The sequence below is a fragment of the Falco biarmicus genome, chromosome 5 (genome assembly GCF_023638135.1).
Source record: "Falco biarmicus isolate bFalBia1 chromosome 5, bFalBia1.pri, whole genome shotgun sequence".
Taxonomy (NCBI): Eukaryota; Metazoa; Chordata; class Aves; order Falconiformes; family Falconidae; genus Falco; species Falco biarmicus.
Window position 1 is genome coordinate 6,061,011 of NC_079292.1, and position 144,179 is coordinate 6,205,189.

Here is a 144,179-nt window from a genome sequence, read left to right on the forward strand (position 1 = left end):
TTCTGTAGGTATAGCTACCTGTATTATGGGAGGTGATAATGAAAAGAATAAGGTGCTTTTCATTTTGAAGTCACAGTCTTTTTCTACGTATCCACTCTGCTGTAACATCTCTTCTCAATGGAAGGAAGGGTGAAATTAGAGAACTGGAATCTAATTCTACAGATGTCTCCTCAAAGGCTGTAACTTCAACCCAAATATATATATTAGGCAGTGTGTGTGCAGAATATATTGCAATAAGAATAAAGTAAAAATATAATGATTTTATTTATAGTTATATATATTTTTATATAAAAGTGTATAATATATAAATTATGCATTGGTTATATATGAATATGTATACTGTGTATAATAAGCGTAATTAGAATAGAATGGAGTAGAATAGACAAAACTAGAACAGAAGAGAACAGGAGTGTGATGAATAAAAAGATGCAGGTTTTATGACAGTAGCTAACACTGTATCAGATTTCTATTCTGTCTCTACATGTTCAAGCTACAATTTATCGATCATGTAAGGGGGTGAATTGGTGTGAGGAAATATTTATGTTGTATAACTTCATGCCTTTAGCTTAGAGGCCTAAGTTAGCCAGCAGGTCATTTATGATCCTGTGGGAAGATAGTTGACTCCAAGGATAAACTGGATGAGAAGGCTGACCAGAATGCTCTGAAGTAACCTTTGGAGTAGCTATTCATCCTACTCAAATCCTGTGAAAAATTGTGCCCTGCATACTCCTGGCTGAAATCAAGGACTTGAGGATTCTTCATCTGACTTCATCCCTTTCACTCGATGTACCTAAGTTGTGACCAGAGTGAAAAGTCCACTCTCAGCACAGAAAGGACAATTTAATTTTACTTTGATTTTGTTAAGTGAGCATTAGACTTTTTGTTATCTTAACTCCAGTCTTCAGGCCAAGCAGCCGAGTTAAGTCTACTCATTGTACTGTCTGTGATAGGATGAATTAGTTGGGTTATGGAATTGTAACTTTTCCTGTTACAGATGTGCTAAGGGGGGGTCTGTGCAGTGATCTGCCCAGATAAAGTGAAAGCTGTCATCAATCAGCATTTGTAATGCTTATCTTACCACTTACTATTTAGTTTGAAACCTGGATACACTAACATCTACCAAAAAAAAAAAAAAAAAAAAGAGGTCTTGTGTTATTTTGAAGTCCTTAGTTGAGAAATAAATGAATATATCAGTGAGACATAAAAGGTTCTCACTGATCTATTCAGCTTCTGTCACCTTCACTCCTATTCAGTAATACCTTAGTCAATTGCAGTTCTACAGGTATAAAGGTGACAGCTCACAGAGCAGCATATAGTTTTTCCTGAGCAAAGCTGATGATGTGTCCTTGAGATACTAAATGCAGTGGGGCACCTGTTAAGGGAGACACAAGTTCACAGTCCAGAGCACATTTTCACATACGACTATGTAGCAGAAGATTAACACCCCATGTACAATCACTTCCAGCCATCTAGTCTAAAATAAATACAAGGTTGTATCTAGTTTGCAGAGTTGAGTGCTGGCCTATTTTTTCGGTGAGAAAATATTATATGATTGCTTACACTTATCAGGGTTGGGAAAATAGAAAAATAAGGGGTTGATCTGACACATATCTCATTTAGGAAGTACCATTTAAGTTTTAAAAAATATATTCTGTTTGCTCTATTTGCATATTATTTTAAGATCACTCAAAACCCAAAGAATATAGTTGAAAATGTTCAAATCTCAAATGAAGTAATTAGAAATGAATGGGCTGTGTACAATGAAATCATTACCACAGCATCCTGCAGGATACAAAAAGCAGACTGGCAGTAATTACAGTCCTGCAGGAAAAATCAATAAGTGTTTCTCATGCTTTTCTGATCAAGGCTGTAGCATGGTATTAGCACCTGTGAAACAACGAGGTACCCATTTAATCTTACTTGGAAGTGTGTAATGTTTATCAACTCAGTCACATTCTCTGTGCTTGCAAAACTCCTCAGTCTCCTGCTATGATAGTCTGTGTGATGGAATTCTGGAAGAAGAATGTTTCTGTCATGCTCACATGAACTTATATGCTGAAGAGGAAAGAGAATGATGTGGCAATACCCTTAAGCATTGAAATGTAAAAAGAAAATACTAAATTTAAGGTTCCGGGGGCCTGTGTTACACTGCATAGTTTAATTCTTCTCTTTTTGCATTGGGTAAATGAAGATTAAGTCCTCTGACTTCATTAGAGCAATGCCCCACGATTCTGTTATAGTATGAGAATCGAGTCTAAAGGATATGACTACTCCTGTTTTGCATTATGGCTATTAATTAAAAAAAAAAAAAAAAGATTTTAATCACTGTAACTGAATTGTGGCCTTTCAGAACTGTCTTTCAGCTCCCAAAATGTTAATGCCCCAGCGACTTCATAGCTATACATCAGAATGTAATTCTGTGTTTAAAATAAATTCCTTTAAGAATGCTACTTGTCCTCCCTATACCTGGAGAATTAAATACTTTGTTCTGGGAAATTGAGCTGCTTTCAAAAATGGAGAGTTCAAGAAGCACATTATAAAATGCAAGTCTCTTTCAGGAACATAATGTTGTTCTATAATTTATTTATGGTTCTATGTTTTTATAACTGGCATGGCAATATAGAACACCATTTACTTACAGTTCAGCTGATCTCATTTACTAAGTGTATGTCATGAAAATACATTAAACTATGTGTATATAGCGTATTGGCAAAAGCACTTCCAATTTTTCAAAACACTGATTCAGCTCAGCACACATGAAAAAGCTTATCTTGAGTCATATACTTAAGCTGATAACTTCTGGATAAGCCACTTAAAATGGGAATTAACTTTAAGCAGCTACTTAAATGTTCTGCTCATTCAGAACCTTTTCCTTCTCTGAGTCTTTCCCTCCACCCCCATGCCTACACCAACTGCCTGGAAAGCATCAAACAAGTATTACCCTGTGCTACAACTGGGAAAACTTTAGTCCACAGGTCATTTTGAAAAACATGCTGATTTGAAGAAGAAAGTGCAATTACAAACTGCAATAAATAATAGAAATTACAGTCAGGCAGTAAAATCCATTAGGGATTATTTAAGTTTCAATGCAATGAAAACAGTGTAAACTGCCATGAATAAATGAGTTCATTGCTTGTTGAGCCATGTTTACTTCAGATCAGTTCTGAGGCAAACAACAGTTTTTTGCCTTGTGAGCAATTTTTGAACAGTTTTTGACAGTCTTTTGTCAAACTGGAAAAAATGAGAAATCATGTTTCAAAAGTGCCTATTTCAAATATTAAAATGAAATAACAATGATTATTCTAATTTATCCACTGAAAACAGCTGCTTAAGGAAAGGATGCTCCAATTTAGATAAAGTTAAACATGTTCTTAATTTAATTAATCCGCTTAAATTTTTCACTAGATACCAGATGTTTTCTAAAACAAGGCCTAGAGAAGGAACATTCAGTTTGCCTATACTAGTCTCATCTGATTAGCTCTCAGTATAATTTACTTCAGTAATTAAGATCTAACAGACAGAGTATTCCTATCTGAGCATAAAAAAAGTATATCTGATCACCTTGCCTGTGTTTTAACCCACTGCATGAAGCCATTACAAGAATTAGAACAAACTAGTGGCTAAAGTCTGCACGCTGTCTATAAAGTTTTAGTAATTTGCTTAGCCATAAATGCCTCCAAAATCACAAATTCTTCATATAAGATACTCACCAGCACCAAATAAAATAGGTCTATTGCTTAACGTTCCATTAAATTTTATATGTACCATAAAACAGATATACTCTGGATGGGATTCTTAATTTAATTATGGGATTATCATTCAACTTTATCTCTGGAAATAGATACCTGCCAACTTTTACGAGCATGATTTTCATATCTGCTAAGTCTCTGCACCTCCTACTGACTTCATTAGAAATTGTGGGTACCCACCACATCTGAAGGTTCAAATGATAAGAACCTGAGTGGATTAGAAACACTTGCCTCACAGCTCACAAATTATTATGCCACAACACAGTGATTTCCAAACCCAGCAATTTGTGAAGGTAGCACACCATTATGGTCATCAGCTATCTGCATCCTCACACGTAGCTGAGCTTTGTACTATGATATACACATCAAACGTCATTATGTTAATTACAATGTATTTGTAAAGTAGCAGATTTTGGAGCAAGAAGGGACCATTCTAACCAAATAACCTGACCACTTGTGTAATACAGATGACACGTTTATCCAGCAATTTCTGCATCAGACTAAAATATATTTTTTTAAGCTCAAGAGTAGCTTCTGGAAAAAAGTCTAATAAAACTTGAAAATGACTGCTAATAATACCACCATGTATTTAGAGGCATGCAACCTCTAAATGCATTCTGACTTACCTTCATGTCTACACCAATATTGTCATTACATTGTCTCTGCTAACCTATTATGTATTGCTTCATTCACTTACAATCATCATTTAATTATCCCATGTATGATGCACAACCCAATGCTGATGGCATTCGAGGTTACACCCTTCTGATTACCTCCTCTGTACATGTAAGGGGTTTTTCGTAACTCAGTGCTGCTGCATTTGCAAAAAACCAATAGTCTTCTCTTTCAGCTTTCTAGAAATTTGCTTTGTTTCAGGTAGATACAGAGTCATCATTAATAGCAACTTAAGATCTTTGGTTATTGTAAATCTGTGCTGCCCATTCTGTAAGCCAATCGATTCGCTTTGCAGAAGTGAGATACTAAATCCCCCATGTAATCAAACTTACATTAAAAATGCACACAAATCACATAGCGTAGGTTACTGATTTAGCTTTACCTGTAAAAAACATAAACTATTATATTTTTAAAAATGCTTAGACTGTAATACATTTTGTTGACAAATCAGTCTCTTGCCTGATTTACACCAGTCATCTCTCTCTGCCCCATAAGGAGAAAAATAGGGAAGGAATACAATTTCTTCTTCAAAGCCAAAATCATACTACTGATAAGGAATTACTCAAAATTTAGTGACAGTATACCTGAGGATCAAGTAATATACGTTCAGTGAATACACTAGAAGTTCAGTTATGGCTCAAAATTTGAAAATATGTTTATGCTGTACATAGGTGTGCAAGTTGAGATGGCAACAGGACTTATGTCCCTAAATCCTGTATGTGCTTCTTGCACATCTCTTTACTAATCATTAACATTATTTGAATTGCAGCTACTGTGCTGCACTGCAGTAAGGTTATCAACCAAGTTTACAAACTTGTTTGCCACACCTTTCTACTTCCTATATCAGTGTGTAAACTTCTGGACCTGGGAGCATTTTCCAGCTCCTGGATTTGAGGGGCTTGCCATGGATACCTCTCATCTCCATGCTGAGGCCAGAACTCTGGGACACGGTATTTCTCTTTGTCTCAGCAAACTTCTGCGTTCCACAGAAATGGAAACCAAATGTATGGTTTTGTAAAAAACCAAAACATCCTCCACCAACAAAAAAAAAAATATACTCTCCTGTTTTCTCCATTAGTTCTTTCCTTGGTGAGAACCTTTATCAGCCATGTAAGCCCCCTTGGTTCAGACTGTTCATGGGACAGTACAGGGTGGAAGGAACCTCAGGAGGTATCTAGTTCAGTCTCCAGCTCAGAGTGAGTGGCCAGGCCAGCCACATTACTCAGGGCTTTAGTCAATTAGATCTTGAAAATCAATGAGCAGGGAGATTGTATATTGCCCTTCTGCATGTCCTCACCATGAAACAGTTTCTTATATCTCGTCATACCTCTGTTGTTTCAGCTAAATGCCTGTTGTCTCCTGTCCTCCTGTGCTTCACCGTGTGGGGGCCTGGTTCCATCTTCCAGGCTGCTGCTTTCTCCCCCTGAAGCCATCCCTGCACCAGGATGAAAAAGCCCAGCTCCTTCAGCCTGTCCTGCCAAGGCAAATGTTGCAGTCACTCATCAACATGGTGGCCCTGTGCTGGATTCAGTCCAGGTTATTGCAGTCTTCCTTGTTGGAAGGCCCAAACAGGGCAGATACTCAGTACTCAGAACACAGTGAGTGCCGAGTACAGAGAGAATCATCTCCCTAACTGACAGGCCATGCTGCAAAAGTCTGGGATGTCATCGGCCTTTGCTGCCAGGGCACTCTGCTGTCTCACGTTCAGCTTGATGTCTGCCAGGACCTCCAAGGGGTTCTCTGCAGAGATGTCCCCTGCCCCGGTTTGTATCGTCACATCTTCCCTGAAGAAAAGGTGGAGGGATTTGCATTTGTCCTTGAATTTCATAAGGCTACTCTGAGCCCATTCCTCCAGCAGGACCAGGCCCCTCTGGATGGCATCCATGCATATATTGGCATTTCCCCTCAAATTGCTGCCATCTGCAAACCTGACAGGAGTACACTCCATCTCATCCATCACTCTTTTCAGGTGATTTGATAGGTGGTGTGTGAAAGAACGACACAGAGAAAGAACATGTCCAGCTTTCCTGTTCCTTCTGTTCAGTTGTCACAAGCATCTATACAGACCGATGACAGAAAATAACTGTATTCGCAGGTGGCAGTACAATATTGGCACATGCAAATGGAGGCTACCCTTTGTCCATTTTCTGTACCTTTTAGAGACTTTCAGGAAGCAGTTTGTAATTACACTGAAAATAGAATGACCAAGGTGTTAAAGACGGCTTCTTTGCATCTAGTAGCCTATTGATATCAAGATTATTTGTTGTTTCACACATCGTTACCTTTGCATATAAATTTGACTGATTGACCCATATACTTTAGCTGTTTGCCTTAAGCGAAACAACATGCCTTCCTTGGCTCTTTACTGAGTTAAATAAGCAGTCCTGTGCCTGATTTCCAAAGATAGGCAGCTGCTGTCAAGGGTGGTACCATTGTTTTGTCTTGATTTGGGAATTCTGTTAATGGCTTTAAAGAATAAATTGATGCTTCTGTGGGTATGACCAGATAGAGAAATGCAAATCTCACTGTAGTTTTAATTCCGAAGTAATTTATGAATACATTCCAAATTCTTATGTGCTCATGGTAATTATTAAAACTTCCATTAGGAGAGGCTGTGGCATATCAGTATTCTATAGAAATGTGATCATAAACACCTATGAGTCGATCAGCATACAGTATAGCAACATCACTTGTGTACATTAATTCTTGACTGAATCCACCGGGCTGAAAACATTACTGTTGTCTTTAAAATTATGAACAGAACATGGCACATATTTTGTAAATTTATTGTAAATGTGTGGCAAATGCCCAATGTTTTAGTGCTTTTGGGTCTAGTGATACTTCAGGTGAAACACCTATCTGGAAATGTTTCATACAAGAAAACTTAGGACCTTTTGAGATCTTACAGCTGAAAGAATATGTGTCTCATACTAGATCAACTTCTGCAGTCCAAAAAGAAGAAAAAGGAAAAAAAAATGTATGTTCACAGTCAGTCTTTCCATTCTGCAAAATGTATCAGTACTTCAGGCATATGAGTTGTCTTGCTGAAGTGTGGAACATGCTTAATTGATAAAGGTTTGATACAGTGATAAGAACTGAGAAAAAAGACCATTTCAAAATATCCCAATGGAAGAAAAAGAATTCTCTTGTTAGTGTGAAGGGCCATAAAAAGGGGGCAAATCTAAATCTGTTTCGCATATTAGGAAAAGAGAAGATTTTTAGAAGCTAAGAAGTGTGTAGTGCAAGGAAGACCAAGCTCAGATCGCTTTATGGATCCGGTGCTCTGCTGATGCTTACAAGGGCATATATTGGAGCTGGGGCTGCTGAGGTGGTGACAGCATTACAACATATTCTTGTCAACTTATACCTGGAACAGCTTCATGAAATGCACTTGATCAGTACTCAGACGATCTGGCACACATATTTGCTTTGATCCTTTCAAAAATCCCTAACAATTTATGCATTAATGCCTTTCTCAAAACGAGAAATAAGTGCCACCTAAATACTGTGCTGAGTTGCCACAAACTGGATAATGGCATGCCTTTCCCAAAGCTGTGTGTAAAATAAAAATTACCTTAGTCAGCTATTTCTTACACTTGAACATTACTATAAGTAAGTTACATTACAGAGGCAGGTGGAGGTTAAATCAAGCTGTTGCGTTGTGCTAGGCCCCATAAAGCAGAGTACAACATAGCACCTGCTCCAGTAAGTTTACTGCCTAAAACACAAGATGTAACTGGTACATACAGCAGGCAGTAGGAAGGAGAAAGTAAACACAGATTTTCAGTATAGATGAGCTGTTTGAATGCTCTATAATTTTTTTTTTTCTATTTAGTGCAGTAATGATAAGATTTATAAGTGCCTTCAACCGAGGGGAAAAAAAAACCAAACCACACCCAACTCCAAAAACCCAGCAACAACAGAAAATATTTTTTTTCCTTTTTTTTTTCATAATTAATCCTTAGTAAGAAAAGTATATTTAAAGAATTAGTCTTTATCATATCAAGTTAGAATCAAAAGGGAAATGTATTTGCAGTATGTTATCGCCTAAGTCTCCATCCCTAAAATTGCCATCTCTGGTATTTTATTTAAATTTAACAGTAACATTGCTATATCTGGCATGACTCACATTGTACTTAACAAAGTGTAGTTAAAATTTCTTTGCATTATTTTTCAAAACCTGCAAGTCAATTAAGCAGTGAGAAATGGATTACTCTAAATCGTAATGTAGATAGAATGTCCATTGATTACAATTACTTTAGTAACAAGTAAACTATAATTTGTGGTCCTTGTAGAGCAAACATAATGTCAGATATTCTGCAGTTGGAATACTACACATCTCATATTCTAGAATATGCTGTGGTATCCAGAGTATGTTCTTTCCCTCCATACAAACCTTCCCAATACAACAAATAAGCTGAATGCTGATTTGAACATAACTAAATTATCAGTACCGGTTTAAAGAAAAATTTTGTTAAAAATTTTTTTCATTTTATTTTGAATCTAGGATTGCTAATCCTTTTTGAACTGGATCACAGACAGCAATCACTCTTACCAGTTCTGTTCTTCCAGTGCTGTCCTGGCTTGATGTAAAGCATGCAGACAGATTGAATGATGGAAAGTAGAAACAATGATATGTGCATTTTTTTTCTACTGTTAAATTTTATTAAAGTTCTTGGATAGAACATGGATCGGAACTCTTTAAGTCAATTCGCCCCTTCTTACACTTAAATAAAATATAGAGGGTTAGTACGAATGGGCCAAAATGCTGGTTATACTTTAATATTGGTATATACAGCTTTTTTTTTGCGAAGTTCCCAAGTTCGCTTTGTAAGAAGAGATATTACATTGAAGTCTGCCTATCCATACTGCTGTGCTTTAGATGTTATTTCTGTAGTGCAGGGGGTCATCACTAAAATTAGAAAGTGAACCCAGTATTCCACTGTTTTATCTTTACACAGTGAAGCAGGTTTTACTGGGTAGGAATTTCAGAGAGACAGAGAACCTTAATAACTACAGCTGTATCTATGTCTATGTAAAACATGATTACAGCATACCAACATTAAGAATATTAGCTTAGAAAGTGTTTTGAATACATTGATTATAAAAAAGAGCTATTAAAATATATCCTATTTCCATTTTAACTAGTTTGTCATTTCACAACTTGCCCTGAACAAGGACAGCATGTCAGCCACCCTGCTTTCTAAGAAAAACATATATATTAAATCTTAATATATTCTAGTTATCTTCTTCAGCAATGGAGTGACTCATTGGGTATTTGAGCTAGTAGAAAAACTTAATTATATCAAGTTGAATACACCAGAAAGAGCTCTGAGGGCTGCCCTATCCTCTTCACTGTTACCTGTAATTAAACAAATAATCACTGTAGAAAGATTAGGGGATGCTCTGAATGGAACTCATCTTGTATAGCTTTACATGCCTCTGATAAAGATTAAATGTAAGCAAGTCATTATCTCTCCTGTTTTAACAAGTGGAAAGTAACTGGTATTTTGCAGACATTCTTAGATATCTCTTTTATGATTAATCTTTTTTTTTGGTGATAACTGAAGGTATGTTGAGACACTTCTCACCTACTTTGACTGTTTTTCACCCTGTTTGGATGCAAAAGAAAATGGAAAATTTTGTAAGTAAATAAAATCTAATCTTATGCACTAAACGTAAAGGAGACTAGGAGTTCCCAGTAGGATGCTTAGGAATAATAAATGCTATTGCAACAATGGGAATATCCTCACGCTATGTCAATGAGCCTCACAGCTTCAGGATGCAGAAAAGTCTTTAAGTTTTTCTAAGATAATTTTTTCATTTATGTTGCCTGTATACTTTTTGCTCTTCAGACATCACCTGCCTCACTAAAACACATATCTGATCAAAACTAAAAGCTAAAAGGAGATAATCTAATAAGAATCTTTAAAAAGAAAAACCCCCACATTTCTTTAAATATTATCTTGTGAAAGTAAAATTCCTCTTAATGTAGGAATTATGCATTAATATAAAGATTAACACTACTTCATTGAAGTGTTATTGTACTGCATGAGATATGACCTTCATCTATCACAATTCTTAAATATATATTTGATTTTAAGCAATCAAATAATATCCTTGACTTCAGGGACACTATTTACACTCTTAAGTTCACACATGCTTTGTGGATTTGGGCCCAAGTATTCGGAGCACAGAATCTAAAGGATAAAACCAAGCAAAACTTTGTTACTTTTCCATAAACTTAATCTCTGCTCTATCACCTGCTTAGGTAATGGAATGATCAATAACTATTTAAAGTTTTACTCAGGTTAATCATTACACAGAAACAAGTTGAAGATTAAGTGGAATGCCTGCCTGAGGTATGTGCCCGCAGTTTTCACACAGCTAGAGATAAACCTTCAACTGTGACATTTAAATTAGTGAACTTAAGTTGAGAATAAACAGTTCTGTAAGTGGAAACCTTTTTCTAACACTTCCCACCCCTCCTCAAATACAACAACAATAAAGCTTATCTTACAGGCTTATCATATAGGCACTTTATTTTTTTCCACTTAGAAGATCCTTATGCGACTAGTAACAGGTTCTCCTTATGTGAATGGCCACATTAAAATTTCTTCTATAACTCTGTTAAAGCAAATTCCATTCAATAGCTTTCTATTTTCATTGTGGTATCAGAAGTTCTTCTATTTTCTTTCCTTCTCATGTTCATCTTTAAGAATCAAATTTCCTGACTATTACCATCTCATATATTTTGAATTTCTGAGTTCTGTCCCACTTAGACCTTTTTATTATTCAGTAATGTGATTTCCTAGCTATTGCTGTCTTACCTTGTTTATGATTCTCTTAAATTCTTTGGAACAGAGAAAATAACATGTCAACTAAAATCTATGGCATCATTGAGAACGTCTATATAATATGATATTACAGTCCTCTATAGAATTCACAGCAAGTCAGACACAGAAATCTGAGAAAAATTTCTCATGAACAAAATGATGTTAGTTAATGGAGAGAATATGAGAGTTAATGATGAGAATGTTTTATTCGAAGCAATCTTTAGTTTATGACTTGGCGCCAATCTTTTTCAGGATGTTGTAGCTGGGCTTGCATCACATTTATTTTCAGTTTCCCTGTTACAAGAGGGAAGGTATCAAGTAAAACAGGGAAGAACAGAAATAAAAACCACAGCTGTCTCAGGACCTTCAAGGATAGTTTGCACATTTATTATTTGGCCTGCCCTGCACTCTTCAGGTACAGGGGTCTAAATCCTGAAACGGATGAGGCAGTAACTAATGGACTCAAGGTTTTAGCTACTATTAAAATGTAAATAGCAAATAGTATCTTGACTGCAAATCTATTCAGGGCTGATCTCCCTTCATCTGCATGGCCCTGAAATTAACTCCTCAAAAGGGCCATATCCTCTCTTCTTTGGTCTCCTATGGGACAGAAATCACTTGGACAAAAAGGTGGACAGACCAAGTTTAAAACAGTCAGGATGAGCCCTAGCAGATACAGGAAGAGAAGTGACAAATAAAAATTGACACTCCCAGGGACACTACGATTATTTTATTCATGGAACATCTGGGACTGTATGTCTAGTGCAGCAGCAAGAACAAGAAATGTTAATTGAGTAATCAGTCATGGCTCCCACTGAGTCACGCTAACACATTGTGGAACAGCAGCAAAGGCTTCTGCAGGTCAGCTGAGAAGTTTGAGATAGCCTTATTTTCTTCCTCCGAAGGGTTTATCTAAGCTTGATGGTGAGTTTAATGGCTTAATCTAAATAGGTGAGAATGAAGTAAATATTTTTAAAACAATGAAGCAGTGAAGCTCCATGAAGAATATTCACAGAATTTCTTTTTCTCTGTTTCCTTCTGTGGCTTATACCACAGCTGAGGATAGTAGATGTCACTTTTTTTTTTTACTTGCAACTGTAGATAAACCTAGAAAACCTATAGGCAGGCAGTCAGCACTGCTGAAAAATCTCTTGTGTCAGTAGAGGTTTTCATTGTGATTTCAATAGGAACAGAACTCTAATGACTTTTTAAATTTCTCCTATATGGTTTGCAGAATGCAGATATTTCCCTTTATTCTGAAATAATTTTTTAACTTCGTGACATTTGACATTTTATGATTTTAGCAGGAAAACCCAACAGCCTTTCCTGTTTAAAACAAGAATGTTGAAGTCATTCTCTGATCTTATTAAGTTTCTATACAGTGTAAGGACACTACCCTTTCTAAAAAGCTAAGTGATTAAAGTTTGTATGCACCTAGCAGATAAGAGATTCAGATACAAATATAGAGTCTGTTTGATCTGAAGCAGACATTGAACCAGAAGTACCTGTCTGAAATGTATTGTAACTAACTGTGTCAAAAAGGTTTTGACATGAACTTTCTCTAAACTCTTCCTATTGGCCAAGAAATTCCAGCAAATAAAAAGTCATTTCCTGAAAAAATCACTTATTTATTGTCAGTGGAAATCCCACAAACCAGAATAACCCGTAATTTTGTCATTTGGCCACTTTCTTTGCAAAGTGAGATTTTCATTTCTCTCAAGCAAATAGTCAAGCAAAGATGGGATTTTAACTTTGCTCCCCAAAATAAGATTTCTACGTGTTCATTAATAAATATTGATAAGAAGTCAGACAAAATTGTGGATTAAGAATCTTAAATTCAGATCTTAGATCTGATGTTAGAATGACAGCTGGCAGAATAAGATGATTAAGTGGACTCACATATTTGAGTCTCAGTTTTTCAGTTTGTAAAACTAAGATAATAATACCAGCCTCCTTTGTAGAATGTGTTGAAATCACTGGATGAATACTCCATTAATATTTTTTTTTAAACATAGATTTAAACATAAACATAAATTCTGCCAAATTTTTCAACCCAAATATATTATTTGTAGGTGTCCTACACTTAAACTCTTTTCATGTAAACTCTGTTAGCCTGCCACACCTTTGCCAAATGATCATATATTTCCATACAAAATATCAGGTCTTTGAAACTAAAGAAAACAAAAGAAAAAACTAAGGTGAATAAACTCCTCCTTTTGCCCAGCCTTTCAGTTTAAGCTTTACTGTTTTCCAGGAGGGACCCCCAGGCACAAAAGCATGAGTAAAACCCATTCAAGAAGCACACATTCCTCATGTTTTGTTCCACTTTCATTTGCTATCATGTCACATACTCATCCATGTGGTATGGGCATTCTACCATGCTTTCCTTCACCTTTGGACGTCTTGATAACTGACACAGCAAGGAATACCCTAAATCACACAAGATTAGGATGCCCATACCATACTCAAAGAAGTAAAGACAGTGCTTTGGCATCTCTACTTGTCTCCATCAGCATGATTTCAAATGATAACTTAACATCCTGTATATTAATGGTGTCTCAGAAATGTAATAAAAATACATCTTGAAGCATCTTCTGTCTTCAGTAGACCCACACATGACATTCGCTGTCTTCAATATAAACACTGTATAGACCATCTGCACAATATTGCAGTTCTTCCCTATCCAAATCATTCTTGGCCATGGTGCATGAGGTGGCATAATTCAGGACTATGGTAGTTTGCATGTGGCTTCTGTGTCATGGAGCATAAGTGTGTTTGGTAGTATGAAAACTGACCATTTCATGCCTAACTGCCTTGGTGCAAGGATCAGTTGTACTCTTGTTTTAGTACAGTAATATAGATATAATCTCAGAGTCTCATTGATTTCAGTAGAAATCCACAAAAATATGTGCCATCAACAGAGAACAGTTTTTGCAGGACCAGAGCCAAACCTGCTTAAATATTTGCAAAAATGATTCTTAGCAAATTGTCCAATTAATGCTTGCTACTACTCTTCAAATACGTTACTCAATGAACAGTATTTAATTAGGTATATTTGCATATGAAACATGTTATTTTAAATAAATTATTCAAGGAAGAGAAGACTTCACTAAATAATACATGTAATGCAAAAAATGTCCATCCAGCCCTCATGATAACCATTTCTCATGCTTCAGTACTTCATCCACGTGCCAACACTGCTATGAACTGGAAGAGATCCCATTACAGGTAATGGCCACTGATTCAGCTGAGTTCCCTTATCATACTTCATTTGGGTTTTTTGCAGTTTGCACAGCTGTAAGAAGGCAATGGTTTATTTTCAGCAGGTACAGAATTTAAGAACAAGTTATCACTAAATTAGTTGAACTTAGGGTGAGGGTCCACATCTTACTGTTACTTTTCCAAAAGTTTATCTTTGCTTACCTCCTGGCATAGTTCTACCAAGTGTGCTACAGTTTCAACGGCCACAGCTGTGCAATGCAGTGCCAAAGTAATATTTGCCATAAAGGTTCTATAATGGTTTGTGTGTCTGGCCTAACTTGTTCAGAAAAAACCACACCAACCCTGATGAAAAAAATTAATCATACAATAAGGGCCAGCTCTGTATCAGCAAAAAATAATACGCAAGATCAGTTACGATCCCACTACTAAAACCAAATAGTTTTGTATTGTTATATAAGGTCATTGTTCTTATTCTTATTTACTACTTATAATAAAATAGCACCAAGATGCTTATCAGAATCAGCATCATACTTTAAAAAGCATAATATTAAACACTTCTTCAAGGGCTTGCTGTTTGGTTTAACCTCAGATTGCTTCAGCTTTTCATAGAACTTGGTGCTCTGAATGATACTTTAAAGTTGCTTCAGTGGCTGGGTGTGAATATTTGCCTGCAATTTGGAGATTATTGGAAGGAAGAGCAAAATCTGATTCATAGGTCTTCTCAATGAACTGGAATCTCAGGGTATTTTTATGATTATTTACCTTTCATGTCAGCACATCAGAAATTCTTTATAGCAGGCTTTGTCTTTATCTGCTGTAAATCAATGCATTTTTATCAGTCTTTCTCAAATATGCACGTGCTCTGTTTTTGCTTCCGGGGGTGAAATAGCCCATTAGTGTCTGGATTCAGATTCAAGTTCTACAAACTGCAAATCAAGATTGAGGTTTCCAGCAAAGTACTGAGTAAATGACCAATTCGTGCTACCTTACCAACTCATATACCAGAAACTTCATGCATTTCCGAGACAAGTCTATGATTCTTACCTTTACAGATTCTAGTCAGCTCGTGTTTTCTGTTCTCATGCCACTCTTTATTACTTATTAGTATCTACTTATAGGGCATTTTTAGTATTTCTCTTCATGCCAAAGCCCACTGTCTGCTCAGTGACTTCTGTGTCCCAAGAGCACAAGTGCAAGGGGAATGCTCCCAGGATGGCAGCTGCACCGTTTCCCTCATAACAAGTCACTGCTTTTGTGCCTGTGAAGCCTTCTAAATCAGATGCCCTTCCTCCTCTCCTCAGCACTTGCAGAACACCTTCTCAATGATTTGTTTATTAAAATATGACCTCACGAAACTGCTGAAGTGTCTGTGATCATGCTAGGAAATGGTTGCTTCACAGAACTGTTGGTTTTGTCTACACTGATCAAGGGATTTGCAGGGTTGATGTGGCGACAGGGGTGTTTTGATGACTCCTATCACTATGAGTGGAAGTTTTAACCACTCCTAAATTCCTGCTGCCATAGCAGAGTCAATAAAACATGTCTACACCACAGCAACTCCAGAGCGCAGCCTGAAGCTACAGCTGAAGCCATTACGGAAGGTGAGTTTGAGCTAATATGCTGGGTTATAAACTATGGCTAAGGTGCCAAAATCCATTTCTATTTTCCAAGGATGTTATTGATGCAGAAGCCTCTGGGACACCAGTAGAAAAGGCTGAGAGCAGAAACATCACAACTTTGTACCTGAATCCAGCAAAGTTTGTATGTCAGAGTCCTCAGATTTACAGCTGAACCTTTAGAAACAAAGTGGACTAGATTTGCCTAGAACTGGTCTTTTTCAGAATGCATGCAGAAAATCAAAGAAATTAAATGAAATAATTTTCATTTAGAGCAATCCAAAATATTGTAATTCCACTGTGGATACAATAAGAAACTAATTTAACTAATAATTATGTCCTGTCAAGAACAGGATGCTTTCAGGAGCTAAATTCTTTAGTTTACTGCATACTTTTGTGGGCACAGTTTTTACTTCATTGATGTTATTAAAAAAGATTACCTTGGCTACGCATTTTGTGATTTTGGCATTTATCTTCTGTTTGTTATGCTGAAAGTGATGTTGTATCTTCTGCTATGTATGCATTGTACTCTACAGTTTATGAGGCTTTCAACATTATGATTGTTGCTTATTATAAAGAATAAAGAATATAAAACACTTTCCATAGCTGCATATAATAATTAAAGCTTATTCAGGAAGGTACAGACTTTCTGAGCATATACACTGTCTTGGAAATCATGCAAGTACCTCCTTCTATCAGAAAGCTATTTTTACTGAATTATTACACTTTTTTCATAACATCAGACAATTACAAAAAGGCAATGTTGCAGTTTTTAGGACAGAGTGCAGAATATTCCACCTCTCACTAGAATTAATGTCACAACAAGCAATATCCTGTTGCATTTTTCACCATGTTGCAAAATCAGTATGTCTTGTGGATCCTCTGCAAAAAATGTAAACCATAATGTTTTGATCTGTTTACAGTGTTCTCCATTGGCTAGATGGATGCTCCCAAGACCTCTGTTTTCTTCACATAACCAAGGAAAAAAGAAGAGAGGTGAAAGTGTTGAAAATATAAGATTGGCTGTCCAAAACCAGAAATAATTTTCCCATTTCATTTTGTGAGTTTTGGATCTCACCTTGGAGCAGCCACCTGTCCAGTATCTTGGAGAAAAAATATACTTAGTTCTGTTAATTTTAATAGTAGCATTGCATTTATTAAATTAATTTGTTCCCACTTGTAATCATTAAGGCCTTTGGTCTATAAATATCAGAAATACTTAGAGATATCAATTCTATCAGCTAACCGTAGCATTAATTAGATTAGTTTCTTATTCACTAGTCATAATTCAACAGTAATTATCAGAACCTTTAGCAACGCACTGGATTCATGCCCTTACCTGCCCTCTGCTTAGTCTTCCTTCCCTGTTCCCTGCCTACCTTTACCTCTTTCTGCTTGCCTTCCTTCCTTCCCTCCTCCCTTCCTTCCCTCCTGCCTTCCCTCCTTCTTTCCCTTTTTATGTTCTTTCTTGCCTCCTTCCTTGTCTCCCTCCCTCCTCACTTTGTTTTACGTTGCTTCATTTTCATTTCTTTTTTAACATCAGTCAGATCACAATGAGTAAATAAGAAATCTTCAGTTGTGATTTTTTTATGTCTGTAGATAATTTTGTTCAAGGAATAGTATATCACAGCTCTGTATGCATGATCTACATTTTGGAAGGTAAATCTGCTCATGAATGTGTGTCTCATTGTAGTCAGTTGAGAATATCGGTGTCTCAGTTATGATAAAGCTTGCGATAAAACCAGATTACCCTTAAATTGGAAGCTATTCTGTTAGGAAAATGTTTAAAAAAGAATAGGTAGAGGCATAATTTTAAAGCATTTTCATCGCAGTGTAATAAGAAAGAAAAAGTAGTTCCACAGTCTAATTGGGTTAGAGTTTTATTCCTGTAATCCAATCATAATTTCATCTTCTGGCTCAAAATGCAATGGGCCAGACTTTTCAGTGGTGCAAACTGATGTAGCAACTGTAAAGATATTTTGTTCAATTAAGGTGTAAGAAATGACTGAAGAAAAACAAGCAATTAAGCAAAAGAAGTAAAAATAAACCAATATTTCAGGGACATTTTTTCATCTGCTCATATTTAATCTCTGCCAGTGTAGATTACAAAGCATGCAACAACAAAGAAAGTTAACATATTGCGTTTATAACCATATACTGAGTATATTTCACAATCTGTTTAGTACATTTAAAAATATTTGGAAACCACCCAAGCTCTTATAAAAATTGATATATCTCTCATTAGCATTTTGAAGATGTCAGCCATTTTTATATAGGGTAATAGAAAGTAATCTGCCAAGGGAAATAGTTGGTGTACTGCTGTGTGTCAGAACAAATATGATTAACATCGTGCCAGATGCATGTCCTCATGAACTCCCATGAGGAACTGGAGAAGCAGACCTTGTAGTCAATTACTGAAATTGAAAGTGCTCTGTACCTCAGATTTGTGTGCACCAACAGTAACTTTCACATAGGGCTATCAGCAATGCTGCTTATACATGCTTGTGTGCAGAGCATTAATAAGCAGATATATATACATCATTATGCATGTATTTTTGTTGTTTGCTGAATGTCATTTTTTCCAAGAGACATTAATATGCTCTAGTGCTTCTACATAATAAACATACATTTAGTTAAAAGTCATAGAAAGTAGAAAAAGATATTGCTGATGTAGATGTTTATCCCTTTTTGTTTATTAATGGTATAAGAGAGAGATAATTAACATGAAAAGTAGTGTATAAAAAAACTGGAGGAGGAGTATGGAGTTATAAAAAGAAATATCTTATAGTGATGTATTTTAATTTTTCCCCTCCATCTTCGGTTATTCCACACAGTTCTTTTAACTATGACAAGTGCAGAATTAAAGGATCAACGTTTCATATATTTTACTTTATTCTTCTCTATAAATACCAGCTGCATAGATTTCGTCTCATGACCAATGACACTGAACATGAATTGGTGAGATTCAGAATCTGCACAGGTGAAAGTGTTTCAGTAAAGTCAACTGAATTTTTCAGAAATGTCTAGTTTCGGACTCCTTTCTCTAAGGATTTTTTTCTTTGAGATACATACGAAAATTTTTCACTGATCCATGGATATGAGGGAGATGTGGGCTATGTCACAGGCTAGCGTTCACTCAGGATACTTCTAAACACTACAATATGAGCAGACAGGAGCCTGTCTGCTTATGACAGTCACAAGATAGCAGGATACAAGCCATGTGATGGCATTACAACAGTGTCAAGTCTGTATGAGTAAGTGCTGCTGAGAAGAAAGATTAGTAGTTCAAATGCCTTGACATGATAACTGAAGGTTCTCTGGTTTTAGTCACTTCTGAATGGCCAGAGGAATGAGCTCACTTTTTCTTAGATAGTGTGTTTCTCCAAAATCACTTCATATGAGATAAGGATGTCTACACAGGCTATTTTCAGTTCAGAATCAAGAGGATTTGCTACCATTGCAAAAAGCTTTAACCTCTATGAAATTAATACTGAACTATATTAGAGGAGCAAGACACATTGTCTGCTCAATAGCATGCTGTCCATTTATCAACTCAACCCTCAAGATGTGCAGGACATGTGGTTAGCACCTACCATGGCTTCCAAACCAAGAGCTGGCTTGTCTGATATCGGCTTCACTCATGAGTGATGCATTTAAAATGAACTGCTGCCTTTACACCTGCAGGAAAGGGTTGTCTCTCATGTAGCTACAATCCAAGTATATATAGATTTGAATCAGCGTTGAGCTGCATGCAGGAATGCTTATGAAAGTATTTTTTGGTTTGTCTTTTTTGTTGGTGTTGTTTTGTTTGTTTTCCTTGTTTGCAAGAAGCTGTGCTTTATAAAGGAGTGGGTTTGACCCAAGATGATGCTGGAAGAATGAAGCCCAATTAGTTCCATGACACATCTCTATGCTATGAACTTCTTTGATAAGGATGAACTATAGTTACACTTATAGGAGCAAAAACAATTCCTGCCATTCCTTTGTGCTGCCCACCTCCCCCTCCCGTCTCCCTCTATAATCTCTCTTTTGTCTGAACTGAGTGCCAAGTTTCAATCACACCCAGACACTGTGAAGGCAAAGACTTTGTGCCATCTGGGTTTGCTGGTTTGCTGAGAAAGAAACATTGATCTGTGTGCGATGTCAGTGCAGCACAGATTTTCATTCTAATTACCCAGGCAACCTCATGTACACACTGAACAAGACAGGTGACAGCAGAGATATCTGCATAACTTCACACAAGATGGATAACCTCACTTTGGGCCTTTGGATTGTTGAGCATTTAGCTGAGACTAACCAGTCTGGTTTATGCAGGGTGAAAGAATAGGACTCATTCAGAATGTAATAAATAGAAACTATCCAATAAACTCTGTGTAAAGATCTTACATTGGGAGAGAAGTGCTAAAAAATATGCAGAGAACATAACAATGTATTTTTGTAACAGGTTAAAAGTGCAGGCAAATTGGATTGTGACAGAAAAACTAGTCAAAGAAAAACAAAACAAATGTGCAGTGGCATTTTCCCCTTCTTTTTATTTTCTTTATGTTTTATTTCCATAAATGTTTTAATATGTTTGAGAGCAGTGTAAAGTGAAATGTCCTATGTACCTCAGAAATAATTCAACAGAGGCAGCAGCTTTTTAAACTTCTCCGTCTTCCTTTATCCATATGTTTCATCTATCACATGAAAGACCATCTGTTAGTAAAAGACTGTTTCATTTTCAGGCTGGTCCCTCTCTGGGGGCAGTTAGGTCTCGGTCTCTAAGAATGATGTTTCTCTTTGGCCCTCTGTACTTGAGTTCCCCTCTGGTGAAAAAGCAAGGTGAAAAGCCTGCAGTCTGGGTAAAGGCCTTTCAGACAGCCACTGAAACAGTGTTGGAGATGTTCTAAGGTACAGCAATTTAGACCCAGTCCCTTATGACAGAATAGAGGGATACCCATAGGTGCCTGCTAGTAATACAAAACACACTTGTCTCTCCAGAACTAAGCTGAGATACAAGCCTCTGAAGCTTTTAAAAAGGTAACAGTGGACAACGCCTATAACCCCTGATGTAAGGGGATTGAAACCTTCAGTCATTATAGGAAAGAATATATATAAATCAGGCATGCACCTGGGAACTTATTTTTAAACTCTTTATCCTAATTTCCTTTTTATTCCTGCTTTTGCTGCGGCTGTTGCCCTTTTCAGCAATACCCAGGTTTAATTTTTTTATCTGATGTTCTCAGTGTCAGTGAAATACAATTTGAACAGTGTAATTGGTATGGATTTTCAAAGAGACAGTAAGACCAGGTTTTAAAATAATTGCACATAAGTGATGAGGAGAAGAATTCGGAAGGAGCTTGAGAATCCAGGGATACAACTGTGAAAAAAATCTATCCAAATTCTATCTTCAAAAGAACAAAAAGATTCTTTAAGTTTCATGTACTTTTCAGAGGCTTTTGCAAACATGGCTACTTACTTGTTACGTTTTAAGTCTTAAAAAAAAAAGAAGACTTAAGAATCACCTTGAGTGTCAGGATTTTTAATTTTTATAATATCCATTTTGATATTAAATCTACTCATAATTAGGTTAAAAGATACATTTCATTGTGCCTTTATTTTAATATCAAAAGACAGGAAGTGTTTGAAGCCCTTGCTCATCTTATTTCAGCTCTTACTCCATCTGAGACATTACTTTTGTAAATCACTTAGACTATGGCGCTCTGTGCTTTAGTTCTCCAGCCACAGGAGCAGTCTCACCATTTAAGGAGTGTTTTGAGGATAACTGGATTAAATATTGTTAGGATTTAGATCACATGCAAATAGTTACAATTGAGAGAAAGAATTCAAACACTTTTCACTGGAAATAATTGACTATGCTATCGGTGTGCAAATCAGAGTTTACATAAACAAAATAGTACATGCATACACATATATGTATATATGTTCATGTGCATACACACATATATATATTTTGAGAGGGAAAACAGATATTTAAATTGGGCAGACAAAACGTCTAGCATTTAAATGTGTCCTAATCTTCCAAATGACATTGGTTTATTTTCCATCTCATTTTGATTTCATTTCTCCAAAGCAAAGTATTTAATCCCTGAGCAAAACTGATAAAAGAGTTTTTAGAGAGCTAGAGCTTAAGGTTCCTTCCAAAGTTATTGGCTTGTGAGAGCTCTGCCACCTGTAGCTTCCCAGCATTCCTCAGATCTTTCCTACTGTTTAATTTTCCACTCTCCACTGAGTTGTTTTACATCCAGCTGTTAGAGTTTGACCAGGTCCCATAACCCAGGCCATGTCAAGGTTTGAACAGCAGCATGATAATGGAAACAGCGTGCTGGCAAGACAGTGTTTTGAAAAGTTTTACAGGAGATTTACAGCTGTGGTTTTGCTGGAATACAAGCTGCGCTGGGGTGAGGCACAATAAGGAAACTTGTACGTGAGTCTATGAAAGGGATAGAATTATGCCATTCAGTAAATCCCATTGTAGACAAGATCTTAGAAAGCAGATTACTGAGATTCCAGAAGCATTTAGAATTGTCTTAAAATATTTTAGAAGAAAAACCAAAGAAACTGAATCATTGTCTAAACCCTCTATCCCCAGACATTTTCTATATAGGCTGGGAGCTGGAAATGTATACATATTTTAAGCTCAAAAGTGAAAGGTCTGATTGAAAATACATTGAAAAAGAAGTTTTAATTTGGATGATGCTGGAGATTCTTGCTACTGTTGAATTTTTTGAGTGGGTAGAATCAGTAGAAGAGAGTCCCAAGACTAATCTGTTCTGTAAAGGGCGATCCCTTCTGCAGCCGTGCAGACAGGCAGCTGTTGCTGTTGAATATTTCTTCAGATCAGCATTCACTAATTGTGGTCCAGTTTGCAACACTTTTCCCCCTCCCGTAAACCCGGATGTAAGCAGTGAGTTGATTTCCATTTGTTTATTTTCTTCAGTGGTGATAAAAACTAGAAAACCAAACACAAGTAGAAACAATCCCAAAACATGTAAAACACCTTCTAGGAAAAGAGCACTAAATTAGTTTCAGTGTTAGGGATGGAAGTGGTAACAGTGTGTTTTATTAAGTTTCCCATTATAAGATGCTGTGTTCTGCCACCTATAATTTTGTTGTATTTTAAATAATTGAGCTGACAGTTCAAAAGCTAGTTGCCTTTCTTAGGCAGTATTACATTATTTTTATATATATTTTAATTTAAGTCACTGATTTGGATATTTCTGAAAATGAGGCTTGAGAAAAATATATTGCTTTGTTCATATTAAATAGGAGAAATCTTTTCTTTGAAAGAAAATAAAAGTTATCTGAAGGGAAAGGAAAAACCCTTTCTATCAGGGATATGCCTTTTGCCACCCTCAGGAAAGGCTGCACAGATTTGTCTGGGTTTTAAGTCTGACTGGAGTTAACAGGTCAAACATGAAAACTCAAAAAAGCCATTAAATGCAGTAGTTGCTTTTATCTGAGCTAAGAACTGTTTAGCATTTGCTAATTTTGTCTTTTTTCCACTGTTGAAATCTTAGAGACCTTGGGGCTGGCGAATCCACAGTCCAAGGACTCCAGCACTATTTTCTTTCAGAGAATAACCATGGACTAAAAGTCCAGCATTTAGGGAAGAGCTCTAACACGCTTGCACCTTAATAAACACATGCTAACTCATGTATGCTCTTGCCATGTATTGGCATAACACCATGAAGGATTTCTGAAGCCAATAAAGCCTTGCAAGCTTTTTTACCCTCATTTTTTTTACAGCTGCCAAGAGGCTTGTGTATTACATCATACTTGCATCTTGATCTGGATATTTACATACCTTATCTATCATACGTCACAGAAAGAGCCCATGATCCATAAGTATGTCTCTTTTTGCTCCCTTGCTTTTACTTCTGCTGTTTAGCAAGACTGTTCATCTTTTACCAGACTCTTTACCTTGTAAACACATTCTTGTGTGGACCGTACATCTGCCTGCTGCATCTATTTTCTGTAGAGCCTGCTTTGACTCATTCTTTAGAAAACCTGTATATGATCATACCTACATGAATGCCCTAGCAGGAATACCGAGCCTACCATCACAACCACAGGCAGCAAACCTGCCCATCCTGTTGTCTGAATAATCTGCCCCAGGCCCTCTCTCAGGCTCTTCCCCAAACAGCATAAAAAGAGATGCGGGGTAGGAGAGTGAGGGAGGAATAATATTGTATTAGTGAATACATTCAAGTGACAATAGGATTGGGGAGGAGAAGCAATAGGATCGACAGCTGGAAAATAGAAAATTGGGCTAATCAAGCATGAGACTGGATGCCTGAGGGAAACAAAGTTGCATGAGGTTTGCTGTGGAGAGTGAGGCTGGGGTCTGGTGTGTGGGCAGCTGCACCCATGAGCTAGTGAAGAGGCAAAGTATGGATCGGTCTGACAAAAGAAAATAGTATGAATCAAGGAAGCAATGGAGGAAATGACGTCTGGTTTTCTGGAAAAAAATGACCTCTGTGATTAGATAGTTTTCTGAGGCAAAGAGTAAAACTGGAACATAACACAGCAGGCTGGAAGCAGGACCTTTCGGAAAACTTAGGTAGAATGGAACAGACCAAGTACTGTGGGAACTGATTGTAGAAGCAGTCTGTGAAAAGGAGATGGTAGGAACAGTAAAACAGAAGGGTGGGGTTTTTTTTGTTGTTTTAGTAGTTTCAAGAGACTCAAAGAGGTAGCAACCCAGCAATGTTTGGACTAAGGCTGAGTAAAGAGGAAAACAGGCAGGATCATGAGCCCAGGATGTAAAACTGCAGTAAGATGATTGGAGAGAACCATGCTAAACGACTCAAGGTTGGGGTGAAGAGAATCTCCTGATAGAATCCAGAATGGATCCTTAATTTTTTTTAATTTCAGATTCCTTCTGTCAGCAGATTTCTTCTTCTATCTGCTGACAGAAATACTTTATGTGGGAAACATATACATGTATTCCTTGTGCACCGAGTATAAAACCCTGCAATTGCTATCTCTTAGCTACCTCTTTAGCTTAAGACCCTGATTCCTACTCAGGACACACAGAGAGGCACTGTGATGCCCTGAGATGATGGAGTATCTCTGCTTTCAGGCTGCAGCTGAAAGGAAATCACAGATACCCACACAAAACATACATAGATACACACCTATATGTAAGAAAAAAACAAAACAAAAAGCTTAAAGTACTCAGAAGTTACAAAATTCCAGGATAAAGTTATTAGGGTACTATTAATTCAGCCTCCTTATAATATATACATTATGAAATAGTCTTTAGTGATGTGATCATTTCCACAAGAATCCTCACACATTCAGTTCATAAAAGGCATATTCAAAGAGTGAATCAGGTCTTACTAAGAGGTTGTTTGAAACTAAAATGAGACATCAAAAAGAAAAGGGAGGATTTCCTTGCTGAGACCTTTGAATATGGTTCTGAGGAATTCCATTTTTTCCCTCCCTCTTCCCATCTGTGTGATGCTAAGCAAGTTATGCAAACCAGACTTTTCTAAGGTCATGGCTAATTGCATGTCTTCATGTCCTACATGTCCAGCATGAGGCATAAGGACCTATGAGAAATTCACGACTCTCAGAACTGCAACTGAACTTACTGGAACCTGAACCTGAAAAACATGAAGAGTCATATGACAATAGCTTCTATGGAAAATTAAATAAACGTCCCAAGTGGGCAACTTAAGGTACCATGGATACTCTGACCCTTGAATATCTAACCCTTCTTCTCTACCTTGCTGTCCCATTTGCAAATTGGAGATTACAATGCCCTTGATTAACAGGGGTGTCGCATAAACAAATTGAGGAACGTTTGTGAAGTGATCAGGCATTAATCTCTAGTATTGAACACCGTAAGAAGTATTCACATTAAAGTTTGTATTCTGCCTACATGTAGGGTAGGGATTCTGGAAGCAGATAAAGCCTGGGACACTGGGATCTTTAACTGGTAACTACACTTGATTAACCTAAATCACAAAGTTAAACAGTTTCTCAAATGAGTAACCACTTTCTACCATTTGCATTAAGCAATAAAGGGCCCTTAATACCAAGAATATATAGCCATGTAATTAAAGTTAATGTCCTAATGTAAAGATTCAAGAAAGCTGAATTAGAGTTGCATAGGTAATCTTAAAGTTGCTTTTTCTAAACTCTGAGCAATGGATGTTTCAGTTTCAATACAGTTCTAACAGCACTGCATGTGCATTTAGGCATAGAAGAGGTATTTATAAGCTACAAGAGTGTGTGTCTTGTATAACCATAATACCTGGTTTTTTTCACTGGTCTTTTCGTCACGCTTCCTCGCTGCTTCTCTTTCCATCATTTTGCCAATGAATTAGGGGAATTCAGTAATGATTTAGCTGAGCTTTGAAAAATGGGCCAGATTCTTTCTTAATCTAAAATAGAGTATCTGAACCAGCAGGTCTGAGTACGTGTGAAATGAGGTAAAACAAGCTTATGAATCCACAACTGAAATACAGTTTTCTTAACATGTATTGAGTGTGTGGGACTCAGCGCTGTGCACTTCTGAATTGTTTGTTTTTCCAGCCTCCAGTCTTTAAAGAGGGTACATTATATGTGGCAGTAACCACAGAGGCATGTCTGCTGCCAAGAAAACATATTACTACACTTCAGTAATGTAGCCTAATTGTTTTCCCTCTGGTCAAGTTACCCAGAAATACTTGCTTTTCTACAGCTCTGCAGTAACAGTTAGATGAAATGACCTGCCTTGAAGAGAATTAGAGCCATTTTCTGGGGTTCTATTACTGAAAAAGGCTTCCTTCTTTGGGAAATTGTGCATCCTCCCTGAGCTTGGTATTTTTACAAATGGAGATTTCTATCAGGAACAATCATTTTATGGTGGAAAATGTTCTTGCTTCATGGATGTGTACATTCCACACTGTGTGGGATAGCTGTAGGACATGAAATGATTTGCAAGTTACCAAGACAATAAAACTACAATGGGGAAAAAGCAAAAATAACCGCAGTGTGTAGAACTAGCATCTTGCTCCTTACCCAGATGTACAGGATGAGGAGTGAATGGACAAAGACTGCCCAGTGTTCCGGGACAAAGTAATTAGCGTCCTTCCTTATCAGGAGACAATGAATCTAAAACCAAGAAGGGTCAACGATTAGAGGAACTGCTCCGTAATCCCCCTTGGCAGTTGCAGGCAGTGTGTCTTCTGCGCTCCCTCAGGGCTCCGTGCTGGAGTTTCATTGACAGGACTGTATTTACATGGCACAATCCGAGTCCTTAGAAAGTATGAAGACATCCTCAGCACACTCAAAGCTAAGTAAACCAAATTAGCCTATCAGCCTCTGGTGGAAAGCCGGAGATTGTTTCCTTACTTATCTCCAAATAACCTACTATTAAGCTAAATTTGATAGAGAGGAAAATTCAGTCATCTGAGAAAAATTTTATAAGGCCCGTGAATCAAATACAATTTTCTATAATGAGTCTAATGAGCTGAAAAAGGCTGTTCTTCAGTTAGTAGTGTAATTTAGAAGGCCCTGCTTTGCTGATTTGATATATAGAAGCTGATCTATTGATTAGCTCTGCTAAACTAATTGAAAAAGCTAACAAAATAGACTGAAAGTTAAAGAATTCTGTGAGGTAGAGATAATAGAAATAATTAAAATTTTTCATATTGATTTAAAAGAAGAGCAATTAAATCTTTCTGGTAATTAGTAATTCCTTTTCTCTACCGGGATAAGTATGTCATGCTTCAAAGTAAGTATTCACACACCATAGTACAAAGCAAAATGTGCCAACAGGTTGCTGTTGGCCTTTCCTAAGAGAGGTGAAATGAAGCATAACTTACAAATAATTTGGGTTTACAAGGAGATCCTTCTGAGGAGGAATATGCAACTTTACTTGCCCTGTGAGCTGCACAGGAAAATCTTCACGTGGCTGAGGCACGAGAGGAATATCCACACACAACCTAGAGGAGGGGACCTCCAGAAACAGTTCACAGGCAAGAGAAGACACCAGCTGTGCAAGGCCCTTGTTGTGCCATTTCCAGGCGGCGCAGCACTGTCCATCCTGTTCCTTTCAGACACCCAGCCTCTCCCCCAGCCACCTGCGCCCGCCTCTGTCACATCGCGTGGCGTAAGCATGAGGGAAACACTTTGACCATTTTTGAGTTACCTACTGACTTGGGAGCTACTGTTTGGTATTTAAAGGAGAGGACTGAGGTACCAGAAGAGAACTATAACATGATGAAGTCATACCGAACTTGAACTTATAAAATGTGCATTTTTCAAGCTATCATAGCTCCTCTTTATCCAGTAATTCTCCTTGCAAGGAACCTTGCAAAGACTCCTGAACCAGCTAAAATAGAAATGTATTTTCCAGGAAGAAAAGAATTATCTACAACAGGTCCCTCTGTGAATGTTGAGGCTCTCACAACTTTTTCATCAGTTTTTGTAATTTTTTAGGATCATTTTCGATACACTGTATAAAAATAATACTGACTCACCTTGATTTTCCTAATTATATCTGTCTAGATCAGTTAAAATTTCTAGCAGCACTGCAATCCAGAGGTTTTGGCATTATATTTAATGCAATAAACAAACAAAAGTCAGAGTAATATAAAAGTCAACATTTTCTGGATTAACTAGGGATCTGGGACAACTTGCTGTTGATTTTGGGGCTGGGGTTGGGTTGGGTTTGGGTTTGGGTTTTTTTGCTACTGACAAACAGCAGCCATCATCAGTCTTGAATAGGATTTTGTTACAACCTTGTCACCACTCTAGAAGTTGTATTTTATTTGAGATGCAGCCAGGAATACTTTCACCAGAAGGTTTATTTCAGCCTTTTAGTTTTCTCTGTTTAGAACAGAAGGACTTTGGGGTGGTGGCAGTTTCTGTTAATAATACTTTTTTTCCTGCTGGTAAGTTGATTTGCTGTAATTACATTTTCTAAAAATTCAAAAATCTCCATGGTGTGGTTCTTGAAGTACTAGATCAGCTGAGGCCCTTTAATTAGGAAAAAATTACTAATAGAGTACTGTTGAGAAGAACCTAGCACGGAATTTGTCTTTTTAGTTGGTCTCACAGTCATAGTCCTAATTTGTTGCTCAGTGCTTCAAGACCTAAGAAAAATGCTAGGCAAATATTTTGGAGGCTGAAGCTATTACACATTAGTGTTTTGCCATGAAGCACAGAAGACAAAGTAGAAACACTGTGGAAGCATGTTGCAAAATCAGAATTACATTAACTCTCTGAATGGAAGTGCAATCCTGGAGCATAAGTACTTTATGTAAAATTAGCTCTGAATTTTAACCCTGACTAAAAGACTGCCAGTTTTCCTGGCAATATCTTTTTTTAATCACTTGACATTTTTTAACAGAAATAAAGCAATATGAGCCCAAAACCACATGAAGTCATCAGCAAGTGGTATAGGAGTATTCTGGGACTATAAAGTAAAAACCATAAAGTAATGCTGAAAAAAAGGAGAATTCCATTATAATTAGTACTTCTGATAGTTGCCATTTATTCATTAGTAGATGACATTGGTCAGGATTCTCCATCAACATCCTTTCCATTACTTCTGTCAAAAAAAGACTTCACATTTACCATTATCCTAAATTCAAAATCATTATTCTCCACTGTACATGCAGGGTCTAGATTCTCTTTTGTCTTGCATGGTGTTATTGTTTATACGATTTTATATAATTTCAAAAGATATGTCAAAACCAGACTGCTTGTACATCTTACACCTGTATACAAACAAGTAATGCATACATGTGCATGAAAATTACTTATTCCTGTTCATAATCCAAGGATCATAGTTATCCTTGTGTAAAATCAGACCTTTTTTCATCATTATAAAGAGTTCTTTTCATTGACTTTCTTTTATTTAAGAAGTGTATTAAATTCAATGTCACTGCGATTAGAAATGAAATTGCTTTATATACCATGAAAATAGCTTTATTTTGCAGTGGCTATTCCAGTTCTTCTAATAACTTATTTACTTACTAGTTTTGCATGAAAAAGGACATAATTTTCCCAATTTCCAGAGTGCTGTTCTGCACACTTTACAAGCCAAACCAACCAGATGTTGAGCTACAGCTGGCTTTACTGCTTTTAAGGACATGTGTATATATATACATGCTTGTGCTAGTGATGTACTTGCAAGCAAATAAAGTGTATAAAGATTTAGAAAAGTGTCTGAATGCCCACTCCTCCCTACAAATCTGGCAATTATTAAAACAAACCAAACCAAACAACCAAAAAAAAACCAGCAACCAGCTTTCTGCAAAAAAAAATAAAATTGAGAAACTGGTTGAACATGTTAATAGGGACTGCTCTTGGTGTAACTTTCCTTCCAGGGTTCAGGTGTTAATACAATATTGAAATAATTTGTGTTTCACAGCCCTTCACCAGTGACTGGAGGACTAAAATCTCACACGTGTATTTTAATTACAGCAGTGTAATACAATTATTTGCACCAAGTACTGCAAGTCCATGCTAACATTCCTTCAAGGTGTGTTCTGCAACTTGTAATTCCCCTGCATTGTATAGTATAGTTATTTTAATTATTTAAACATTTTGCAAGAATTCTTCAGCTTTATTTCCCCTTTGTATGGAGTGGAACCCACTATAGGACACTATAAACTGACATTTGTGTAATAATGCTTTTTGTATTTGCTAGAGCCAAATATAATATTCTGTTCTTTATTTAATAGCAGTAAACATCACAGGAGATCAATTTCACTATTCATTTCTCTTGGAAATTTCCTCTTGAGTGTGATCCAATTGTTCCATGTGGCTTGGTTTTGGTTTTGGTTTTTGTTCTTCTGCATAAAACATCCCATTTTTGGTTTTCCTTTTAATCCATGCTGCAGACAGGTGCTTTCCCATCATTGCATAGCAGACAATGCATCCACAACAACAGCAGAGAGACAGGCATTCTGACCCACAAGGCATGGCCTGAAGGCATGAAATGCTAATGCAAAGATCATGAAAATGCAGATCAATGAGAAAGACCAGGAAACCAGTCCTGCCCTGTAACTGTGATGAGGGCTACCAGAGAGAGAGACAGGACTCCTGATGGAAGGGTCCATCATCTGGGGAGGGCTCACACCAAAGATGATGAGCTGAGCATACGAGCACTGGAGGCAGTAGATGGAGTGGATGGAGCAGACAGTTAGTTAGGAATGCCACTGGTAGCAATGCCTGGTATTTCCATGCCATAGATTTGTACTTGGTACTCCACCTTTCACTAAATGAGAGGGGGTGGTTGCTTTCTGCCCTTGCAAACTTTTACCTGTGGCATTTGCTCTTCCTCTTCCTGTTGAGTCTAAGCCAGCCTGGAAACCTCTATGAAGGACATACACTGTTTCTCTGGGATGAACTTTGCTCAATGACTTGAATAGTTCAGGAAAGAAAGGGAGAGGAAGATCAGTTTCTTTCAAACTCCCTCACCTTTGGCTGGAACACAGCGTCCCGTAGTCCTCTAGTCTGCTAAGCTATGTAACTTCACAGTACAGACTGCTTAGGCCTCCTTCTACGGGCTATCACAGAATCAGCTACTGAAAGGATGTTTTTTTCTTTAAATAACTCACATGTGAATTGGTTACAAAGTCTGATTTTCAGAAACCACTTCCCGTAATAAAAAATTGACGTAGCAAGTTCTTCAAGTTGAACATGTCACAACTGTAAAAGAACTCCCTATATTTATTCTTAGATTATCAATTCTGTTTAACCTTAAGACAGAATCAATCAGTTCCCCTTAATCCCTATAAATGCTTTTTCTTTTAAATTGTTACTTCAATTTTTCAAGTCTTCAGTTCACAAAGGAATAGGAATTAGCTCTGCAGACATAACAAATTAGTCATATTGATCCTGCCAAAGGTATTAAATTATTAATAATCAGCCCCTCCCTACACAGCCAGCTTTAAACTCACAAAAAGCCTTTATGAAATCTCTGATGCAACCATCTGGGCAATGTACACAACTTCTTTTTTCTTCCCCAAATCCATTGTGTGGTTTAATCTTCACTGTTTTCTGTTACTTGGGATATACATGGAGGAAAATATAAAAATAGATTTTGCCAGTTTTGCTTTCATGTTTTGGGAGGTGGCTAACATTCTTAAATGCACTAAAGTTGCACCAAAGGGAAAAAGATAAAAAAGAAGAGAGAAAGTCAATATTCTTTAATGGCATTCCAGCTGTCTCAGTTCTCAGAGCCTTGTTTGCAGACAGCCATGTCAGCACTCCAAGTGAAATAAACTTTATTGGCCTGGAGTGCCAATAGTGAATGACTATATTACAATTGCTGATATGCATACTCTGGTGCCAGAGACTGCTTAGACAGAATGAATATTGTTGTTATAAATTACTCCTCAGAGTAGAGAAAAAAAAAAAAAAAGTAAACACTTCTGCTCCATTCTCAGACAAGTGGCTGTACTGAGGTTTATGCCGGTTAGATTTGCATTTTGAATGAGCTGTGCTTTCTCTGTGGGGATATTGGAGCACTATTGAGAGATGGTCTTTCGATAGTGTGCAGTGTTTCTCCCACATGAGTGCAATCTTTATGCATTCCCTCCCCTATCATCAACATTGTACCCTTGGGGAGATCACAAGAAGGATTAAAGAGGTTATTCCCATAATAAGAGTCATATTCTATTATCTTAATTCAAAGTGAGTTGTCTTTTTCCTCTGTAAATGTCTCATCAGTTAAAAAAGGGTACTCCAAAAGAGCAAAACTTTGATATCTTTGTACTGGGCAACTATATATATAGTCAATGAACACATGATGAAAGTACTACTGTGAAGCAGGCTGGTAGCTTCATTATCATATAGTATAAAACCGTGAAAGACTAGAATAGCCCTAGTGACTCCAGCACCTATTCATGTAATAAGGTGGTGTTAGGAGATAAAAACTAGTCTGAATAGGCTGCTGAATTCTTTAGCAGAATCTGGACCTTAACTTCTAAGTTATGTATGTTGTGTATCCATAAGCATCACATGAGACCCTCTAACTTATCCATATGAAGTAAAACTTTGCAACTTTCACGCTTTTGTGAACCATGTTTGCTATTATATGTCTGGAAATCTCTTCACAGTTGCACTTTACTCATTCACTAAATGTATATGGAAGAATTATATGTTCATGTGTTAACAGTTAGACCAAGGTGAGTATACCTTATGTGTCACAGTCAGGTTTTAGTTACTTTAGAATACAATAGAATAGCATAGCATAGCATAGTATAGAATAGGATATTTCAGTTCAAAAATCACCTACAGTGATCATCTAGTCTAACTGCTGTTACTTTCATGTTCACCAGGATTTTAGCAGGGCATTTACACTGCATTTCTTCTCTCTCTCTCTCTCTCTCTCAAAAAAAAAAAAAAAAAAAAAAAAAAAGCCTTTGTTAAAAACTGCATATGGTTCTACATAGCCCCTGGCCAGCTCTACTGAGTTATAAGAGTCAATGTCCTATTGCTTAGCTACCACCCTCCCACAGTTCAATCTTGAAACGAAGGACTGGTCCTGACCAGTTGACTACTCTTTGTTCAGAGGCTTCTGTGTCATAGAGGACCACAGAAATTTAGCCCTGTAACTAGTCCTTTATTCTTTCAGTCCAAGATGAAGTTAAAGTGATACCACAGCAAACAGGCAAACCCAACATTCAAATGCAATTTACAGCCTCATACCAGTTCTTACAGATATAATGTAAGTCACCAGAATCAAACAGAATTATTCAGTTATGAATAGCCAGATTACCCTGAATATCACTTTGTTATAAACCAAGACAAAGCTTCCCTGCTAGCCACCAATGTATTTCTAAGTAAAGTTTTAAAGTGATGTATAAATCTCCACTACTTATGAATCAACATTGTTTTACTGAAATTAGGAACAGACCCTTGTTATTTATTAATAATGGTATAAACTAAATATATGGTCATGCTTTTTCTGCTATTGGAAATATAACAACAGGAAAAATCTCTTAAGATTGCCCTTAGAACTCCCCAAAAGCCTGGTGCTTCACTCTGGACTTCTGTTTTGTTTATTCTTTTATTTCTTGTACTATTTACAGACACAAACTTATGCAAAGGTTTTAAAATGCCATAAAATTGATAGCTTCTGAACTCAGACATGGAAATGTCAACACAGTTTGGGTTTAGCTCAAATGTAAAAGATCTTTGAAGTTTATGTGTTATTAGATTTTGTTCCTAACTTTTGCCCAAGGTTTAGACTAGAGCGATAAAAATAACTTGGCAGCGTCATGTATACCAAAGCCATTTGCACCCAACTTAAGTAACTTTTTTGCCTTTGTTTATTAGTATTTTTGGGTCATTGCCACTCTGTATGGTTAAACTGGTATAGTCTTGCCAATAAGATATTTTAAGCCGTGCAACAAGCATCTGCATCATTTAAAAAAAAAACGTCTTTTTGAGTCGCATAACCTACACTTACTTTTGTGGCAGCTGAAGTACGAATCTCAAGGCTCAGGTTTTCTTTCTGAGGTGCTGTCTGGAAACTTGAAGGAAGAGCTAAAACTGTGAAACAACAAATTATATCCAACCTCCCATGATTGATATACAAACACAATGCTCTCCTTCTATCTAATTCTGGCATTAAATTAAATCGGTAAATATTTTTTTTCCTAATTAAAAATGCTCCATTAAACAGCCCTAGTCTACAAGGAGTAAGCAAAGAAAGTTACAGGTGATATGGATACTCTACTGATGACACTTTAAAATTCTATTTAGGGATTATAATTTTACTGCAACAATGTCTATAAGACTCAGCCAAAATTATAAACCATGGTGCTAGAATCTGCAGACACAAATGTCATAAAAGAGTTCCCAGGCCCGGTAAACTTAACAATAGTTGCAAATCCATAATTTTTATCAGTTTAGCCACTTGCTTTTGCATATGAGGACCATACAAAAGCCTACTTGCTACCACTGGGGAGGTAATTTTACATTTAATTGGTGAAAATTAGCTATATGATTGCTTTAAAGTCTTTCCACTGTACGTAGCAGAATTTATGTGAGCTCTACCCAATTTACCTTCACATCAGATTTCCATGAATGCCCCATACACCATACCTTGTGGGATTTAAAGAACTTAAATTGCAATAGAATAATTACAATTGCAAATCTGCAGAAAAATGCAATGACTTTCTACATTTTGTTTCCAAGCTGACCCGTGGCAAAAAAAATGCAAGGCACAATTTTAAAAAGGACTCTTCAGTTACAATTACACGATAGTGCCAAAGGGAGAGCGTCAAGGTAAGTCTATGCCTTGACCTACTTTTCTCTTCATACTTTCAGGCCGAATTCTTTGCCCATGTTCTAAAATAAATGGAGAGCTTGGGAAATGAATTAGGATGAGAGCAATAGAAAGTGAGCTTCTAGATGAGGTACAGGCTTAGCCAGAGGAGCCAAAGGGTTCTGTATATTCCCAGTGAGACCAGTTGAGATGTGACAAAGGAGAGATTTTTAGGAGTGAGAAGTGAGGTTTCAACTTCATGTACTTTCTGTCCTTGGCCTTTACACTAAGGCATCTGAAATAAGGAACAAAATTAATGCTACATTTTTTCATATTGACAATTGCCAAACTGTAACTGGGCTGAACACCTGCATTCCTGTTCTGCACCCCACATACCAAGGAAATGATAAAAATTTTACATATTAATGACTTCTGTTGTTCATCTTTTTAAACAATCTATATCATATTAACATTACTTGTGGGTTTTGGTTATTTTTTTTTTTTTCCTTAAAGGAGAAGAGTCTGATGTTCAGTTGCTAAAATCAGCTCATTTTTCTGGTGGGGTCCAACTCTCTCAGCTCCAATTCCAGACCATGCAAATGTATAGCTATAAAATCAGCATGAAAATCCACTGAAAGAGAGCTCATTCTTATCCCTTATTTATAGCTCTTATTCACTTTCAGAGAACAGAGGTATACAGGTATTCTATAATCATACCTGTAAAACACAGAGGTGCAACATATAGGGAAGAGAACCCTGGGCAGGAGGTGGGGTGCTGAGGATGCAGCACTGCTGCTGTGCCCATTGCTAAATTACAAGCACTTGCTATACTCATCTTGTAGAGACCATCTGTACAGACTGCCATGTTACAGCAACAGTTCACAGACAAATGCTTAGATGTGTTGAAGTTAATGAAAATACACTAAAGCTAAATGTTGTTTTTCTGCATCAGGGCCTTTCCAGTGTAAAGAAGCAGTCACTGCTCAGTTTACTGAACAGATACACTGATACATAGGTTCTCCTCATCATCATCCTTCCCTCTTGTATCTATCTTGTTCCTCCTCTTTTCTCTCAGACATAAGCAGATATCATGCTAACAGCTTCATCTTCATTCCCAGAAAGGAAGAAAAGAACACAACAATGAATGAAGGTGTGTGCCATTCGCATATCAGCTCTCTGGAAACACCAGCTTCCTGGTGTTTACGCACTGTAGTAAGGTGCATTTAGCAAGTGGAATTAAGGTGTTGAAGTAACAACTATTTCCTGTCCTTTAAGAACAGGAGAAAGGCCATACAGGATCCATTCAGCCCAGTATTTTGTCCTGGAAAGGAACAAAAGCAGATATTGTCAGATGATTACAAGGATAGATGCTATGACACCTTTTCTTCCACCAGTTACTAAGTGGGGACTTTCTAAGCCAGGCATAATTGTACAGAGAAAAGACAAGAGGAGCTACTAATTTTTGTTGCTGCTGTAGCAAGGAGGATGGCTCACTGTAGTTATTATGAATATAAATTATAATAAAGACATTTTAAAACCTGCAGAAAGTATTTCCACTGCATGCTGTAACAGGCATAAAAAACCTGTCCAATTTTGGCTTTGCTGTGGGAGAGGTGTTAATGACCTATTGGAACTGAAGGTGATTACAGGTCTCATTAAACAAAACAAATGGGTGGAGTAAGCATTCAACTATCCTGGGTAGTAAAACCAGCCGTATACACAGGAGCCAAACCCCACTGACACCTGACAAGACCACGTTGTCTAAAGAAATGCAGGAAACTGAAAAATGGGCGTTCCTGTTGTGTAAGTGATGGCGTAGGCAGCTGGCAGGGAGCCCTTGCAGAGGAACTGTTGCCTGAGCCAGGACAGAGAAGCCCAAGGCTTCCTAGAACAGTTGTCCAAATGCAAATTAGTCCCACTACTAATCAGATATGTAAGACATATATGTTCCCTCAAAAATTCATCAAGGAAAACCCCATTGTTTTCTTTCTCATGGCAAAGGAGTCACTTTTGAAAGTCTCAGGTTTTAGCTACTAGTCATTGAAACAGTGAAGATTACTTGTAGTATGGCTTTTTTATTGGTTTTTTACTTCATCTGCTCAGACTTCTGCAGGGCACTTAAGATACGCAGTGCTTACATATTTATCTACATTTAGTCCAGAAATATTTCAATTGCTTCATCTGTAAAATGGAGACCAGAGATAATTCGTCTGGAAAGAAGCAGAATAACTACTGAAGAAAAGTGCTTTATAAATACAAGATATTAATTATCCCTAGTCCACCTGCCTGCTTTCATAATGAGGACTGTCTGTCAGGAAAAAAAAAAAAAAAAAAGTAATACTTTCTTTAATTAATCAAAGAAGTTAAAAAATAACAAAACAGCAGCAACAAAATCCTTAAGGCTTGTTGCCACAGATAAACAAGAATAATACAGGATAATACAAAAGCATTTATTTGTAGCATATACATTTATTCTAGGAATTAATATTTAAATATTCTTTTTTCATCAAATGTGTAGCAACAAAATAATGCAATTCTACATTTAATATATTGTTCCCAGCTTTGGCAGATGAAGCTGATAGAGTTTTGGAAACAGAAGCATCTTCTGATGGAATTTATGCGGCTGCTGTCTCCATGGGGCTTCTGAACACTGCTGTATTGTCCAGGGTATACTAGTACGTGTGTAGATGTGGCACTTGGGGACACGGTTTAGTAGTGGGCTTGGCAATGCTAGGTTAATGGTTGGAGTCAGTGATCTTAAAGGTCTTTTCCAATCTAAACAGTTCTATGATTCTCTGTTTACCTGAACCAGTTTATCAGTAAGTGGGTGTATATTCAGTAATGGTGCCATGTGAATGTATGTAATATATCACAAAAATGCATTTAAAATTATACTCAGTTCTTTTATAATGTTAAATCTTCAGTGTACTTTGATATCAGAAACTCATTAGTTCTAATGACAGTCCTGGGGGGTATTAAGGGAGTCCTTCCCAGTATTCCTGTTTTACAGAGAAGGGAAACTGAGACAAGGTAGCTGCTACAGTGAGTGTGAGTTGGTAGCACAGCCAGCAGGATGGTCTCTCTGCACGTTTCCAGTTAGCTAGCCAGTGCTGCCCCTTTGGGAAGCTTAATTTCTAGGTTGCACGCACTGTGCCTTGTGACACTTTCACATCAAAGGCTCCCTGAGTGACACCTGGCCTACAGGTGGTGATTTGTTACATCTGTGTACTTCATACCCCGACAGGGAAAAGCAAAGCTAAAGCTGACCCACTGGGGCAGGTAGGAAGTCTCTGTCCCCCATGCAGCAGGTTTAGTCACTTCTATATAGATCCTGTAGTGTGATTACAGAACCAGCTTAGAGGGTTTTGCTGCTGACTCCATCCTAATGACTAATCCTGCCTTTAGAGAGACTATGCTCAGGCTTGTTACACTTCAGCCAGAACCCCTGAAAGAATGCAGGTAGAACGCTTCCTCAATGTCTCCTGAAAAAACGTCAGAAGATAAACACCTTAAACTCCTTCAAGAGCGCACATTTTGCCTCACCCATAGTATTTGTGAAGATCTAGCCTTGTCCTCTGCAACCACTTTTCCTGCATCTGGATGGCAAAAGAAGTTTGTTCCAATGTTGCAAGTAGAATGCTGAGCATCCTCCCAGGGACCAGTTTTGCAATCTACAAACAAGACCGTACTTCTACAGATGTTACCAAACCAGTAGCTGCTGGTGACTCTGTGAGGACTGGCAGCGATGAAACTTGGTTTCCTATGAAACTCTGACTTGTTGACTACCAGCTTTGGCAGTTGTGACAGACACGTCAATTACAACATTTATGAAGTTTTTACTGTATATTGTACTAGTCGTGCACTTCAGCCTTTCCCTCAAGCACGGCTATTTATGGGAAGTTGTGATATGTTTAGTCCCTCCCCGTTTATCTTCATAGTTGGAAGAAATTAATTTTCTTCAGACCTTTACCTTTCTAACTGTACCACTAATTTTATCTTCCTCCTTGATAAGGAGAGACACACACTAGACATGGTTACATACACTTTGTTTCCTTAGGCAAAGAGGCAAAAATACTAATAAATACCTTAATGTTGTCTCTAGTCTGACTACAGAAGGGTGAATTACTTGCTGAGCCTTCCAAAGAATATTTCTGTTTGTTATTCTGAGAAAGGGAAAGTAAGGGGGAAGGGTCATGTTGGTGAGAAAGGCTATGTACTTCCCTTTGGAGAAGTGCCACTGAATGGTCAATGCATATTTTTATGGAGACAGAAAGTTCAGCCCATACACAGCCAGATTTTATTATCCAGTTTAAAGCAAACATATGCAAAAGCAGTGAATCAAATCCAACAAGTCAAAATAAATTAGAGTACATGCTGTCTATTGATAATAGACAATTGCATACACGAATGAGCTTTTTCCTGTGATAATCCGTTATGGGAACTTCTTTCACTGGCTGCATCCACGTCAGAGCTGTGAGAATTCTACTAAAATACAATGACCTGCTATGCAAACACCAGCGTTTGAAATGAGCGTTTGTTTACCAGTTGGTTTCACATGGCTTTTTAAGATGTGTTAGACTTTTGCTTAGATAGGAACAACTTAAAAATCTCTTCCTGTTCTTCAGAGTATTGACTCAGTAATGTACCTGCAGAGGTACTTGGGAGAGAGTAACATACAGACCATCACACCTGAGAGACGTATTTGTCAGAGCAGGATTCTGCTTAGAACCTTAATGGGCTTTATGAACAACCAGCAATGCTGCAGCTCTGTCTTTCTAGTAACAAACAAAATTTCACCTCTTTTGGTGTTTTTAGACAGCAAAACCCACTACTACTGCGTAGGATGGCTTTCTAAAATTTACATAGGACAAAAAAAGACACGAGTGCAGGCACATTAAAAAATTGTGTATTATACTGTGGAAAGCAGATTCGCTAATTTTATGTGTTTTCCATGCACTGCTGGGGAATAAGGGCCCAGGGTGGTGCGATGCAGCTTGACAAGAGCTGTGTTTGTAAGTCAATATCCAGCCACATCTACAGCATCTCTGCATCAACAGCTATTCAGGGTCTCTGGCTGTATAAAAGACCTTCAGACAATTTGGTATAACTCTAGAGAAAAACAGACAAACAAGGTCAAAGAAGATTGTTAATTTCTCCAGAACAAAAAAGAAGTGGCACTCTAGATCTCTTGATTATATCATCATTTTTCTCAAAAGTATCTCATATTTTTTCACTTTTACCATTTGATCTTAAAAGGCCATTGCTAATCTATTATTGGAGGTTGAGGAGGAGAGTTTGTTTTGTTCATTTTCTGACTGCTAAGAGAGAATAGAAAGGTTTCTTTAAGTTCTTCTTCAGATCATTGAAGAAGAACTAAAGAATCAGATCATTGTAGGTCTATTTTAAAATAGGACCTGAAGCAGCCTTCCAACTGTCTGTCATCCTTGACAGCTCTGTCTCTTTGCCTTATCAGTCTCATTTGGTATTCAGGATTACCTGCCCATTCCTTAGTTAAACTCAGTGGGGCAAATTCTGGCTTTTAAGATTACACACATTACTTGAAATGCTCAAAGCTGTCTAGAACGATTTTGCTACAAGATTTCCATAAAATTTAATGATATTTGGAGAGCTACACACCTCATCTGGCTCTGCAAATCTCAGTTATTGTCTGCAATAGGATTCCTGCTTTTGTTTGCAATGGCAAAATTTTAGCACTATAAACTAAAGTTTAATAAGGGATTGTATTTTTCACGTATATTTCAGTTGAGAACTAAACTTGGGCAAGCACAGGCTATACAATTTTTTCCATTTCAACCTTCTTTAAACAAAATAATTTGTTTTTCCTTATAAGGAAACTATAGGTTTCTATTAAGAAAACAGGTTGCACAACAGCAACAGTATACTTTAAAATTTTCACGATCAAAAGAAAATGTTAAGCGTTAGTAAAATGAAATATTTTCAAAGACTCAAAATAGAGATTTTGAAAACAAATGCTGAAACTCAGGAGTTTAACACAAAACCAAATTTCCAGTTTTCACTACCCTCATTAAAAACTTATAAGTTACCCGGTGTCTTCAACTCTCTACAGTGTAGCCTGACATAATTATTCATAATTTCTTGATACTTTATAAACAGACTTTTTATATAGAATAGGATCTACTTTTCACACGTTAAGAGACATAGGCTCTCAGACTGCAGTCAGCTGTTTATAGACGAGGCTAGGCAATCAGCAGGGTAAATGACATGGAAACAGCAGGACAAAAGCAACTTGTCCAGCTTCTCTTTCCATAGACTTTTCTTTCAGAAACCATAAATCCAAAAAGTGTAGGACGTGGTGAAATCACCAGCAGAGCACTACAGAGGCCTTGTGCAAGCTGAAGGATAGAGGTGTTCTCAGAGCATTGAGGGATGCTTCCCTATAGCCTGCCGACAGAGTGGTCCTTATGCACAGGTAATAAAGGCGATGCTGGGGTGCACATCACACAGTCCGGAGCGGTTGGTTTCTCACCGGGCTGAGTGTCTAGCTTCTTTGTAGCAGGAAGGTGGAATGTTACTGCTGATCCTGATACAGGCTAGGAAAGTGTCCTGGGCATAGCTGTGGTCCTTAGCCAGCAATAGGAAAGTAACATCTTTGAAAACTACTTTTTGAACTACTGAGTATAAAGTCATATATAAGGTAATACCAAGTTATTATTATCCTTGTGTATATACAATGTTAATCATTAGTAATACGAAATATTTTCGAACACTGAAAATAGAGATTTTGAAAACGAATGTTAAAACTCAGAAGTCTAACACTAAACAGAATTTCCAGTCTTCACAGTCTGCAAATGTCACGGAAGTGAAGTGGCTTCACTAAGCCAAAACATCAATCTCATACCATTCATACATGATAGTAATTTAAATCCCCTTTGGTAAGGGGATGAATGGGACCTGATTTCCTATTTACTGTACTCTGTTCTGCTAAACCAAAGGGAGTTTGCCAGCAGCAGCATCCCTAGCATCTTTGCCACAGCTTAATCTGGAAAGTTTGCCCCACGAATACCTGCAACATAAAGTTGTGCAGGTAGGACTGGCAAAGAAATGCTTGCTTTTGTATCCTGAAACAGCTCAGCTCTTGACAATCACAGACACAAAATTAGCAATTAAGTGCTGGTTTTGCAATAGTTTAATAGCAATTTGTATTCTAATAATTGTAATAATAATCACATAATAGTTATAATGCTATATAATAAATATTCTCTGTTTTAGAAGAATAGTTTGAAGATTAATGAGTCACTTGTTTTGTACCGGTGCCCCCCATTATTAATAGGAACCTCATGCCATTCTTTATCTGTATATAAAGAATAAATACCACCCTAAGGAACATGACGGGAATTTGAAAGTATTACATTAAATACAGAATGAATTCCAGTTATTTTTGTGGATAGTTTCATTTATTTATAAAGCAATGGAGGAGTTAAACTAAGATATTTTTTGTAGCTCCTCAATGGAATCCACACCAATTTAAAGATTAAAAATATATATCTGCAATTAGAAAGGATGCTGTGAGTTACTTTTGAATTTGGTTTTAACTACTCTCTTTTATATTGTCTATAACACATATCTAAATCTTTTATTTATTTATAATATTATTCTTACTGTCTCCTGTGATCCACTTCTGTCTTCCCTGAGGTGTTTTTTCCATGCAGTTCAGGCAAACAGTCCCAGCAGAGGAACCAGCTGGTTCCCAGACATATAGGTTTGCTATATGTCTTGCTGGATACAAATCAGTGCAAACAGAGAGGGCAGGCACCTGTGGGAGGGTAGTGGGTGCAAGCGACTCTATGTTCCACAGTTGAAACGCTGCCTTGGTTCTGAGACAAAGTTCTCTGTTTTCACTGAATTGAATAAAAAGCAAAAGGAAAGCACCAACCAAAAAACCCTCAGATCAGGATCTTTGGGTTACATAATGTGACATCCAGTGAAAAGGAGAACATACTCTCTGATAGTATGCTCAGTCTAAAGCTTGCCAGGCTGTAGGCTGTCACCAGATCGACAAGCACATCCTGGCTGATGTAAATCCCAATGCAATTAGTGAAAGAGAAAGCCTTTCAAAACCAGCACAAGAGTCTCCCTCAGTTTTTCTAGCTTCACAGGTGGATGCATAAGCTCTATGCAGACCTGGGAGCATCAGTGCAGCTGCAGAAGACTATTAGCTATGCTATTATGACTTGATAAAAGCTTTGAAATTAGCCATCAGAAAAGGTGCTTTTTGGCTTCTGTCAGCAAGGAAAACATTACAAAAGTAAGGAATTGTAAAATAAGCACATTAATTGCCTTCCCCCCCCCCCTTTCTTTTTCTTTTTGCTATGACAATTAGTGAAATAATTAGCAGTAGAGGCATTTAAATTACCATAACTAAGCTCCAAAGTTAATTCTGTGACCACAGATACCCAGAACTTTCTTTTTAGTCTGCCTGCAGACTCAAGAAGACATCAGTGGTCTGACTAGATTTGTTTTAGTAAGTTAAGAATTTAGTTTTTTAAAAAATAACATAACTCATCTTTTTATTCATCATGATTTTTTAAAAATCCTCACTTACATTCCCAAATATATTAAATATCTGCAAAAGGAGTACTAGGTGATGAAACATTTTTTGTAGACTTGAAATGAAAAAACATACTCGTTTTTCAGTAAGCATAGAAGAAGAGATGGTAGCTGAAGGTAAAAGTGGGTAAGTGGAGTATTTTCAGTTCTAGTTTGGGAAATACAGTATTTATTTGTTACACATAGTCTGGCCAGGAACATTGAACAGATTGTCTTATAAATTCACAAGATTGACTTGTAAAGTTTAACATATTCTTATTTATCAAAAAAGTTACATGCTTTGGATAGGGGGATAAGTTTTATCCAATTGTGTTGCTATAAACTTCTGAAGATATGCTTGCTATGTTGTACCCACACCCCTACTTCATTTATGATGATGCATAGAAGTATAAAGTAAATATTTGCTTTTTATTCATGACTATTTTAAGTTAATTATATAGTAAGTTTAACAGCAATCAGAAGCATAAATACATGGGAAAGCAAACCCATCATTAGTCTCAAAAGCATCAGTGTTTTAAATTTGTAGTCAACAGTTAAAATAATCTACTGCAAGATAAAAAGATTGCTTTCCTGGTGAATAAATGCTCCAACTAAATAAGTCTTTGTAAGTATCTCATTGCTCATTCAACTCTCCAGAACCAGGTGAACAGAAATCTGTCTGAACAAGATACTTGACACACTACACAAGTAGACCATGCAGTCTACAAGTGAAAAGATTTTCCTTGTTAGCAACAAGACTTTTAAAACTATGATTCATATTTGCTAAATAAGAAAATGTTAGATCAATTTCAAAATGTTCATCCTGGCTTTATAATACAAATGATGGTACTGGCCCAAATTCCCAGAAATCACTAGTGATAATTGAAAACTAGGGCTGAGAGATCATTTTAGAAAGCGGATGCACAATGCTTTCAGAAATTAAAGTCAGCTCAATATCTTCAAGGGGTAACCAATAAAGCAAGTCAATTGCCTATCAGTAAACACACTGGATGTTGAGGCTTTGGCCTGGTAGTAGAGAAAGTTCTATTTTACAAGTGCTTTATCCAAGAGAGTAAATTATATGCTAGAAATCTCCACATGTGTGTGCACATTCAGCCAAAATACAGGTTAAATTGTACATGTTTGTTGGCTTGTGAAAATCAGTGAAGACATGCTGGCTCTGCAAAATTGTACTGTATTATACCCAACAGGATTTATTACTAACCTTATTGCTTCTGTGTTTACATTCAAACTCCAGGCTGATGTCTCAGTGTTATTTCTCTGAGATGCATGGTAGCGTGTAGAAAGAACTGTCCATGATGGTGCACTATTAGAGCTCTCAGAACACAGTAACTTAGGAAAGAGGTTTTCTGGTTCAGAAGAATAATCATGTGTTCTTAAAAAGCCAAAGAAAGAAACCAGCATGAATATAAACCTTAGACTTAGGGAAATATCAAATTAAAACTGAAATTAACCTGTGTTTTTCATGTGGGTACAAAATCAGAATGCATACGATGCAAACTTGGCAGCTGTAGGAGTTCACTATCCAGCTTACAAAACCTGAAAATCCTTCTCTTCTTTCCCTCTGATCTTGCCCTTTACATTTTGCAAAGTGCCTTGGAAGCAGGGACTCCAACACGTAAGGATAAAGCTGCCCTGTGAGAAGTCTTTTCTGAGTTCAGGAACAGTAGGCAGACTTGCAGACAGAAAGGGCTGTATTCAATAGAGCTGCTGATACGAAGAGCAAAGCAACGTAGTGAATATACAAGGATGTTGTAACTTCGAAGACTACTAAAGTCTGCCAGTGGCCTCTTAAATGACCTTGGAGCCTTAATGTTAACTTCTTTCTCTCTCCCCGAAAAATATTTACCTCTTTATTTCATTTTCTTCACTGAAAAAACTTTTATTCCTTATTGTTGCATCACAGCACTTAGGACAGTATTAATCTTATAATTTTAAAAGTTTCTTGCCAATATTCTTCCTTTTGCACATTAAGGTTATAAGGGTATTCAAGATGGATAATGACGCTCTTAGGTCAACGTCTCTGCACATGAGAAAATGACTACAAACCTGACCTAATGTTACACAATGTTTTCAGAAACGGCGCAGGCGACAGTAGATGTGCGATCTCCTGGTGAAGTCTTCCAGCTAGAGATACTCACTTGAGTGGGCAAGGTGGGCTTTAGCATTTGATGAGAAACACTTTGGAAACAAGCAACAGGGCTAAGAAATTTCATAAACAGATTATATAGAAGAGGTGAAATAAAGGACATCACCTACTTCAGAATACTTTCAGATTTCTCTTGCACATAAATTTTAGTGCTCGCAACCTAGTATAGATCTTAAGATGGCCCATTTCTGTCTATCGAGCACGTGGCAGATGTGGTGACTTTGTGTGTTATATTTTACTGTGTTCATGTAGGCAGGACAGAGCGATGAAGATATGTGCATTCAACCTGGTTTTGGTGTGGGAGACTAGTATAAGTGAAAGCGTTACAGGTAAGTCCTTTTCAATACGACTGAAGGGGACAGGGAACAGTTCATAATTGAGTTTGTGGGAGCAATAAAAACAAACATAAAACAGCAGGTTAAAAATGAATGAGAAAATATGAAAATGAGAAAATGACCCACATTCTCTTTCTGTGCTTGACTTGCTGCTTTCTTTAAAGCAGTGGTGTGTTGGACACTGGTAATGTTTCAGAAAGTGTACTGGAAGCTAATAACACTGTGTGGAACCACAATGCCCAGAAGATACAGGATTGTGCTGTGAAAACTGGCAGGTACTTGACAACTTTTGCTCGTCTGTGTAATGGTTAGAGGCAATCATTTTGATCTGACTTTGCAAAACAGACATATAAGCCACGAACACCACACAGATAGGGAATAGCTTTTAAAACCGGCTTTTTGCATTCTCCCGGGATAGCTGCATTCTTCATGGTTAGTGATAACAACTGTCTAGTGTTTGCTGTGAGAAACCATGCCAGTAAGATCAGAGGATTCTTCTAATTGACTTCAAATAGAATAATCTGAGCAAGTGCTTTCTGTAAACATCACAGCAGTATTTTTTAGCTCTACACTAATAGCATATCTCTAACCTTACATGAGGTCTTCAGAGGGGCCAAGTTGATTCATTATTTGCCAAAAATGACAGAGATTGGTGCAATCCGGCAGTGCTGCCAACATGGCACCACCCTGTTCTTTTATCATTAGCACAGAAAGAAACGTCAGGGTTTTGTTTGTTTTGTATTTGAATGTTATATAGTTCAAAAGGCCATGCTTACAGTAAAAGTGTTATTGTTGCTGGCTTCAAATATTAGAGACAGTTAGCTTTATTAAGGCAAAGCTACTCTGCATGCCTGGGTTTTGAGCCAAGATATATTTCTGTGACCATTTACACATCGCTGTAGTGAGTTTGATTTTCCCATAGCTCATCATGGTTAGAAATAAGAAATGATCTGTCTTCAATATGGAAGTTTGCTGTTGTGAATTTTTGCCTTAATTTGCCTCTCCTACAAAAATACAGGCATGTAAATTTTGTAACACCAAGTATTCATGCCCTAAGGAGAGAATGAAAGCATTTCAGAGATCAAGGTAAGACTGAACGTGGGAAAGGATTAGATATGGGACTTTCTAATAGGCTCCTTTGACTCTAGTTCTAGTATCAAATTAGTCATGGTCATGTATGACACAAGGAGAGGTAATTAATCTTTCCTTTTCTTATTTCTTCATTTTTCACATTGCACTGAGAAAGCACACATCGGTACTGGGAATACACAATATAAACACTGATAACAGCTTGTCTTTCACAGACATCACCGACTTAGAAATGCACATAGCAAAATCCACGTTGTGCCAGAAGAAGTCAATGAGTTTGTAACTGGTTTCAATCAACAGTTTCTACATGAGGTGTAACATTAGTTATCTGCTGCCTAATGGCACTCAGCAAGCTGTGGCATTCTCCACTGCCTTCAAACATGTCAGAGAAACCAAGTACGTTACTATCAGCCTCTTCCAACTACTTCGCCACGAGAGGGGAAAGTTCAGTAGAAATACACAGTTCTGTGATAGAGTCCAATTAATGTAACTGAAACATAGGTACATGCATAAGTTTTTAGACTTTAAAATTATTATCTGCTTCTTAAGTTTACATGTCATACTCTATAGACAGTGTAATGACTGAAACCTTAAAAGACTCATGGACTCACTTTACAATCAGTACTGGAAAAACCTGTGCTTATTTGAATTCTAGGTTGGGACCTTTTTGACACCAGGGTCCAGCACAATGCAAAAAGGTTTTTTTGCCTTCAGAAGGTTTTCTAGAGCTATAAGCTCTAGCATCCCAAAATTCTTCTCTGAAATTGACCCTTTGGATATGGAAGAGAATAGCTGCCCACTTAACACACCCATTCGGGAGTGGGCTCATTGTACAGAGTATGCAGAGAGATAAATTATAGACTACTGAATCTAATTTCTGTAGGTCTCTTACACAGTCTGTGGAGAAAGATAGGTCCTTCCAGAAACAGTTCCCAGGCTCCTGTGCTGAATAACTTCATGGAGGAACTTCATATCCTCTATGGACTGTAGAAAAAACCTGTGGACATTAGTTTCTCTGAGGTCGTGTTTGTTTTTATGGATGTCCTGCTGAATTTTCCACTCCTCCAGGTGTTTTTCTTTTTCACTTATTATCTTAGCATCTTCTTTGCCTTATACTCTTGGATTTGTTAGCGAGCTTTTTAAGAAAGTTGATATATTCCCCCTGGGGTGGCAAGTCAGCACAGAGAGAAGCCCCTCCCTTTCTGGCAGCAGAGGAGCTGAAGCTGTGCTGCTTGTGATTTCCACTGCCTTCAGCAGCTGGCAATGGATGCTGTTGGAGACATTTTGAACATGGTTCTTGCCAATTAGCCTGGAAAGCACCTCTGTTCACAATGGCGTTTTTTCCATAATCAGTAAAATCGTATTTGTTGGTGACAAAGGTGAGTATGAGAAAACCTACAGTGGTCTTACCAGTCAAGACTGTTCACAGTGTGGGAGGTATCTGCAATTTTTCTGCCTGCAATAGCAAGCCACTGCAAAATACTACATACACTTCCTTTGTTTCTTTTTTCCTATGAAAAGACACCTTCTTTTACACATTTTCCACAGGTGAATTAGAATACATTTCCTCACCATCATGGCAACTACAAATTTTAAATGGGAGAAATTGCTTTCAGATAGGAAACACAAGCCAGCACAACGCATTTGTACTGATTTGTACCTGAAGGGCCCATTGCCATTTTATCCATTGCCATTTTATCCTCCCTTTTGGTGGTATTTTAGAAAATCAGCTGTGATTTCTGTTGTGATAAAGTGGCTGTCGTATTAGACAGTACCTACAAAAGCAGAAGAAATAGATAACATTTCTTCCATTTTATTCTGGCACACAATATTTGCTAGTGTAAATATGTTTTGGAATGATACATTTATTTGAAGCAAAGCTTTATTTCTAAATGGCTGTTTTACTGTCCAGTCGGGACATTCAGATTCCCTGAGATGTACATTCTTTAACTAATCACCAGAATTGTAAATCAATAATCAGATTAGTAGCTTCTTACAGAAAGCAAGGGATTTGTTCTCCCTGACTAACAGTAGTCATGTAGCTCATAATTAGGATTAGTCCTTTCAGGAGACTGAAGATTACAATGATACGTATAGTATGGCATTTTTTTTCTCCTTAGGTATCTCTTCCACCTCTTTATTCCAACTTGGACAGTACTATATGACTTATGTGTCTGCTCCCCAGATCACCAGACAAACCAAAGAGAGCATGGTGTTTGCTTTTTAAATTGATAGAATTTGGCATTTTGAAAGAAGCTCCCAGCAGGATGGTCTCCCCTGCTGAAATATGTCAGTAGCCATCTCTCCTTGTTATCCAAATGGCTTTTTTGCTGAATGGCAGCAGCAGGTTTTCCTTGTTAGAGCTAGTTAGCTGAGTGCTCATCACTATTGTTTTACCATAATTATCTTCAGGGTTAGGTGATGGCCAGACTCTTCCCCATTAATGCTACAATACTGGAGCTGAGTTCTGTTCAAAACTGTTAGCACCAAGGCATGAAAACAGATTGTGAATACTGAAAAAAAAATGCATCGCTCAGTCATGCAGAATATACAAGAACATTTTTTTTATTCCTTCCTTTTTTAGAAAGTATCACTTTAAAAATTCTTTGAAGTGTGTAAAGTTATAGTCATGTCAAATCAAATGCTATTAATCTGTTGAGCAGGAAAGAATGAATATATTTTCAGGAATGCTTGTATCTCCCTGACTTAACTAAACTGAACATAATCTCCTGATGTTATTGCACGTCAGAGAAGGGGGAGGGAAAAGGAAAGAGGTAGGTAAAGTTTGTTAGTTAAGAAATGTGATGTGATTGTGTTGCTTGAAGTTATAACACTGGAAAGGTTTATATAGTTTGAGGCTTTGCCACAAGTAAAGGGTAGAGGTGGGGGGAGAATTCTGCGTGCTAATCTCTTGATGAGATAACATGTTACACGTCCCCTTACCGTAAACCCCCAGCCCACTGCTGCAGACTGCATGGCTGTTACGTAAACTGCGATTTGGATTATGAAACCGAGATCTGATTCCAGTTCACTCATGGGGAAATAAGCCTCACAGGATCTATTCAAATTTCCACAGAAAGCACCTGTTTGTGGTGCTCCTGTATCCTGTTACGTTTCCCATGTAAACCTGCCAGATCAGCTGCAGGAGGGAGAGGTCCCCAGGTGCTGGTTCCCCATGGGAGACAGGAAGAAAGGGGAGGAAAAGGCGATGTCCAAGGGGTTGGATCTAGTCATGCATGGTATGCAGAGTGGGTTTTTTTGTTTAGTTGGGTTTCTTTTTAGCACAAGAAATTGAGATTTTTTTTCTAAGCTCTTGATTTGAACCTGCGTGCTATGATATCTCTGTTGTCCTAAGGCAGTGCTGCAGTTTTCTGCGCATGAGCGAGCGGAAACACTCCTCAATAGAAGCTTGGTTCTTTTGGTTACCGTTTGCCCTCACACTCCTCTCCGAGCCCAGAGATTTAACCTGAACAGATGCAACACTCGTCTCCTTTCTCTGCTACTTCCCCGTCTCACAGCCTGGCCAACCTAAGGTTGTGGAATGACTATGTCCAAGTGAGGCGTGCTGTTATGTACTGTTGTTAATCTGTTTGTTTTAGTGAATGAGACAGGCGTACAAAGTGCACATGGGCTGTAAGCAGTGTTGTGGAATGCAGTCTTGTTTGTATGGAAGTGAGCTGAAGAACGAATTCAACACAGCGCCTGCCTGAGCAGGGTCCCCACTGCAGAGCCTGCAGGCAGTAGTGACCAGGGAGGGCTGAGGTGTTGGTACGGTGCTGCCAGCTGAAGGTATTGACCAAAGTGCTGGAAACATACATCAGGGTAAGAGATTTGTTCCAGCAATTTGTAGGACAGCCTCCACCTCCTTTAAATGCTTTTTTTCATTACATGATTTGAATAAATATTTTTAGTTTCAGTAGGAAGCTATGCATTATTCAAATGACAGTTTTGAGGCAATTTAGTCAAGATGTAAAAAGCACTTTAAATTGATTTTGAAACTATCAGCAGCACAAAAGGATAAAAGGTGGGTGGGAGCACAAACCGGCTTATAAAATATTTACACAAATAATTGTATATTTCATATTTTGATAGACTTACATTTTGTTTCCCAAAGTACTAATGAACATCAGGTACTCTTGACACTGACTTTAATTAAGCATGTCTTCAGTTCATAAACATAGTGAGTAGCAAGTTGCTCATTGGAAAAAAATTTATCACCATTAAAAAAAACCCCACAAACCAAACCCATTGTATTAAGCAGAAAAAGAAAGAACAGAAATGAATATGCTGTGTAGTCTTTTTACAGGTTGTAATGTAAGAGTGTTTAAAGCTGAATTGTAATCCAGTGAAGAGTAATGCATACCTTGCATTACTGGTAAATTGTTTGGCAGTCATTGTCACTGAGGAAGAACTTCTGTTATTTAGTTCTGTCATGCTGTACGCATTTTTCCTGGCCATTTTTATTAGAAACAGCTTTTGTGTGCAACATAATCGAACCTGGCTTTAACTGCAACTGATTTACTGCTCACTGCTCTTGCCTGCAGGGCCATCATCTGTGTTCTTAGCAGAACTGGTGGACATACCAGCTTTGACACACTGTACAGGAAGGGGGTTTTTTGTTGTTGTTGTTTTGGTTTGGGTTGTTTTTTGGTTTTTTGTTGTTTTTTTTTTTCTTCACAAAAATCAGGCTTGCCAAACCCTGAGGTCATCAGTCAAACAGAGTCGCATTGACTGAGTAAAAGCCGAGTAGTTCTTGAGCTCTGGCCCACTATTTAACATCAAATTACAAGCTTCTGTTATTTAATAATAATTTAAAGGATGGCCTCAAGCTCAGAAAGCCACAGTGCACATGCCTGACATTAAGTGTGTGTGTGAAGTCGTGTTGATTTGAATATGAGTGCTTCCTGCAGGAGGCAATGGGAAGTTTGGGAAAAGTATCTGTAAAATCTAATGATCTCTTCTTTGGTCTTAATCTCCTTGTGAGATTCAAGTAATGTGTTTTTCTCATACAGAGCCACTGTTCCTACCACAAAAAAATACACTTAACTGAAAGTGGAGTCCTGATTCAAAGGCTAATGTTGCTTGTCACAGTTATCTTTTGGATGCACAGAAGTTTTGCTGGATGGACTCCTGACATGCATTCGTATAGGAGCATTGTGAACTCACACCAGGAGTCTTAGGCTTTAGGTGTAATAGTTCAGACAGTGGGTTTGCATCTCTTGAAAGTCTTGGCTTGTTGCTATCAAAAAACATGTGTAAGAAACTGAAAATAAAGCATTCAGAAAAAAGAAGGCACTGAACAGAAGAAAAATATAAAATAGCTCTTTTGGAAAAAAAGATCTTTAGGCAACACTAATTTTCATGTTATTGAAAAAGACATGCAACAAAAGTTTTTTTTGTGAGTGTAGAACTCACTAATGTTCTTATGTCTCTCTTGCTTTGCTTTTGATGACATAAAATTCTCACACGGAACACAAATAGGAAACTGAGGGAGTGAATAAACAATGACCTACTTATCTTGAGGTTTTGTGTTATTGCTGTCACTATGGTGTCAGAATGTCTCATATAAAATAGGCTTGTCTGGTGATTACAGATTTTCTAGGGTGCTTCATAACTACCAAAAGGAAATTTGAAAAGAACTTGCATTAAATTTGGAGGCTTAGAAAGAATCTGTTTTCATTTAGAAATAAAGAAAAGTGACATTCATATTTGTAAAAGATTACAACTGAGTGCTGCAAGAGTTTATTGATGCATTTCTCCCCCTGCTTTCTTAATATTACAGTGTATGGGAAAAGAATTGGGTTTGTCATGATGCCATAAAGGTCATTTTATAGTCATTCTTATTTTGGGTGTATTATTACTGCCATTTAGAACTGGTAAAATAAATGAATGTTAAATAACTGTACTTTTAAAAAAGTATTTTCCTCGTGTATAAATTATTTCTAAAGATTTCTATTATAATGATGATCTATACTATCTTCAAGAGATTTTTTTAAAAAAATAATTCATATTTACTTCACTGTGGCCATGATTTCATTTCCAAAGCTGTTCATTCTAACAGCCTGCATATCTATGTAGGCAGTTATAGTTGTATACTTTGCCTTTAAAAGAAAAGGAAGCCGAGATCAAGTTTGTGCTGTGTGACATTTGGCTGAGTATCTAGATAAAATGACACTGGACCATTTTTGATGCAATATCTCAGACACTAAGTGGTTTGGTCTTTGTCTTTCCTTTCTAGAACAGAAGTTGATACTTGGCTTTCTCCCAAAAATAAGAGCATTATACTGTGGGAGCTCAACCTGCTAAACTTGGGAGGGAGTGGATAATTGTTGCTGCAGGTGTTCACATACCAAGGCATTTATTTTTACTCCTGTTTGTTTCCAGCAGCCCTTACTTCAGCAAATTTGGCAAGTCTCTCCATGTAGCCCACATGTCCATTGTTTACAGACTAATTGTGGAATTCAGCAGTTTGTGAGGATCACCCTGCACACTGAGCCCTACAGTGTCGATGCCTCAAGAATGTCAAGTGTAATAGGTACTGTTGGTTGTTCTCTGCCTAGGATATAGGTTCCTGAAGAAATCCCAATTGTTCGACTTTGTATGGTATCCCTACTGAGCAGTGAAGCAAGTGTTCACACACAGGCCAGGCAGTTAAACTGCTGTCAATGCTAATGTGTAAAGAAGTGGTAGTTGAAAATTCTTCTCTCTTAAGGTCACTAGCACTTAAAGAGCATTAAGGAGACCCGTGACTCTGAAAAATAAGTCATTTTTTCTTGAGTTCCTGGTCAGTGTGAGTCAAGCTTAATTGTGCATATGAACTCGCTGATAAAGAGATCTAAAAGTTAAATAAAACACTTCTTATAATAAAACTTTTGATCAGTTTTAAACTGTATGTAATGAGTATTTGGGGATATTTTCATGAAGCTCCAAGTGATATTTTCCCAGGCATTATCTTTTAGAAAATCTGATACTTAAACTGCATGTTTAAACTGCATGTTTGCAGCCTGCACCTAGAAAACAAAATTCAGCCTATATTTTTAGCATTTCAGTACTTTTTAAAGGCTTTCTTCATTTTCTTTAAATGTCCTATCTGTCTGAAATCTTCCTCCAGTGTAGTGCAAATAGGACCTCAGGAATGAGACAAAGCATTCTGTGCAGACCCTTTGTACAACCAAATGGCAGACCAGTTTTACCCCCCATTCAATTGCACAGAAGACAGAGATCCTCACACATGAACTTATTTGCATGACGATGGACCAGATTTCAATGTAATTGGCTTATTCAAATCACATTAGCAGGAAATACAGACCAAAAAATGCAAAGAATGAAGACAGTTGCAGCCTTATCTAAAATCTCTTACACGTAGGTAGTCTGTTCTCTTTCTGAAAGTCTGTAAAATCTGGGAATCGGAACAAAAGCTAAAGGAAGTGGCATTAAAATAAGGTCCCAAAGTTAGAAACTGTAAATACCTTTGGACCCTCTTAAAGTTTCCAGTATAAGAGCACATGCACCTTAACACCACCTTTATATAGCCTATTTTTTTAGTAAAAGACAGAAGAAAGCCCCCTAGGTAATTTTTAAAGTGATTTTTACAGAGTTTTCTTTTGCATGATGATGTAACAATTATTTGCTTAAGACTTGTGTATGAGAACCGATTCCCAAATGTCTGTATTTTGAAAGAGTGTTGCATAATTTAACAAAGAATTAACCAGTACTCTGTAGTTTTGGTGGGGCGAGACTAGCACATTCACATTTAAAAAAGAACCTCCTACACGACTATTTCTACTCAAGGCTTGTCATCTTGTACATGTGATACCATTTCATTGCTTTTGAAGCCTGTTACTAATTTAATAACATCATGAAAGAAAAATCTTACCCCCCAAATTTCTCAATACTCACCAAATTTCAACAGCAGTGTGCAAGTCTCCAAGAAACTTTGTAAACAGGGTAGGTTTATAAAAAGCTTTAAGCATATCCATGTTAAACAGTTTCAGCCAATTTTAACCCATCTGAGATATCATAAGCAGTTAATAAAAAGACCTGTTCAATGGATGGAGGGGACATGATAGAAAGAAACAAAGAATAAGTTATACTATTTGCTTTCCAAAAATTAAAATTAACATGTCACAGTAAAGAAATGAAAAAAAAAAAAAAAATAAAAATCCAGAAGACTAAAGACAAAAATCTTACAGAAAATGTAAGATATTATTTTTGAAGTTTGAGTCATAACAAATATGCTCATATAACTAAATAAGATTTTTGTTGAACTTAATCCTGTTGCTCTCCAGTTCTGCTAACTGTCATCCAGCATGAGGTCTTTACTGTGCAGTCCCCCCTCTCCTGTGTAATTTAGGTGACTTGCTGGAGGAGGATATCAAACTTCTACAAATGCTATAGAACAGAATTCCCTTGCAGTAGGTTCCAAGCCTCCTGACCCCAGGATTTTTCTTTTCCTGTGTCTGCTTTGACCCCAGATTCTGTACATGATCCTATTTCCTTTCTGATATCTTCTGAACCTCCTACATATTTTTCTCTTCCTGTTCCCGTCATCCCATTTTCTGCACAATGGATTTAACACACTCATTCCTTCTCCAAGTCATCCTCCAGTTCCCCTCCCTGTACCTGAATATCCTTCCCTTTCTTTTGAATATTTGGTCTTTCTACATACGAGTCAAATGCTTTCGTGGTGATTCTCTAGACTGGGAGGGCAGAACACTGGAGGGAGAGAAGTAAGGCCTCAGGAGAAGCACCAAGCATTTCCTATAGGCTAGTTGCTGACCGTGTTCTCCACGTTCATTTTAGTCCTTCAGGTTCATGAAGACATACTGATCTGAGAGTTTTGTTAGCAAGAAGCTATTGAGTTTGTATGAACTGAGACTTTCAAGAGATGCAGAGTTGGGTACTTTTGAGTATTTCCTTGCACAGATGTCAAAAATGCAAAGTAACTGTCTCCCACATGTGGTTGCCTCTCTCTGGAAATAAAGAAGTATTGATGGTTCCTTAGCAGGCAACAAATAGGGCACCAACAAAAAAATTATCTTACATTGGCTTTCTTCTGCCTGAATCCCACATCTGGGTCTCCTCAGCTAAGCCTCAGATATTGCTTTACTGTCTAGGAGAAACTGGCAGCAGTTCCTTGAATGTTTCTGTGAGAAATAGCTGGAATGTTTTTGGTAAAATTTCCCATCACTGAAATGTTCAGCATAAACAGTGAAAATTTGGCAAGGCTATAAACAACTGAAAATGGGGCTTCATAACTGAGGAAGGCCCAAGCTCATCATTTAGAAAAGATGACAGTTCAACACATGGTATTGTTCTATTGCATGAACCATAAGCTCAGTTTTAGCAGTGATTGTTTGAACGAGAAAATAAAGGAGAATGTGAAGGAAGTCCCCCCTCATATATCACTCATCTCACATCTCACATACCTCAATGCCATCAAAATATCAGTGTTTTTACCTTAAGAATCTTAGGTGTAGCAGAAGCTGTGGTGTAGCCAATGACTTTCTGTGTTGTTTGGTAGTCCAGGGATTGCAGTGGAACAAAAATGTGAATTAGAATTCGTTCTTTTTTTTTTTCTGACCTGAGCCTTAGGAAGGGTGATTATCAGTCCACCTGTCCAATGCTTTAGTGCTGACACAGCTGCAAACTATTTCTATCCATAAAGAAAAAGATTTTGAAAATTAAAGCCTTTCCAATGAAACAAAAAGATACATTAATATTATTGCTTTCTTTTTCACTTGGCCTAAATCTTAAGTTATCTGTTTAAAAAATCCTGTGTACATTCTGGTCACTCATCTCATGCTCTCTGTTTGTATTACTAGCTACAGATTTGCATATTTATAAGCATTTTTTATTCTTCTCTAATTTCCTGTGCTTAAGCCACCTGCTTCAAAAATGTCTTTTTAAGATTTTGTTTTCTCCTTGTGGCCATTATTGGCATGCACATAAATTCAAATGTGAGAACGTTGTCAGTATATACAGGACATGGAGGGCTTGAGGCTGGTCTCTTAATGGTCTCAGCAAAAATCCATAGTGTGAAGTGATTCAGAAGGCAGGTATGATCGATAATCTGTCAGCACAAAACCAATAGCCATTTTGTCCATTGCAGTATTGCTCTGAAGACACAGCAGAGATAGCCATGTTTTCTGTGGAATGTCTATAGGTGGCTTACTGAGGCCTAAATATAAAAAATATAAATCATTTGTATTGCAACAAAAGTGAGGGTAAGATGAAGAGCAGGTTTTGGATGTTGTTGTTATTTAGTTACCTTTAATAGAAACCAGTGGCTGAATTCAAGAGTATCTAATGCCTGTTCTTGCAGCTGTGGATAAACTACTAATGGAAGTGCCCTTGTCTTTCAGATGCTCTGTGGAGTTTAAGAGGCATTTCGTTTTTACTGCAAATTTATTAACAGGGCTTCAATGATATTATAAGCTTTCTGAATGGTCACTGACATTTGAAGACTCACCACTAGGGTTAATATCAGACATAATTTTCTGTAAAATATTCCCTATCTAATATTAAAACAAAGTATTCAGTATGCTACTGTACCTAGCCCATGTCTACGTTTTTAATTTTAAAGGTTTACCAACCATCTATACAATTTTGCCATTGAAATGGTCAGGTTTAGATTAGGTTATAAGTATTATTAATTCTACTAAAAAATTAGAACCTTGACATTTTGGTCATCCTGAACCTTCAACATGGCAACAACATGCCATAGTCTCATTAGTCTTCAACTGAAGTCACCAGGTCTTTTGACCTATCTTAATATAAAAGGAGGAATTCAGACATCCAAGTTCACTGAGATCAGATATAAATTGTTCTTCAGAGTGGTATATTTTGTTTTACTCATGGGATATTACCCATGGGGAGAAATGTGGAGTCAGGGGAGTTCTGTCTGCATGGGATGTGAAATTCAGGGTGGGATGGGGAGTGGGGAAAGACAGGTATGGTAGGACATAGACATGGTGCAAGCTGAAGACTGAAAAAGAGATGTTTGTGAAAGTAGTTCAGAGTTTTTTTGCCGTGTGAGGAAATTCCACTGGCCCAGAGTGGATTATTTCTCAGAGTGAGGAACATTTTGGAAGAACACACATGATTAACTAACTAATTTACCTTTGATCTTGAAATCTGCATCTGTCTGTTTTCTCAGTTCTCCATCTATTGTTTGCAGCTCCCATTGGTTTTGTCAGGTCTGCTATTAGACATGTAAGTCCTAAGGGCCTGGAACGTGTTTGCCAGTGTGTTTCCCCAAGGCCATCCTGAGCACTACTCATAAATAATACATTGTATAGTCTGTACACTGTAGTCTGACCCAACACGAGTTCTCTTTTTTTTCAGAAGATGATCACTAAAGATTTGTGCACATACATGCTGAATTATCTTCTCTAAGAAATATGAGAAGACCCCTTTCATGCGGGTTGGACTTGTAGTCACCTCAGCTGTCAGTAAATAAAATCCTGGCTGGAGCACCAACTGGCCACGCCAGCATTCCAGGGCTCAGCCTGCATGCCTCTGCTTTGAAATTAGGCCTTTGCAACACTGGGCAGCTGCTGCTTTTCAAAAGTATGAACAAAACTTAGTCAACGAGGAACAGAAACTATACAAACAATTTAAAAAATGAGTCTGAAAACCAAGTATGCAATATGACTTGTATGCTTTAGCCTAGCCAGGAGAGATGCAGCACCTCACAAGAAAAGACAGTAAAAGAAGTAAACCAAATATAAGTAATAAAAAATCTTGCTGAAATATGTACAGATAGTATTAAAAGTATTGCATGCAATTGCAGACAATATATAGAATGGCATTCCATTTTTTTTGTACGTTAAAATGTAAATAGAAAAAGCCTTGGTCTTCCAAAATGCTTATAATTACGCACATTACAGATGAACTATAGATTATGTGTCCTAGCTTCACTTAAGTGAAGAATCGCTTGATCCTTTTCTTGAGTCATTTACAATGATTTAGCTTTGGGTGACTCCACATTCAGCCTGGCACCCTGAACATCGCTGAAAGTTGTACATGAATAGCTGAAATCGGGTAATTTGCCTAGCATACAAATGAGACTTTAGAAACCCATGGGTGTGCCTGAAAACTGGCATCCATGAGTCAGAAATGTCCAGATTTTTGAACATGATTCTAAGTGCTGGGTTATGGAGAAGGGAGAACACTTAGAAAGCAGATTGTTTTGGCTTCATTGTTTTAAAACATTTTTACTGCAACATGTTATTGGCCACCAGATGTGTGTTGGTGCAGCACTGCTCTTTTCCTTTTCTTCCATTACAGCAGTCTAGGTCAAATCCTTTAAAGGAAGCAGGGAAGAAACAAATGAACAAACAAAAAGAAACTACTCCATGTAGTTCCAAGGAAGAAATGAAATATACTGGGCAGGACCTTTAGTTTCTGCTTCTCCTTGTGACCAAACAATTCCTCTTTCTGCACCCCATAAAGCAACCAGCTTTGAACATAAAAATTTCTGTATTCTGTAAACTTCTAATGGAGATTGTAATACAGGATGAGGTGTGTTCCTTCATATACACAGAGGAGAAAGTACCTCTGGACCGTCTGTTTATAAATATATTCCAAATGAGTGTATGAAATATCAAAAGTATATATTTGACTCTTCCATGATCTAGTTATATTATTTTGAAATGTATTAAGTAAAGACAGAAGCAAAGACCAAAACCCCTTGTTATACCACATAGATACTCAGTGGCTCATGGTTGGTGCTTGAGAGACCCAACAACTTGTATGTTGTCTTCCAGACATCACAGCTGAAGAACTACTTCTGCTTGTACTGGCCTTGGAGCAGCCTCCTATGGGAAGTTCATTGGGTGGGGAAGTGCAGCATTAGAATTGCCCTTTCCATGTTCCTTAAGTGCTGGAAGGCAGCTCTGTCTGGAGAGACATCGAAAGATGGCTTTCAAGGTAACTATGCATGCTTCAGTCAAGGCTGGGATTGCCTCTTACAGGGGAAGTTCCATATATGTTGTAGATCAGTTGACATGAACAAACATCTACTTCTTTTTTATATAATTCTAAAGCATAGTATATACTAAAAAAAGGATAATTTAATTAAATAGGTTAATACTGTCAAAGTGTACCATCTAGTTTAAATTAATTGAACTTCCGTGCTCAAATAGGAGGTGTTCAGAGAATTAATCAACTGGCAATCTGACTCAGATAGCAGATCTGACCACAAAATATCAAGGGGGGTGAACAAAACTGTACAGGAACAGCAACAGTAAATTTGGTCTTTTAGGTTTATCATTTACACAAGTAAACAAGTTAAATGTCATTTAGAGGCACAGTGCAGAGACTATGCTTTTGAATAACAAACCCCAGTTGTTACTTGGAGAAAACAGTCAGAAAACTTGTAAGAACAGAAGTAGTCATTGATTTTATTCTAGGCAGTGCAGGGGCACAGTTTTATTTGCAGCTGTTAAAGAACCATTCCGTCATAGTGACTATAAGGTGTAAAATTAATTAACTTGGTTGGATGAAAGGAGCCATATAAAAATGCACATAGTATTGTTTACCTTTTAAAAAAAGAGAATAATATTAAAATGAGAATGCTAATTACAAAGACATTAGAAGTAGAAGCTAAAAGAATGAAGCTTACACTGCTTACAGTTAACACATTAGTGGTTCGGTGTTCATGCATATCCCTGGCTGAAAAAAATTAAAACACCAAGATACAAAGAAACAAACACAAAACTCGGTGGAGTTTAATGGCAGACTAGTGGATGCTACTAAAAGGGATACTGTTTAGAAATTATAAATCATTTCAGAATTTAAAATGTAATGAAAGAAGAAACACTGGCAAATTAGATGTAAAATCTTTGGAAGTTAGGCTGAAATTATTTTAATGAGCAACTTGCTGAACTAAAAATAACCGACCTCTTTTTCAAATACATGCAAAGCTGTCTTATGAATGGACAGCAAATAAACTAGAGCTTTTTAGCTTAGTAAAAAGATGACTGAGAGAATAAAATGAAAGAATTAATAGGAAACAAGTGTTCACTATTTACCCCTCAATATTAAGAATATCCAATAAGATTGCCAGGCTGAACATTTTATTGCAATGAAAAGATTTTTTTTTCATCCAACTCATAGTGAAATTATGAATTTTTTTGCCACAGGATGTTGATAAGGTGCAATATACAAAGGGATTCAGAAAAAAAATTAGACAAATTCATGGTGACGGGTCCACTGGTGTCAATAGAAGATGATGGTCTGCAGGCAATCACCAGCTCAGGAAGCTCTCACACTGCTGTTGGCTGGAGTATGAAAGGAATGGACTCCTTCTGTGTACTTGTGTTGTTTTGTGTATGTTTCTCTTCAGTATCCACCATTAGCCTACCTTAGAGATACAGCTCCTATACTAAACAGCCCTCTGGTCTGAGCTGGTGCAACTGATCTTGAAGTCTTATATTGAAAATATACAGCATGGAGTAAAATACAAATATCTTTCTGAATTGCAGTGATAAATTTTGTTCTTTTTGTTAAATGGGAAAAGACCAAAATCCCAAAATGCAGCTGATATTTATATAGCCAAAAAAAAAAAGCATTGTAAATTGTTACTTCCACAGAATATAACCATATTATCATGGGCCATGATATTTAATCTAAATCATAAATGTTGTTTTCTAACTTTCCTAGCATTTTGCATGTGGTGAGACATTGGTCTCCTAGTTGATAATTAACTCTTCTGAAAACTGAGACTACATAATTTGTTTTGCAAATTTAATTCCTAGGAAGGCTCTTAGTTCCTGAAATGTATGCAGAGGTTTTCATTAAAATCCTTCTCATTTGTTTTTATGGGTGTTATTCTTACTGCTTACATTGGTGTCATGTATTTTGGAACTTGTTTAGGACTGAGAATGTGTTTGGCACTTCATGAACCAGAAATGTTGGTTCTCTGAAAGGAAATTAAAGCTGACATCACTGGGGTAGTGGGAGGAAAAGTCTAAGTATGAAACATTTGAATATACTTTACCTAAATATTAGACTACGGCATTGAAATACTTTTTTCTTATTTTGCACAAGTTTATATTGCATCAAATCATCCAGCCAAGATAGTGAAGTGATAGGTATAATTTAGTGAATACTAAATATGCAAAATCAGCTCTAAGTACAACACATACTTTTTCCTAAGTATTTAGTAAAACCCAACATGTAAAGTAAGCACTGCAGTTCAAGATATCACAGCAGACACCTTGTTAGTGTTTAGGAATATTGCATGTTCAACTAGCACATTTATTGGTTGCTAGTAAGGCCAGGAAATCTCTTTTTTCTAGATGTCTTCTATCAAACAGGCCAATAAATCATGATGATAACATGATAAAAAATAAGAGTAAATAACAGTAATTGGTAATTCTAGCTATGGTATATCATAGAGGTCAAGATATTACAGAGCGTAATAATAATATTAATATTATTAACATAGAAATAATTATCTTAATTATCTGTATTTTGTAAGAAAACTGTAGAAAAACAGCTCTAGACATGTACTCTGAGAGTATAGCTATTCTCATAAATGTAGATGCTCGTATTTTCCACAAACCACCAGGACATCCAGTCTTTGTGAAGCAAGTGTTTCACATCATACACAGCTAGTATTTCAACCATGTCATCATCTGCCTTTCAGAACAAAGAGGGCTGAAGAAATCAAAAAACCAAAACAGGTGCTTGCTATGGAAAAGTGACCTTCCCACTAGCCTAAGGACTTGCTGCTTTTGCCTGAATAGCATGGCCATGGCATCCCCATTAGCAGCCAGAGCAGCTTATAGTTCTGAGTCTATACAAGCTTCGGTTGTTGGTCCACCCTCATAGAAATGGCGGTGTATACAGAAAGGTGGTTATCCACTGCAATGATTCACTTGGATACGGGACTTTGGGAGAGCAGACTTTTGCCTGGTTCTTCTGGATCTGCCTGGAAGAATCCTGTAAGAGATGGTGCTCGAGAGACATGGGTTCCAGGAGAGCTGGTTGTTTTCAAGGACCAGTTCCTCCAAGCTCATGAATGGTTCATACCCACACAGGAAATCAAGCGAAAGTGGATAAACAAGGCGATCCTGACACAGCTCCAACTGACCTTCTGGTCAGCACCCACAGGGGAGAGCCAAGCAAAGGGCTTTGAGTCTGCTTATCTTCAGATAAGTAATCCTGTTCCTGTTCAGAACAAAGTTAAGCATGCGTGAAACGCACAGCCCAGGCTGTAAAGCGCGGGCTATGCGAAGCACTGATTTCCAGCCCTGAGGGGATGCCCTTTGCAGAGCAGTGCCTGAGAACGTTCGTGACCCAGCATGGTCACTGTAAGGACTGCTCCAGTCCCCCAGAGTCAAGTGGGGACTTCAGTTCATTCCTTAGGGCTCTTGACCAGAGCTGCATGGAATCAACAACAGAGGCATACATTTCAGATGTTAACCAATCCATTCCCATGCCATATTCAAGTGGGCATATGTGTGTCACGCTTGATATAGTTTAGTCATACATTTAGTACTGTTTTCCATGCATTTTTAATCACTTAAAATTAAAAATACTTGAAGCACATTATGCATTCAAATACATGTCATAGATAAATATGATATGAACTAGAAAAAAATAAAAGAATATAAAATTACAGTCTCTAGCTAAGCTATGTTTTTTTCTGCCATCTACTTTTTGTACCAGAACTTCACAGAACTGCTTCAGCTTCTTATCTGAGATCCGTAGCTTGAAGGAAGCAGAAAGTATTAGATCCAGGGATAAGGACAATTTAATTGTCTTTGTTCTTCTCTGGCATAGCACCCACCTTCATAAAAACACCTTTTTCAGTAAACACATGCTGATTTACAACATCTCATATCTTTTCCAGTTTTAAAGTATGTAAACTGTCTATGAAAAAGTGCGTCTTCCAGCCTAGGACATTCCAACTCACTTTGGGTCTTTAATAATTAAGATGTAGGTACAATAAATGGAACTGTTTGCTGAGCTGTTTAGGGTTTCTAAAAACAAGCCCATGTCTTTGAGTATTCATATTTGTATGGTGACTGTTTCAATATGTATGAGAGAAAAAGAGGAGGAACAGCCCGATACAATGTTGGCATTTTTTTTAAATTATTTTTACTACCTAGTTATTAAATTCACTTTTGTACTTTTAGTACAATTTGATGAAGTGGAAAATAGACAAAATTAAAGCACTGATTGAAAAACAGGTAATCAAAGTAAATTTCTTTTCCTCAGCATGTTGTGAATCTTGAATAATGAAAAGAACACGTGCACTGCAATTCAAATAAATAATTCTTTAGGACATTTATTCATATCAAAAGTTGTGGTTAAAGGGAAGGCAAACAAGCATTTACAGAAATGTGTCTTTTAAACATGGGAATGTATGTGTTGCACCTTTTTCTCTCTCCTGGCTCCCAAGGTTTCTCAAGAAATTGGATTCAACCACTGTACTATGCTCTGCTCAGCTGGAGAAGCTTCCTTCAATATGACATTTAGAAGGCAAACATTGTATTATGTGATTTGTAACTTCAGACAGGATTTGCTAAACTATATTTTTTCTCTAAATATTGGTAAATTCAAACTGTAAATAGACTTCAAGCTTTTGATACTTAAAGGTGAACTGGAATTTACTTTACATGATTAGTTTTCATGCACGGATGACTTACACATGAAGTATTACTTTTTTCTTTTAAAATAAATTAGAACAGGTTTAGAGATAACTTTAAAGGTCACCTGCTAATTATCTATGCCGAACATCTTCAAATGATGTGAGATATTTCAGAGTGCAGCACTGGCTCCAGGAGTGGTTGTTGGAATCAGTGAACTTTATAATCAAAAGGATGGCAAATCATAGAGGTTTACCTGGAAAAAATGAGCAACATTGGCTATTCAGGTCAATGATTATCTTCCTTTCTACAAAGCTGACTGCTTTGTTTATGCATATGTTTATTATTCTTTAACCTTTTCATTTGTCTATTTTTTTTCCATTTTTTAAAAAAAATACATATATGAGTAGCATGACAAACACTACGACTCACAGGTCTGAGTCAATTTAACGGTGCTAGGAAGAGTCACTCTAGAAATGACATTGTACCCCAGATTTGACATGACTCTACACCTAAACAATTATCCTTCCTCTGAGACTCTGAATTCAAAGCTCTCAGTTCCTTTTTTTTTTTTTTGGTGAAATTTTTCTGGGATTGCTTAGAAAACTTTTTTCCACTTGGATATTGAACTACCTGACAAGATTTGAATTAAGCCATTTGCAGACACAGATGTGTAAATTTAGAAATCCTCTAATGATATCCATTCATCCTGCAACCAACATACATGAGTAGTGTAAGCACATTTTGGCCATCTGCGAAATGCTATTGTACAGCACATATAAAGATAATTTTGAACATTACATGGGCTAAAGAAATATTTGGAATACTCTTTTACATACAGTTTTGAAAATGCTAAAAATTTTCCAGAGCTCAATTTAAGATTTGGTAGCTGAGCATAAAAGAAAAGGCATGCAGAATTACCAGCTATTTCTAAAAATCAAGGCTTTAGCCACCTTAACATACCCAGTTAAACATGCACTTCATTATAAGGCCTTTTTTGCACTTTCTTTCTCTCAGTATTTCAAAACTCCTCATCAAATGTCTGTATCCTTTACATCATATCACTTTATCTTCTCCCTCCCACGTCATGAGTGAAATAAAATAACATCCATTTCCTAATAAAATGAGCTTTCTTTTGAGTTGTCCAGACAATTATGTAGAAACTTACTGTGTTTTGAGGTTGATTCATAGATCTGTATGAATAATTTTTGGAAAAAAATGGTAGGTCTAATTTGCACTAATGAGACCCAACACTATTTTGGAGTCAGTTCAGAGCTGCATTTTAGGTACAAGGAACTGAACCAGGAGGCAGCCCATGGACACCACAGTGTCTTACTGGGTTGGGGCTGTATGTCCCTAAAGAGTGGCTGACCACTCTGGGGACTAGTGTGTGAAGCTACAGGCCTGCACTGAGAGCAGACTTACAGGACCAAACTCGATTCAGAAGTGTTACATCCCTGTCTTGTTCTCATGCTGCACAAAAACGGGAAGCTAAAATTTATACACTTGCCAATCTTATATAGGGAGAGGATTAACAGAAGCAGTCAACTTTTCCTATTTAATTAATCTTCAAAACTGGTGCATTTTAAAAGCTTTGTCATCTTGTAAATGCTTCATGATCTATTTCTTATAAGACTCACAGGAAGAGAAACTGGGAGCACAGTTGATGTTGTAAGGCATCCCAGATGACCTAAGGTATCTATGGCTCTCTGTCTCTTAGTCTGGAAGTTGAACTCCATCCCTAAAGTTAGACAGTTTTCATAATGAAATATATTTTGTTCTATGATTAAAATCTACAGGCCCAATATTATTTTCCTGGAATCATTTATGAAGATGACTAGGGGACTGGAGCATCTCCCCTGTGAGGGAAGGCTGAGGGAGCTGGGCCTGTGTAGCCTGGGGAAGAGACGGCTGAGGGGGGATCTTGTCAATGCCTACAAATATCTTAAGGGTGAGTGTCAGGAGGATGGGGCCAGGCTCTTCTCAGTGGTGCCCAGAGACAGGACAAGGGGCAATGGGCACAAACTGCAACACAGGAAGGTCCATCTGAATATAAGGAAGAACTTCTTCACTTTGAGGGTGACAGAGCACTGCGACAGGCTGCCCAGAGAGGCTGTGGAGTCTCCTTCTCTGGAGACATTCAAAACCCACCTGGATGCCATCCTGTGCAACCTGCTCTGGGTGAATCTGCTTTAGCAGTGGGTTGGAGTAAGTGATCTCCAGATGTCGCTTTCAACCCCAGCCATTCTGTGATTCTGTGATTCATGGAAATGTCATTAGTTTACCTGAACGTTAACAAAAAGGAGAAATAAAAATCTGGACAAAGTGATTTTAACTTAAAAATTTGAATATGCTTGGAGAAGTCAATTACTTAATTTCATAATGACTATATATTTGTGTAGTTAACCTCTTTCTGTTTACATTTCTTCTTAAATTCTTATTTCAAAGTCTACTTTTGCATGAGTTCATGCAGCAGTCCCATTCATGTTGTCTGATAGAGTGCAAGAGAAAGAACCTAGAAATTCAGATTATCAGACACATTTCTTAGCTTTTTAAGGCAAGTCTGGCTATAGCGCAGTTTTCTTTGATTCTTCTTAGTCACTGTGGATTTCAATATCCTAAATTTATCTACATCTACAGATGACATCTTCATATAAACCAGAAATATGCCACTTTGTTGGAGAAAAACATTAGGATTTATTACTACCATATGGACGTGTCATCTTTCTAAACATGTATTGTTTCTTGAGTGTTATTTATACTGTATTTGCACAGGGCAATGTAAGAAGCTACATAAACCCCTTGGATTATATGTGTGTGGTATAAAAATTATCAGCCTAAATCTATCTGCTTATTCTGATTGAAGAACCTAATTCTGAAATCAGTGGTAAAATGATCAATAAGTTCTCAGAAGCTATCAGGCACTAAACTCCTTATACACACTCCTTTGCTCCCCAGTTCTCAGAAACAACAGTAGAAGTAAAATCTGAAAGAATAGGTGCTTTATTGGCATTACTGTAGGCTTAGATTCCTGACATCATAATTTAAAACATCTTTATACATTCCAAAGAGGTGTTTTTTTAAATATATATGGGAGCCAAGATTACACTAAAATATCAGAGGCCGCCAAGATACCGGACTTGGCCAAATTAAACGTTATTATATCTTGAAATTAGAAAATCAATCAAAACAACTGAGCTTCCTTGAATTCCAAAAATGACATTACTACTCCTGTCTGACTAGGGTGCATGTTACAGCCATCTATATATTTTTTGGCTTTGCAGTGCTAGTAATGCGAGTACAAATTAAAGTTCCACCCTAAATTTGTTTCTATTGTTCCTGTCCTGTCAGCTTTTTGTAGCCTAATTCTCTATTAAAAGCATACATAGACGTATGAAGACAGCTTTAAGTACTCCCCTCTTTTTTTTTTTTTTTTTTTTTTTTTTTTTCCTGTTTTGGCTAAATTGGTCTGAAGGGGTTTCAATGCAACAACGAGCTGCCTCCTTACACAACGCATGGTATACCTGAAGAACATTGTCTAGTCCATTACACAGCTCCTTCAACAGAGTTAAGAGGCAGAGCCTCCTGTCCCACTAATTTCCATCTATACAATCAATTGTGCTTGTGCAGACATAGCACAGGTAGGAGTATTTGGCTGTTCAGGTGTTACTTAGGAAGCTGATATTGCTTGCTTCAGTGCATATGGATGTGGGAAAATCAGTGTTTTCCCATGTGATCTCAAAATCACCATTATGGCTTGTGTTTGTCATTTAAACCTACATTCATGCTGTATATCCATATACATATGTGAAACACTGAGTGCCAGACAGCATTCAAGACTGTGAAGGGCTTAGTGCATCCCTCCAGCTAAGGCCACAGGCTAGTTTTCTGGCTGCCAGTCAGTAAAGGACTAATCTCCGAAGGGCCATATGTTCAAGATGCAATCTCCCTTGTGAAGCTCTGGGTCAGCAATCAGGCCTTTACCTATCAAGTTGAAGATTTCTTTCCAAGAAGTTCTTTGAGGAAAGGAGAGGCAAATAGTGCTTTCCCATTGAGTAAAGAGATAGTTCTCTTTAATGATCATTGGTGTAAGTCCCACTTATTAGATTTTCCCAGTAACAGATCAAAGTTAATATACTATTATTTCCCTTTCCCTCCCTCCCCACCCCAGAAAGAAATTTAATTTTATTTCTGCTTACAATAAAATTAAAAAAAAAAAATTCCTCCAAATCTACTTTACCTACAGTCCCTCCTTCCCTATTTTTCTGACACACTTCTGCAGATCAGCATGTAAACAGCACATCATATTTAGAAAGTGTCACTTGCAGCAATCTTGTCTGGGGCAGATTGCTGAGTACAGTCACTGGTGAAATGCAGGCTGCAAGAGCTTGTACTAGTGGGAGCTGCAGCACTATGCCTTATCTGCTACTCATGAATAATACTTGTGCCCATCTACTTTTAACAAATCGATATAGCTCAAAATTCTAATATAACCTGCTAAGTGCTTTATGAGGACCTGGGATATTTTTAGTTTCATGTGATGGAGTGTGTCCTGAAATAACCTAGTGCAACATCAAATGAGTTAGTACATTTGTAGCTCACAGGGAAAAATGACTTTACAAATCTTGAAAATCATGGAAGATATTAAATCAATTTTTGGGCGGCTTACTGTATAACTTGGGGGAACAAATCAGGGTGCTGAGTAGGTACATAATAACTTAATGCTTAGATGCTTTTTGAAGGTGAGAAAACAGGCCACTGTTTCTGTTGAACAGATCATTTGGGGTGGGGGAGAAGATCTCTGATATTATCTATTTCTCTTTGTTCACATGAGTGTTAGCAGTGCTACTACTCATGGGGAAACAGGAGGCAAAACAAGGTTCGCTTTCCTTCTTACCCATTTTTTTGCTCCTGAATCAAATAGGAGGCATGATCTAAAATTATCATGAGGGAGAACCTCCAGGACAGTGGCCAAACATCCTGTCTTCACATTGCCCAAGTCCTTGCCAGCTGGTTGGAATTTAAACTCTGATCTCCTGCTCGATGGCACAATGAACTGCCACAAGACTGTCTGTCTGGCTCCAGTTAAAGTCTTCCAAATCTTTTGCACTTCTTACAGACTGAAAATCTTCTTGAGTCCTTTGCAACTGCTTCACCCCTGCCCCCAACAGTCTCCAAGCATTTTGCTTGTCAAGCAGCCCAACACCAAATGTGCTGTTTTTGTTTGACCTATATTACAATGCAAAGCTACTTGGTTCTTTAATTCACTGCCAAATAAAGCTGTTGTTATCTCTGGATGGATAAAGGGAACTAGGCCAAATGGTGATAAAGTCTCAGGGATGAAATGAGATTAAACCAGTTCTACCTCACCTTGCTATTTACTAATTATATATGTGCTGGTCAGCAGAGCTTACAGTATATCTAATCATATGTCTAAATGTCAATTAAAAGGGGCTAATGGCCGCAAATGAATATCCAGTTAAAAGTATTAATCAGCATAGGGGTTATGGCTGTCCTGTTCTCTCTTTTTGTCTTTTCAAGACCTTTTCAGGGCGTGATACATAATGTATAAAATTATAGCGTGCTTTTGAAACACAAGAGGATTGCTCTCTTGCTCTTTTTTTTCTTTAAAATTCAAAATGACTCGGCAAACACAATTCTAATGCAGATCTACAACCAGGTCAAATAACTACCTCTCATTTCTTTTTTAATTAACACTTGGCAATATTCTTAAGGAAAGCATTACTCAGAAAGCTAGAGTCACGTTAGCACCAGAAACCTCTCCAGGGCATCAAACAACGCTGAGAAGCTTCCATAGAGCTTTTTTGGAACAGTTGCTCACTTTACATCTTTGCTGTCACTGCATAAACACAGAGTCCCCTAAAAGTTGTTTGACTTCTAAATAAACTCACTAGACAAGTTTGTTTGGCCGGTTGAGGGGTGAGAAGGGGAGAGCTCAAGTTCAGTAACTTGTGGCCTGCCCTGTTCGAATGTACAGCCAACAGAGAAAGCTGCAGATGAGGGCAGAGGTGTAAGAAGGAAACATGCTGCTGTTTTCAGATTGCCCAGGTGTATCCTAGCAAATGGAGAGCTATGTCTCCTGGCCCCCTTTCCTTCTTGGGCCCAGTTGCTCTTTCATAGACATCAGGGCACCAGAGCAAAACAAGTGCAAGTGGCAAGAGGATCAGGTCCTCTCACTGTCACGGCCCAGCAGCAACTCTGGAGGCAGCATCTGGTGCTCAGCAGGTGAGAGGAAGATCCGCAGCCTCACAGATCCCCTGCTCCGAAACATCCACCTTGCCAGCCTCCCCTCCCATTTTAAAGGAAGGAGTAAACCAAAATCAGTGGGGAGAGGTCTAGTAAACAGAAGCCACGAGTAAAGGAAAGAGAGCCAGGAGGTCAGGGAATGAGGCAGGAATGTAGGAGGGCAACAGAGAAAGGTAGTATAGACAGAAGAGAAGGGGGTCTCAGAAAAATACCTCTAGCTGCAATGTCCTGTGGCTGAAACAGGTGTGAGAGGGGTGCAGGGAAAAATGGAATAAAAGCATTTTATGTAAGTTCATGCACAACGGGTCTTTTGAATTTCAAACAGTTCAGAGGTCAGGAGCAAGGAGTGGGATACATGGATTCAAAATAGGAACATACAGAATCTGAAAGATAGGAACCTGAAGAAATGCCAGATTTTCAGGCAGTGTAATTTCTTTGAGACAGGACACATATGGAATAACTTGTCATCAAAGCAATAAGCATTAGCAGATGTCTAGACATCTTTATGAAAAGAGAGGCACTGCTGGGCATAGCATGACATGGCAGGGAAGTGAGATTGCATTTAAAAGTGGACTGTCTTTTTTTCAGAATAGCTCCCTGCATCTTTGCAGGAATAGACACAGTATTCTGGAAATCTAACTGCTGTAACATTTATAAATTACTATTTCAAAGTACTCAGAGATCATTCAGTCAGAACTGCTAATGCAGAACTTTGAGTTCTTCTAGCAGACACTTTTGCTTGTATTCATATCAGGAGAAGCCATCAGAGCATCTTGTTTCAACCCAAATACATTATCTGTCTTCAGTGTCACCCATTTACTATTGGTTACCGCATATTTTGTAGACAGGTGTCCACTTCCATTAGGTACTGACATACCAGGTTGTGGACCACGCATCTTTGGCACTCCGTTGCAGTAACTGATCATCATCACTGTTTACACACATGCTTTAATTTCAAATCAAATTTGCCTGGCTTCAGCTTCCAGCCTTCCACTGCTAGGTGAAGGAGCTGCTTTTGCTTTTACCCAGCGCATTCACCCCCTGAGGATAACTTTATGTTGTAATCAAGTCACCAGCTCCAGCCATTGTTTGAGCAAGAGAAACCATATCCAGCTCTTCAAAGTCACTGCACCTCCCATGCAAAGCCCACTGTAACTGCAACATGTGTTCCTGCGCCCAAGCTGGCTAGCTCAGTACTGGTAACACAGTGGCTCTATAGCACTAAGGTTTCATTTGTTTAAAGCAAGCTTGGGACAGTGACACAAATTGACAGCTGATAAAGTGACTATAGCAGAATGGTGCCCTTAGAGAGATGCTACATCACGGCACCACAGACCTTTGAAATTACAGAAATGCTGAGAGAAACCTGCCAGAGGAAGTAAGCCTATCTACGAGCTTGTCTGTGTATAGGAGCTTGAAAAAACAAGAGGCTTCTTCAACTGTACATTTTTTTGTTTGTTCTCATGTTTCTTTTTGCTGTATACAATTGTCTTAAAATAATAGTCCACTTTGATTTTCACCTTACATACTTTACTCTCTACATAATTCATACGTGCATACAGACAAACCAAAACACAAATAATATTCCCATTTTGCTCTTTTCCTTTAAGTGTCAGGTAAATTAAGGCTTACAAGAAGCCCACAGAATTATTTTAGCTAAAAAAATCCCGTAAAACAGTTTAGTATGAATGATTAGTCCTATAGGTAATAAAAATGTTGTTTGGTGAGACTTCATCAAAGACTTCACCTATTTTAGTTACAATGCTCTGCCAGAAACATTAGAGTTAGTCGTTCACTCAGCTATAAAAGCTGCATAGATCAGTGTCACTGTGTTATATTAAAGACTGCTCAAAATATGAAAAACATTAATGAAAGACAGTGAAACAGTCTTACTAGTATTGATATTTTTCTTAACACACAGTAGGTCTAAATTTGTTCTCATAATTTAAATATTAAATCTAAACAGACTCTTCTTTAAGAGCAATTCTCCAGCTGTAATCAGGAGTTGGCAAGCACCAATCTGGGGTAGAACACAGGCTATAACATTTCACTTGTTCACTCTTTATTGGATATATCGTGTAGAAGTTAACAAATGTGTCTTACAGAACAATGATCAATGGCTAGTTTCTTTCACAGAAGAATTACCCAAACCATTAAAAACTTCAAAAGGCAAAGGTGTCAACAGAATGTAGTCTCTATTTATATGCAACATATTTCTAAAAAAAAATTTCTTTTTTAGTTATAAAATATTGCTTTATATCTGTAAGGCAAAAATGTCAGGAGGCCTGCATGGATGAACAAGCTGCTCCTCACAAAACTCAAAATGAACAAGATGTATACAGAGGGTGGGAGAAGGTAACTTGGGTGGAATATAGAGACACTGAGCATGCAGAGGTGTGGTTAGGAAAGCCAAAGCCCACTTGCCATTGGATCTGGCAAGGGATGTCAAAGGCAGCCAGAAGGGTTTCTCTAAGTGCATAAATGGCAAAAACAAGACTATGAAAAATGTGGGCTCACTGTTGAATGGGTGAGGGGACCTGGAAACATGAACATGGCTGAGCTACTGAATGTCTTCTTCACCTCAGTCTTTACTAGCAAGATCAGCCTTCAGGAATCCCAGGCTTAAGAGACCAGAGGGATAGTCTAGAGTAGCAAAGACTTTTGATGGAAGACAATCAAGTTAAGAATATTTAAGCAAACTAGACATACTTAAATCCATAGGCCCTTATGGGATTTTACCCATGAGTGCTGAGGGAGCTGGATGATGTCCTTGTGAGGTCACTCTCAATAATCTTTGAATGAGCATGGTGATTGGTGGGTTTGCCTGAGTACTGGAGGAAAGCAAATGTCACTCCTATCTTCAGAAAAGTCAAGAAGGAGGATCCATGGAACTACAGGACAGTCAGCCTCATCTCCACCCCTGAGAAGATGATAGAGAAACTAATGCTGGAAATCATTTCCAGGCATATGAGGAACAAGATGGTGATTGTGAGTAGTCAACATGGGTTCACAAAGAAGAAGTAATTCTTTGCAAATTTGATGACCTTCTATGATGAACTGGCTGGCTTGATAGATGAGGGGACAGCAGTAGACATTGTCTATCTAGACTTCAGAAAGGCTTTTGACACTGTCTTCCATAACATCCCTGTAGAGAGGATGAGAGAATTGGGGGATGGGTGAGCAGTCTGAGGTGTACTGAAAACTGGCTGAATAACTAGGTCCAGAGGGTGGTGATTAGCAACACAAAGTCTACTTGGAGGCCAGTAAGTAAGTACTGGTGTACCCCAGAAGTCAATACTGGTACAAACACTGTTCAACAACATCATTAATAATATGGATCATGGGGCAGAACGTACCCTTAGCAAGTTTGCTGGGAGGAATGGTTGATACGACCAGAAGGTTGTGCTGCCATCCAGAGGGACCTCAACAGGCTGGAGGAATAATCCAATGCACCAGTACGTGCCGGGGCTGACAGTATGGAAAGCAGCTTTACAGAAAAGCACCCGAGTCGTCTTGGTGGACACCAAGTTGAACAAGAGCCAGCAATGTGTCCTTGCCACAGGGAACGCTAACACTGTTCTTGGCTATACTAGGAGTAGTGTTGCCAGCAACATCGAGGGGCATGATCTTTCCCCTTTATTCAGCACTGGTGAGGCCAGCTATGGCCTATCCAGTACAACAGAAACATGGACATACTAGAGACAGTCCAATGAAAGGCCATTAAGATGATGAAGAGACTGGACATCTGTCATATGAGGAAAAGCTGGGAGAGCTGGGACCGTTCAGCCTACAGAAGGCTCAGGGGGATCTTATCAATGTATATAAATACCTGAGGGGAGGTAAAGAAGATAAAGTCAGACTCTTGTCAGTGGTGTCCTGTGACAGGACAAAAGGAAATGGGTACAAACTGAAACATGGAAGATTCTGCCTGAACATAAGGAAGCACTTTTTTACTGTGAGAGTGATCCAGCACAGGTTGCCCAGAGTGGTTGTAGAGTCTCCGTTCTTGGAGATGTACAAAATCCATCTGGATATGGTCCTGGGCAACCTGTCCTAGGTGGTCTGATGTGAGCTGGGTGATTGGATACAATCACTTCCAGTGGTCCCTTCCAGCCTCAAACATTCTGCGACTCTGTGATCTGCTATAGCCATCTTTCATACAATTGACCATATCTAAGGGGGAGAAATACGAGACAGAGCAATATATGAAATAGGTTTTGATGTTAGGCAAGTGTTCAGTATTGCATAAGGAAGAAGGAAACAAGCAAGATATCCTTGTTCTAAATGTAATTCTAACCATGTAAAAATTTTGGATTAAAGAAGTGGTTTGAAGGTCTGTTAATGAATATTACTGGTAAATGGCATTGTATCGAATGGGAGGAACCAAATAATAGTATAAAAAGGAATTGATGTTAAGTCCTGTAGCATTTCACATCTTCGTTAATGATCTGGAAAGGGGATTAATGGCATGTTAATGAAACTCACAAATGAGTATCTGTTGAGCTGTTTCAGAGAAATATATATCTAAAATAATGGGATGGAATAACATGGAAATGTAAGCTGGAAAGACAAAAAGCAGTTAAGAAAATTATGCTTCATCACAGAGAGAAAATAATTGAGTTTGTACATGTAGGCATTTTGTGTAGATATATATAAACTGAGAGAGGAATATGAAGGAGTAATATTGAAAATGAACAAGGGAAAGTAAGTTACCTTAGGTTTGAGAAAAAGCAGCACAGAAAACCATGGCATTTTAGGTTTCCTGTTTCTTGAAGGATCTTAATTGTCCCTCATGCCATAATACACTGGCATCTCATAATTTCCAGAACATTCAACCATGTGATAGCTCTACAAGGAGAATATTTTTAAGACAAGTATTTAAAGATACTATTATTTTCATCTTATAGATAGGAAATCAGATACAGGAAGATTAATAACTAGAATCAATAGAGGACTTTCCTAGTAGTAACCATGTTAAAAGCAATTCTCACTTGCCCTGTAGTGATTGTAATGAATTAATGCAAGGCATCAGCTTTGCTTCTTACCCTGTCTGTCTTTTAGGCTGCACTAACTTAATGGTGGGAACATTTTCCCTGGCAAAGAAACCAAGTTTCTATCACGCTGGTGCAGATAGAACTTCCTAGCTGAGTGCTTTCAATAGTACGAAAAAATAGTCTTTGCCACAACTGCAGGAGGGAGTTCAAACTTACTGGCCAAAAAAAAGGACAGAGGAGAAAGAGAACAAAGAAAGATTGTGGGTTTGAATACAGGGAGTACAGTATGTAAAAGTATTTGATTCCAGAAACAAACATTCTCCATTACCTTGAGTACTGAAATAAAATAAAATTCTGAATGGACTTAACAGCCAGCTACATTTACAACTGCTTAACCTCTTTTAATACAGAATCTCTAAGAAAGGAATGGTCTCCCTGTCATGATTAGTTTTAAAGTTCTGAGATATTGATGACCTCCCTTTTCACCTATCAAAACTCTGCCTTTAACTTCACTGTTAAACTGGCTACAAGACTCATAGACTTCAAATTCTTTAGATATGTGATGCAAAACATTGTTTCAGTGTAGACTCACTTTGCTGCTTCCAACTTGTTCAGAAAACTCACATACCTTTTTTTGTATAAGCAAGTTTTAGCCCAGATCAGAATGTCAGTTCTCTCTTGTCCTTGAGCTGGCATAAAAGCATGAATTCCATGAAGTGTGCTTTTTCTTTCATTTTCACAGAATTATAGTCTGTTCACCAGTTGCAAATCCAGATAAAGTTCATATTGTTTTGTCCTCTATCAACTGTCGTGGTTTAACCCTGGCTGGCAACCAAGTACCACACAGCCGCTCACCCACGCCCCCTCACCCAGATGGATGAGGAGGAGAATCAGAAAGGAATGTAAAACTCGAGAGTTGAGATAAGTACAATTTAATAGGTAAAGAAAAAAACCATGCAGGCAAGCAAAGCAAACCAAGGAATTCATTCACCACTTCCCACGGGCAGGCAGGTGCTCAGCCATCTCCAGGACAGCAGGGCTCCAGGGCTCCAGCATGCACAATGGTTAGTCGGGAAGACAAACACCATAACGCTGGATGTCCCCACCTTCCTTCTTCTTCCCCCAGCTTATATACTGAGCATGACATCTCATGGTATGGAACACCTCTTTGGCTAGTTCAGGTCAGCTGTCCTGACCCTCTCACTGGCAGGGCCCAAGGAACTGAGAAGTCCTTGACTTAGTATAAACATCACCCAGCAACAACTAAAACCATCAGTGTCCTATTGGCGTTTCACACCAAATCCAAAACACAGAACTGCCCCAGCTACTAAGAAGAAAATTAATCTTATCTCAGCTGAAACCAGGACAGCCATGTTCATCCATTACTAATTGTGGAAGCATGACCCTTGAAGCTTTTTTAGTATGCATACATTAATGCTATCAGTGGCTCTCTTTGGATACAGATTCTTGAAGATTAATGATCTTTTCCTCCTTCGCTTTTCTTCCTTCAAGAAGGATGTTCACACCTGTGATGGATTTTCCTGGAGAACAGAAATTGTGTAAGCTTAAAGGATCTTAATCTTTTGAAGCTTGTTGCTTCACATTCTTAGCTATTTCCTTATTTGTTTCTAATAGTTATGCATACATGCTATAAAACTCATGATTTCTGTTGACAGTCTTTAGAGGCATCCATACATGAAATTCACTGTGGTCTGAAATCCAAGACGTTATAACGTTTGGTACTGATATGATTATTTACTCCTGCACTTATGCTTTGAATAAAAGTACTCATTTGCTGTAATTATTGACAGAAATCTGCGGGGGAAAAAGGAGGACTGACCTAAGAGCTTATAGATGTCTCCAGTACAAAATTGTTCCTGTGCCAGAGGAAAGATCCTTCCAGTCTCAACTGTTCTGTGGAAATCAATGTTAATCATCTCATCATCATAGCTGGTGTTACAAAGTTTAGTCACAACACGTTTGTCCACCTTTGGTAGTGGCAAACCATTATCTGGATCAGATTCAGTGTCAAAGAGAGTTCAGAACTTTGTTACAGTGTGAACAATGGATTCAGAATTTAGCTGAAATCTTTATGTACCATGTTGTCATAATTTCTGCTCTCCTGTATGAGTCTAGGTGTTGGACTTTGAACTGTTCTTATGTCATGTAGTTTTACAAAGTCCATCAGCACTCTTCCACCTATGATTGAATTGAATAGTGTTTATTTAAGGGGATGGAGGAGGTCTTGGGCTCACATTAAATATTTTCCAGACTGTTGGCTAGGAAATGTCCAGGCCAAGCAATTGCATCCGCTATTCAAAGTTACTCAGGGTTATTCAACCCTCCTAACTTTAGGCATATAATTTACTTGTCTCTCAACGTTAAATCTGTGCTCTGAATAATCCCCTGGAGGAGCTTGTCTTTTTGCAATAATTATATAGGGAGTTTAAGGTGACTGGCCTCGTATCTTAGTCATACTTAAATGCCTAAAGTTGAATGCTGTTAAGGTCCCTTTCTTGTGTTTCTTTATTCCTAAGTATGTGGTCTAAGTACTTGGCTGTTACCATGAAAGGACATTTCTCTAAAAAAATGGTTGTAGATACCTACAAAAAGAAGTCAGGACTGTGTATTCTAGGTATTTCCTGAACTAAATGTCAGTTCTAGAGAGGTACATGATTTCAGATATCCATTATGCTTTGTGTTTCCTCTTGAATGACAGCTTATCCCCCACACCCACGTGTCCAAGAGGGAATTGATCATGGTAAACTGTATGCTTAGAGAACAAGGGACCAAGGCCCAAGAGTGGTATTCATTAAGTAACTGAACCTTGTAGCAGCCTTTTAGATGGGTCAAGTTTGTGCTATTCACAGCATTGCATTATAGGGATTCCAGAGCTGGTGCCAGAAAGAGACCCATACCTTTGTGCCTAATTGGAGGTCAGATTCCCATCTTAATTTCTGAAACCACATGAACACTCAGCTATTAGATTCACACAGTTGTAGGGAGACTGCAATAGCTCTAAGATAAGTAACATGCTCACTGAGTATAGCCCTGGACCTTCTGGAGAAGAATTGACCAAGCAAATAGCCACCTTAGCACAGTGCGGTGGCTGTGCTAATTCACCTGACAGGTGAGTTAGAAACATGGAAACATAGTTAATCAGCCTGAATACAATACTTACCCCAAGCCATGACCCAACCATTGGACTCTCCATGCTGCTGTGGAGAGGCGCCTGTAGCCCCGTGGACTGCTCAGTAGTCACTCCCCTGCCCAGCAGTGCACTGTGCAAGTCTGCCTTAAGGACCTTAACCCTAAAAGATATGCATAAAATTACAGGCACTATCCCTGGTTTTTCAAAGAAAAAAGCCCAAATCTTTTGAGGCCCAGGCTAGCATTTGAACCACTGTGCCATCCTTTCCTGACAAACGTTGTTGCACCCAGATTAAAGAGTTAATAATACTTTGATGTGTAACTGTTCAGAACACACACTTAAACCAGTACAATTGATTCTAGTCTCCACTGGTGAGGGATACCGACAAACTGGAAGGAACCTGAAAAAAAGTTACACAAGTGATAAAAAAGCTAGAGGGAATGATACATGGGGAAAGACTGAAAGAGCTAAATAACACATTTAACGTGTTTAAATCATAATCAAGATGGAATATGGAAAGAGTTTACTAATATTTAAAGGATGAAAACACCATAACACAATAAAGAGTATTTAACATAAAGAAGGCTTTATAGCAATGAAAAATGGGCCTAAACTAAAGTAAAAACTACAAGAAAAATTCCGGGAAGCTACAGAATTCAGCTGAGTACTCCTCTTCTTTAAAATGTGTGTTCCAAATTCCTGTTACCTATCAGTGTGAATATTTCTTGTAAGAGAAGTTGGAGTCATTCTGTCTTTCTCTTACACTTAAATTTTGACTGGACAAATTGCTGGAGTGTTTAATATACTATACTGATGAAGAGACTAGATAAGTCCTGTGCTTTTGAAATGTCTATTGTCTGCAGCTGAACAAGAGTTTTCCAGATTCCTGTCATTACTGGCTAAATAATTTGTGACTCTGCAACAGAAAAAAAGGACTCATGGCTAGCACTGCATCAATGAACCTTCCCTGTCCCATTAAAAGCTTTTTCACCATGTGGGAAGAGTTTAATTCCTGTAGGTACCTAATAATCCTGTAAATGAAACCGACCAAGAGAAATCCACATCACCTGCCAGAAGGAGTTGCAAAGCAGATTCAGCTTTTTCCTATTTCCATATTTTTGGGGCTGCCTTCACCAGGTAGTGAGTTTGTTCTTCTCTATCTGCCTGGTAGAAAGAAAATGCACTCCCTTTGCCGATCAAGATTTTGGGTTTTTTTACATTTCTTCCTCTGTCTCAATTCTCCTCTCATTAAGGCAGAATATTTACAGGAAGATTTTCTTCCCTAGAGGAGCTAGAAAGTCTATGGAGTCTTTCCCACATCAACAGCATCCCAGAAAACAAAATTTGGAAGAAAAAGCAGACAAAAATTGCTGAGTACAGATTTCTGAAATATGTGGACTCCTATTAGAATTATAGAATTATAGAATATCCTGATTTGAAAGGGATCCAAGAAGATCATCAAGTTCAACTCCTGGTTCCACATAGGGTAACTTAAAATTTAAACCATATATCTAAGAGCATTGTACATGAACGCTAACAGACTTCTGGGCCATGAAGTCTTCCCTGGGGAGATTGTTCCAATGACTGACCACCCTCTCAGTGAAGAATTTTTTCCTAATATCCAGTCTGAACTTCCCCTAATGCAGCTTTTTAAGCCATTCTCTTGTATCCTATTGACGGACACCAGAGATAAAAGACCAGCTCTTTCCTCTTTACTCCCACTTATTACGAAGTTTTAGACAGCAATGACATCATCCTTCAGTTTTGCCTCTGTCCCCAAACTGCACACAGTACTTCAGTTGAGGCCACACCGATGCTGACTATCATGGTACAACCACTTCTTTCCACTGTTTAGCACTCCAGTATATAGTTAGCCCTTTTGGCTACCAGAGCCCATATTGACTAATAGTGACTTTACCATCAACCGAACCTCCCACACCCCTTTCTGCAGGGCTGCATTCCAGCCTCTTGCCTTCCATTCTATTCATGCATCCAGGATTACACTCTTCCAGGCGCAGAATCCGGCATGTGCCCTTGTTAAATTTTGTACGGTTTGTGATTGTCCAGTGCTCTAATCTATCAAAAGCTCTCTGTAAGGCCTCTCTATGCTTAAGGGAATCAACAGCCTCTCCTAATTTAATATTGCTAGCAAATTTACTTAGTGTGCACTCAACTGCTGTGTTCAGGTTATTGATAAAAACACTGAAGAGACCTGAAGGGCCCTAAAATTGAACTCTGTGGATCCCACTAGTAACTGGCTGCCAGCCAGATGTTACTCCATTTACCTCAAGCTCTTTGAGCCAGACCCTTCAGCCAGTTGTCATAATGTGTAAATGTCCAGCTGTATGCTGGACATTTTGTGAGAGACAGTATCAAAAGCTCTGCTAAAATAAAAATACAAAAAAACCCCAAACCCACAAAGCACATCCACTGTCTTCCCTCCATTCACTAGCCAGGTAACCTTGCCATGAAAGGATACTTAGTAGGGCATGACTTTCATTTCATGAGCCCATGTCAGCTTTGACTGATGACTGCATTGTCTTCCAACTGTTTTTCAATAACTCCCAGAATAATAATCTCTATAATTTTACCAGGCACCGAAGTAAGACTGACTAGGGTCTTCTTTCTTGCCCTTCTTGAAATCTGGAACAACATTTGCTAGCTTCCAGTTGACTGGGACCTCTCCAGATTGCCAAAGCCATTGATAAATGACTGAGAGAAGTCTTGCAATAACATCTGCCAACTCTCTCAGTACCCTAGGATGAATCCCATCAGGCCCCACAGACTGGTCTTAAATGCTTATACTAGAGCTAGCCACCTAAACAGCTCTGCAGATCTTGCTTACTTTTACTAGTCATTAAAGCATTTCTTAAATAAATTTGTTGCTGTTAAAAATTATTTATGCTGTTTAGTTGCAGGATATATGTTACAGACTTTCAGGAACATAAAAGACATGTCAGAGCTTCAGCATTCATCAGAAAGATATTTGAAGCTGATATAATACAGGTTTGTTTTTATTTCAAGGCTATATGTTGGAGTCAAATGTGCCAACCCAGGCATATTAAAAAATCAGATTGATTATATAGGCAAGTTTCTTACTGTGCTTTTTTTGTTGTTGAAATCTTGGTAATGGCAGTGACAAAATTAAAGTTCTTCATCGTTGCATAAAAGAGGTAAGTGACCTGGGTATGTAAGATGTAGTTTATTACTCATCATTAGTAATACTGAAATACTGCCTTAGTCCATCCAGGGTGTATAGCGACAAGTTTAAATGTAGCGTGAGGCAAAAGTATCATGATGTAACCAGTCACATAAACTGATCTTGTCTGTAACTGCTAAATTGCCTTTTGTGGGTACAGATTCCACTAATTGTTTTCAGGAATCTCAGGTAAGTGACTTGATAATTCCGGCAGTTGTTATTTGTTTTGCAATTGTTTTCAGAGGCCTCGTCCACATCAAGTTGCCATGGTCCTGGGTTCTATTAATCAACATAATGCATGTTTCGTTTTTCTTACAGTCCTCTCGGTATAGATCTAATTTGACTCTCATTTTACTATCTTCAGTGATCAACTTAAACAAAAATATAATTTGTTAACAATACATTTTAAATAATTAGTTTTATTTAGCGATCACCAGCATGCCCAAGGCTACAGAGGTGACACTAAGATAATGAAGCAGATCTTTGGCCACTGCCTTTACCACTCTGCCCTGGGAACTCTTCTATGCTAGAAGACACTCAGTTATTTGTTTTGGCAGACCTTATACTTTGCAGCAGGTTTTTGTAGAGAGCAAAGTTCTATGTAGAATGAGGAATAATGAATCTATCTATCTTTCCCCTTGGCCTCCCTCCCTTATCACCCATGAACACATCAAAGATGTGGCTAAAAGAAAGGTAAAAAACCTGCAGAAAGTGATAGCAGATTCCAGTACAGGCTGAAGTGACTGGTGGAAACAACTTTTGCTAGATGGTATCCAGTCCTATAGATCTTCTTCATGTCTTTAAGATTCATGGGTGGGTTGAGGCTTCTAAGGATTATTAAAGGACTGCATTGGTGTTGCAGTGTCAAACCAAATGGTTCTATTACATTAAATTATACCTGAATTTAATTCAAATTTTGTCAAGTTTTTGCCTGCTTCAGTTTTGATTATTTTTCTGACTTGCATCAATTTTCTGTGTTCCCTTGGTTCCGGTATGAATGCTAGTTTGTAACATCTTTCCTCTGGTGTTACAGGTCCATAATCTTTGAACAGATCAATTTAAGCACATATTATCATGTCTGCTTATGCTTATTTTCCTACACTGGTCCATTTATCATATTAATGATATGATATGTTATAACATATATGATATCCATGTTATAATAAAAACTAGGCATTTCAGATGTGCTTTAATGTTTACATGTGACTTGCTGACTACTCAGCTGTTTATACATACTGATGTCATGCTTACTACCTTAAAACTATCATGAACATTCAGAGCAGAAAGCACATTTTTTTAGAAAGTGAAGGTATGTCCTAAGTCCTAAGATGATGCACCTTAAGCAAACATAATTTGTAAGCAAATGTCTGTCTGTTTCTCTCCACCCCACTACAAAAAAAAAAAAAAAAAATCAAACAAAATAAGTTTAAATTATCATAGAAACACAGAATCATAGAATCATTTAGGTTGGATAAGACCTTTGAGATCATCAAGTCCAACTGTTAACCCAGGACTGTCAAGTCCATCACTAAACCATGTTGCTAAGCACCGCATGTACATGTTTTTTAAACAACTCCAGGAATGGTGATCCCACCACTTCCCTGGGAAGCCTGTTCCCATACTTGACCACTCTTTCTGTGGAAACTTTTTTCTTATAGATGGGCATCACGTGGGTTAACCCCCAGTCTTCTGGGACCTCTCCAGCTTGCCAGGACTGTTGACAACTGATGGACAGAGGCTTGGTGAGCTCCTCTGCCAGCTTCCCCAGTATCCTCATGTGGATCTCATCCAGCTCCATAGACTTGTGCATGTTAAATGGAGCAGCAGGTCACTAGTTGTTTCCTTTTGGACTGTGGGGACTTAATTCTGCTCCTCCTCATCCCTGTCTTCCAGCTCAGGGGGCTGAGTACCTGGAGGGAAGCTGGTGTTATTAGTAAAGATTGAGGCAAAGAAAGCATTAAGTACCTCATCCTTTTCCTCATCTTGTGTGGCAATGTTCCCTGTTGATAACTGACTTAAATTTTACAGAGAGATAGGAATCTTGAAGGCAACTGTGGACTTCCCAATATTGAGAAAATAGACAGCTGAGTAAAGGAAGCACACAGTCTGTAGATTTCTTCCTACCAAGGGAAAGGGTGAGCTTTCCATTTGTTATATATTACTGAATGTGAGGATTAGAAACTCAGATTTTGTCCATCCATCGAAAAATATCTCCAATCAGATCACTGCCAACTGTGAGACGCAAATCAGTAGGAAACTAGGCTTTACGTATTTTCAACTACTCAGAATTATTCCTCTTATAGCTTTAGCTTCTCCAGCTGGACAAATCTCATTTCTTTTTCTTCTCTTTTGAAGGTCTTACAGTTGGATGAGGACTTCTAAGCTGAGACAAATTAAAGTCCATGCTATTTAGCTCTGCTATACCATGATAGTCATAAGTCTTTACTGCTTTTGGACCTTCCTCTTCATGGCAGTACCCTGTACCAAAGAACCATGTCGGGTCATATGGAACTGCCTCAAATGTCTTTACATGATGCTACATTGTGTGGTCATTCAGGGGTTTGTCTATATCAGTTGCCTCATATATAATTATGTTTTCCTTAGAAACCTTCCATTGAGATTGTTACATTTTGAGGCAAGGCAATACTTCAGTACAGGCCTTCACTGAGTTGGATGGAAGGGGTGAACTGAGAGAACAAAATACTCAGAGTGTCCACTGATCTCATCTTGAAATATCTGCACTGGAAACAGACACAAACTTTTCTTTTTCTCTCTGGTCTACTAGTAGGTGGCTGGGAATTCAGTTAACAGTTTGAAATAAATTCCTGTCATGCTGGAAGTTTGAATTAGCAAATTAAACATAGTTCATTAATGATATTTGCAGCCCATGTTGTGCTAATTAAAACCAACTTATTTTTCTATTATTATTTGCATACAGTTGCTCTGCAGCTATGCACTTGGAAGGATAATACTGCCTTGAGATGCCAGGTTTTTGGCATCACCCTGGGCTAATGAATGGAGCGAGACAGTATATTCTTAAGCTGTACTAGATCTTCTTGTTCTTCTGTTTCGAATATTTCACAACTAACCAACTATGAAATAACACCTGCTTCAAAGCCCCTGTTAAAGAACTGCACGTTTCTATAATGACAAACAAAATTTACTTTGTACACCCATTCTCATATTCAAAAATAAAGTCCCTGTAGTCTTCCAGGTTGCAGATTAGTTGGGACTGGGAGAAGATATGGAGGCATGCTTAGAGTGGAAAACAAAATAACAGTAGAAGGCCTGCGGCATAGTGGCCAAGGTAGTGCCTCTAAGTCTCTAGATCAGTGTGACTTTCTGTTGTATACTAGAGCCAAGATTAAGGCAAGCAGGAAATACCAGAAGTGACTGCACCTATATGGGCACAGTAGGACTTGGAGTATCCGTACTTATCTGAGTTCCTCAAGATTTAAGACAACCAGATCAAAAAGAGTTCAGAGATCAGAAAATTTCAGACAAATGATTTATCAACAAAACTGACTTGTTAGTGCAGCTTTGGAGTCTGAACCTCTTGATTTTCCAAGTCACAACAGCAGTGAAACATAACTATTAATTTACATTACCCAAAATATCTAGCCAAACTTTAAACCTCTTCACAGCTTCAGATAGACACAAGGAAGCTGAATAATTTCTTGAATAAAGACATATGTGAGAAAACTAAGTAGATTTGTTGTAAGAAACATATTTACAAGGGTAGTAGCATATTACATAGAGCAAGGCAATAGATGGATTTGTAAAGTTAATGACATTAAGGCTATCTTAATAAATAAAGAGCCTTTGAGATATTAGCTTGGCATCCTCTGACTTGTGTGAGCTTGCTCAGTTGCTATGAAGGTGGCTTTGAGCCGTTATCTTCCATGACTCCTAGTTAACTGGGAAATTTATTCAAAGTCTACTTTCATTGTCATTACCCTGTGGCATTAGGACTGATTTATTCCATTTCCCTGTATAAATAAGTTAGTATCTAAGCAGGAGCATTTAGCCAATGGTAAATGCTTTTATCAAAACCTTTTCACCACAGATTCTGTGCAGGACAGAACAAAGAGGGTGGCCAAATTAAAAAAAATATTAAAAGTAGGCAAACATGTAAAGCATTCTTTAACTGGGCTAGTCATTGACATACATAATAGCTCATTGAACCTAATGGCATCCATAATTAATTAAACCTGCCAGAAGCCTGGGAAAAAATTCCTAATTAATGTAATTTTAAGGTTATTTTTTATTTAAACTGGACATTAAGGAATTTCCATGTTGCCACATTTCATGGGCATTGATACATTGGGAAATCTCCTGGCTCTGTGAAGGTCAGTAGCACAGCAATACGTATGATATCTTTCTCCTGAACATGATTCCTCTAAGCTGGGAAAATTACTCTGTGCCCTGATGCAGTGAGTGACACTCATCATCTGAGACAAATGGGGTACAGTACATTGCAGAGTTCAGGTACTTTCAAAAAAGAAAGGTATGGGTCTAAATAAATATCTCAGATTGCTAATTGAGTGGCCTCTGGATTATCCAGTGTTGTTAAACTATGCACAGCAAGTGGGAAAACAGCAAGATCCTCTAAATCATAAATATTGTTTATGAATTTATTAAACCAAATCACAATATAGATTTGTCAAAATGGTGCAAAGAAGTTAAAATCACTACAATGAGTTAGATGAGGCTACAAACCTCCTTAGAGAAACAAACCAGTACTTTCCTGAGAGGAGGGACCACACTACTTATTTGCATTGGATAACGATATCGAGAGTTCCTGACCTTCTGAAACTTCATCATATTCCCTTAGGGCAGTTTTCACAATCATCATTTGCATCAGTACAGGGTTTCTGTGGCTTCTCAGTGAGTCAAAGTGGCAGAGAGCTGACTACAGACAAATTAATCCCTTGTTGTTCACCTGAGTCAGAGAGCTGATCTGACTTGGTAGCTGTACAAGTGCAAGAGCTCAAGAAGCGAGAAGGAACATTATTTGTGCCAGCAGCCCAGTTTTGTAACTACTTAATCCAATGATGAAACCACACCCTTGGAGTATATTTTCTGTCCTCTCTCCCATCTTCTGGAAATGGCTGTGGCCACCCAAAGGCCCTTGCTAGTTTTAATTTTTCACCCCCTTGTAAGAATAAGATTGTCTCAGATTCCTATTTCCCATCAGCTGTAAGCAAAGATTCAAACTCAGAGGTCTATAAATCCCATCTCATCTAAAAGCAATTGGATATGTCAACACAGACAAAATCCATAATCAGTTTCCATCACCAATTACAGTTAACAGTGGTTTTGCATGACAGTCAGGTCAAGTTCTAGGTGGTTCTATCAGCCTATAGAAAAAAGAAACACTATTTTACACACATGGATTTCAAAAGCACATTTACTGTAACTGCACAGAAAATGTGTGAAAACCATTTGAAAAGAAATGCCGGGGCTCTTCATTATTATGCACTCCACCTTACCATTTTCTCAACTGAGAATTGGACTTGTCTGGTGTTTTAGTAATCTCCAACCAAAGAACCATCTTTTCCCCTTCTATAGCATGACTAATTATTTAAATGATGTATTCTTAAGGAGGAGTCAGGAAGATGCCTGCAATTAACATAGGCTGAGATCACATATTGAAGAAAATATTTTCATGTCTTTGATGAAAGCAAATGGTATAATGAGGAGATCAGACATTTTTTTTCTCACTAAAAGGGAGAATACAGGAGGACGACATTACTGACAGTCGAGTATTCTAGAGGAAGTGTGATGTGGGGGGCAGCAGAAATATTTATAATTGGTTGTTCAGGGAAGGGGGTTCAAAGGTCTGTTACATATAAGGTGTCAAGTCCACACAGTACTGCAAACAGATGCCTGTGATATCCACAGAGATACTTAGGGTGCAGTTATACGAAATGTAGGCCAGGTATCTTCACCTCTGCTTTCAGTAGTCCATTATTCCTCTTCTCTTGTATGGTCTCTGGAGCTTAAGACTGAGTGAATTTGTCATGAAAACAGTAAAAAATAAAAAGCCTCTTCTTACTCTCTGAAAAAAAGCATAGAGTTGCTGTATTATGGAGTTGAATTAGCCAAGCAAAAAACCCCAAAAAGGACCAGAAAAGAAGATGAAAGGAATGGATGACCTTTTCTTTTGGTAGGGATTGACTTAGCTGTCTTGTGTAATTTCACCCTTAAAAATTCTTTATATAAAGTATTTCCTTCCTTGGCAAGACTACTTTAAGAAATCATTCTACTCTACTAAAGACAACTCTGCACAGCTCTGTACTGACCTGGATGATGTGGGCTGATTTATTTACTTGGGTTTTGGTGGTTTTTTGAGAGGCGTTTTGAAGTCAAGAGTAAGTTAATGATTTTGACCCATAAACATCCATAGCAACACAAGTTGTTCTGTGTGAAACTGTGTCAAAAAGTTATTTTGTGCAAGACTGTCCTGGTGTCAGGGAGAGCAGGGAAGGGCTTTAGTAATGAAGAAAGTGATTGCATAAGTATGCTGCTACGTACACCTGAGGAACTGTCAAAATGTCCTGAATGAACCTGTCTACCTCAATAAGTAACCCAATGTCCATTGGCATTCTAAATTTTTGCATAAATACTCCTTCGCTTTAGTGGTGTTCCTTTGCATATTTCTTCTTTTTCCAGCATTCCTCCACTTTAGCAGTATTCCCCTTCGGCAGAAAGGAATATTTTGAAAAGGTCTTTGTGGTTGTCACTTCTTTATGCACTCACATAAACTCACTGTACTGACCAACTATTCCTGTACCACCCAACTCACAAAATTCAGAAAATACTTCTGATATTACTTGGCCTGCAGAAAAAGAGTAGCTGTGCTGGTTTTGTCTTTTAGACTTCGGTCCTCAAAAACAGGGGTCCTTTCTTACACATACTAACCAAAAAACCCCACTATCTTACCGTGTGATTTAGTATACTTTTCCTTAAGTATCAACTGGTTTTTAGGGACTGATCTTAGCGATCCTTCCACCTTTCTCACACCAGGACAGCCACTGTCCTTAACCAGGGTCCTGTGCATACTGTGCTCTTAACCACTGGGAAAAAACCACTGTTGGAATTGTTTGTGGTGTTCACAAGGGGAGCTTGATCCTTCTAAGTATTTCTGCCTTAAAATAACACATCCTTGTAATGTTTGATAACCTGGAAAAACAGAGTACAAAGACCTGAGGGATGAAACGCACTGTTTTACTGACTCTGTTCTAAGCAGTTATCTCATGAATTCTGTTATTCTGATTGAAAGGTTTACAAAGCCCCAATGGTTTACATTTGTGTTATCAACTGGTATAAACCAACAAGTGCCAGCTTGAGAGGATCAAATTTCCACAGTCACACTATAGTATTTCCAAGGATGTCTTCAGGGTCTTTCAGTATGTAATACAGCTAGTAAAATGCTGTAAAATGTCTATTATGCAATTTGGACAAAAAATAACAAAGTAAGAGTTGTTGGATAATCTATCACTGGTACACTAACAGCAGTTTTTCTAAAAGGTTTATCACCTATCAACTCCTATTTAAGTACCTGAATAGTAGCTAGCTTTTCCTAAGTGTTCAGATTCCATTAGGCATCTAAATGAAGTGTGAAGATTTTAGACATACTCTTTTGCTAGCTGTGGGATGCTGAGCACTTTGGAATAGATGACCAGTTTAATAAAGTCCCTTACATGAAAACTGTTAGCTTTTAAAAAAAACCCTATGAATAAAGTGGGAAAGCTGAAAATATTTTAGTACAATTTTCAAGAACCATTACTCATCTGTAATGTTGTCTTCAGTTAGATCTACTTAATGTATTGCCAAGAGTGTCTCCTAAACTAATAGTCTTAAGTCATAACAATAGTGTAGACCTATCAATATATCATCAATTTTCTAGAAGACTCCGATCCACACCAATAAAATCTGTTAATGCTTTAATGTATATATATATCAAAAATTGCATTGCAAGTGTCCCTGTATGAAGGTTAAAAATAAAAATACAGTGGTAGAAATCAGTGTCTGTGGTAAGAAATGCATAATGAAGATGAATTTCAAAGTTGTACGTGAAGTGGTAAGAAGGAAACGAAAACAGAAGATATGTATGTTGCAACAGCAAATAACATGCAAGTTCCATATCAGAGGAAGACCTGGAAGTAAAACAATTCCTATACCAATTTCTTGGTTTCCATAGGAAGGAACTGCAGTCCAAACAACACAACCCAACAAGTAAGTTTTGCGAGCACCGGAGATACTCAGAATTATGTACACAGGAATAACACAGTCTGAAACCATATAGGTCATCACCTTCTTCTCAACAGCTATGTATAAAGGTAGTGAAGTCCTTGATGGGAATGTGACTTTTTGAACTTTCTTCTCTGGCAGGATCTGAAAAATTAATGTCCAGAGTAAACACAGGATACTTCGATTTATCAGGCTGATTGATCTGGCAGATAGCTGCTCATGCTGTATGTTTAAGTGAATTATAAATTTAGTGACTTTATCTCCTTTTGCCATAAGATATTACAGGATCAGTTAACTTGTACATCCCCAAAATATGAAATAGCTTTAAATAAAGAGCTGAACGTATTAACGCAGGTAAAATCTCTAACCTCTTACAGATTAGTTTTTGCCATTTGAGTTGATATCACCAGTTTGAGCATTTTGAAATCTCATTATACTTTTTTTTTCTGATACAGTTTTCATAAGGCAAGACTAAATCTAAATAGAAGTAATCATACCATTAGAAACTAGATCACATTGCGTAAGTTTACAGTTAGCACTTAGCAGAATTAAAAAATAATTCATACTAGCTTCTTTTTAAGATATTCAGTAATAGACATTTCTATTTTTTTTTTTTTTTCCCCTCTCTCCTGCATGGCCATGGGATGAAACAGACTGAAACAGGTGTGTAAGATATCCTCATTTAGAGAAAACTTCCATTTTATTCATTGTCCTGTATGTATGTGTCTGCTGAAGGATATGGTAAGAGGACTCTGTAAACCTGAAAACAGAACCTAAATCTTGAGGAGGTCAACAATGCCAGAGGGCTTCAGTTACTGAAAAAAAGAGAACTCCATTGTAAGGTCTTTTTGTAGGCATGAGCAGGCTGAACAGGCACAGGTTCTTATCCCATGTCTTGAGTGACTTCCACAGTTTGCACTGATGGCTGAGGAAAGATGGAAAGATACATGACATGCTAAACCAGCTATGCTTTATAGGTAAAAATGGCAAGTGATAACTGTGTGAACACACATACTTTAGTCAAAACAAACCATTTTAGGATACATATGGAGGCTACATATGCCACATAAGGAGTGCCATGACTGAAATTTACTAGAACATTTCTTTAATAATTGTTATATCCGAATTAAAAGTGGTAAGACAGGAGTAGACAAATCTCTGGTATGTCGGAAGAGCTGTCACCAAAATCAGATTTTAGGGAAGGAAGGAACAAAGAGTAACAGATACTCTGAAATCTGCAGCCCACTAAAGCTTGTGATAGAGGAAATTGCACAGAAGTTAGTCTAGGGAATGAATCAGTCGAAGGGACATCTGCATGTGACATTGTAGGCAGAGAGAATCTCATTTTATGTAAGCTCTGAGCCAGCAGAGCCTGGGCAGCGTGACATCAATCCAAAAATCATGTAGCAATTTTACTCCAGCAATGCAAGCACGTATCTCTGGATATTCTCAGGGTGTATTATTTCAGGATCAGCAATACGGTGATGCTGTGAAGGCCCTCATTGCATTGACTCTTTTTCAACTACTTGCCATCTACCACAAAGACACAGATAAAGGCTAGTTGGACCTATTTTTTTCCTAGAGTAAGAGTCAGATCAGACAGGGTAAAACCACAGGAGAACCTGAATATGGGCCTCAGTTTTGGTACACCAGAATAATGGTCTCACATCAAAAAGTATGCAGGAAGACTGTTAGGTGAAGAGATGCACACAGTCTAACTGGTATGTGAAATGCAATAGTCATGTCTATAAGCAAAACTCCTAATTCTGAATAAAAAGAACTTAAAATATGAATAACAATTAAGCATATGACTCTTTTTTCACTGGACCCAGCAGAAATTACTGTTTCTATTAGTGTTCAAAATAATATAGAGTTATCTTGAGGCCAGGGCAGAAAGCTCTGTTTGGCTAAAGAGAGAGTAAGCTGAGGATTTTTTTCTGGTGTTTCATTAAGAAATTTTGGTTTTGGTTTTCTGGGCTGGGCTGTAAGGCCTCTTTAAGTGTTTAACTATGGTTTCACTTTTTATAGCTTCATATGGCAGCTTTCCTGCCATGTTTTAATATTTCATGCACGGTGCTAGGAGTTTGTGGCATAATGAAAAAAATGGAAATCACTTATTTGAACAAATTCATAGGATTAATTATTCACAATGAATAATTGACCATCTCTGCCAATAGTATTCACTCTTCTCCCTTTCTCCGCCCTTGGTCCATGTCACATTAGATACTGAAGTGAATGGTTAATAGAAATGCAGCAGATGCTGGAGCTTCCAGGATCCTGTTCTGGAACTGCATATTTTCCAAGCATTCATACAAGCTTAGAAAGAGAGGAAGTAGCACTGAAAAATACAGTGTGTGTGTGTAAAGGTGGGGAGAAGGATATGACAGGAAGAAGGAAAGAAAGGAGAGAATACATAGCTACGCTTGCTGCAATACTCCCTTAAAGTAAATATTCGTTATACCTTTATCAAATCACTATGTAAACCTGGACTGTATGCAAATCTGCATTAGTGCAATTAATATGAATCATCTAGCTGAGTAATAAAAGAAAGCTATTAATCACTGCAAATGTAACTATCTTCAGCTGGAATCCTCAACTAAACACAGATGTTAAGAAGTCAAACATTGCTCAGGAGGTTACTTTCAGCAAGCGATCTGTCATTGCCTGATATATATTCCTTTATAAGAAAATCTACTACCAGATGTGTCTGTAAGTATGGCAAGCTCTCCCTCCTGATGACTGTACAGATGTTTGCTTTGTGGTAGGTAGCTCTGAGTCTCCTTCCTCCCTTTCTTACATTGCTTAAGGTAAAAAAGTCCTGTGCTGAATGTAATCCATTGGGTCACTTATTCCTTTAAATAATCTGAGATATTAATCTCCAATCCCAGAGCAGAGAACAGAACAATGATGTATTTACATACAGCAATTTACACTACATAAGTCTTGAAACTCAGCCCTGTGGAGTTATAACACCTGTATCTCAACTGATGGTAAAAGAGAAGAACTTTGCTGGCGTGCTGCTTGAAACAAAGGTCACTCTCCCTTTCAAAATAAGACTGATGCATCAGACAGACCAGTTTATGGACTCATCTTGTTTTACCAGTTTTAATTACATAGGTATGTACCACAGCTACAAAAAAACTTTTACTTCTCCAAGATCGAGGAGTCAGTGAATGCTGAAAGGTGCAGTGTTTCCTGACACTCCTGTATATAACACCAAAAGTAACCTAAGGCAAGGTTATGTTCCACAAAATGGTCCCCAGGAAAAGCCACATGAACCACAAAAGGAGACCCAGTTCTTCTTCCCCTGTAATATTCAAACTGCCTTTCGTGGCCAAGCTAAGAGACAATGGCCTTCCTTATCTGAAGCAATGAACTGTAAAAACATGGTTATCATTTTATTGACTTTTGGATGAAAAAAACTCATACCTTTTAATGTTCTCTCCATCAGACACCTGAGACACCCAGTCTGGTGCTAACAAACATTGTACTAACAAACACACAGGTTTTTCAGCTATATCTTTCAACTTCCAAGATGAACTGCCAATAGAAAGCATGTAATTTCACCACAGTGAAAAGCCAGACTGGTTTTACCTGTTCTGGAAAAGAAGCAACCTTATCCAGTCATAGATTTGCTTGGGAGGGAGGAGAAAAGTGTTGCAGGAAAGGAGAGAGAAATTGGAGCACAAGTGGATACTGCTTGCATTTCTATATCACTGTTATGTCACACTGCTTTCTGCCCCTTTCTCAGATCACAGCAGCACCTATCCCTGTCTGAAGATTTATAAGGTAGTTTTGCTTCCTATTTGCAATGAGGAAAACTAAGGATAAGGAATGATTTTAATGACTGTGTAAATTTACTGTCATTTATTTAATTGCCAATCTTGCAAAGTCAAGTAGTTTAAGACCCTTTCCTGGCAAGTAGGATATAAGCACTTTAACTCCTCAGAAGGGAAGAACTGAAGTTTCTGTCTTCTGTATCCTTAAGCTTTAAGATTATTGTACAAGGGGTCACCTTTCCTTCCCTTGGGCTTTGATAAAAGTGGAGGTCTTCAAGATGTTTGGACTCTGACTCTACAGGAATTCAGAAGTATGTCCTAAGATCAGGCTCCTCAACATGAATAAGCATGGAAAACCTTGTCAGTGGATCCTAAATGGGAAATATATACAGAGCTGTTTAGAGCTGATAAAAGCGAATTAGTTCTGGACAAATGTAGAAGAAAGAGGTTAGTTGTTTAGGGAATACACTGATAAATGTTAGGATATTTATGGACTCTCACTATCTAGAGGTTTTGAGAGAGAATATGAGGACAGCACCGATTAACTTAAATGCCTAAATTATGTGACCTGTCCCTTGGTTCCTTCAAGAAAATTCCTTTAAGTCCTTTTCAATCTGACCCAGAAACAGATTTTTATATATGTTGGCATATGACTGTTAAGGGTTGGGGTTTTTTTAATTCAGTTGTGCAAGCACTACTTGATGAACAGTGTATTTGCCAGATTTTGCCCATATTTGTCAAATAAATTATTCAACAAATCATTTTTGCTTTATTTGATCAGCTATAACAGCCTTTCTGACTCTTCTGCAATCAAGATACCTTTTAAATAAATAAGTATGCTTGCCTCCAGAGACTTCAGGAGTCGAACAGCTGGTTTCCATCACCATGGTAAAAGCCTCGAGGGTGATTCTGGATGAATACCATTATTCTTCCCTGGTATAGGACTGTGTGTGGGGAGAACCTGAGAAACCTTTTGTAATTTAGGTACACAAGGATATTAAGAAAAATGAGTTCCAGATTGGCCTTTGTTGGGAAAGTGGCAAGATCCTGAACCCTGTTTTAATATGAAACAGTTAGGTACCACCAAGGTTTCTCATTTCTTAAAATGGATGAGGTGTGGGGTGGAAGGTGGGCCTCTAAAGTTAAGCATCAAAAACTGAGTCTGCAGGACAGTCAGCTCCTCCAGACAGGTGACACCAGTCACTGAAGGGGGGAAATAAACTATTTAAGCTACCCATGATTTATTTTTTAGCATGAAACATGAAACTTTGATAACCTCGAACAGACTTTTTAATGAAGTCTCTTCTATCGTAAAAATCTGCTTCACTATTCTTTTACTGGATAAATGACAAAAATATGCAGCTGTGATTCCTAAACACTGATGTTAAGAATTATTTAAGCTCAGTATGGCATCTACAGACTGCTACTGTTGCTTACAAATGCTCACCTGCATATGCACAGAAGCACATTTTCTACCACAGCAATCTTAGGGAAGCAGCTGGCTGCAATTGAGAATATCATCATTATCTTCAATCCTGAAGGAGACATTGTTGAACTAATAAAGGCTTACAATTGTTTTACCTAACTTGCAATTAAAACAGCCATTTTCTTAACCAGAAATTTGGATTAACAGAGGAAAATTTGTTGCAGGATTCATACTTGTTTTTTCATGGTTATTGTCAGCCTCAGGGTTGTACTTTACACTAAAGGTAAATTTATACATAATTTATTTACAGTTCATTAACTATTAATAAAAGTTTCAAGTGTGCTACAGGTGTATATAGTATGTGGCATGAATGATGATGAAAACATCAGAAAAATGTATTATATTTACTTGATGTCTATGGCTGCTAGTAATAAAGTTGCTTGTCAAATTCTGCAGTCATCTTTTAAAGTCGTTTATTAGCAAACGCTAAGTATGTATTAGAGGTTTATCAGTTATTTAGAAATGTATCTTTTAAATAAGGTTTATTCCCAGTTAGCAGCTGGCCAAATTTCATATGAAAATACACAGTATTACTATATTTTACTGTTTCTTGCATAGAAAAATAGATTTATGTGGTATGAACGTACGGTGCTATAATTATTCTTTGAAGTATATGTGTTTCACTTTGCTGTAAAATTTGTAGTGCAAAGTAGAACATCACTAGGTAGAAGAGCTGGGAGTGGTTATTTCCTCCTGAAGTGCTTCTTTAGGCACTGCTAGGCTAATATGAAAACTTATTCTAAACACTGTGAAGGCAAGGAACAAATATGTATCTGTTAACTGAAACAATGTGACTTGCAGTCTGACTGAATTCTCTTGGATAAAGGAAAGACAGATTGATGAGAAAAGCATGTTTTCCTACAGTGAATAATGAAAAGGAGGTAGATTTCTGAAGGAATTTGTTTCTAGATAGGACTTTTACCAAAAAAATACAGTTTGATAATAGGTTTGGGGCATATGTGTCTGCATGCACCTAGATGCAGAATGCCATGTAATTGCAGCTGTCAATTCTTTGACTCAAAAGTAAGAGTATGCTACTGATGACATAAAGCTTGGAGCAGCTTAAAAATCAGATGAACTTTAGGACTAGAAAGCAGTATTGGAATGACTATCTAATATTTTTATGATCATTTTGGATCCTATCAGCTGGAAATTATGAAAAAGGCCCAGTCATGACAGTAGATGATAGAAAGACAGTTAAATGAAAGATATTGTAGACAGATGTGACTTTTGGATGCATGAGGTGAAATATTTCCTTATGAGATCAAGATACCTCCACGACCAGAAGTGGAGTGACTGCCTTTCACAGTCACAAAGACATAAAGAACATAAGGAACTGCCCTGACTGACTTGAACTGCACAATAACTGTTCAATATTTTTATTTTTTTTTTCCCCTCGGGAAGATTCAGATTTATTATGACACTCTATGGGATTTATAATACCCCATGTAGAAGTATACAATGTCTACACCTGAACCTGAGGTTATCATCTTAGGCCATTTTTATAGCCAGTAGAGGACAATAGCCACTTTGAGCAGGAAATAGATTTGCCTTATTTTAGATCTATATTTAGAATGGGTTGAACCCCACGGAGATGAACCAAGGGACCCTGACCGCAGGTTCGGTAACTTACCTAGAACATGTCTCTCACAGTCCTAATAACCTTTGCACCTGACTGAGGCAGGCATCAGCTTGGCTCAGCCACATCCTGAGTTACTGTTCTAAACATCCTGCTAATGCTTCTTTTAGAGAACCCTTTCTTGTCTCCCTGACCAGGACTGCTGTCACCCTGGTGCAGAGCAGGCACAGATGGTGGTAGCTGCTTCTTACTGAGGTTCTCGTGGCTTCTAAGAGTCCCATAGTCTGGTCTGCACATAGACTTAGTGGAGCATACAGTATATCCACAATTACATTTTAAAACACGTTTTGATAGTGTCTGTCTCATAACCTTCTTCTTCCCGTTCATCTGCAAAGAACATTAGCTTCAAATAGAGTAGGGACCCTTTAAACAATCAAACATCGGAAGCTTCTTTGTCATGTGGCTCATTCATGACATTCTAATCTGACTAAACCTTTCACTAAAGTTGGTATGAATTTGAATGATAAAAGGAATACTAGCTTTGGCTTTCAGTAGAACTCTCCTAGTGGCTCCAATTTGGTTATTATGCGGTAGCTTCTTTTCATAATTTTTTTTTTCCTTTCTGATGGGATAACATCATAGCATAAACATAAAAAAACCTTACGACTAAGCAGAGTAACAATACCCAAACATTATTTTTCATTCTGAAACTAACTGAAAAGGCACCTCAATGAAATATGACCTCTGTTAAAACCTATCATAAAACAAACAGTTGTCCTGCAGAGGGTTTTGTGTGCACTGAATTCAGTACTTTATCCTGTAGTGGAATTCAGTGTTTATCTCTGGTATGTAGATCTTCAAATCTAATATGCATGTAGGTTCTGTGTGACAAAGAGGAAGGGGGGAAAGCACCTGTGGAAATTTTAGAGAAAGGAAAGTCAATATTTTGTTTTCAATTTAGTGTGCAAGTGACGCAGATTTTAACCCAGACTTTAAAGCAATGGAAAAAAAAGTGTGACTGTCATGCTCACTGTGATTTTTAGATAAAGTAATCCTAAAGCATTTCTCAAAGGTATAGATTAAATACTTATTACGTAAATGTACTTCCTCATCAATCTGTTCTTTGTTCATTTAGATAAAGTGGTACACTGTTTCCATGTCAAACAACTGCTGATTACAAATAAATAATTCAACACTGAGATAGTTGTCCACAGTGCATGAAAAAGGGAAACAAATTGGAAAGGAATGTCAATAAATTGACAATATTAAATTTCAATCAACTTACTCTTATTGCATAATTAAAGCTTGCCATTTGTATAAGAGCAGAAAGGGAAGGGAAATATCAACAGTCTCAAAGTGTGCTAACATTTGACTTGTTACAATCACACATAAAACCTTCAAACTGAACCAGAATGGTGCCCCAGAATGACAGAAAATACTACCTCTATGATATCATATTATCAGTACTATTGTTGGTTTTCATAATAAGCAATGGAGGCAATTAACTTGTATATTTATGAAGTATCTACATTGAAACATTATAATGAAAAGAAATAATATTGTCTGATACATCAGATCCATTTGTTTGGAATCATGTCTCAGGGGCTGATATCAGCAACTTTTGAGAAAGAAAAAAGAATCACTGTAACAAGCACTTATTGAAAACCCTGACCAAAAGGCAAGGGTTTATTCAACCTTTGCTCCAATAGTGGTTAAATTAGTCAAGGCGGGGGGAGGGGGGGGTTGTCAGGGGGAGAGTGAAAAAAAATTATATCTGTTCTGTTTATTTAGATTGGAGGTGTTTTGGTTATTCAAAACCATTGCCTTTCTCTTTCTGTCAATGATATTTAAAAGGTAGAAGTCTCTTCGCATTGTTGTTACAAGTTGTTTTTCTTAATCTAAAACCATGCATAACCTTTGAGAAAATGGATACACGTGGTTTTAGTTTTACACTGCTGGCTCTTCTGTGGATGCTGTTGCTAACAGTGAGTCACTTTATTCCTTGCCTTCCTATCTCTCCAAGAAGTACTTCCTGGAAACCAAATACTGAAGTTTCAACAGAGATTTTTGAAAAAGAAAAGGAAAAGACTTCATGATGTCTGTGATTTCTTTGTTCAAAGACTGTTTGTTTGATTACATTCACAGGATGTATTTGGGATTGTATTTCTGGAGCTAGAGAGTAAGATAAAAGCCAAAATAGACTTTTCCAACTGTAATCTTTATCATGTTTCCAGAATACAGAAAATATGCCACAAATAAATACCACCAACAAAGAATGTATAGAAGTAATAATGGAACAAGCCAATCTTTGGTTGCCAAACTGTAAAGGTACCCCTTAGTTGATATTTAGATGTTTACAATAAGAATATATATTTGCACATAAGTTTTATATTGTTTTTACATTATCAGTGTCATTATTAATAAAATTGGATGAGGAAATAGAGATTTAACTGGCTAGCACTAAACATTCTGTGTTTCACTTAAGCATTTATTAGTCTACTGCTAATTAGACTGGAGGTTTTCAACTATAACTGCACATGTTTCGCTTTATTATACAATTAGGGATGCAATATGAATATTTTATGTTTTCATTAGCTTTTCTGTATAAAGAAAGGATTGCATCTCCTACAAACAACAAAATCAGCCATCCAGATTCCCAATGGTCTAACAGGGAAAAATCAAGTTTACAACTGTATTAATGTATGTTGAAGATGGGGTGAAGAAAATGCTGGGAACCAAACAAGTTTTCTATTATGCCAATGTTTCCATATGCGGAATGCTAATAAACATAAAGAAGGGGCGAAATCAGGAGAAAATTGAGGAAAAGCAAGCAATGCAGATATGGATTAGTGAGAAGGAAATTGTGGAATGTTCAATTTACATTCTTTTTTTGCCAGTCCCAAAGATGTATTTCTCTGGGTTCTTTGCAGACATCAGGATCGTAGGTAAGGCAGGTTTGAAGACACTACAGTTCGAGAGGGTAGAAAACTATGGCCCTGGTCTCTGCTGGTGTCCCAAGTCAAATTGCCTGGTAGCTCAGGAAGGAAGTAGCAGGATGCTGTCAAGCAGGGAAACACCACATTAAATTTGCATGGTATGTGGCTTTTTGCCACTGGGTACTCCAAGAAAATCCAGCAGAATTGGAAGAAAAAATGTTTAGAGAAAATTGTGAAACAATGTAAGAAGCAATTCTGTTCACATTTTAGGTTTTGTTTCCAAAACAAAATAATAAAGAGAATGTTGCCAAATATTGATAAATGTCTGGGCTCTAAAACATACCTGTGGTCTAAAATTACCACAGGTCTGGAATTAACATAATCAAGATGCATTGAAATGTACTATAGGAATCACCTTATAGGTGTGCTCTCATGACACAACTGAACTATTTGAATAGTTAGTAGGCATTCTCCTTCCACATTCCCCGTCCTTTTCCCCTGCCCTCATCCTCCACTGCACTTCCATTCTATTGCCTCTGCTTTCAGCCACATATTCCTTCCGTCATGCCAGCTCAGACCCTCACGTGTTTGCACATGAGCCAGTTCATGTCCCTGCCCTACCTGTTACTGAATTATAGCTGAACTAGCTTACAGTGTGATCTGAGGAGCTTAGTGTAAGCAGCAGAAGCTTGCAGAGAGGGAGGAACAGGAGGGCCTCCCTCTTTCCTTAGTGATGAACTATGTATTTGGCTACAGCTGCCTCCTGAACACAGCCTTGGAGGTACAACTGTTATGAAATCGTCTGAAATTGAACCTTCACCCAGGTCCCTGTGCTCTTATTAATTACCACGTGTAGTACTCAGTTGTGTTTCAATGTTCTTTTATCTGGTTTCTCAAAACAGGTTTCTTTCATACCTTGCTGAGGGAATGTCCAAATTGCTTGCGGATAGTGACACCAGTGCCACCCTAAAAGCCAGATTGGTAGGATGTGGAGAGCAGTTAGTACGCAATGAGTCATACCCTAGAAGATTACTAAAAAGCAGTCTGCTGGATGTATGACAGCAAGCCTGGGGTTGCAAGGTACAGAGCTCGGCTTATAGGCTCGGTGTAGAGACTAAGCTTTCCAAGCAGTACAGGTCTATCCAAACAGTCTGAGACTGGGACAAATTTGCCTTTCATTTCACACTCATCTGTGAAGAGGACAGAAAGCCAGAAAGCATTACAGTTGTCTAGAATAAGTAGGAAGAACTTCGCTCCCCCAAAGCTTTTCTGTGATTACTTTGGGATACATACTTCCATGATAGGTGTTGTAATACGTATTTCCCCACTGATTTTGATATTTGTAATTGTGCTTTTTCCAGATGATCCTTTTTTTGTTTTTCTCCTGCCATTTTTCACTAGTGATGTTTTTGTAACTTTACTAGATACCTAGTCATCAGCTCTGTGATAGAAATATCCAAGAATATTACCCCTTCCTCCTAATAGACAAGTTGCCCTCTTAAATCTGCTTGAGTAGCAAAGAAGGATATCTTCCTGGGGAGTGGAAAGGGGTGGTATGGCACAGGGAGGGAAAAATAATACTCTTCACAGGACCACAGAATGGTTGGGGTTGGAAGGGACATCTAGAGATCATCTAATCTATCCCCCCTGCTGAAGCAGGTGCTTCTAGATCAGGGTGCACAGGGTTGTATCCAGGCAGGTTTTGAACGTCTCCAGAGAAGAAAACTCCACAGCTTCACTGGGCAGCCTGTTCCAGTGCTTTGTCACCCTGAAAAGAGGTTTTTCTTCATATTTGGGTGGGATGACCTGTGTTGCAGTTTGTGCCTGTTGCCCCTTGTCCTGTCAACTGGGCATCACTGAAAAGAGCCTGGTCCCAAACTCTTGACACCCATCCTGAGTGCTTTTTCTGCTCTACTATTTAGTGGTAGAAATTAAGGAAACGTTCTTAGGTGTTGGAGAATAAATTCCAAAGCAGACCCCAGTTGCAACCATTGAGTTAGAGCCTTGCTGCTTGTAAAATGGAGATTGACACACATATGATAGGGATTGTCATCCAGTGGTGTCTGAAACGGATTGTGTCTACACTTAATGAGCAGAAAGTCCAGGTTCTCTTTACTTTTCCCCTTTTCTTTTTATGAATGTTGCTGATCGGGTACTCCAGAGAAGTTTTTGCTTTAGATATGTTGTTGCCTTTTATGAGTTAAAAATTATTCAAAAATTAAATGCAAAGGAAGTGTTTAAATGCTTTCCCAAATGGAGGCCCAAGACAATGCCTGTGAGGGTCAGAGAAGTAAGAAAATTGACGACCCAAGAGTTCTGAGATAATTTTTTTCCCAAGTCTTAAAGATGAGGGTCCTGGCATTTTAACACAAATGTTACCTACTCACGTTTTGAGTTCTGTATTATTTTATCTACTTTATTTATTGAAGGGCTATTGTGATTTGTGTTAATAAGAATTGTTTTGGTGGTTTTCTGCAATAACTGTGAGCATTAAGAAAATATACAGCTGTTAAACCATTTTCAATTAATTATGTTTTAACGGTTATTTCTAAATTTTGAGATACTACTGGAAAAAAGTGTGACTTGTTAGACAAATTCTAAAAAAATTACACAATTAATTAGAACAAGGGAAAGGGGGGGAGGGGGTTGATGAAGGTTCTTCGAAGATTAACACATTTCTTTATTACCAGAAGCAATTGATCCCTCATGCTTACTTTCTGTTAGAACAGACAAGTAAATGATTTTTCCCGTATGGGCTTATCTAAAATCTCACCTTCCATTTTTTTCAGTAGGAACAGTCTGAAGCAGATATAATCAGTCTTTTATCAGTCAGATAAGATGCCCCCGTTCTGTCATATTAAATCATCTCATTATTATATCATCATCAGAAAAGGTGCTTTCACATGGTCGGAGTCATTGTGAGCTGCTCACCAGTACTACCCTCTTTTGACAGGAGAAAGCACTGGTCAGGTGAAATGTAGCACCCCACCACATATGTGTAACGTCCTGCCCAAAGAGAAAGCAGTAAAACAGGCATCCTGCTGTGGTGGGGAGACTGCAGTAACCGTGAGCCCCTGCTGCAGCATGGGTGTTGGTGCCACCAGCACATTCAGAAACTCGTGGTAGCTTGGGTGGCAATGCCCGGCCTCCACACGTGAGCTTTCTCTTATGGTTGCTGAGATCGCTGGGGAGCCACCACCGGGCAGGAGCCACCTTCTCGCTCTTTGCTGACCCTGCGTTGTTGTGCTGGGTGCCCGCGCCCTGGTGCCTGTGGCGAGGCTGGGGGCGGCCTCTGTGAGGCGCGGCCGGGGCTGCCCTGGGCCGGGCACGGCCGGTTCCAGCCGGCTCCAGCCCACCTGCTGCAGGGCACTGCTGGGCACCACAGCCATGGCTGCTGCGCCTCAGGGAAAGGGCAAAGCACGAGATGGCCATAAAGAGTGAGGAGAAAATGTGTGAGAAACAAATGTAAACAGAGAAGAGCAGTTTAATGCAAAATAATTAGGAGTCAGTGTACAACTGGGAGTAAAGTGAGAGAAACAGTTGCATGTGAAAAAGCTTTGATTTGTTTCAATCACATTAATTTTCACAGCATGATTTTCCTGTGGAAATTATTCTTTTATTTTTATTAATATTGATCATAGAGGTGGGTTTCAAGATTGGAATAAATGGTTTCATGATTACCAGAAACAGACTTGAAGTGAATAAAGCAACATTTTAAAAAATACTTTCTAGGTAACACAGTTTATTATGTTCTACCAGCAGCAGGAACACCAAAATTTTTATGACTGGATTTGGCAAACAACACGTCTGTTTGGGCTGCTCCTGAAATCTGCCCTGGCGTAGGCACACAGCAGAGGCAAGTTGTCCTGTGTCTGTACTGATGCTCCTTCTGTTACAGACCAGCATAACCAGTATTGCAGTGGTAGACTATATTCCCCAAATTCACAGTCTAGAGACCAGGCTCTAAGGTACATAATGTAGCTGAGATTATTGCAACATCTTTTTCTCTCTGGCAGTGTTGCCTCAAGAATATTTGCCTCAACCATCTTGGAAAGCAAGAAGTTAAACCTTTTCTATTCTATTCTAACCTTTTCAGATGGATGAATCCTCCCCATTTTCATTCAGTGGTTCCATCTTTTTCTTTACTTGATGACAACCACTTCCTTACTGGAGTTACATTTATCTGATCGGGCAGTTAAAAAAAAAAAAAAAAAAAAAAAAAAAGCAAGCAGCCATGCATCTAAAATATCATTCTCACATCTGTCTTACTCTTCTGAAGTGAGTTCTTGTTTACGGTCATCAAGCATCAGCCAGATCATCCAGGTGTTTATCAGACCTGTAAAGAATATGGTTTGTAGAAGACAGCTCTTCAGTCTGTGCCCTTTACTAGAGCATCCAAACTAGACTCTAAATGGTTTTCTGTATGCACTTATGCTGCACTTTAAGTTTTGGGGTTTAGCTGACTGGATATAAATCTAATCTCAGAGGAAGAAAGTTTGGCCTTACTTTGCCCCTTAGTCCAGAACCCAGTCTGCTTGTACTTGATTTGTAGACAGCCAGAGATAGATAAGGTAGGGCACATAGTTTACCCTCATTTGCCTATCATTTGCAGCCTCAACCCTCTGGAGACTTCATGGATGGTCTAAATTAGCACAGAGTACCTTCCCAAGCACCCAGAAGGATCTTGGTCAGGGTGTCTGGAGAGTGGGATTGGCCACATGCAAGCATGAGACAAGTTTCAGCTAGTTTTTACTTATATAGTCTGTGGTCTTTTGTGCAGTCCAGGCAACCATGTCTTTGGGTCTAACCTCCGAGAGAAAATGAAACTTCCTAGAATTTGAGCAGTCTAATAAAAAATATGTTTCAGGAGGAACTCGGTAGCCAGAGAGAAAAAAGCAAACAAATCCAGCAAAGAGCTATGAATCACATCAAAACCTGCTCTCTTCTGTATGTATGTTTTAGATGAATTGATAAAGAGGCAAGTTATTACTCTCCTTTTGGATAAATGGTCTGAAGGGTACAAAGCTTTTGGTTACTAAAGTTTTTCTTTCACTTCCTTGGTTAGTCTTGCTTCTTATGGTGTGTGATTTACCCTTTATAAGGTTAAAGGTGTGGCAGAGTTTATTATCGTACCAGCCATGAAGAGCTAGGTTGCATCAATTGTTTTCCAGAGTATCCTAACCTGTTGCTTTATGGGGGACATATAACCATATCTTAACTTCACACAGTGCTATTTTTCCTGAAACCTTTTAGCATTCCCTTCTGTGCTGCTGAGGAAAACCAGCACTATAGGGACTCTACAGAATATTCTCCAAATCCTCAGACTAAATATTGAGTGACTTCATCCAGAAGGTAGATATTATTTTTTATTGGACGTCCATGGCAAAGTTTTGGTAATGGTGTGATGCAGGGGTGGCCTCTATGAGGAAAGGCTGGGCCTGTCCCATGCTGGACACAGTCAGTTCCAGCCTCTGCACAGCAGAGAGGAGCGAGGAAAGAAAAGTGTGAGAAACAGCCCTGCAAGCACCAAGCTTAGAAAAGGAGGAGGGGGAAGAGATGTTCCAGGTGCTGGAGCAGACATTCTCATGCAGCCTGTGGAGATACCATCATGAATCAGGTATCTCCCTGCAGCCCATGGAGACACCATGTCTGAGCAGGCAGATATTCCTTGCAGGATCTATGCTGGAGCAGGAGAAAAGTGTGAGAAGGAAGGAGCAGCAGAGAGGAACTGTTATGGATTTCCCACAAATCCCCATTCTCCATCCACCCTGCACTAATGTGGGGGGGAGGAGGTAGAGGAGTTGCTAATGAGGGAGTGAAGTTACCTTGGGAAAAAGGGGGATGGTGGAAAGAAGATGGTTTATTTTTTGTCTTTGTTTTCTCACTGTCCAACTATGTTATTAATTGTCAATAAATTAAATTAATTTTCCCCAAAACTAGTCTGTTTTGCCCATTCACGGTAGTTGATGAGTGATCTTCCTGCCTTCATCCCAACTCTTTTTGTCCCATTTTCTCCCCCTGTCCTGTTGAGGAGGGGGAGTGAGTGAGCAGCTGGGTTGGTGTCTGGCAGCTGGGCAAAGTTAAGTCACCCCATATTTTTAGGAACAAAATAAGTATTTTAGATAGATTATATGTTTTGATCAGACTGAAAGTTCAAGGTGGTTAGGCCATAGCCTGCTTGTCAAATATTTCTAGCTAGATATACTATATTCACTCAATTTTACTTGACTATTAAGCATATATTTATGTCTTAAACCAGTGTTTCTCATTCATATAAAATATGTCTTACTAATGTGTTTAACATGTTGCACATATAGCACTTGACAAACATGTGAGCTGACAAGAATTTCTGAATATCAAAATGTTGAAATGTGTTCAAACAACATATTTGTCAAACAATGAAAAACAACAGCAACAACATCAAAACATTGAATTTCTAAATCTGTGCATGAAGAATATTCGAACAGAAAAATGAGTGAAATGTGTCTGACGAAATATAAAGTAATTTTAGAGACTTTTAAAATCAATAATTATTTTTTCCCCTTGTACATTTTGGCAAACACTGTGTAAGAATAATTTACAACATCATACAAATTAATGTACACATGTGGTCTGAATGTTACTGAAATTCTCTGGAGCTAAAAAACCTGGAAAAGCAGAGGAAATCCCCAAAGAATATAACTCAGAATGAGGTGTTAATTGTTCAACTTTAATGTTCTTCCAAGAGGGATCGGGTGTCTAAAGTTCCCCACTCCTCTTCATCACCTATCAATGAACACAAAAAAATTGATGTAATTTGTGTCACACTATCAGTATCCAGTTGAAAATCAGTGATTCATATTTCATTCTAGTGTAGATGTGCGTTATCCCTCTTTTGATGTGATATGATTTTGACGCAAACCTCATCAATCAGTATCAACTTCATACTATAGCAGGAGTCACTGAGTGACTGAGAAAATGCTTGGGAACATGTTACTATTAAAGTTTGTATCAAGGATCAGGGAAACCTTGAATTTCTCAGTTTAGGGCTCTGCAGACTTATTTACAGGCTCTCTGTCCCAGTAGAAGCAATCTGAGACCTCACATAATCAGGCCAGCTCTTTTTTACTGCTGGTCTATTCTCAGTTAAATTATTGACTATTGTACAAGGGGTTTAGTTCAGTATTCTGATTATGATTCTGTCATTAAACTGCAAGTCAATGTTCATTGATGCCTAGCTGTCTAGTGTTTTATTATGAAAGTTTATATTAAACTTTGGATTTAAAAACCTATCCTTCACTTGAGACTGCTGATTTTAAAGTGACAGTTTTCAGGGGTAAACTAAGATTGATTTCTAAATTGCTTGTCATATACTTTATGGGTCCAACCCTGAGGTCCTGTCATAGTTAAATATCCTATTGACTTAATTTAAATGGAAGTCTGCAGTGCCACAACTGAAGATGCAATTGTCACTTCATCGCCAAATACAAAGCGAGGCAACATTCACCACTGAATATACTTCCTTTTCTAGAAGGTGCTTTGCTAATTGCTAATCCCAGAAGAAAAATTTTACTAGGCAGGGCAAGCAGGTGTGCCTGGCATGATGAAGACTGGGGGGGGACGGACGGGGACGGGAATCCAGAGCTACCTCTGAATTGCGGAAATCTGAAGTCACCTGCAAGACAGAATCCTGCTTGAACCAACATGTGTAGACATACTGTGAACATGATGGTGAAGGCAGTAACACAGACACACTCTCATCACTGCATGTTGCATCAGTATCGTATTTGCCATGGATACTTAGCTGCCAGCTATGTTGTTTCTAGGATGATTTAATTGAGGTCAGAACAGCAAGGATATGAACTTGACATGTGGGTCTAGAGACAGGTCTGTCATGGTGCCTGGACATCTCTGCACAGAAGCCTCTCCACAGCTGATCCACTGGGACAGAAATCCACTTGGGTGCAGTCAGTGGAAACTCTGTGGGAGAGGCAACTGCTGTAGAAAGTGACAAGGAGATGCACCAAAGTGTTTCTGTTGAACTTGGTGCCCATTGAGTAAAAGACCATGTTTTGATGGTTAATGACTGTCAGGCAATGTCCTGGGAAAATCTGTTCTGGATTTTTTCCTGACTATCAATGAAGTATTTTATGTTTAAATATGTCTGCTGAGTGAAATTTCAAAACGTAAACACAGCACTAGAAATTGCCGTTTTGATCCATTTTTGGTACAGGTGGGAAGGAAAGGCACCACTTAGATAAACTAAGGTCATCCTCCTGTAGTTTCTGATGTGTTGATGTAACAAATAAATCTTTGTCAGACTAGTTGTTCAATGTAGAAGTCTTTTGCCTGCCTCATTAAAACTGCACTTGGGAAAAATACTCCGTACAGTTAATATCACATATTTTCTGATTGTTATGCATGATGTTAACTACAATTAAACAGAATGAAATAATTAACAAGAGCATTGTTGCATTGCAATCTCTCAACAGATAGTCATTCCAGTGGGAAAGGACAGCAAGACCTTTAAGCAGCTGCAAAGAAGGAACAGCTGACAACCTTTGTTGGGTGTAAATGTGAAATGTACATTCAGTGTACTTGTTTTATCTTTTGTTCTAACATCTGTGACTTAGTCTATATGCCACCAGCAATTACTTGTAGAATTCTGGTAAAGAAAATAAAATATGATTACAAGTAGGAAAGCAAATATGATGAGTTATCATGGCCATTATAGAACGAGAGTACTGATCTGGCACTCTTCAAATTGCTTAACTGCACTGTAAATGCAATCAATCAGCTTTATTTGTGTAATATATTAACTCCTTTTAAATATTTTTTTAAATCTTCTAACAAAATATGTTCTTTATTATATCAATCCTAATTGTATACTCCTCTTTTTTGGTGTCTCTGGTTCTCTCTCTCAAAGCCTTGTTTCTAGGAGAGCTCTTGTATCAAAAATGTTGCCCCAAGCTGTTACCACTTCATGGTTCATCTGGCAGGAAATGGAACTTCAATTGGAAGGGAGAATATAGGTTTCCATGAATGCCTTTCAAAACTGAGTATCAAAATTCTTTATTCTGTACTCATTTTCAGGGTAATTAAACTGGGTCAAAGAGTGAGAAGTATTTGGGTGGGTATTTTCAAAATGCATTAGCCTCAGCATTGTTGCAAGGTTTTCTTACAGTAGTGTCTCTACATTTAGTAGCATGTGCAATAACCTTTTCTCTTCCTATAATTACTCTCACTCTTTAATTGCCCCTCTCTACTGCTCCAAGTGTCAAATTTCCAAGGGAAGATGCTCTTGGTAAAGGAGCAATGAGAATAATAAGTAAGAGCTATTTTCCATGATGATGTGTGATGCACTAAAGAAAGGTAGGAAAAAGATTGATTTCTAGATGAGAACAGCTGGTCTGAGCAAAGCATGTTTGTAGTCACCTGAAATGTGGTTTTTCATTAAAAAATGAATAAAAAAAGTTTGTAACTTGTTAGTAATGTTATAGTTCATACATCAACATTATTGTTTATTTACTTTTTCATTGGTTGGATTCACTACCAAGATCAGTAAAACAGATCTCTGCAAAAATTGTTTTCTGCAACACATTGTTTCTCTTGTTGCTTTACTTGTTTGAGTCAGAGATTGACCTATGGTGGTGGCTTGTTACAAAAAAACCCTTTCTAAGTGGAGTTAGCTTTGATACATAAAGAATAAACACAAAATATTAAACTTTTTAGTCATATGGGATGTCATGTTTCCCTTTACACTGCTGGTATCTGTCATCTCTTTGAGCTAACGTTGCCAGATCTGGAGTTGAAGAAAAAACTTATTTGATACTATGAAACTGGTTAATTTTTATTCATTAGACTTTAATTTTGTTGTTCAATATACACACACACAAAAAGTCCCTTGTAATCTTTTCCTTATCAAGATTAAGACCATAAAAATGTAATTTACCTCATCCATAAGAATTCAGGATGTAACTCTTACTTTGTGCTTATACAGGTGGGTCCTTTTGATGTCATTATGATGTAGCAGATTAAAAGACAAACCTGTGTGGCATCTGGCATCATCAGTGGTCTCTGATACAAATATTGCATCCATGATGGCCTGATCATGTCACCATTATTCACAGAACGTATTATTACATTCACCAAGTAACCCCAATGACATGGGCAAAAAACCCCCTAAAAAACCAAAAAGAAAACCAGCATTGAACCTGAGAACTCCCAATTAGGCTGTGCTGACATTCATCAGCTAAGTTAAGTAGGAATTTAATGATTCCTTTGCACCCAGATATAGTGCAAATATTAACAAAATGAAATTTGTTACATATGTAGTGAAATGTATGATGGCTGGGATGGTGTTAGTTTCTGACAATCAAAAGATGCAGTTATGGGGTGAGCCAGTGGCAATTTGTTTTCTACAGGCTTCAAATTGCATCGCTCTGCAAAAATGCTGAGAATAACTTGGAGCTTCCTAAGAGCAGAAAAATGTCAAGGATTTTGTGTTGTGTATGTGGAAAAAAAAAAAAAAAGAACATTTGACATTGCTTACAGAAATAGTTTAATTTATAAAATTATGAGATAAAACTGGCACAGAAAATACATGAACAATAGCTCTGATATGATTGAAAATTAGTCAGCCAGGAGGGAAGGAGAATGGATTCTAATGAGCATCCTATTACACCAAGCCTCAAACAGAACTGTGTGAGACATTTCAGCGAAGGACAATGGCAGAAACAGTTTGATGTCTAAATTTCCCCAGGGGACATACAGACTGACAGAATGTATGTATACTGCAGTTGAGGTTTTCAGAAAACTGATACTAGATTTAGCACTGAATTGCAAGATGACAGCAAGTCCAAAATCCTGCACTAAGGCACCCCTTAATCTGCAATTATATCTAGACCAACCCAACAGCTTTCTTTCCTGACCTATTAAAACCACAATGAGTTAGAGTTTGTAGTCTTTCGAAAGCCCTAAATATTTTCTTTTCTGCAACACTCAGTTCCCACCGCATATAACATCTTCAGGCAATGCCCGCAATACAGTGAATATACCTTCTGACAGCATCCTCATCCAGCACTAGACTGTAGTCTCTCTGTGCAGGACAAGCAGCGCCTGTTGCAGGCCATAGATATAGTGGGTGCATAGCTGCTCAGTGCATAGGAAGGGTTCCTTTTTTGGTGCATATTTGCTTTACATCTATATAGTAGATCTTGAGATATGTCCCTGAGGACACCACTGCATGCTCAAAGTGCTTTCCTCCATTTTGGATCCCAGGTTTCAGACACAGAGTAGGATAGCACTTAGAATGAGTACTGCTCTTGCTATGGATGCGAGGTCCTTCTGCAGTTCATGTTCTCTGCACAGAAGGTCAGAACCTAGCATCAGCAACTGCTGGGAACTTCAATGCCAGCAAAGATGTAAAATGGACACATGGTCCTATAACAGCAACAGATTGCAGTGAACAAGCCCTCACTTCTGCCCTGTTTGTACTACATCACTCAGTAATGTGAGTGTACCTTGTGAGTCAGCTGCTGGCTAACTTTATGGTTTCATGGCAAGCAAAAACTATTTTAGATTTCCCCCTGATTTTTATTTATTTCTGTTACATCATTTGTATTGCAGTACCAGTTATAAAACATTAAACAAATTGCTGTAAAGGCAAATATTACATGCATCACAGTGCCTTCCCGTTAAAATTCCAGAGAAGGAACTATTAGAGTAGGTTGTCATTTTCAGTGACAACTGCATGAAACCCTTAAGCATAGAAATAAGCAAACAAGTATGGCTTATGGCCGTAGCTTTCTTGGTATGAAATTGGAGCATAGTCTGGCCAACAACCTACCCACAGGAATGTTCCTAGTTTAGTAGTTTCAATTCAGTTTCTACCTACAACTGCTCTCCGTATTACTTTCCCTTCATGTTTGCTCTATTTCAGGTAGGAATAAACAATGAGAGCGACACCAGCTGATGTTGTCTGGATACAAGCTCTGCATGCTCTAGAGACTGTTGCACTGCTGGTGCTGGACAGCTGCAGTAGCCCAGTGCTGACAAGATATTAGGAGCTTGCTTGCTTTGCTAGATCTCTATTAATACATGATTTTTTTCTTCAGACTACAGCTCTCCCAAGCCTGCCAAATGTTTATAGCATTTATGATTTAATTTTATCTCTAGCTTTAATGTAAGTAGATATATAAACCAAAAAATCACAACTATGCTCTTATTTCTCTTCCCTCATGTTTTTTCATTCAATGGGTCTAGCACTAGAAGCTAAAGTAGACTTCATAAGAATTTATTACATATTTCATCCAAACAAAAAACACATGTAGAGGTTTTTCAATTCATTCTTACACTTGCATTTGTTTTGATCTGAATCTGAAATGTGGGCAAGTACAGAAGTAGAACTTAGAGTAGATATGGTTTTCATTCTGGAAATGTTAAGAATAATAACTTCATAAGAAAGGTACATTAATTTCCAGGCAATATAATTATTTTAAAATACACAGTCTAGATAAAAAGAGGTCCTGTCAGAAGGACCTGTCCAAATATACAGGATGAAATTTACTTCTATTCAGACACATAGCATAGCAATAATTTACTAAAGAATCTGACCAACCTGTACAAATTGACTTCTTGGCTAAAAGGATAAAAGAGAATCTAGCACTTCTCCACATGTGTGTCTCTACAGTTTCATTGCCTAGCAAAATTGAAGGTGGATATTTTCAAGTCCACAAGGCCTGAAAATCATTCTGTCAGTAGAAAACTTAATAAAGGAGGTGGGAGAGAAAGGGTGATCAGGAAACAGGGAGCAAGAAACAAGAGTAATATAAAAGCATATTAGCAGAAACAAGTTGAAGAGAAACCTGAAGATGTAGGTCCAGGACTAATATAAGGAGAATAAGCTAAAACTTCAAGAGCAGAATAGTGAAATAGGCTCTTAAATTCAGTTTTAGTCCTGTGATACCTTATTAATTTGCTAGCTCACAGGTACCTAAGCTCCATAGATACCTTATGGGTTGTGGGTTTTTTTGTTTTGTTTTGGTTTGGGTTTTTTTTTGTTTTGTTTTTTGTTTTGTTTTGGTTTGGTTTGGTTTGTTTGTTTGTTTGTTTGGGGGTTTTTTTTGGGTTTTTTTTGGTTTTTTGTTTTTTGTTTTTTAATGCAAAGTGCCAAGCTATTGTAATGATGCTACTGGCAAAGATAAAACTAAGTTTAGCTCCCGCTTTGCACCCAAATCCAATACTGATTCTCTGCTGAAGAATTCAGACCAAGTAGGGCCAGATCAGACACATCTATTGCTAGAACAGTAACATTTCAACAGTAAAAGTAACACTGAACATGTGAACATGCAATTGTAGCATCTGGATTCTCTTAGGAAATGGCTAGAGGAGCTGGTGTGGTGACAACCTGGCAGTCCAATTTTTTTAGACTAGCCGTTTTCACTCCTTGCGGAACCCATCTTTCAAATGCATTCCTTTAGTTAGGTTTAGTCAGGTTAGATATGATATGAGGGATGGTACAGAACAGGAGGTCTGGGAAGACAGGCCTCTGAGGTTGATCCTTCCTTCCTATTTTCTTTGCTAGAATGGCTTTTACTGGCTAGATACAGGTTTCTATACTGCAGTGTGATGCTTCAGTAAAACATTGGTAAAGGAAGAAAATTAAAAATTTGAAGTCTGCAGAATATGTGGGGTCCTGAATGTGGCTGTTACTTTTGTTTATTGTTACCACTTCTGGCCTAAATGCAGTAAGAAAAACAAGGTATTTCCAAAATCACAATATATCTCTGTGCTACCGAGCTGAAGCTGCTGAGACATTTCAAACTTAAAAGATGGTTTTGAAGAGTCTTCTTTCACTGTAGAGTTCTAACTGACATTATCTCCTTACTTCCAGAAATCCCACTGTGGCATGTATCCTCCACCATGTCTGCAGTCTAGGAATCTGTATGCCTCAGAAGGCATAAGTACATGAGAGATACTTGAGCTTTAAAGTAGCTGCCATGTCTTTATGAAACAGTACAGCTCTCTGCAGAGGGTCCCAGGAGCAATACAGATATGTTAGTGCAGAGCAGTGCTGTGTGAGTTTTCTTACAATAGCTGAATAGCTTGGTAGATTATTCTAGGCTGAGTGGCTCCTTGACTTAGCTCTATGATTTCCATTTGTGGGTTAAACTCATTCTGAGTGTGGTGCTTCACAAATCCTGCCTGAAATCTAACTGTAGTCAGTATCTTCTGTTGGCATGTTGATCATTCAAGAACCCTGGACCCCTAGTTAGGTGTTATACATAGTTATGTGTTCCACACGTGAACCCTGCTGGAGCATGGTTAGTACCTTGATCCAGTCTACACAACCTGAATTAGAACAACTTAACTAACAGTAGTCCTCAGGCCCCACAATGGCTGTTAGTTATACAGTAGCCAGAAACACTATGATAGTGTGAAGATTAAGATATATTATTCCCTTTACTACCAATAATTTTTTCATGCCAGCAACAGGAGTGAGGCTTATACGAACTATGACATAAGAGCTCTGCGCCAGAGGGGGGTCAGTGTCTTTTGCCTGGCTGTTTCCATGCAAATGTGAGCTGGTTTTGACAGTCCTTTTCCATTGTTGCTTGTTTGTAAGAGATGATCTTCTCAAATGTTCGGACAGTTCATGCTTGTATGAGCTGTCAAAAGCACTGATTGCTGAAAACCAGCAGTTGTAAAATGCATGGTCTGGATTATACATGGACTATGAAGGGACTAAGACATTTAAAATAATTAAATGAAATAAGGAAGCAGGTAAAGTGGCTTAGCAAACTAATGCTTTTATCCGTAAGACCCTTCAGGCAATGTGGTGCTGCCAGTTCTTCATAGGATGAAAGAGAAGAAAATTTTAAATTCTAAGAAAAGTGACTCCACAACATAAAGTTTAAGGAGTAGAACACAAGCATTCAAATAAATCAGAAAAAAAGCTATTTCAAAAGCTTCTCTTATTACAGAGGAAAAGAAAGGCATGATTTGCCCTAAAGTCTTAACAAGCTCACCATGTGTAAGTAGAGCAATTATCGTTTACTTTCCATCTTCATTTGCCGTATAGGCACAAAGGATGTCATGCTATTAAATGTGACTGTTGATAAACAATAGTGAATGCTTTAGACACACCCAGGCTTTCGATCTGCCATTGAACTTTTGACATTTGTACTCCCTTCGATTTGTTCAGTCTGGTGTTAACAAACATGGTTGGGATGACAACATACTGTAGGCAAATCACAGGCTTCGGATCACATGCAAATGTTTTGTTTGCAAATAAACACACAGGCCTTCCAGTGAATAAAGGCTTGCATCACTGAGTTTCCCTCCAGGAAGCTGGCAAGGCTTTGGTAGAGGTATGGGGGCAAAGTCTCTTTTGTAAACACTTGTATCTGTTGCTATTTACATTAGAGTAAAATAACCACAATGGGTTTAAGAATAGACCACTCCTAAGTAGTGAAGAGTATATTTGTACAACAATAACAATCTCTGTCTCCTGATGTAGGACTCAGGGTTGTATGTGAAAACTCACCTAAAACAACAGCAAAAAAGTTACGTGATTTCCTGTATGTTTTGAGTTGGGCTATCTGTAATTCAGCGCACCTGTTACAACAGATATACAATGGATGACATTTAGGGCCAAATGCCATTTGGAAGTGCCCAGGCTCTCTAGCAGCTTCTACACAGAAGGGTTTCTCGAGCTGATGGATTGCCAGTAGTGATTTAGGATTTGGGATGATGCTATCTCCACATCTGGGACAGATTAATGGAACTTCATTTGGTTTTGCTCAGTGCCTTAAGAGGTATTTATCAGCAGTATTTTTTTTTTCATTTTTTAAATTTTTTTTTAGCCAGGCTTCAAATGCATACATTCTTTTCCACCAAGCTATTGCACAGACCAATAAATTTAACTCCTTTTTCCATCACTTCTGACCAACTCCAGGCAATGACATGAATAATAGTGACCATTTATTAAGACTTCATATTGTTGCTTGGGAATAATGCTTCAGTATCACAGGAGAGAAGATATCAATCCATTTTCTTTTAGAGATTATTAGTGGTGAGATAATTACAGGGTGAGGAACGAAGTTTCCAAGGAATAAAAAGGAAAAACTAATTTGAAGAGGAATGTTTTCAGAACTCCACCTTTGGAACACATCTCAGTTCTAAGCTGGTGTCATTTTTGCAGAAAAATCCACATTATTACTAGGCTGCTGCTGATCACTGGATAGGAATCCAGCCACTCACCGTTTTGGCCACTGTCCATTTTTTTCTTTCATGTAGCACACAATTACTGAATGCTAGCAATGAATATTTAAGGGATAGATGCAGCATTCTGATCAGATTTATAATCACAGAGGCATTTGACAAAAGCTTTGCAGACCCGATTTGGATTAGTATTCAAATTAATTCAGCCAGAGTCATGGAAATCACACTAGAGACCTCATGCAAACAATATTCCCAATGAATCTTCCAGTATTTTCTGGCTTAAATCTATGCTGGAAGTACTACAAACACAGTAATTTTTTTTTTCTTCCTTTTTTTTTTTTTATTTTAAGTTTTTTGTCTTTCTTTTCTTTCAGGCTTATATGTCTTCCTTCATTCCCAACTTAATATGGTAATGTTAACAGAATAGGGTAAGCCAAAGGAATCTCCACCCTGACAGTCATTGCAGTGAGGTAATAAGTCACCATGTTTGGAAATTGGTTTTACCATGAAGAAACATAATTCAAAACACTGTGACTGTACTGAAAACTTACTCAACAGGCTTTTTCCCACAGTATTTGTTCCAGACGCTAACATCCTCTTCCCTATGGCTACTTTCATATCCCTTACATGCAGGGTGGATCTCACCTGTTCCAGCAAGTCGGCAGCCTTCAACATCCCCCTTATAGGCTGTAATAGCTATCCCAGGTTGAAATAGGCAGCCAACATTCCTGTGGTTTTTCACCTATCAGGCAAATGACTGGGCCTGACTGGAGGCCCAAATTAAGGCAGATTTCTGTGTGAATTTTTTACTTTATCAAGTCCTCACTCAGCAGTGTATACAGTTACCAAAATTCTGAATTATTACGTTTTCCAGGTGAATCTAGCTGATGTACTCTATTTTGGTACAAGCCGCACCACTGGTGGGGTTAATCCATGCCTCAGGTTCTGTGGGCCAAGCAGCATGACTTTCTGGTACAGGCTGAAGTGACTACTGGTCATAAAAGGGAAATGTCATCTCTCCAAACATCCACAGATACAAGACCGACTCTTCCTAAACACAGACAAAACTGTTCAACTCTTCCACATGCCCAGGGCTGGGTACCAGCCGCTGTGAAGTTCCAGTGTCACTCAGGGTTGAGATATGGGTATGACCCATCCTCCTGTATCCCCTGGCTTTGCTTAGAGATTTGGGACTGTGGTCAAGAATAAAATTCTACTGCAATCCAGTGGGTTCCCCAGCCCATTCCTGCAGGGAATCAAGTTACAGTTTAGATACAAGCTCAGAGCCTCAAAACATAGCCTGGGTCATTAAAAGTTGTGGAGCACTAGCTAAGTCATAAGATTATTTTTTCTAAGATAAATCCTCTCTAGGACACCATTTTACCACCCAGCATCATATTATTACTGACTAAAACCAGTTCTTGCTTCTAAATTTTTGAACTGGATATAGTCAGCATAAAAGTACTTGGAATACGTTCAGGTACATGCTGGAAACAAATAGCCTTTCAGAGTTACTGCTGCAGCAGTTACCATTTAATCACCTGTCTTTTCCATTGGTACCTAATAAATGTTGCTACTCTCCCTAGCTATTTGTGTAAATACCCACAGACACAATTCTTCTGTTTACAATTCATTATTCACTTTAACTCAAGGGGCCAACCTTCCCAAAAGAAGAACCGACTTGTAGATGTGCCTGTATCCTTCATTGCAGCATTGCCTGGGGGCTGTTGTTTGCCCTGCTGAGCAAAATGAGCAGGGTTTGCAGTCCTCTGTGTCTTATGGTGTCTTAACTCCTGGAAATAGAGGGGACTTCTATTTCACACAGAGCTCTCCTGTGCTTTTCAATCAGTTTGTTTCTTTAACAGGTAGTACTCTCACGAGAACCTGACACTCATCTGGGTACAGTCAGGGAGAGAGAACAATATGAACAGCATTTATAGCAACAGGGAAAGCCTCATCCTCATGACTGATTCTTCATGAGCCTGAAGCACAGGAACTCAGCAGACAGGTGCTGACAACTGTATTGCATGTCCCTTCCAATGGAGAGGGCTTAATGGAGAATTTACAATGAATATGAAGTCAGAAATCCCTTCCCTTCCCTTCCCTTCCCTTCCCTTCCCTTCCCTTCCCTTCCCTTCCCTTCCCTTCCCTTCCCTTCCCTTCCCTTCCCTTCCCTTCCCTTCCCTTCCCTTCCCTTCCCTTCCCTTCCCTTCCCTTCCCTTCCCTTCCCTTCCCTTCCCTTCCCTTCCCTTCCCTTCCCTTCCCTTCCCTTCCCTTCCCTTCTTTGGTTTTTTTTTTTCATCACAATCTATTCAGGAAGAAGGACTTTATCTGAGCCCAGGAAAGCAAATAGGACCTTCAGGTTGATCAGTGGCTTTCTGGAGATGTACAAGAACCATCCAGCACTGTGTTGTTTTTGTGGGTTTTGTTGTTTTTGGTTTTTTTTTTCCCTTAGAGTTCTTGAGGGTTTGAAGTTTTTTAGCAGACCACTAACATTGCTTATTACAACTTTGTTTTCAGGATATAAAGCGATCATTTAAGTTCAGCCTGTTGGGCTTGGTTCTGTTGGCATTTCTGGTATTTTTTTTCTGCAATGCAACATCTTTGAAGGAGAAAAATAAATATCAATAGAGATATGTTCAGCTGAATACCCAGCCAAAGAGAGCTAGATGTTTTGTCTCTGTTTTTATTTAGCTACTCAGCAGACAGTGTTACAGCATAATGTTTCCTTGGGTTTCAACCTTTCAAAGATTTTTCTAGATTAATGAAGTTATGCCACAATACTCTGTAAACATCCAGCTAAATTTTAGGAGGGAGATCTTATGAAAGAAATTATGTTTCTATGTTTTGCATTTTAAACAAATATATTCAATTTTCACATTACTGAAGATCTTGAACAGATTGATTTTTTTAATTTGTCTTTAAACTAATTTGACCACACCCTAAACCAAAAGAGCAGTAAAGAGATTTTGATTTAAAGTCTTAAAAAATGACAATATCAAAATTGTATGTGAACTAATAATTTACAAGTGTCAAGGTTCTTCTTTTTTTGATTTTCAGTTGATCACAAACAGCATGTTCCTCAGATGTTTATGTCTTATACAATATTTATTAGATAGTTTCAAAGAATAATTCTTAGGCTTTAAATTGTGGCAAAGTGCCTTTTTAGAAAAACATTGCTATTTTAATCTGAAGAGGTGCTTAGTTATTTTTCATTCAGTGGTTAAGGCACATGGTATGTTTTTCTGGCCCCTCATTAACAGAGGACATTATACACTAAAGAGACCAGATTCTGTTCCTTCTTTACGTCTTAAATGGCAATCAGCAGTAAATTAATGTTGGAAGGAGTCATTGTGTTTTTTTTCTAAGCACTTTTGCTCTGTTATCAAGTTGCTCTTTACTCAGTGGGTGGTATCTTGCCATGATCTATTATTATTAACTTCACTGCTATTAGCAGGCATTCCTTCTTCAACAGAAAAAGGTGGTTTATTGCTTTTCTTATGCATGATTTTGTTTTAGGGGAAAACCTCCTCTTACCTAGGAGAAGCAACCCTGCATTTGCAGTATGAGAAGGCAGACACCCTCAGTCTGCAATATTATGGTACAGGATCTTCAGTGAACTGCTCTAGCATTCACCTTCTCCAGCTCTGTACATTACAGCAGCTGTGGAGCTTAGGAACCATGTGTTGGGGGGAAAGAAACCCTTTACCCAAGTGGACACCACTGGAGAAATCCGTTGGGAGAATCACAATTCTTTCTGCTATGGACCTCCCTGTAGGAAGGGATCAACTGGGTCATGGTTAACCACTGAACTTCTGAACCGCTCCGTGTGCCCTGGCAACCACCTCACGTTACATTTCCACTTCAATAAACATTATGGCAGATAGGTGACCCCTTTTCCGCAAATCGCACCAAACATATGCAGCTCTTTATAAATGAACAGGATATACTTTTAACACATAACATTTTAATTTAATAGCATCCCTGTTTAGAATGTAAATAAAGGAGAGGAAGTTATGAGCAAAGCTGCATTATTATTGGAGCGGGTAAATCATAGGAGATTTTAGCTGAAAAGGTATTACATGAGGAATAACATGCATTTTGGTTATTCAAAGGGTAATTATTATCAACTTAAAATAATGAGGGAAATTTTAAAAATAATTTCTAAAAATTCTTCAAGAATTCATAATTTTGTCAAATCTACTAGGTATAGGAGCCTAGATAACATTATTCTGAAGTCAATGGAAATTTTTTGTTACAATTTCTGACTGAAGGCCTGCCACACAAGGCTCAAATAAATTCAAAGAGATCTGATATATATCTTTTTTTACTTTAATACTTGTACACTTCCTTTTTCTTCATGTTTACTAAAAAAATAGTAAAATAATAACAAAATATATTTTCATACACTTTCAACTGGATTGTTAGTAAAGTTTATTGCAAAATTATGCCCTGTTCTGTTCTGTTCTGTTCTATTCTGTTCTGTTCTATTCTATTCTATTCTATTCTATTCTTTTCTATTCAAGTGTATAGAATTAGTAACAGATGTTAGCTCTACCTAATGACACTGGGATCACAGGCACCCTGATGTGATTGCTGTTTTCATTGTTTTCCAGACAACTATTCAGGGAATTTTTTTTAGAACTAAAGAGCACCTACAGGAGTAAGACTGAACTGTTAAGGTCAGGCACAACTCATATGCACCACTTAAATTGAAGCGCTCTTTAGAGGACTGAATGTTCATGCTGATGTTCTGGGTAAGGATGAGACTTTTTTGCAAACTGTTACTTTGTTTACTCTAGGTCTCAAAATAGCTGGTGTAAAGGAGTAGTCCAATGTCTGCAGAAAGCTTACCTCTATAATAATGCATGTCAACAAGAAAGCACATGTATATGCACACACATACACACAATGACAAGGAGTCTCAATTTCAGCTTGTCTGGGATATTTTCATACTCTGTAATAAAAGTTACAGTTTCAAAGGACTTCCATGCTTTTTTGTTTTAATGTCAGATGGTTTGAGTGGAGCAGTCTATAAATGAATTTGTGGTGACCGACACTGGGCACCGTTTATTTACTTTCTGTTTATAAACCTTAATGTTTGTTTTCCATGCATTCTGTTTCATGAAGATGATCACTAAGTACAAGAGTTCCTTTAAATCAGCAGTGACTGTGGTTTGGCTTTTCTTAACAATGTAAATTTATAGCCTGGTTGAAGACATTCCAGAGTTTGCTGCCTAGTTCTTTTCTCTCTTTCCCTTTTAGACATGTGTGTGTGTGCATCTTTATAGAACTGATGTTGATTTTGAGTATCTGACTTCAAAGGCTGGACACAGTTAAAGAAAAAAAAATAATCAGGGTTTCTGTGGCTTCTTAAATTCAGCATACAAAAAATGAGCAAAAAGCCAAGTCACACTATAAAGGAAGATGCTGCAATCATTTGAGTTGAGGCTCACCTTCTGGTCTTTATATTACAGATTTCAACAACTATGTCTCCAAAATAATAAAGGCAGAAAAGTATGACATTTCTGAATATGCATTCAGCCCATCCAATTTTAGTTCTGGCCTCTTGCTGACAGCACACTCTGACCTCTAAATCACCCATCCTCTGTCTGTCTGGAATCACCCCTGAATCATCTTTGTCAGAGCAATAGGTGACCTAAAACTAAGGTAATGCTCTGGGGCATGGCTGTATATGTTCTAGCAAAATTCTCAAGAGCAGGAAGAGATGCTGCAATTTCATAGTTGATGTTTAGAGCTTTGTTGAAGAGCAGACAATGTGAATACTGAGGGAAGCCAACCTAACCCCTGTCTAGGAAGACAGTGACTCAGAGATACTCAGTGAAGGAGCCAATGGTATTTGTGAAGATTAAGATTGATTTGTATGATCACTTTTCTCACTGCTGCTTTTTTTCAGAAAATAAAACTATTGATTTTTTAATGAGTATCACAGAGGAAAGGAAGAAAACTCAGACTCTGAGAACTGGGTCATTATTACCTGTATCGGTGTCCAGCTTGTAGACACTTCTAGGGTTATACCTCATTCCCAGGGTGTTTGCATGCTATGTGACTGCCTTAGGAAAGGAGAAGAGTTCAAGGTAGCAGCTATCAAATTCTCCAAAGCCAGCTGAGATGTCATTACAGTATTTCTACTAGCATACTAGAGGATTCCAGCTTCAAGAGGGCTTTCAGGCCAGAAAAGGATTTTTGCTCCAATTCAACATTCTACCCAAATCTCACTGAATGTGAACCCTTATAATTTCTGTCCTGCACATGCTCTGCGTCTCGGGAGGCAGACACAGGAGGAAACAAATAGAGCCCATTTTGTCATTCGGCTGGGTCCTGGTTTTCCTACTTCAACTTTTTAATTTAAAGTGGAGAAAAACCCTTGGTTTTAAGCTACCCTTTGTCTGTGGAAGGAGAAACCGGGTGGTTATTTTACGGACTGCTGTAGCCCAGGGAAATCTACATCAAATTTTGCACTGAAATATCTACTGCAGCTCTGAGTGTTTATGGGATGATGGCTTTTAAGTTCAGACCAGACTGACTGCTCCATATATTTACAAAGCAGTAAGCTAGTGGATACTATTCAGTAGCAAAAGCATGGGCTTGTGTTAGCCGTTATCTTTTGGGCCTCTTGTCTCATCTGTTGGTTTTAATAAATGCCTCCTGCAACCAACCAACCAGTGGGCAGCTGGGCAGCAAAACATGTAATCACAATTGTCTAATTTGAATACCTTTGCAAACATACAGACATACAAGCAAGTAAACATAAGGTAACAAAAATATCAGTTGACCTACAGTCACTGTTTACACATATGTTCTTAACCTCTGGCAAATACAAGGTAGTACAAGTGGCATCAGCTCATTTCTTAGAGTATTTAAATGAAGTCCCAAGATCTGCCTAGTCTTAGAAGACAGCTTTGTGAGTGACATCTGAAAACTACAGTGCATGTTGTTCTGTTGTTGGTACTCAGAAGTACTAAATCCTAGTTAAAATACAAAGTTTTAGGTACTTAGCATTTTGTAGCATCCCTGGTGCTGAATCAAGTACTTCAGCTGTTTATATCATGTGTGTGGTCAATTCATTACTTAAAAATGGGAACCATAATATTCAGGACACTAATAGAACTGTCTAACCTACGCTGAAGGACTGTCTTAATCTTCTAGCCACAAAGATGTCTCTAAGCCTGAGGTGCAGAGGAATGCCTCTCTCCACTCAACATTCACACATCTGTAATTATTCCCCGTCACCCCCCCCCACCCCACCCCCCACCCCCAGTTAGGAACCAAAGCCAGCCCTTTCCTGCTGTACTTGGTCAGACAAAGAAGAGCTTCACTCAGGCTATGTCAACACAAGCAACTAGTGCAGTGCAGTGGATCTGGATGGGGAAAGAGCTGTTGCCAAAGCCCTGACAACTATGTTAAACATGTTTCAGGGGTTTACTTTGGCCTAGGTGTTGCTTGGCCCAGGGTGCTGAGTGCTCATTAGTGGCAGCAATGTGATGCGCATGTCCCTGGGGCTCTGCATGCGGTCTAGGTCTAGAATCCAGATTGTGTACTTTCAGAGAGCTTCACAATGTGTGCAAAAGCATGGTGAGGATGATTGAGAGGTTCACTCAAAAGCACACCCCTGACCTCAACTACAAAGCTAAGGTGGATGTAACCTCAATATCCCAGTGATCAGAGCAGCTGGGCTTGAGAGGTTCATACTGGGTTTTAGATGGACATTTGAAAAAAGCCATACCAGCCAGAATCCATTTTCTAGCTTGTTAATTCATCAGAATTCAATTCACAGATGTGGATTTTCCAGTTTCTTCCCAGTTCACTAAAATTCCTTTTTCCCCGAGTGTTTCCCAAGTGTAACTAGCATTTGGTTAACAAATGGACCTTTGAAGCCCATGAATATATGATTCCCTTTTGATAAAAAACAGGACATGCTACTCTGAAGTTCAGGCGTGACCCAAGACCGTCCTTGTCGATAGTTATGTCTTGAAATTATATGTACATAGTTTTCCTGTGGAGATCTTTTCATGATTCTTCAGGTTTTGGTTCTGTAAGACTGTGCCAGAGATTGCTGCCTTGTGCACACTCCCTAAGTTAGAACAAAATTACTGTTTATGGTTGCACAGAGTATTTCATAAACCAGCCAGTGTACTTGTGAACACTAACATTTCTGTCTTCGGTGGGGTTCAGAGGGACAGGGATAGCACTGTGCTGCTGAACTGCGTGACAAGCAGCAGAGCACCTCTGCAAGGATGCCTGCGCTAGACTGTCTCCTGCTTTCACAGCAGAACCCTTTTGCGCTCACACAAGGATCAGCGGCAGCTCAAAGGCACTTCAGCACTTACAGTATTTGTGCCTTAACTCCTAAAAGGTTGGACTGTAAACTGCAATCCCCTACAAATTAAGCTCCTCATCATTTGGCCTCTTTCTCTTCTTCTTCCTTTCTCCCAAGCCTTTTATAGGCCTCTTGCTAGAGGAGCTGGACCAAAGTCTGGGAAAGCTCTTGGCTGGATAGAAGCATGAAAACCTTAGTCTCCAGATTCACCTGTGGCATCACCTACAGGAAATGCTAGCCAAACCAGCAAGGTAGAAATGTAACCTGGAAGTATTTTATGCAAATATGTGGAGGTTTGTTTGGGTGGCTTTTTTCCCCCTCTTTTAAAAGGTTGTTAACTTTCAAACATCCCCAAACATAGGTTTTCTTTAAACAAAATATAACAGTAATTTTTTCCAACATTTTCAAGCACCAGTTTTACCAGCTCTGCACTTCTCATTTACTTGAAAAGTCAGACACAATTGTAGTCTACTAGACATGTCATATTTTGATTTTTTTTTTTTTTACTTTTTTTTTTTGAGAAGGAACAAAAGGAAGGGTGGGTACAAAGAATAACAGATTTAGTGAAAGGAAATTCTTAATACTGCAGTATCTGCACATATATTTTTTAAAGTTTGCAATTTATTTTCCACTGTACAAATAAATTAGTTTTATATTAAAGTTGATCAGATTAAGTGTGAAATCATTTCTGTAACAACATTTATGATTCTACTTGAGAAGATTTCTTGTATATTTATTGTTGTGGTGCTTCTCTATCGGGAAACTAGTAGCAAGGCCTGTCCCCATGAATGTATGGTCACGTGCACAAAGATTGAAACACTCTGCTTTGGTGGTATATGGATACATGAAATTTTAAATGAAACAATTAATTATCTGAGCTCTTGGTCTTGGTTTCCTAGAGGGCTGGTTTGAGTGAGTTTCATCACGTATATATACACGGAAGCCGCACATATACATATGTAACTAGAGGAGGAGTTCTTGGCAATTTAGCACTCGTCATGCTGTTTTGCAGACTAACACTAGATACGCTAGACATAAGCATATGTTAGAAAATGTCAGTATGGAGTCCAAAGTGAAAATATGCAGCTCTTAATTTCTTGACAAATCTCTGCACAGTATAGAAAGGAAAGTCAAGCTCCAACCATGATTCTGATACTCTGTGAATAAGAACATGTTAATTTATGGAAGGGGTAAAAAACATGTACTTTTTGTGGACTACTCTGTAGCAGCATGACACATGAAGGAATAGGTTCCAAACTTCCCAATAGATCAGCTAGCAAGTCTGTGTTAATGGTGTTTTCTAGGAAAACTACGTATGAGTCTCAGCTTCAATCCTGAGGCCTGCCCACTGCAAAGGAAAGGGGACACATGACATTCAGTGTAAAATCTTTGCAGTTTATTTTTCCCAGGCCATTGGTTGAGATCCATAATGTGTCATGCTAAGAAAATGTAAATCAATTTTTTCCAAGTACTGACTCCATTCTGTCCCCTCCTTTTCACTGGCACCATCAAGGCTGTACTCAGACTGTCTGTGATACCCTGCCGCCTGTGATGTTACTAGTTGGCACACTCACTGCACTGTGGTGTGATGACTTAAGAAAGCGTAAGTCTTTGAGTGCTAAAGGAAATTAAGAATTATTATAAAAGGAGTAATTATTTTACTCACTGTATACACATGAAGCCTGTGGTAAGTTACTGTGAAGACTAATATTTCCTCTCTAAGACTTCAATTCTTCTTCAGAAAAAAAAATAATATTCAAAGGTATCATAAAGGGAAATGGAAAAATAGTGGCTGGAGGGGCAGTGTTACAGGTGCAACTTATATAGATGTTCCAGGGCACAGCTTGAACAAGTGGAATCAGGAAGGGATTTTCTCCATAGGTATAGAAGTATTTCAGTAAACACATTTCAGGGATCACATCTTTCCTTGAAGCATCTGGGATTTAGTATTAGGAGGATACAGGACTAGAGAGAGAATCCAGACACAACATGTGGTGACTGGAAGTTAAGAGTTTTCCATCAGATGTTTGTACGTTATCATAGTATAGCTGGCTAGGTTCTATTAAAATGCATAAAGTACGAATGCCTTACAAAACAAACAGAAATATAAGGAGATGGGCTTTCCACCAGGAACAACTCTACACACAAATGAGTTATAAACATTTCTGTTCTCTCCTGTGTTTGGCCAGACACAGTGACATATCTTTCTTTCCATCCCTGACAGGTTTCATGGCAATAAGTGCCAATAACAATTATGCTGAGTTTGGCTGAATGCAAGCCGCGACTTTTTTCCCCTCAGCTCTTCAGGCTTTGACAACACTATCAGTTCATAACAGACCACCTGTTTGTTTGGTAGTGCCTGCCAAAATACATAAGTGTTAATGAGGAACAGAGATGCTACTTATTATGTGTGTATATTTATATAATATGCATAAATGCATACACATTTAATGTATGCATTTATTTCTACTGAGAAAGACAGAAGATATACAGCTTGATTGCAAGGTGAGGGTTTTTGTTTCCTTTAGGCACTTTGCTGAGTTCATTTAGCATCTGGGTTCAGGGTGGAGAGGGAGAAGTGTTATAAACCTTTTAATGTAAAAACTGCAAAGGACTTCAGTATCTGTCCTGATTTCAAACACAGCACCACAATGTAGATAGTAGACATCATGGAGCGATCCACGAATTGCATATCCTGAAGTCAGCGGAGCTGCCATTTACAGCAACTGTTATTTTCACCATGTATCAATTATATGCAAACAAGCATGAACATGGCATATTCAAGGGGAAAAGAAAAAAAAAAAAAAAAAAAAAAGGAACAGGTTCCTTTTCTCTCAAAACATTGCACACTACTCAATTTTTTTCTCTCAAAACATTGCACACTACTAAAATTTTCAGTCTTTCCAAATATCAGACAATGGTGTGCACTGAGTGAGCCACAGCTCTTCCAACCATCCTTCTTTCCTCTTTTTTTGAGTTTTGCCACATGACATTGCTCCTGCTGAGAATCTAATCCCGTATGTGTTTCATACCTGACTTAAAAAGTAGGCAAAGAAAGTGAAGACCAAAATTTCCAAGAGCTTTTGTCCCAACATAAGGTACCAAAGTGCTGGATTTTCAGAGGTTTTGAGCAACTTCATCTCCCATCTAAATTCTTACTAGAATTTAAATTTATGTAAACTGTTGATTGGAAGAAATTAATGTAAAACAGAGGAAATAATAGGAAAAAGGATAGGAAAGAGAGTAACAGGAAAGGGAAGGTTGCTTCTTCTGTAGCATTAGTTACAACTAGCCAACACTTCCAAACTCAGTTCTGCCATTTGAAGTACTGCCCCTCAGCTGCTTAGAAATATCTTCCTAGAGCTTAACAGTAAGCACCAAAATGGTAAATTTTGGAAATTTTAAACTTGAACTTTGGAAATTAGTGCCTGGTTTTGCAATTAATGTTCAAATAGATGTGTCAAAGGGCACCTGTAAGTCTCAGGCAATGCTGAGAATCAAATCTGGATTCCTACAGCAGTGCTGTCTCTCCTGCAATAGAATCCCAGATACTTTATTCTAAAAAATCTCTGTGATTGAATGGATATGTTTAAATTAGATTTGGAAGAAACATCTGAAACACGTGTATAGGAAATGGCAAAATTTTGCAAAGACTGTGTCCTTGTCCAGGTCATCAGAGGGCAGGAAAAGATCTGATCATTACAACATCCAAAGGCTACTTTTTTCAATTTTTCAATAAATTTTTTCATAGAGAAGAAACAGATTTTTACTTTTTTAGCTCAAGAGTTTGATCCTATGTGTCCTGAAGCTTCCCTTTCCATATTATTATTTGAACCCAGATATCTGAAATTCTATTATAAGCAGAGCTATGTATAGCCTCAAGCTGTTAGCATTTGCTAGTCTTCAGACCCTACATGATAACCGTTTCATGCATTAACAGCATGTACACCTTTAAAGTATGTGGAGTAAGTATAGTTTAAAAGGAGGTGAGACACCAGGCCTTTTGGGATTTGCAGATGCTTTTCTTCCTTTATTAAAATTCATCTATTTAATTGCTTGCCTTTCTCATTCTTTTAAAGAAATATGTAAGAAGATAGGCTGGAATTTAAAACTAATTTTAACATTTTTTTGAAGACAATTAGCTTCTTTTGCTAGAATATAGAGTCCCAACAGGAGCAGGCAGCAGCTATCCCTAAATAGCTCCACACTGGACAGAATCTAAAAATAAGTTTACAGAAAAGCCTAGAGACACCCAAAGTATCTCACCCAAATATCTAAACCAATACAGATAAGGCCAGAGGCAAATAATGCAGGATGTTTATCCTGCTGAGAATGGTAGGACTACCCTGAGTGCTTGCATTCTATACTGCAGTATGTAGTGCAGACACATTCCCATGATGACCTTGGACTAATTTTTTACTGTATGTCAGTGTCTCATCTATAGAAACAGGACTATTGTGATGATAAGGTTCATTAGTGACTGTGAGGTGTTCGGATGGTATCGTGATGAGGTAATAGAACATGGATTATGCCTATGAGGAAGCATTCGTTCATGCAAAAGCAGAATTAGGAATGATTTCGTCTGCATGAGACTAGCCAGACAGTGAACAGGCACAAGGTATTTTTAAGAAGCTGCACTCCGACACATGTCAAATTTGGTAAAACTGCAGAGATTAATGTAATACTCCTGGCTGTATTTAGAAAGCTAATTTTCTTAAAACTCTGTGCTCTACCAATCTGACACGGATTATGAGGTGAACAAAGAGAAACACCTGGCACTAGCTCACTGAAAGGGCTATGAAAAAAAATGACTATTTTCTACTGTAAATGCAAAGGCACCACCAGCCTCTGGTTTCAAGGTTAAATAGATGGGAAATGGACTAAACTGGTAATGAACCACAGAAACTCCTCTCCTAACTCATACAATTGTAAAGGATAAGCAGTCCTCTGTCATGACTGAGACAGTTTGCAAAGAAACACTAGATTAAAAGTTTGTGCCAAAAAAGATACTAAATTAAAAGTTATATGGACAAACGCAATCTTGATTATAATACAATAGGTAAAGAAAATGTGGAAGAACTGTGTTGTTTTGTGTTTCTGGCAGGTAAGAAAGTGGAATAAAAATCTAATGCTAATTGTGTCAGAAAAAGTGAAGTACTATTGGTAACATTTCTTAAAAAATACTATTATGGTTGATTCTACAAAAATGAAGTTAAGTTGCTAAAATATGGCAATGGGAATCAGACTACTCTAGAAATTGTATTTCAGGAGCCATACTTTACTCTTGGAACTGTATATCATGGCTATTAAAGGAAAAGACTGAATTTCTGTAGAGTATAGGTACCTTGGCAAACATCATTATTGAAGTGAGATGTTTTGAAGAAATATTTGTGTGGTCCCCTAAACTATAATGATTTTGTCTGGAATACAGGGTGAATGGTACAAGATACAAGGAGTGATGTTATACCTTTCTGGAAAAAAATAATAGTCTACAAGTGTAAAGGAGTGAAGCTGTGTTAATTAACATTGATAATATACAGCTGTGGGTTGGCTGGGGGGGGTTGGCTGATGTAGGTGAAGTGCAGGTGCGGCTGGTTCTGTTAAGGGGTTGGGCAGCCAGTGAAGAGGGAGCAGCCGAGGAAGAAGAAGAAGAAGAAGTAGAGAGAAGAGAGAGAACACATGCCCTGGATGAGGTGAGGAGAAGGCAGTCAAGAGACTGGTATGAAGTATATGCTGGTATGAGATGCTAAAAGACCTTGTTGCAGCTTGATAGTTTGGAGAGTGCTGTGACATACAAGTTTTAAAGCAGCTTTTATAGTTACCGTGAGTCTCTAAAATACACCCTTGGCTTTTAGAGCAATGTTTTTAGAGATCTGAGATCCATTGACATGCTGGCTACCAAGTAAATCTACTATGTATAGTAGTTCTCAAAAGATTGCTAACACATCTGTGTACAGAAAATTGACATGATGGGTTTTGGCAACTGGAGAAGGTTCCTGGAAGTTTGGTTACTGGTGATGTAACACTTGTCTTTTTCTTGTTCAGGGAAGTATGTGGTAACACAACCTGCCAGGTTTCACATTGCATTATACTCTCAGTCTGACTTCTGGAAAGCTGCTGATTAATCTTTAAGTGATGTCTGTACCATGTTTTTTTTCCCATCAAGTAGCAATGTATTTTTGGTATACAGGTCTAGGGTTTAAATATAATTTTGTTGATGTATACCTGTAAACTATAGTTGACTGAAATGTGAATATCCTTAAAGATATCAAATGAAAATTGTTGGTGAATTTTCTATAGCAATAATTATCAGGAAAGAAGTAAAAAAGAGAAAGAATTGAAAAGTAATAAACCACCCCATCCTGTTTAAACCTCTGGATATTTGTTTTAGCTTTTTGAAGATAAATATATATTTGCTTTTCTCAGAAATGTGATAGTGGATTTCAAAATGTCACATACTGCACAGTCTATGTGTTACCTCAGGTGCTTTTAACAGTACTATTGTATCTCACTGGTAATTTATTGGACAAATTCCAAGACCATTAATTAATATTTACTGTCTCCAGTGAAATGGCTTGAAAAATACTGAGGAATGCAAATACAGTGCCTGAGAGCTACTGCATCCAACTGAAAGCACAGAGCCAGAGAAGCCACACTGGAACAATGAATCAGGCAGCTACGGTCCCAGGGTCCTGTGTTTGGCATCCAGCCAGCAATGATGTGGCATATATTCACATCCAGAGGGAGAGACAGACAAAAAGAAAAGAGAATAGGAAGAAAAAATTAACCTTTCTGAAGTGAGACCATGCAAACTCTCACTTTTACTTCTCTGTTGATTAAAATGAGTGGTCAATAAAGTTAACTAGTCAACACATTTTACTTATCAAAAATTATGCAAACAGTGGGGAAATCATATTAAAATAATGACTGGAAGCTTTTACTTGTTTAAGAACAAAGAAAGAAAACAAAGCTTGGTTCCTTCCCCCATAGCTCCTTAATGTATTTTGATGAAAGAAAACACTTTACAAGAAAAATATTGCAGGTAAAAGGAAATTACAGTAGTTTATTTGTAAATAAGGGGGGTGGGAATCAATAAGATAGATAAAATGGCTGTTAAAAAGCTCTGCTCTTAAAAGAGGTTCTACCATGAATTAGTTAACCCCAGCTATTCTGATGAAGAGCACTTCCCTTGGGACAGTTGGCTGTTTCGAGTTGACTCTTCTTTCTATTGGGCAAGGCCCAAGCCAGCCACTGGAAACAGTGAGTTTTGACATTATAGGGGAAAGGAATTTCTGTTAAAATGCTTTTAGAGGGATTTCTGAAAATATAATTATTACATATTTTCTTTTCTTGTGATACAAGTAGTACCTTTTATCCTTAATCGGGTATTTTCACAGTCCTACCAAGTTTGAAGGCAGCTTAAGGGCCAGGGCACTAAATTGATAGGACCCGTTAATGGTTCAAGCTAAATCACAGCAATTCCTAGGCATAGTGGCAGATTTCGCATGGGCCAGGGACCATTCACAAAAGTTTGGAAGGTAAGTGAGATTAGACATTATCGCTATGAACTGTGCTTTTGCAGCTGGCTGCAGGTGGAGAGAGCAGATTTTGATTCATAGTATTTACTAGTCCAGAAATAGTGTTAAGTCTCATTGCTATTAAAGGGTAATGTATGTTCTTTATACAAGTATTTCCTTCATCAGTCATCAGGAAAACATCTGAACACTTAAAAAATATTAATGATTCAAGCCTCATGTTGGGTAGGATGAGGGCTGGCTGCTGCATACACACTGTATAATTCCCAGCTTGTTAATGTCTATAGCAGGGAGATGGGGACAAGGCTGTTTTCCATACAAGTCTCTTCAGACTTTATAAACTCATGCTGTTGTTCCTTGCAATTTTGCTGTGCAAGACATGTTACCATTTTTTGCTGATTCATTCCTGAGGCTTAATGGGCATCATGGTCAAATTAATGCGGGAAGCCTGTGGCAGAGCCAGGTGTCCTGTTCTTTTAAGTTGTAGCCCAGCGGTTTGGCTGTCCTTCTTTTCAGCTCATCTACCAAAAGCATGCTCGTCTTCCTCCTCGTTTCAGATTGACAGTGAGGGAGTTAGCTGAGGTATGTGGGAGCACCATTTTTATTGGTGATTGATGTTTTCCAGAAATATATCATCCCTATATATCACTGTAATAAAAAAATAAATTCTCTATGTGCAGATGAGGTTTAGTTGCCTGCCAGTCCATCTGTGGTCTACACATGGAGAGATGAGTGCTAAACAGAACAGATGTCATCGGAAATATAAGTCTCTAAACATTCATATGTTACATGAGCTTTCATTAGAAGGCTGTTTTAAAATCTCTGCATCTTTTCTAGTACCACTGTATTGCATGTTTCAGTCTGGATCATGATGTCCTTGATTGCCTTTGTTCATAGCAAGATTTTTACAAGCTTCATCTGCCTGCTTAGTGGAGTGAAGTTATCCAAGAAATTTTTCTCACGTCTTTTTGCCTTTAACTATAGGGACGATAACTCTCAGACTTTTTACATCTAAGCTTGCAAGGGGCACAGAGGAGGGCAACACGTCATCTCTTCGCAATAATCATTAGGGCTAAATTTGTAGTAAGGAGTAATATATAAAGGGTTATATATTTCATTTTATGTGGATTATGGGAAGTAAAGCTGGCATCTTATTTCAGGTACCTACATTAGGAGGTTAGCATGTTTAGGCTTCTTCACACACTCAGTGGACACCCTACTGACGATCTCCCTGGAGGTATGTCTCCTTTTCTGCTGACCAGTTGAGGAGATTTAAGCAACTAAGTGCCTAAATCTAGGCTTCTCTCTCACTAAAGAAAGAATTGAGCTTGCATGTCACATTGTTTGGAGCTTGGCGCAGAGACCTGTATGCTAACTTTGATTTTACTGTTGCAGGCTGGTAGTTCATCACAGCTCTTGTCATAACTGAGGGCTGGCAGGGAACTGGAACGAAGTCCTGCTTGTGCAATGCTATGTTACAACTAATAAGAACTGCCACTTTGCAGAGACAACCAGCTGAGTGGCACAGTAGTTTCAGAATAGTTTGGATATTCACAATCGATATAAATATGATTTCTGAAATTGAGAGAAATCAAATACAACCATAGCATGTTCTGGGGTCATGAGGTTTTGTACTGAGGTGGTAACTGCATTCTTTTTGTCCTTCTGTATTTTACATCAAAATAGCTACCTTGAGGGGCTTGACAAGGTAAACCAGCCTCTTTATAATCCCTTTGTTTAGAACATAAAGCTCTTCTGATTTGTGATATGGTTTTGTAAAAGAGAAATCTTTTTGGCAAATGAAATAAGGAGTTGAGAAAGACTGGTCAAAGTGAGGAGAAAAAGATTTGTTTTATGAGAAGCTGCTTGTGCAAGAAAAAAATGGACAGTTTACTTTGGGCTTACTAAATAATGAGCTATCTGAATTTACAATTAAAGCAATAGTAATAATACAGTTATTGCTATCTTTTTCAGTGGCATCTGAGGGAAAAGAAATGAAGGTCAACCAATATATTGGGCTCTTTCTTAGTGTGTATGGATTTTCAGTTTTTATTTCTGCTTAGAAGTCCACTTGTCAGGTAATGCTGAAACAAAGAATGCAAAGAAAACCTCTGCCCCATGGAAATTACAGCCTCAGTAAAAGTGTTAAGGGGCAGAAGGAATCACACAATGTGGCTGTGTGGCACAATGTAAACACAAATACAATTCTGTTTTCCTTTATGATCTTAGGGTATGAGCCCATTCCAAGCTTTTTTCATTTCAAATGTAATTCAGGTAGCTAAAACCCAATAGTCCCCTGCCTAAAGGGAATCTTCAGCCAGCCATTTACCCTTATAGCTGGTAAGACAACACTCTTATTCTAATCCATGGTATTAAATATAAATTGTCCAGTGCCAATAGGGTATATAATCTAGGATATGTTTTAGATCTAAAATAACTTTCAATATGTTCAACCACATAGTGGTGTGTGAAAATGGATTAAATAACTACAATGAACATAGAATAATGTCAGGCCTATATAGGGACATTTTAAGTAATGAGTAATGAATTCTGTCATAGTGAGCACAGGGAATTTTGATTAGAAAATGGTTTGTAATCACATCTACACAGAGGGGCAGGTTGGTACAGCTCCAAAACATGATCATGAGAGCATAGGCTCTGACCCTGAAAACACACAGATGGATGGGACCTGATAAGACCCATTTAAGTCTATGGAAATATTTCCAGTTGTTTGAACAGGATTTTTATAAGACCATTTAGCAGTTTCACCAATTTCAGTAGAGCTACCCACAAGCAAGGAATCAAATGCCCAAAAGTTTCCATCAACTTTGTTTTGGCATGTATTTCTAAAATTTGCTTTCAAATTTTAAAGTTTCCTTGATGTAACTTTCAGAGGGACCTTGTGTATAAAACCACCACTGTATCAATCAGATAATGGTTTGTTTGGTATTGGTTTTTTTCATGTGTGTGCGTGTGTTTGGTTTTTTTTTTTTTCTTTTAGCTTGTTCAATATCTTTAATATCATTGGACTAATATGTAACAACTACCATGTCTGTCATTTTAACTGGAATATAACAGTTTCTTTCAATAAAATGCTACTGTGTTAAGTAGTGGATAGGGCTTAGGTTTGGTTTTGGGAGAATTAGGTCTACCAGAAGCCACAAAAAACCTTGAACAAGTAATTTTTCTACTTCATACTTTAGTGCACCTATCTGACAGAGAGGGAATTCATATCAAAACTTTGCAAAGCATGAGATCTATGATAGTGGTATGTAAATAAACTACAATTTAATTATTTGGATACAGTTCTGTAGACTAATTTTAATTATTGTTCTTGACGTGCACACTTTCCAACAGACAATACTTTATAGGTTACCCTGTACATGTATTTTTAATAAAACTTCTTTAATAGTTTTTTTTACCCTCTGCAGATAATGAGGAGAGGTGTTGGTTTATGTTTGCTTTCAAGTCATCTAAGTCAGATAATCCATCCAAACACTGATGCCATTTTTCCAGTAATTGTTCCTTGAAGTTCAGAACTTCTTAACAGAATATTTCTCTTATGAAAGCTCACTTGAATGACTGAACAAGCCTCCAAAGAGGCATTCTTGTGTCAAAAAGGTGTTTATTTCTAAGCTGCATAATATTACTCGCGCTCTAAGGTAGAATAAATAGCAATTTAGGACAGTTATAACTTCTTTACAAGACACCTGAATGTCCGTTAAATTGACATTTGTCAAGTTCCGTTAAAGCCATAATGATTTAAACAATCAGGTAGTTATTCAAATCTCCATTATATAAATTCTGTCAGGCAAAACAGCCACTAAAAGATGTATCCAAAACTAGAATCAGAATTTAAGTTTTGTTTGGCATCCTGGAAGTTTTAGTTTGCTTTTTCCCTAATGATTACATATGACTTGATTTGATTGTGTAAAATCTGTTTGTTAAATTGTTTCTGACTCCTCACTAACACCAAAGTATGAGGACAAGTCCCAAGTAAACATTTCTGATGTATTATTTTAGAGGGTGAGGAAGGGATCTACTGCACCTGACTTTAGATATCCAGGGCTTGATTCATTTAACTGCAGAGACAGCAGTGGCCCTCAGATGTCCCAGGAGCTCCAGCAAGTTCGCTTGAGGCTTCCTGACAAGACATGGGGCACACAGGGCACTCAAATCATTCTGGAGACTACAGTATGGGATTCAGCTCACAGATTAAGGTACTTAAATGTATATGTCTATTTTATAGATATTATAGTGTCATTATACTCTAGATTGACTTTATAGCCAATCAAAATGTATGAAATTGATACAGTTATTGAAAACCAGAGAAATATTCAGCTAATTTAAACTTCAGTTGACCAAATGTATGTTTATTATAGAGTACTTTGAATACCTCTATGGATGCCACTGTGTCAACAAAATTCCATTGACTATGTATGAGTTTATATACCATTACCAAGACAGGGTTGTCTAGTTCTCCTGAGATACTCTAGGGTACCTGGTCTGGCCTATGACTGCCACTACAGAAGACAATGAGTCACCTGTAGGTCCTTTGTCATAATTATTAACAACATATGAATGTCTCACAAACCCTTGGACATCTCATCATACACTTCAGAGACTACATTTAGGCAACAGAAGCAAATTCTGTCTTGCCTGCACTCTCTAACACTGCAGACACACAATAGTGGGTGTCTGAACATTCTTTCCTGAAGTTTTCTAGAATTCCTCTGTGCCTGAGGTGAGGAAAGAGAGGTGCTTAGCAAGGAATGGACAGTCAAAATTAATAGTAATTTTGAAACTATCTATACACACACACAAACATATAAACTTCTGCCCTCAGGGAGAAAAGTCAGCAGTTAGGCATTTACTGGATAATAAACATAAGACATCATGGTTGCTACAATACGTAGACATGTGGTTCCAGTAGAAATATTGTCTGTATAATTTTTTAATATTTTGTCTTTTTTAACAGATATAATTATTGCAATGTTAGTGTCGAGTAATAATAATATTGCACTGCTCTATTTCTCTCATTGGAGCATAGTAGAAAGGAGTCCAAGATTTTCTAAAGGCAAACTGGTTTAGCTTTACTGTGGTGCACAGGATAATTGTAAATCATAAGGAGAATTTAAGTCACTGTATGAAGACGTAGTGATGCTTTGGGGACAGTAGACACAAAACCTCTGAATTCCACCTAATGCCACTTTTCCTCACTCTCATCTAATCCTTTCCACAGCAATGAGCTGCACACAAAAGTACAGAACCCCTCTGAATCTCCCACTTCCCTTATGTATAATCACAGTGTGGTGGGTTTATCCTGGATAAGTTTTTTTTCAAATAAATGAGACAGATAGAACTTCTTGATAGGTAGGAGAAATGCTTGCTTTCCATTTGGCTGATCAACAACTAGAGAAACTAAAGTAGTATAGACGTACTCAGAAAATTCTTGATGAAGAATCCTATTTGGTTATTTAGCAAAAGTGCAGATCATTGTGTTGACCCGACGTCAGCAAAAATTTAAATTAATTCAGCAAAATAAAATGCACTAGTTAAGCACTGGAGCTACAATTTCACAGCACGCAGTCTACTGTTTGTACCATTAATTTATTGATTATTTTTTGATTGATATATTATAAGTTTTATAGAAAATGTGTTTGTATTTTCTTTTGCTAATATTTCATATTTATTCTTAAAAGTAATCTGTTTCAACCCCCCAAAAATAAATAAAAAATCCCCATGTTTTCCCAGTGCAGATGTATGCAAATGATTTCTGCTGAATGAATGTTCAGCCTTATATTCTACCGTGTTTCACTTCAGTGCCTGTCAGCATGCAAATTTTGTTCTCAGTGGGATTACTCAGAACTATGCTTGAGAGCTCTGTATTTGCTCATTAATTTAGGGCTCATTAGCCAAGACTAACTGGACAAGGATAGGAACAGATTATGGTCACTGTCCAATGTAGCTTAATAGTTTGTTTATTATGTAAATATGATTGTCTAGTAATGTAATTTGATATCGTGCTACTGATATAACTTAAAATTCAAAGTATCTGCTAGGAACATTATATAAAATTAACTAAGAAGTGGCTTAGCCATGAATATAGTGTACTTCTCTGGTTTTGACATAACACCTAGTATGCATAGTATATAATATATGGAAATTCTAGTCTGTATTTCGAAATAAGCTAATCATGCAGCCTTAATTGGAATATGTCTGTCTGGTTAATAAGAACATATTTCAGAACTTTATTCAGCACTGAAAAAAAATGTATCTACCAGTGTTCTATGAAAAGATTATGAAACTCTCAATGTAGTTATATGGCATTATTTTTAAGTGTTTCAGAAAATAACTGGGCTGTTAATGATCAGTGAAGAGGTGCTACATGATCTTTAAAACTTACTCCATAAAGTCTACCGATTATTTACTTAAGTCATCTTATGTCATTTGGCTTACCCAAGTGCATAATTTACCTGACTAAACAGTGCAACAAGAACTTCCAAATTTAAGTGTTTACAAGAAAGTACAGGGTGCCCCATTTGCTGCCTTGAATGCCCAAGCATTAGAATGTAAACACTGATGCTCTATCTCCACGAGTCAGGTCTGAACTCAGGCTAAATTTTGTGAAAAGCTAAATCAAACTTAACTTTCAAATGTAAATTACTACCAATTCAACTCCTTTTTGTATCCCACAGTTTCTCCAGTCATAGATGCAGATATTATTTTTAAAAAAGGGACTGAAGTTTTATTGACTAACTCAACTAACCTGAGCGGACCTCAAGCTTATAATTACAAAGATAATTGGGGTGAGGCTCGTTATTGGGCAACAATATCTTCTTAAGGCACTCCTGAAGAATTTTCCTCCCTGTGATTCCCCACCTTCTGTTGGTAGTTACTTGTTACTGCTTGTGTATCCAAGCTTGTCACTCCCTGGGCTTTGTCAGCTTGGCTCCTGCAGAAAGACGGAGGTGGAGGTATTGCAATACACCCTGGACCGAGGAAAAATGTGCTAAAAGGTTGCACTTCTAAAGTGCCACAAATAGATCAAGATGACCGGTGAGGGATGGGAGAAATATGCAGAATGAAAAAGTGGGGATAGTCTGTTTTCAAGATAAAATCTGTAGAGCATGGGCTAAAATTTGCAAAGACTAAAGGCCTGATCAGAAACTTGCAGAAATAATTTGAAAAATTTGTGTTGTTTCTTCTGATTTCTGGAAGAGGTCTGAGGAAGGGATGTCCCACTTTCTGTACAACAGTGATTTAACATTGGAGAATTTACCTTCATGTTCCCTCGCACCTTTATGCCTGAGAGACATGTAGGAAATATTTTAAGCAAGACCTTCCACAAGCATCATTTTTACTTCAAGCATTTGGTAACCTTTCTTATAACATGAGAATGTGATCATTTGTTACCTTATTTAAACAAAACACTTCCTCAGAACCATAAACAGGGAGTGACGAAATGTCTCTTGGCAAACATATTTGTATTAGTCCTTTGCGGGAAACATTTGTTCATCTGCTCTTAGCAAATAAATGAAAAACAACTGCTTTCCTGCAAAGGCATCTGCCTCTGCCTCAGATCTGTGCAGCTGCATGATTTCAGTGGAAGCAGTCTGAAAACACCCCCCCATATGCAGGAATTCCTTCTAGGAGTAGGTCCCTTAGCAGTTTTAAATTGTTTCCTGTGTGCTCCAGAAGCGTTGTGAGCAAGATAAGAGTGCAGAATATGATCTGAGATATTTTGGAAACAATAGGAAAAAAGGTCTACATATATACAGCTGGTTTACAGAGTGTTTGGTAATAAGAATCCTTGGGGGACAAACCCCATTCAAATTTTCCCTTCTGGAGTATTCCCAGTGTGAGGAATTATAATATTACTTTTGCTTTTGAACACACTCATAGGTACATGCACGATGCAACTGATGATGACTAATAACCACAATATTTCTGTGTGTGGTTGCTCTTTTGCAATATACTGAAAAATCCCAAGCTAGTGTACAGTCTGAATGCTGAGAGCTATGAAGTGTTTGAGTTGTATTGTCAAAGTAGCCTCAGCAGGTTTTTAACAGTTCTGCAGAATTCTCTGGAATGTGAAAGTAAAACTTGCTTTCTTTAATGGCCTCAGGTGCCCTCCGGCAACCTCCTTGCTATCAGAGGGTAATTTAATGGTGTTGAGTAGCTCTGACTGACATCAATATCTTTCAAATAGCATTGAGATAATGTTGAATTACATGGAATTGTTTTGAAAGCTATTAAAACAACCAAAACAGTATAGTTTTCCTGTCTAACTTATGTAACAAACTATTGTTACTATTCACAACTTTTCACAGACGTACATTGCATCAGCCTTTTTACTGATGCAAACCAAAGGAGAAGCCAAACCTGGCTTCTTGAATTTACAGATTTTTTTATTTCCTCTGAACATGAAGTTTTGAACTGGAAATCAACAGGCATTGGCAACAACTGGGGAAAATAATGCTTTGATTACTTTCGATACTGTAGTGTACTTAAAATGTGAATACAGAGCACACCACAAACATATTGCTGTATACTTTTCTGTTCTGATAGTACTTACAGTCCAATTTGGTACATAGCTTTATTGTCAGAGGAATAAATGGATAACATTAAGAAGGGATACCTGGTGCAATCCTCAGGCTGAAATTAGGGTGGGTTTTCCAAAAGGTGTCTGTTGAGTGTAAACTGCTAGCTACTGTGTCCTGGTCTGTCTTATATCATGCAACCACCACTATACAGAAGCAGAGAAGTTCAGACTTCAATAGGGACCTCCTTGCCAATTCTTTCTCCATTTCCAAAGGATGACACAGTTCAATCTTTGGTTTGTTTTGTCATGAGTGGATTTTAATTGCTGATAGAGTCACTTTTCTCAATATGTAACTTATCACAATATTCCTAATGTTTTTATGATAGCCATCATAATTGCTGGAGGTATCTTTAGGAGGAGTCATTCACATTCCTCTGAGCTGGAAGTATTCCAGAGTTTGCATTGTTTTGCTATGAGAATAGCTATAAAATTGTTATCTGCTGGAAACATTCCCTTCTCTGTTTGAACTTTAAAAGTGTTATCTGATTAGCTTGCTGTAAATTGCAAAGGTAAATTCAATGCAATGTGCATAGCACTCTGATCTTTAGTGGTCATGAGAATTACAAATTACAAACACAGTGTTGGCTCCCAACTCTACTGTCATGTCTGAGAAACAGCTGCTTGCTGTTCTGTTTGCCGATATCCTACACCTGTATGAAACCTGGCTGACATATAGGAGGGGAGCCTTAAATTGTCAGGCCTGCGGTTCACAAACAGCTGTCCTTCCATGGAAATTCATTACTGTTAAAAAATAAATGAAGCAATTTGCTTGTTGAATTTACCTCACCACTAGGAATCCTATCAGTTGATATTGCCTCATACTAAGCTTGTAAATATCTCTTAAAGGGCTTAGAAAGAATGAATGATCTGGCTAAGGGATATGTAGCTGGCTTAGCTACATATTTCATGACCCAGTTCTCAGTCTGGCCCTGACCTTTTGTGGGAAGGTTGAAATGCCCTTCACATTCCAGCTGTTTCAGCTTACTAGTTGTGTCAAAGTGGTGACTTTTATTTTTCCCTTACCTTTTATGCTTCCACACATGAAATCCATGGTGTGTCGCTGGTTCAAAGAGGGCTCACACAATGGCTGTCCGTGGCTTTGTTACTTATGCCTATTCAAGAGGAATTTTCCAGACAGGATAACCAAGCACTTTACTAGGAAGGCCCTGCAAAATATCAGACAGTTTTGAACTGTATTAACTTTTGAATATACTGATTCCCTGTGCTTCCAAGAGCTGAGTTTCTTTCAGGTGGCGAGGAAACACTGAAGAGAATACACCCCTACAGACCCTGAGCAAGCAGCTTGAAGGAACTCTTCCATAAGCTCCTGTCATGTCCTTATTACATTGAGGCAGCAGCTGTGCACCCAGACTTTTCCTCTGTGATTTGCAGCTTCAGTGGCAAATCAGTTAATACTCCTGTAGTTCATCTTACTCGTTCTCCTTTACTACACCCAGCTTGTGTAAACTAAAAAGCCATAATCCTTTAAAGACTTTGCAGTCTTATGCAATGTGAGTGATTTGAATGTCACAAACAGAAGATTACAATAATCTGAGAGTGAACAAGCAGGAAAGCATATTGACAAGTCATCTTGACATAGCTGTTTATGTCAATACAAGTTGTGATTCTGGGAACAGAAAACAAGTGTTCAACAAAGGCAGAATTCATATCTAAAAGCAGTTCTGGGAAAAGTTCCTTGACCAACGTGCAAAATAATACATAAAAAGAACGAAAAGGAAAAACACTATTAAGAGAAGTGTCAAAAAAAGTCAAGGATTAAGACTGAAATCTTAATGCATTTCCTGCTATGTTAAAGAACTGCTTATAACTGTTTTCAATTACATGATCATATAACTTTTTCCCCTCATGGGGACTCTGCCTCAGTAAGTGCAAATGGTAGATTGTTGTTTCTAAATGAGAAACTATTTTATATTTTGTGTTATTGTTCAGTGGGTGGCCCAGTATCCTACTTCATGCACATTATTCAAACATTGTTTCAAAGGCAGAATTTTAATTTTCTCATGAGTTTTCATTCATATTTGTCACTATCATATATGAATATTTCACAAATTGATGAATTAGTCTTGGAAATATTTCAGCAAAGGGAAGGGTTGGTATTATTTCTATTACATAAATTCATTGGTCTGCATATCACAAGGTTAAATAAGGGTCAAAATTTCACTAATTTAGGGTGCCTTATTAAACACATTAAGGCTTGTTTTGTTAACATAAATTAGCATTGTTAAATACTTAAAATTTCAACAGACAGCTCGATGTAACTCAGGAGGGAGGTGTTAATGCTCAGTATTTCTATAAAGCTGGATGAGGATATTATGGTGGGTACCTGAAAAATGGAAAGTATCAAATGAAGCAGTGACTGTTAGAGGCTTGTACAACATCAGATTTGTCAGAGGCTTGCAGTCCCCAGTACTCTCCTAATTTAATTGAAGACAGTACCAGATCTCCCACTCATACTGTGTTTTATTTAGCAAACAATGAACAAAGCAGTTTCATCAGTGAAAAAAGTTGCAGGTCCTTTCACTGCTCACTCTTCAACTCTGATTCATCTCCATAGCCACCCTGACTACTGAACGAGGCCAAAAAAAATAATGACTGTGATATAATTAAAGACTGTCAATGTGTGCATACACACAAAAGAGATTAATTCAGATTGCTCAGGAAAACATAATTTTGGTGTTGCTTAATCTTAGATTACAATATTTTGAAATAGTGTAATTATACTTGTCTTTGTTTTGAAAT